The 121,896-nt window shown below is 36.6% G+C and overlaps 2 protein-coding genes and 1 pseudogene across 3 annotated transcripts; 2 read left to right on the top strand and 1 right to left on the bottom strand.

Moving 5' to 3' along the window:
- The first annotated feature begins 3,845 nt into the window (after positions 1-3,845).
- On the top strand, positions 3,846-63,034 carry LOC149842118 (oxidoreductase, zinc-binding dehydrogenase family protein). 2 transcript variants are annotated; one of them, XM_089998918.1, is made up of 11 exons: positions 3,846-4,060; positions 4,153-4,365; positions 7,589-7,684; positions 9,261-9,349; positions 52,047-52,175; positions 52,373-52,493; positions 55,068-55,152; positions 55,230-55,339; positions 58,469-58,620; positions 60,461-60,557; positions 62,550-63,034. In XM_089998918.1, the coding sequence occupies exons 1-11, from the start codon at positions 3,980-3,982 to the stop codon at positions 62,856-62,858; spliced, it is 1,482 nt and encodes a 493-aa protein (XP_089855044.1). In that variant the 5' UTR covers positions 3,846-3,979; the 3' UTR covers positions 62,859-63,034. The 2 variants fall into 2 exon arrangements, with proteins under 2 accessions (XP_089855044.1, XP_089855045.1); XM_089998919.1 differs by lacking the exon at positions 3,846-4,060 and having other exon boundaries at positions 4,251-4,365; positions 7,566-7,684.
- Positions 63,035-63,556: 522 nt separating this feature from the next.
- LOC149842117 (putative beta-D-xylosidase 6) lies at positions 63,557-69,659 on the bottom strand (annotated as a pseudogene).
- Positions 69,660-120,221: 50,562 nt separating this feature from the next.
- On the top strand, positions 120,222-121,796 carry LOC149842116 (transcription factor bHLH93-like). Its single transcript, XM_090000589.1, has 4 exons — positions 120,222-120,818; positions 120,920-121,096; positions 121,228-121,392; positions 121,540-121,796. Exons 1-4 carry the CDS (start codon positions 120,222-120,224, stop codon positions 121,624-121,626), a joined length of 1,026 nt encoding a protein of 341 aa, XP_089856715.1. The 3' UTR covers positions 121,627-121,796.
- Positions 121,797-121,896: the final 100 nt, after the last annotated feature.

Below are 121,896 nucleotides of genomic sequence, written 5' to 3'. Positions count from 1 at the left end.
GAAATTCCTGTTTAGGGTTTATGGTTTTAGGTTTACGTTTTAGGGTTTAGGGTTAGGGTTTACGATTTATGGTTGATGTTTAGGGTTTAGGGTTTACGATTGAGGTTTAGGGTTTAGGGTTTTAGGGTTTAGGGCTTAGGGTTAGGGTTTTAGGGTTTGGGGTTTAAGGTTTGAGGTTTAAGGTTTAGGGTTAGGGTTAGGGTTTAGGGTTTAGGGTTTAGGGTTTAGGGTTTAGGGTTTAGGGTTTAGGGTTTAGGGTTTAGTAATATATTATGGGTTTAAGGTTTAGCATTAGGGTTTAGTAAGATATTAAGGGTTTAGGGTATAGGGATAGGTATAGTAATATATTATGCAATGTGTACCAATTTGTAAAATATTAAGTTCTTTCTAGTGTCGATTTGTTAGATATTTGTAGTATGTAATTGAAACCTTTGCACGAGGAATTTACATTGTAGCGATATGAGGTGGCCATTTGTGTGTTCAAATCATTGCTCATTTAGCGATTTATGTAATGACGTCTTTGTATAGAAAATATTAGAACAATATAACGCAAATCATGGTTGTAGTAATATACTATCGATTTGCGAGATATTGTTTTGTTTGTTAATATCGATTTGTAAGCTATTATGCTGAATTTTCGTATCAATTTGTAATATATTATGCGATATGTATACCGATTTGTAACATATTATGTGTTTGCTAGTGTCGATTTGTAAGATATTTGTATTATGATATTGAAACATATGTGTGCGGCATTTACATTGTTATGATATTGAAACATATGTGTGCGGCATTTACATTGTTACGCGATTACGATGGCGATTTGCTTATTCAAATTATTGTTCATTAAGCGATTAAAATTGAAATCGCTTCACAGCGTCGCAGCTGTCATTAAATCACTGTCATGTGAATCACTATCTTCAACACACATATATATAATAAGTCATTTATTTTATTGGTACGATAAATAACAACTCGATGCATAGTATAGTGTGATGCAACTGACGATCATGATAGATAACATGAAGAATGATGTGCATGTAGATTTAATTTTGCATGGTCAGCAGAAAGAAATCCTTTTGCCTCATAAGTGCGGGTAGTTTTCATTCTCCTCATTCTTCCTTTGATTTTCCTTCTCTTTGTCATCCTTCATCTTCTTCTTAGTTCTTCCTCATCCTTATTTGTTTGCTTTTTATCATCAATATCTGATGGATCAGGCTCCGCATAATAAATATCCAACAATTTGTTCCTGTTTTTTTCATTCTCAATGTTCATTATATTTTGGTACTTTACATAGCGCTCATATATATCGGATTGGCGGATGATTTCTCCAAGAGTCATCCCCTCCAACGGCAAAGGCTTTCTTGTCTTACAAATTATAGTCATTGCTAACCTGCACAACACATAAATTTAACTGCATCATTATATGTTACAACCGCCTCCCCATGTATATATTATTATAAATTATCACATTCATTACACAATCACCAACATTATAAGTCGTCGCAATACTTGGCTTCACAAGTAAACATCGTAGTACGATTTAGCAAAATTAAGTACAAATCGAGGTAACTTCATAATTACACATCGTTACTACATCAAGCGTATAAATCGTTGTTGCTTCAAACATATAAATCATTGTACAAATTGCACCCTTCATAAGTATATATCATTGTAACGTTTTGACTTCATAAGTAAACATCGTAGTACAATTTAGCAAACTTAAGTACAAATCATGGTAACTTCATAAATCATAAATACACATGACTATTGCTTCAAACATATAAATCGTTGCTGCATCGAACGTACAAATCACTGCTTCAAACGTACAAATCGTTGTAGAAATCGAACCCTTCATAAGTACATATCGTTGTAAATCATAATTTGTTACTGCATTAAGTGTATAAATTGTTGCTACTTTAAATGTATAAATCATGAATCATAAATCATAAATTGCTATTGCTTCAAACTTATAAATCGTTGCTGCATCGAACAAATCGCTACTGCATTAAATGTATAAATTATTGTTAAATTCAAACTTACAAATTGTTGTAGAAATTTAGCCTTCATAAGTATATATCGTTGCCTTTCATGACTCTTGTTTAAGTATGAAAATATGTGTTAATTAGCATGAATAGTATAATCAGTTGTAAGATTTAGCATTCAGATTTAATAATTGATTTGTTTGCATAACGAAACCTTACACAAAACTCACCGAAAGGACACAACTTTTGCTAATCCGACAGTGGAGAAGAATCACCTAGAAGGTAGATGCAGCCGATGGTGGCAACGGTGCTTTGACTATGCTCCAACAATAGCAGACGACAAAAAAGGGTGCTCCGACGGCAGTAGACGACGGCAAAGGGTGCTCCCGCGACAACAAATGACGTCAAAGGCTGCATCGTCAAAGGGAGCTCCTGTTACAGCAGATGATGCATCGTCAAAGGGTGATCCAGAACGTTTAGGGCAACATATTGCGAGTTAAAGCAAAAAAGTTTACTCCTTAGTGCAAAAATGATGATGATTTTAACCCTTTATGGTGGAAAGACATTTTTGTCTTTTACTCGAAACATCATTTTATGACGCTAATGGCGAAAAATGGTACTTAAGTCTTTGCAAACACACCGGACTCCGATGCTAAGTGATGCCGGCACACACGGGAAAACGAGCCCCACGTGCTTACATACGTGGCGCTCATTCAGACTCGAGAACACGCACCTGCGTGTTTCGGGGGAAACATATAACCTGCTCAGTTAGTGCACATCACCTTGTGTTGGGACGTTGCAGGTTCAAAACACAATGATATTGTTGTATAACTGCTAGGGTCTGCCTAACCTCATCTAGCCTTAAAAAAAAACTCTCTCTGATGCATGCACATTGACAGGCGCCCACGCATACACATGTTCTGTATCAATATTCTACCTTATATGTTTCATAAAGTTTAGGAATGGGAAATAACATTAATGCAGTAAGAAGTATTTAACTGGCTATAAGAGTCCTAATAGATTAAGAGGTAAGGATGTTTTTATGAAAACCTTTATCCCAAACCAGTTTGGGAGGTGTGGATTCGTCAGCACAGCTCAAGTGTGCTCCGACGCACTGCTCCCAAACAAAGCCTAAATGAGGACTAATTTAACTCAATTGTCTAACAAATCTCAGCAGAAGCTAGGGGTGGGCATCGGCCCTGCCCCGTGCCCGTTTAGAACTCAGCTCGCTGGGCTTTAAGTGCAGCCTAGCCCGGAGATGGCCCGTTCTTAACAGGCTCGAGTTTGAAGAGCAGCCAATGACCTGGTTTAATGGGCTATTGTGAAAGGGGGGTTCGGCCCGACCTAAATTCAACTAATTAGGTAAATAATAAATAATTAACAAGTTTCTATGTACCCAACTAATTATCTTTATAGTTTTCATAAAATTAATGCAACTAATTAAATATATAATAATAGTTATCAAGTTACTATGTAATTAATTAAATTTTTTTATATTATTAATAATTAATAAATAGCTCAGGGCCAGATAGGTCGCAGGCTGACCCGACCCAGCCCACATCTATAACAGGCTGGGTTTCGTTCCTGTAGCTAAAGGGCTCAAGCATAAAACCTTGACCCAAACTAGGCCCGTTGCCCACCCCTAGAAGAAGCCTGAACTATAGGATTTTTTGATTTTTTTTATGACAAAGTTCCCTGCCAAAGCAGGTAATCTCTGGATGGGGTCATCAACACTCGAGCCCTTACACCCAAACATGAGTGGGTATCTAGAATTTAAGGCAAAAGAAAGTACCAAATTTGAAAAGTCCCGATCCCGCTGCCCGCTGAAAAACCAAACGCGCCGTCCGGATGACGATCTCGCGCACGGCAACGATCTGAGACAACTCCTTCGCGAGATCTGAGAGCGGGGACGATGGCGGTCGCCGCTTGATTCTCCGACAAGATCGTCCCTTTGAGAGATTATCGCGCGGACGCCGCTGCCCTCAATCCGAACAATGGTGAGGACGGTGACGGGCGAGGAGTCGCATCTGAGTGCGATCGAGGCCCAACTTTCTCAGTCACGCGTTACTGCACAAGTAATCCCATTGATCCTCCCATCCCCAATCTTGAATCCTTCTTCAAGTTCGTTGGCTCACTTGTGATCGGTTTTCTGGCCCCTTTTCCGCAGGTGGGTCTTGTTGTGGGCAAACTCAACGCCGATTTGGATCGAGGGTACGTGTTCGCCTTGATCCCGACGCCGCCCAACGACAGAGGGAGCCCCGCCTGCGAGCTCGTGGAGAGAGGGGTCGATAGGAAGAAGCTTTCGAAGGGGAAACCGGTGAAAGATGCGTCTTCTTCATTGGTTATCGATGTCGATTGGGTCTCCGAGCACGCCAGTCAGGTTGGCGAGACGGATGCATGAGAACCCAACTCAATTTTTTCTCCCTGAAATAATTTTGCTTTGTTTTCCGTGATTGGGTTGATCTAAATGGTGTTCCCTTTTGTTGGAGTCGACCGATGTGAAATATCATGTAATTTCGATTAGCCTCGGCAACATAGTAGGACGACTCTCTGTGATTTCATGTTTTCTGCTTCTGTGGTTATATTCGTGCCGATTTGAAGGTTTTTAGTCTCGCTGTGGATGTGAATTTTGAGCCCCGCTGGTTGCGCATTTGCTATTTGAGTAGTTCTTGATAGGGATTGTGTTTATGGTGTCTCGAACCTGCTTCAGTTTTTTTTTTTCTTATTGATTTAGAGAGCGTTTCTTAAGTGATGCCTGTGTTTTATAGCAGCAGCGATCGTTGATAGAAGGGGATTGATTTTGTCCAGATTTGAACTTAGACGCATCTTCCTTTCATAGCGATCGCAACTTGCAATGTCTTATAAACAACGCCATCATTTTAGGGTATGTCATCTTTATCTGAGATGCCAGAAGAGAAAAAGGATTGGAGAAGGTTGGGTTCGATTCAACGAGATTGTTGTGCATGAAGGAGCTGTTTGCCGAGTATGCAATTCATCAATATCACATAGTTGAACTTAAAGAAGTTTTCTATCCGTGGTCAGATACGTTCCTCTCAAAATCTCTATCTTTAATCCTTACGTGGAGTGCACCTCAAGATGCGAGTTTAAGATGCAATGCAGCTTTAGATGGAGTTTTGGTTCAGTTTATGACAATTAAAAGTTATATGCTCTGAACACACACCTCTTCCTTCCCCTAGCTAAACCAGTTTAGTGGCAAAAAGTTTTACTGCTAAGAAATGTGTCCACCACATTTTGAGGTTAAACAGTTTGGTTAGTAGCTTCATGATAGATATTTCCCAACAGTGAGCTAACATTTTTTTAATGCGAAAATGTCCAATTGACAAAGATGAACCATTGAGTTTCATGGAGACAGAACTTCCATTTCTGCATAACCCAACAATTTATTTTGCCATGCTGGTCGCAGAATCCACTGATGTTGATAGAGTTAGGGGTTTGTTCTTCTTAGAAGAAATATGCAACCGACATATTAGACACGCTTTGTATCATCAACTGTAAACTGATTTGGTCAGTGGTTGAAGAAAAAATTTCCAAGAGAATAAGGCGATCCGATTCAATATATTTGAACATTTGTCAAAAATATGTGCCCAAGAATGATGCACCAGCCATCTCATGAGCCTGCTGAAGTTGCTTTTAAATGTTGGCTACTGAATATGTAAAGATGGGTGTGGTTCAGACTTCATATGTAATATTGTATGTTTAATGTGTCGTATTCTCATGGTGAAGTCTTAATAATATTAACTAAAAGATGTATTACTGTAACTTGCATTGATTCTAGAATTTTGTGACTTCATCTATTATTACTTTACATGGTATCAAAAAGTAGAACTGACCTTTCCCTTTTTCTTTTCTTTTCTTATTTGTTTTTCTTCTTGCTTCTTGATGTGCTGCCTCACGTTCTACTACTGCTCTTTTCTCACTCTGCCACTTTGCTTATTATTCTTCTTGTTTGTTTTCTAGTATGCTATTGTTCTTTCTATTGTGTTCCTTACTTTTTCTACCAACCTCTTCATAGGGTCAAGAATACTATGCCTTCTATGTTCTCTCTTATTTCTTTAGTAAATGCTGTCCATCTCATGACAGATAAGTACATATTTTCTTCTTGCAACAAGTGATAAGCATATTTTTCTTCTTGCAACAAGTGATAAGCTTAGTTGCTGCTTTCCATCAGAAAAAGGAGAATAAGTTAAAAGTTGAGTGCTTAACTTATTATAAAAAAGAAAACAAGAAAAAAATAAATTTGACGAATGCCCTCAACATTTTCTACTACTTGATGCTTCTATCATTAAATCTTCTTCCTCATATCCCCATCAATCTTTGTCTCTTCAGTTCTTGGAAGAGATAAATTATCCCTTCAGATGGGGGTGACATCTGATGGGGATCATTTTTGCGCCTACAACACTTCTTCACAATGTGATGCGGTACTTGAATCTTTTGTGTCCTAAGTGAACCTAAGAGGTTACAATGTTGATATAATGAAAATGAGTTGTACTGCCCTTCACATTAGTTTGAATTTTGAGGTCCATGATTGTTAATAATTGCTATTCTCGATGTTGCTGCAACTCTTAACATGTTCAGATGTCATGTTACTTTGTGATTCATTTATTTGTCGTATGAAGTACTTTAAGGATATTCATGTCGTTCAAGTTTTATTGAGCAAAAGAGGGATGCTTCATGTTTACTGTTGTTGTTGATCTTTGCTTCATGTGGACCTATGTCACGTAGTCATTGTTGTGGGTGAGGGTGTATGTATGAAGGGTATGCCACGAGAATTTCTTAAAGTATGGACACAGGAGTATGACTATATATATGTACATATCATAGTCACCTATATCATTTAAGGTAATTTCTTAGTGAGGGTTTTTCTCGAAGAGATATTCAAAAACTGATTTTTTATTGAGAAAATCTTGGGCGTTTTAAAAATAAAAAAATAAAAAAATATAAAAAGTTAAGAAACATAAGAAAATAATAGGTTTTGTATCAATATTTCTTTCAAAAATATAAGGAAGTAAGTTTGAAAAGTTCTTAAATACAAAAGAAACAAAATAATACAAAAATTGGCTTAAAATATATAAAATAATATTTTTTTCGAAAAATGTCATGATAAAATCATGAAATTTCCATATTTGGTGATATTTTTCCAATATTATTTGCTTACATGATTTTGCCGATATTATCTCAATATTTTCAAAATATTGTCGATATCGATGATACTGGTACATGTATATAAAACACCATACATGCATGGATGAAAATGATCCTTTGTGTACTTTAAAAATGGACGAAAGTAACTCCTCATGTTTGACCAAACATCGGCTTCTTATAAAATGGGAAAATGAATCGGGTCTGGGTCTGGTCCAGATCCAACATTGGTTTGAGCCATACCTAAATGTACCAGTTCCAGTACCCATATCATATTGTGCTGACATAGGTTCGGGAGCCTCCTGAAAGTACCCATGTTACATAGATGTGTACTTTTTAGGTTACACTTTTCTTTTAGCATTTAAGTCCATAGTTATAGGAACATTGCTTTGTTATTAATGATACACCAAATTTTTTCAGATCTGAAAGCATGCAAAATGCAGGTCTCCAAGATGCTTTTGGGCGGTGTGCATGTCATTGGTGTTTACATATGGGTTGGGGAAAGCTCATTCAAGGCTTCGAGCATGGAGCTTTGGCAGGTAATCCTAGTGATATAATCTTAAAATTTCAACATTTCATGGGTTTTAAATAGATTTCATGGTTCACATTTGTACTTATGAAATCGACTTTGATCAATATGTGATAATATTTTTCACATCCAACAATCCTCACATCCTTTGGATGACAGGTTTGACATTAGTTTGCTGGTTTTCTTTCAGACCTTTTTCTAACTTGGAAATTGGTCTAGTTTCTCATAGCACGACTTCATAAGTGGATTTTAGCAACACCTGCATTCACACAATAAATTTTTGTTGCATTCTTGGAAAATTCATCAATGGTATCTAATTGCTAATCCCATCTAGACTCTAGAGGTGTTGAATAATATAATATGTTAAAGGATAAAGATTTCAAAAAAAAAAAAAATCACCTAGAAAAAAAAAGCTGTTTTGACAGAACTGATTGAAGAGGGGAAATGCCTCTAGTGACAAGTATTAAAAAGGGAATTTACATATTATTTTATGGAATCTAGAATTCGTCACACACAAGATGTAAGCTTTCTATCACCCTTCACATGGAAGAAAATGCGGTGGCATGTCCATTTCCATTCAGTCTTTCTGGTGGCGAGGAACACAAAAATCATGACTGTTGTGCCAATCTTTTCTACTAGACGAACTCACCATCCGATCTCTCTCTCTCTCTCTCTCTGTTTGCATGAATCATGATGAAAGTTCTCATTGTTTAGACATCACAGAGCTATGGCTGAAAACCCTGTTTGTGTCTATGTTTGCCCTTGTTCTTGAAAAAGTTCAACTACTCATTGTCATCATCACCACCAGCAGAACCACCATCATCATGCTTTCTCAGTTTATCTCTATTCAAGTCTAACACTTTAGTCGCACTGTGGTTTTATGTATTTACTGCCTCTTTCCGGGTGTTTATTGAATAAACCATTCCAATTCCTTCAACCTCTGTTGTGCCAACCTTTTCTACTCTTGCTATTTCAAATCTTAGTATTACATGCCTTAAACATCACAAATAACATATACTTGATCTTTTTCATAATTGGTATTTTTTCAAAACCTCACTATTGTACTCATTTACTCCAGGAATCTATATTGACATATGTGTCATGCCATATGCAATGTTTTTTCTTGTCATTTCTATTGCCTAACAATTGGCACCATGCAATATGATATATGACTTGTTCCAGTCCTATCAAAACATCCATCCAATCAAAGAGACTTGTTTATTGTATAACACACTACTAGCTTGTCTAAACTATTTTAGTGCTTCATTACACTTACCAACTTGTTTGTGGAGCTGTTCTGTCATTTGTATTTTATGCCATCAAACATGTGTTCAACCATGCTTTCAAAATGGGCTGAACCAGATCTAATATATATTTAGTACCATAAACATAGCATATTTTATTGATTAAAGCCTACTCCATTGAAGACTTGAAGTAAAACAGGAAGATTTTCAGTTTATGTCAGCAAAATTATTCAGCATTAATTAATTTTCTATTGCATTTACTACATTCCAATAAGACAATTGTCAGAAATATTTGAACAATCTTCCTTCTTTGAGTGACTAAATTGGTAAATTCTTTCACAGACAGTTAAAGCGGTTGCTGCAGCCTCACCATTTCAGGAGTGTGATTCAACAGAAAGGATTCTTATTCACATATCTTATAGCCCAAGAAGGTTTGTGTGAGCATTTTATTGCTTTCATTTTTGCTTCATTGAAGAAAACCTTTCTGTAACCTTTTGCCCAATGTGAACTTCTAGACAACGTGCTTCGCATAATAAAAGTGAACGCTTTGAACTGATGACAGCATGGAGCATTTGCAGGGGGGCTATCATGAGCATGGAAATGTTGGATGCATGTCTAGGAGATGTATTGGGGCCATGAATCTTATTCTGTTTAATAGGAGGATATGTTGTCTTAGCTATTTTTTTGGTACTTCCCATGGGCGCCCAGGTCTAGGCCTTAAAAATCATAAAATATATTGTTTCATGAAAAAAGGGATATCTTGAAAATGTTGCAGTTTTCAGACAAAGCAGTGAGTTTACACTTTGTTCATTGAAAAAATCCTATTCTCTGATAATACTAAAACTTCTTGTATGTGCTTTTATAAATATGCCCTTAAAACTACAATTTGCGATTATTTGCCTGCTTATAGCTTTTCTTTATGAATTTAGGTTCCTTATTTAGTAAATTAATGTGAAGGATTGAGCATAGTCTGAAAACTTAGTGACTGAGGACTCAACTTATTTCTTCTTGACTTGGGACTTGGATGGGTTGACCCAGTACATCAGCTAGGTGTCATTTAACTTGTAAATAGAAATTTTGAATATAATGACAAAAGTGTTTATGACACAATAGAAAAAATGTAACAATTGGTAATGCTTAATACTATAAGGAATATCTACTTATCTGAATATATGAGTTAATTGTTAAATTGTGAGACACACACAACACACACACACACACACACACACACACACATATATATATATATATAGTGTAATACCCACTAAGGATAAAATAGTCTTTTCCATGTAACACACATATTCCTCTTGGAATATGCTTTTTTCTTTTCTTTCTTTATTTTTTCCTTTTCCTTTTTCTTTTTTCCTTTTCATCTTGGAGGGGTCCCACCATAAAGTCGTTGGACCCCTCCAACGACTCTATGGGAGCCCCTCCTTGGGTCCCATTTTGTCTATAAATAAAGGGGCATGCCCCATGTATTCTCTAAGCTTCTTTGAAGCTATTCTCAATAAAAGATCTATATTTTTACCTCTCTCTCTCTCACTTTGTGCTTTTTTGCCACTTTGTGGCTTATTGTATTTTTTCTCATTAGTGTCTCTTTGCTTGATTGCTTGCGCATTTGCTAGTTACTTTGTGACTCTTTTATATTTTGTGACATGGTATCAGAGCTTTGGTTGTTAAAGCTCTATTTGAAGACTTCTCAAGCATAATTCATTTTGTTATTTTTGCTCTTCATCACTCTTCTCCAACATGGCCGACAAAGATTTAAAGATTAATCTTTCATTCAAGTTGAATGGAACAAATTATAGGATGTGGGCGGCCGCTATGAAAAATAATCTCAAAGGTAAAAAACTTTGGGGTTATGTGTGTGGAACCGTTCCAGAACCACAACTAAAACTTACAAAGGAGGGAAAAAAAGAGAAGGCTTTGAATAAAGAAGAGAAGGCCAAAGCTATTCAAGAATACCAATCTAAAATGAAAGATTGGGAAAGTGAGCATGCCAAGTTATTGGCATGGTTCATGAACAACGTGGAGCTCAAAATATGCGCCAATCTTGCAAAATTCAAGAGAGCAAACAACTTGGTTTTTTATGAAAGATATGTATACTCAACGAGATCTTGCTAGACACTTTTTCTTGCAAGAAAAATAAGAGAAACTAAGCAAGGAGATATGAGTATTAGAGACTACTATAGTGCTCTATCCTCTTTATGGGATGAAATCACCCTTTTCGAACCTCAATGGGAAGGAAGTGCTATTGCCATGAGAACAAAGCAAATGGAAGGAGAGAGATTCTTTCAATTTATTCATGGGCTTCGTCCCGAATTTGAACAATTAAGAGGGTCCCTTCTTTATAGGGCTTCTAACCCTCTTAGTGAAATATTAGCCGACCTATGCCAAGAGGAAACTCGCTTGGCCTTAAAAAAGGATATTGATGAAGTACATGCGGTCTCAAGATCGGGAAACAATGTGAGGACTTATAAACCACCTCAATTTTAGAAAAATAATAATGGTGTAGGAAGAAAAATTATTTGCCATCATTGCAATGAACCCGATCATGTTCGACCGGATGGTCCTAAGTTAAAAAGAAAGGTGGCTTCTGCTTGGCGAGACTCCAAGCAATCCAAGTGAAGAGCCAAATAAGGATGGAGACATAAAAGATTCCATTACACAACTCACCAAAGCTCTCCAACAATTTATGAGAATCAACTCCTCCACACCTTTCACTTTCGGTTCCGCAATCTCATCAATCCCAGGTATGTCCTCTTGGATTCTTGATTTGGGTGCCTTTTTTCATATGACTCCAAATGCATCTCTTTTATCAAAACCAAGTCTCAATACTTTCAAATCTTTTGTCTCTATCGTCGATGAAACATCACTAGATGTTGAAGGAATTGAAAATCTTGAGAAAGTTTATGGCTAAAACAAAGAGTTTTATGTTCTAAAAATAAGAATTATTCCAAAACTTAATTTAAATCTTTTTTCGGTTTCTCAAATCACTGATTTTGGATGTAGTGTCTATTTTTCACCAATCTATTGCTATGTGCAGGATCTTCGATCTGAGAAGCGGATTGGGCAATGCCATAGAAGAGGAGACCTATATTACATGGATTTTTTGTCTTTGCCATCAAAATCATTTTGTAATCATGTTCAAACTAAAGATGTTGAGACTTGGCATAAGAGGCTTGGTCATCCTCGCATTTCCAAGTTGTATCTCTTTCCATTCTTGAAAAAATTTTGTAATGAAAAATCATTTACTTGCAATGATATTATCCTTGGAAAAATGCATTTGCTTTCGTACTCGCATAGTAATTTTGTTTCTAAAAGACCATTTGAACTAGTGCATTTTGATGTATAGCGACCGACACCCGTCATATCCAAAGGAGGTTATTCATATTATGTTATCTTTATTGATGACTTTACTAGATACACATGTGTATATTTTATTAAAATTAAATCCGATGTCTTTTTTAATTTTAAAGAATTTCATGCTCTTATTCAAAAGCAATTTCAAAGCAACATAGCTATTTTTAGATCCAATTCCGGAGGGGAATATACGCCAAAAGAATTTCAAAACTATTTCAAACTAAATGGAATTATACATCAAAGGTATTGTTCAAAAACTCATCAACAAAATGGTCTTGTCGAGAGGAAGCATCAACATCTCATTGAAACAACAAGGACTCTTCTTGTTTCAAAAGGTGTTCCAATTATTTTTTGGGCCGAAGCCATTCTTACCGCCACTTATCTCATAAATCGTATGCCTTCCTCCTCTCTTAAAAATATTTCTTCTTTTGAAAAATTATTCAAAATATCTTCGGATTTTAAGAGACTAAGAATTTTTGGTTGCAAGTATTACGTTCTCTTTTAAGGACAAGATAAACTATCACCAAAAGCTCTTGAATGTGCTTTTATTGGCTACGATGAGAATAAAAAAAGTTATAGATGTTATGATATACAAAAAAATAAACTTTGTCTCTAAAAATGTAACCTTTCTAGAAGATCAAAATGGTTTTGAATTTCAAAAGTCTAAAGAAAAAGTTGATTATTCTTTTTTATTTGACTTAATACCTAGAACTAAGCCTAACAATGATTTAATTTGTGATGACAATCAAATTGATGATTTGTCTCCCATAATTGATGATTCTCCTAATAAGAATCCTAATGACATTCATGTTTATACTCGGCGTGAAGGAAATGAACACCAAAATGCCTTTTATAGACACTCTCAAGATCTCCCCTTAGAAGATCAAGTTGAAGAAACCCAACTTAGGTGATCCTTTAGAAATAGTAGACCTCCTAAAAAATTCGTGTCATATGACTCTTTTTCTCCAACATATAGAACTTGCTTAATGATGATACACTCCTATGATGAACCTTCCAATTTTAAAGAAGCTATGCAATACTCACATTGGATTGACGCTATGACATTAGTGTTAAATTATGTTGTTTTGATATGCATATATATATGTATATGTATATAATTATACATATACATATGCTGTAAACCGAAATACCCATTAAGGGTATTTCAGTACTTTCACTGTAATAGGCGTCAACCCAATAGGGACTGACAACCCTTTTTTATCCCCTTTTTATTTTCTTTCATTCTTTTTTGTATTTTTTAAAGTTACTTTTTGGGTCATTGGGAGCAACTCCTATATGACTGTTGGTGATGCTCCCAACAGTCAGAATTCTGACCATTGGAATGGAATTCTGACTGTTGGGAGCAGCCCAACAGTCACATTGGGCTGCCCCAACAGCCCCCGCTTGTTCTATAAATTGGCCTTGAAGGCTTTGTATTTTTGTATCACTCTCTTGAGAGATTATATGCAATATTAATTTTGCTAGACCCTTGTGTGGGTGGTTGGGTGATTCAATCAAGCATTCCATTTGATTGAAAGTGTGTTCTTACATGTTCTTGTATGTGTATCAGATTCAATCCACTTCATTACATCAAAGCTTTGGTGTTCCAAAAGACGCTTATTAGAAAGAAGGTCATGATCAAAAGGAGGATCTTGGACTTGGGAAAATTTTGAGAGTCGCATCGGGAAGCAGAGCATCTCCAAAAAGGCCTTGTATCACTTTCTTCTTCTCTCTTCCACTCTTTCTCATCTTCTCTTGTTTTTTTTATTCCTGCTTGTTGCATATGGAGAATAAAAGGAAAGTGATTGTCTCCATTCCCATACGCCTAAATGACACCAACTATGTGATGTGGGCATCCATAGTTAAACATAAGATATTTGAAAAAGGGCTTTGGGGTTAGTTGACAGCACCGACAAGGAGCCTAAACTCATCCTTACAAAGTTGGAGAATGGAAAAGAAATTGCGCTTCAAGGAGAGGAAAGGGCTAAAGTCATTTCCGAATATGAGAAAAAATGGAAAGAATGGAGGATGGGTCACTCCAAAATTATTGGATGACTCATCAATAGTGTGGACATTCACAAATGTTCTAGTTTGACGAAGTTTGACTTCGCTAGTGATGCTTGGAAATACCTTAAAAACATGTATAGTCTTAAGGATATTGCGCATATATGTAATGTCCAAAATAAAGTAAGAACCATGATTCAAGGAGAGATGACTATAAGAGAGAACTACAATGCTCTCTCTTTAAAGTGGCATTGCCCACAAGATGTTGAGCTCTGTGAAAATCAAATCAAAGCAGAGCGTTTTTATCAATTCTTAAATGAACTTAGACCCGAATTTGAAGGAACTAAGTCCGCTCTTCTTCATAGAGGAGGGGTCCCTTCCATAGTTGAGACACTTAGAATTAACTATGGAAGAGAATAGGTTGAAAAGGCCATCCACTTTTAAGGATGAAGAATCCGTGCTTGCTATGTCAAAGCCCAGAAGCCATACGAAACCACCTTATTTTGTAAGAAATGAGAATTGAAGGAACCACAACAACTATGAAAAGATGGGTGATCATGAGTCAAAGAAAGGTGGAAAAATTATTTGCTATCATTGCTATGAACCGAGACACATCAAACCTTTTTGTCCCAAAAGAAATGAGGATTATAAAGAAGACAAAAGAGTGGCTTCAGTGGAAATAAGTGAAGTAGACGACTCCAAATGCATCAGTTCGCTATCCTTGGCTCAATTAATGAAAGCATTGTAACCTATGTTTAAAGCTCAATCTTCCTCTTATTCGAGAGCGGTCGTATCGACAAGTGACAACCATGGTAAGACCTCTTGGATCTTAGATTCCGGTGCTTCATTTCATATGATCCCTAATGAGTCTATATTGTCTGAATGCAAGTTTAACTCAAATGATTCTTGTGTTTCTACTGCCGATGCCGATGACACCTCTTTAAAAATCAAAAGTTTTGGCATTTATCAAAAAACACCTATATTTCACATACCAAATATTAGAGTAGTACCAAAATTAACTTTAAACCTCTTATCAGTTTCTCAAATTGCGGACTATGGTTGCAAAATTGTTTTCTCATCTAATGATTGCCTAATACAGGATCTCCAGTCTGGGAAGCCGATTGGGCAAGGCCATAGAAGAGGAGATCTCTATGTTATGGACAATCTTGAATTGCCAAAACAATCTTTTTGTAATTTTGTGGAAAAGAAAGATGTAGGAATTTGACACAAAAGACGAGGACATCCTAGTGTGACCAAATTACAATTATTTTCATTTCTTTCAAATTGTAAAATGGAAAATTTTGTATGTGAAGATTGCATTCTTGACAAAATGAAGTCTTTACCTTTTGGAACAAGACATCTTATAACTAAGAATCCATTTGAACTTGTGCATTCGGATATATGGGGACCTGCACCTGTCATATCCAAAGGAGGCGTTTCTTACTATGTTGTGTTTGTGGACGATTTTAGCAGACACTCTTCGATATTTTTTTTAAAACAGAAATCAGAAGTATTTGATTGTTTTAAAAAAATTCATAGTTATATACAAAATCAATTTAAAACCAATATCCAAATTTTTAGAACTGATTCTGGGGGAGAATTTGTGTCAAGAGAATTTAAAAATTATCTTGACACAAATGGGATTGTTTATAAAAAATCATGTCCCTATACCCCTCAACAAAATGGTCTTGCCGAAAGAAAGCCTAAACACATTATTGAAACCACTAGAACTCTTCTAGTATCTAGAAATGTTCCAATTTTTTTTTGGGCTGAAGCTGCCCTTACGACAGTCGACTTGATAAATAGAATGCCTTCAAAAAATATTGAAAACATTTCTCCTATTGAAAAACTTTGTAAAATGTCTCCCGATTATAAAAGATTGAGGGTTTTTGGGAGCAAATGCTTTGTTCTTACCAACAAAAATGATAAACTTTCCCCAAAAGCCATTCCTTGTGTATTTTTGGGCTATGCCGAAAACCAAAAAGGATATAGGTGTTATGACATTGAAAGAAACAAGTTATATGTTTCTAGAAATGTTACGTTTCTTGAAAATGAAAGCAGGTTTACCAAAGATAATATCTAAGAGAGTTGTGATTATTCGTTCCTATTTGACCTAGTCATTGACAAGAGTGAATGTATTCATGAGAGTCAAAACATTTATGAGGCAAATGAGAATATGAGTAGGAGTCTTGACAATGTGGACCCACCTCACGATAATTTACAAACCTATGCTCGTCGTACTGAAGATCACCCACAAAGTGCTTTAGAAAGATACTCCCAATGCCAAGAAGAAGATTCTTCCAACCTTAGAAAATTCATAAGAATTTCGAAAGCTCCTAGTAGAATTGTATCATATGATTCCTTTGAACCTAAGTTTAGATCCTGCCTAATGGCCATTCACTCGTATTCTGAACCTCAATCATATCATGAGGCTAAACACCGGCACGAATGAATTAAGGCCATGAATAACGAGTTGAAAGCATTAAAAAAGGAAAAAACTTGGGAGATCTAAACATTATCCAAAGGAAGAAAAACTATAGGATGCCGATGGGTTTACAAGGTAAAAACCAAGTACGACGGAACATTAGAAAGATATAAGGCTATGTTAGTAGCCAAGGGATACAGTAAAAAATATGAGATTGACTATGATGAGACATTTGCCCCAGTTGCTCGTATGACTACTGTTAGAACTCTCATTGCTATAACATCAATTAGGAAATGACCCATATTTCAAATGGACGTTAAGAATGCTTTTTTAAATGGCAACCTAGATGAAGAAGTATATATGAATCCTCCTCCTAGTTTGTTTTTAGCACATGAAAAAACTCTCCGATTACGTAAGGCCTTGTATGGTCTAAAGCAAGCTCTAAAGGCTTGGTATGATAGGTTCAGTGATGTGATGACACAACTTCATTTTAAATCTTGTTTTACTGATACTGCATTGTTTGTTAAGTCTTCTAATGTAGGAAAGGTGATTCTACTACTGTACGTAGACGATATGATAATCACTGAAGATGATAAGCAGAGAGTTAACCATATCAAAGATGTGCTTAAAACCAACTTTGATAACACATATCTTGGGTTTTTACGATATTTTCTTGGAATAGAAGTTGCTTAATCAAATCGTGGTTACTTTTTGTCAGAGACCAAATATGCAACATAGATCATTAAAAGATCAGGACTCTCAGATGAAAAATTGGTTGATACTCCGGAAGTCATAAATGTCAAAATGAAGATAGATGATGGAGAACCCTTGCAAGATCCAACGCCTTACAGACAAATGATTGAGGTTTTGTCTTATCTTTCCATTACTCGTCTTTATATATCTCATGCTATTCATTTTGCTAGTCAATTTCAGCATGCTCCCACTATAGTACATATGAGTGCTGTAATGAGAATTGTTAGATATATTAAAAAATCTATTAACCTTGGCTTATTTTTATCATCCGCTTCCTCACTAGAAGTCATTGCATATTTTGACTCTGATTGGGGAGGGGATGCCAATGATAGACGCTCAACCACTGGTCTATGTGTTTTTGTAGGTGATAAGTTGTCGCTCTCCTCGATTGAAGTTGAGTATAGGGCCATGATAACCACTACGTCAGAGTTAGTTTGGCTGAGACAACTTCTCAAAGATTTTGGGGTTTATACTGCAGAACCTTCAAAATTATGTTGTGACAACAAGGGCGCTGTTTACATTGCAAGCAATCATACATTCCATGAAAGAACGAAACACATTGAGATGGATTGTCACTACGTTCGGGAAGAGTTCCTGCGAAAGACTATCACACTACCTTATGTTCCATCAGAATTCCAACTCGCAGACTTCTTCACCAAAGCGCTACCATCTCCCAGATTCTACTTCCTACTTGGCAAACTCTCGGTGGTTGTACCATGAGTTTGAGGGGGGGGGGGGTGTTAAATTATGTTGTTTTGATATGCATATATATATATGTATATGTATATAATTATACATATACATATGCTGTAAACCGAAATACCCATCAAGGGTATTTCGATACTTTCACTATAATAGGCATCAACCCAATAGGTACTTTCACTATAATAGGCGTCAACCCAATAGGGTCTGACAACCCTTTTTTATCCCGTTTTTATTTTCTTTCATTCTTTTTTGTATTTTTTAAAGTTACTTTTTGGGTCATTGGGAGCAGCTCCAATATGACTGTTGGTGCTGCTCTCAACCGTCAGAATTTTGACTGTTTGGAGCAGCCCAACAATCACATTGGGCTGCCCCAACAACCCCCTCTTGTTCTATAAATTGGCCTTGAAGTCCTTATATTTTTGTATCACTCACTTGAGAGATTATATGCAATATTAATTTGTGATTCAATCAAGCATTCCACTTGATTGAAAGTGCGTTCTTACATGTGTATCAGATTCAATCCACTTCATTACAATTAGAACTAGAAGCTCTTAAGAAGGCAAATACTTGACCATAGTAAGTCAACCATTAGAAAAAAGGCTATTGGGTGTAGATGGGTATATAAGGTCAAAACTAAAAGTGATGGAACATTAAAGAGATACAAAGCTAGGTTGGTTGCTAAGGGATACACCCAAGAATATGGAGTCGACTATGAGGAAGCCTTTGCTCCGGTAGCTAGGATGACAAGTGTACGAACTTTAATTGCTTTAGCATCCATCAAAAATGACCTATCTATCAACTTGATGTTGAAAATGCTTTTTTAAATGAGAATCTTAGTGAGAAGTGTTTATGGATCCTCTGTCGGGTCTTGATATTGGTAAAGGAAATGTTTTAAAACTTAACAAAGCTTTTTATGGTCTCAAACAAGCTCCAAAAGCTTGGTATGATTTATTTAGCAAAGTTATTGCTAATGGTTTTTTTTTCGTGTTATACTGATACTGCTTTATTTGTTAAGACTGCAGGAGATCACATCACTATTTTATTGTTATATGTGGATGATATGATCATCACTGAAAATGATAAAAAAGACATTGCTCTTATTAAAAATATTTTAAAAAAAATTTGATATGTCTGATTTTGGTTTCCTAAGGTATTTTTTAGGGATTGAAGTGACATATTCTCCAAGGGGGCATGTGCTATCTCAGATGAAGCTTGCATTTGACATTATTGCTCGGTCTGGCCTAACCGATGACAAAAAAGTAGAAACTCCAGAAATAATCAACGCCAAGATGAGATTCAATGATGAAACTCCTTTAGAAGATCCCACTCCTTACCGACAACTGATTGGTTCACTTACATATTTGTCCATCACAAGGCCAAACATTACTCATGTTGTTCATAGTGCATTAAAATATGTGTACTCGTACACATATATGTATGTTGAAATATAATCCTTAAATGTATATATATATATTTATTTATATATATATATATATATATATAAAGATACGTATACATATATATGTATACGTATCTCTATTTATATATATATGTATAAATATATATATTTTCTCTTCCTAAAATACCCTCAAGGGTATTCTTGTAATTTGTCATTTTACGCATATTCCAATTGGAATATGCATTGTAATATTTCTTTTATTTTTTATTTTTTATTTTTTTGTTTTTCGTACCATATTGGGGGCCTCCCAATAGAGACGTTGGGAGCCCCCAACGGTCACAAATGTGACCGTTGGGGGCTCTCCAACATCTCCTTTGGGAGCCCCCAAGGTGGTCCCTTTTTGTGCTTATAAATAGGGGATTTCCCCTTTGTATTTTTCATTGGTTGGAGGAGCTTTTGCTCCATGTAATGGGTGTTACACCCTTATTTTCTTCAATGATATCAACTTATGCCTTATAGGCATTTTTGCCCCTTTGTGGGTTTATGTGTTAACACATTATGTGCTTGTGTTTTCCCTTTAGTGGGTATATTCGCACTTCATGTGCATATGTATTGGTTCATTATTGAACCTAATATATTCAAAGTCGCTTCTTTACATGGTATCAGAGCCAGGTTGGGATTGAGTTGCTCTTTATTGCATTGGGAAGCGTGCTATTCAAGAAACGTTAAAGAAGAATGGTGATGTTCTCGTTTCTCTCTTTTGCTTATTAAAATTATTTGATATGCATTATATTTTTAAGTATTGTGCATTATGAAGAATTAAATATGTTTTTGCATATGTGCTTCTCTCTTTTGCTTAAAAATATTTGGTATGCATTATATTTCTTTAAGTATTGTGCATTATAAAGAATTAGATATATTTTTGCATATGTGTTTTCCTTGTCATTATGAGTTTGGATTCTTTAACATTCCATTGAACCTTTTGTATTATTCTCTTTCGTATGTCTTTTCTTGAAAAATAAGTTTTTAAGAAAGTTATGTTAGAAGTAAAATGTTTGTGAGTTATGTAGCATTGCTCACATACTCTCATCATGATTATTTCATATTAAAAGTATGTGTTTACCTTCTAAAATATCCTATATGAGGTCTTTTTTATAATAACGTGTTTTTTGAAAAAATGATGTTTTATTTTTCTACCTAATGAGTTCTTTTTCATACGAACAATGTTTGATTAAAAAGGCATTTTTATAATATCGGTTGAATTAATTTAAAAAAAAATGATCCCATGAAATATGGTTATTCTCTTTTCATTCTTTAATTCAATTTCAAGAATATGTTTTATTATAAGATTTATGGTCTTCATTAATGTTGCATACATTAGGAGTTGGTTATAATCTATTAAGTCATATAATATTATGAATTTTTGTTTATAGATTTATGCCATAACGCAATCCTAGTATTCTCTTTGAGATTTTCTCCACTTTAATAAAGTTTTCCCTCTTCCTTTCGTATGTACCCTCTTTTGAGAATTTTGTTGGATCTCTCTTTGAGAGGTTTTTTTTCCTTGTAAATCTTCTTATGAGTGTATACTCTTTAAGAAGACTTCATGATTGTTATAAGCTTCTTTTTAATATTGATTTTTATGAGAGTTTTTAAATATTATCATTTTTTTGAAAGCTTGAGAGTCTCAAGCATTTGCTTCTTTTATGAAATACATGCATTATTGCATGTTTGCTATTATTACTCTTTTTGCGTATTTTGATCAAGTGTTGTGAGAGTGTCTTCGTACACTTCTTTTATAAAATATTTATGCTTGTATGCGTTTTGTCTATTCATAGACATTTTCACATGGTTCTCTTTTTTTCAATAAAGAGATTTTTTTATTGCCTTCTTTAGGGCTTGTGTTTGTTTTTATCCCTTAGTGGACTTGTAAGGTTGCTTCTTTTATCATTATAAATGCTTCCGCAATATCTTGATACACGTTGTTCTAAATTTGCACATTTAAGATTATTGTCATTCTACATCTTGGTATGCATATAATTGCAAATTATAAAGGTTTGATTTGTTTCTTGGATTATTCCAAATCCTTTCTCACACATGACATAGCTTAAATATTTCATGTTGTGTTTATTAAGTTTTTTTATAATGATCATGATTGAACATAATTTCGTATATATGCAACATTATTGTTATATGGCATATTTTTGTGATTAATTATGTTGGACCTTTGAATCGACCCTTTTTGTAAAATCACATATTTGGAAAATGTTTTCCCAAAGAGTTCATTGCCTTTTTGTGGCATTTTATCTTCTATCCATCACATGTTGTATGATGCATCAATCCTTTTTTTTATGACCTTATTGTTATATTAGAGATGATTGTTGAGGTGAGTTATGGGCACCTTGTGTTATGTCATTTTAAATTGTCCACTTGCCATATTATAGATGGTGGTTGAGGTGAGTTATGGGCACCTTGGGACTCTAGAATGATTTGGTATATGATCTCTAATTATGAGTGTGTCACTCGTTTGATTTTGGCCATTGATCTTATGGATGCTCTTATTTATATATAAATGCGATGGATATATGATGTTTGAAACCTTAAATGTTTTAAGGTATATTAAAATCAAGGTTTTTGGGATTATTGCCCAACCTTTTATTGTTTATGAATCTTATGAGTGCATTTGCACATTTGTGTTTTGTGCTTTTGTGCACAAGTGTTCTTGGTGTATGTATATTCACACATTTATTCCAAAATATTGTTGTTATGGGTATTTTTTTTGAAGAATATTGTTCTATTGATTCAAGGTTTTATTTATATGTTTGTCATTACAAGTTTTATTGCCTCAAAAGTCTTCTCATTTTATAACTCTTATCTAAGTGTCATCATATGTAGACAAGAATTTTATTACACTTTTGTGTGTTGGTTGCCCTTTGTTGGCATTATTCTCTTGGTCTAGTAGCTGAACACACTTGTCTTGAGTGTTATTATATGTAGACAAGGCACATTGATTCACACCATGATGTGTGATTTTAGTCCATGTTGGCATTTGTGTCCTTGTTTTAGTTGCTGAGTTGTATGCCCATGGTTGACTTCTTTCACTCATTTCAAGTGTCATTTTATATAGACAAGAGGTCTTTTGTGTTTTAACCCATGGTTGGCTTCTTTCACTCATTTCAAGTGTCATTTTATGTAAACAAGAGATGTATTGTGTTTTAACCCATGGTTGGCTTGATACTCTTGTTCTAGTAGCTGAACATGTTTTTTAGTGTCTTTTTACGTAGACAAGAGATACTTTTGGTCCATGTTGGCGTGTATTCTCTTGTTCTTGTCGTTGATACACTCATTTCAAGTATTATTATATGTAGACAAGAGATATTTTTACACACCTTTGTGTGTGTCTTTTGGCCTTTAATGGCATTATGGTTATGTTCTTGTTCTAGTAGCTTATACACTTGATTTGTAGTTTTTGGAGGACTAATGAGGTAGTCGCTTGTAGTAGATGAACTATTATTTAAAATTGCAAAATTTCCTTCATAACTTGTGTTTTTTTGATACAAGTGAATCATATCTATGATATGTTTTTAAATCAAATTGATATTTTAACATTTAATCTATATATTAAGTGCTTACAGTTTTTCGGCCACTTTTGTATTTGATATGCAAAATGAGTTTTTTTTCTCAAATGATATTCTTTTTTGAATCTTGGGTGGATGTTTTAATATACTTAGTCAAATCATGCTTCTTATATATGACATTTGTTTGACATATATCTTCTCCCTAAAGATATGAAAAACTCTATTGTTGATCTATGCGTGTTAAATATACCTTTATAAAGCCTCTCTTATTGAAGTTCATATTTGTCATGCCTTTGGACATTTGTATCCGTGTTCTTTTAAAACCTTTTGAACTCTTGTGTTCATTTTGACTAAAGTATGTTTGGAGCATGTTCATTAATGATTTCTTTAAGTGTTAATTCATTTTATGATAATATATGCATATGCTCATTATGGCCTTTTAGTCCCTCATTCAATAAAGCATATGTAGCTTATGCCTCTTCGTAGGCTTATTGTAGTGTCCCTTAGTGGACCATTTTGTTATTCCCCATTATGGGGTTGTGTTTGTCCAATGTTGGACCTTATGAATGCATTATGCATTCTTGCAATTCGTTTCCGCTTACTCTTTAACATGATATATGATTTTGAAACTTTTGTTTTCTAAATTTTCTTTTCATACTAAAGTAATTATCCTATCATGTGATTCAAATTTCTATGCATAAGTTATAATTTTGCACCTTGTTAGGAATGTTCCATTTGAGTAAAGTGCAAAGATATTTTTTACTTGTTCATTGTTGTTATTCCACAGGATCTTGGAGATAGGATAAAGAGAAGTACCCTGGATGGTTTGGGAAATGTGTTCACCATTAGAAGGCAATTAGAGGAAGGCATTTTCAAGTTTCAATTGCATCCTTACTGAAGCCTCCTGGAGTCTTGCGACTTGTTTCAATCTTTTCGTTTCCCCGCAAAGATTGAGGGGGGGTGTTAAAATATGTGTACTCGTACACATATATGTATGTTGAAATATAATCCTTAAATGTATATATATATATATATATATAAAGATACGTATACATATATATGTATACGTATCTCTATTTATATATATATATAAATATATATATTTTCTCTTCCTAAAATACCCTCAAGGGTATTTTTGTAATTTGTCATTTTACGCATATTTCAATTGGAATATGCATTGTAATATTTCTTTTATTTTTTATTTTTTATTTTTGTTTTTTATTTTTTTATTTTTCGTACCATATTGGGGGCCTCCCAATAGAGACGTTGGGAGCCCCCAATGGTCACAAATGTGACCGTTGGGGGCTCTCCAACGTCTCCTTTGGAAGCCCCCAAGGTGGTCCCTTTTTGTGCTTATAAATAGGGGATTTCCCCCTTGTATTTTTCATTGGTTGGAGGAGCTTTTGCTCCATGTAATGGGTGTTACACCCTTATTTTCTTCAATGATATCAACTTATGCCTTATAGGCATTTTTGTCCGTTTGTGGGTTTATGTGTTAGCACATTATGTGCTTGTGTTTTCCCTTTAGTGGGTATATTCGCACTTCATGTGCATATGTATTGGTTCATTATTGAACCTAATATATTCAAAGCCGCTTCTTTACACAAGCCAATTTCAGACTGCCCCTACTTCGATTCACATGGTGTCACTTATGAGGATTATTAGATATTTAAAAGGCACCATCACAAAATGACTATTTTTATCCTCTTCTTCATCTCTTAATTTACTTGCTTATATTGACTCTGATTTGGGGGGTAATCCCGATGATCGTATCTCTACATCAGGTTATTGTGTTTTTCTTGGAGAGTCATTGATTTCTTGGAGATGTAAGAAACAACATAAAGTTTCTCTTTCATCTACGGAGGCGGAATACCGGGCAATGACCACCACTACTACCAAACTTATCTGGTTGAGAAGTCTACTTAAAGATATGAGCGTCCTTTTCTCCACTCCTTCGAAGCGGTGTTGTGATAACAAGAATGCTATCTACATTGCTAGCAATCACACCTTCCATGAACGAACCAAGCACATAGAGATGGATTGTCACTATGTTTCCGACAAATTCTTAAGGGGTACCATTCAACTACCCTACGTTGCTTCTGAGTATCAGCTCGCAGACTTCTTCACCAAAGCCTTGCCATCGCCTTGCTTCTACTTTCTCCTTAGCAAACTCTCGGTGATCTCACCGTGTGTTTGAGGGGGGGGGGTGTTAAATTGTGAGACACACACACATATATATATATATATATATATGTGTGTATGTGTCTACCTATATATATATATATGTGTGTATATATATATATATATATATATATATATATATATATATAGAGAGAGAGAGAGAGAGAGAGAGAGAGAGAGAGAGAGAGAGAGAGAGAGAGAGAGAGATTTTGTAATACCCACTAAGGGTAAAATAGTCTTTTCCATGTAACACATATTCTTCTTAGAATATGCTTTTTTCTTTTCTTTCTTTATTTTTTCCTTTTCCTTTTTTCATTTTCTTTTTCTTTTTTCCTTTTCATCTTGGAGGGATCCCACCATAAAGTCGTTGGACCCTTCCAACGGTCATAAATATGACCGTTGGAGGGGCTCCAACGACTCTATGGGAGCCCCTCCTTGGGTCCCATTTTGTCTATAAATAAAGGGGCATGCCCCATGTATTCTCTAAGCTTCTTTGAAGCTATTCTCAATAAAAGATCTATATTTTTACCTCTCTCTCTCTCACTTTGTGCTTTTTTGCCACTTTGTGGATTATTGTATTTTTGCCCATTAGTGGCTCTTTGCTTGATTGCTTGCACATTTGCTAGTCACTTTGTGACACTTTTATATTTCGTGACATTAATTACATGGATTCATAATATTTCATGAGTGATCTAGTCTTCTTCAGTAATCAACTAACATCTACTATTCATGCTATAAGTTACAAAATCAACTATAATAAGACTTGTGAAATCAATCAAGTTTAACAATGACAATTCTAAAGTAGTAAAAAATAGTAATTAACAAACATTTAGTATATTTTAATGAAAGCTAATAAAGTATAATTCATGCATAAAGCAATTAATAAATCCTATCTTTATCTTCGTAATCTATATACTGTTAAAATATATTATACATACATGCTTATATATATATATATAATGTGTGTGTGTGCTTGTTTGTAAACCAAAATACCCATCAAGGGTATTTTGATCATTTCACCTCTTTGTATAGCTTGTGCCCACTAGGGGCTTATTTTCTTTGTTATTCTTTATTTTTGCTTTATTATTATTATTATAATAATATAATGTAAAAGGGGGACAGTATGGTAAGTAGGCCATAGAGCCATTGGGGAGGCCCAACAGCTATATTGGCCTCCCCACTTCTCTATAAAAAGGGCTTTCAGACGATCTTGTAATGCATCCTCTTTGGAAGCGTTCTTAATAAAAGTGTATATTTTTCATGTGTTGTTGCCCTCTGTAGCTCTTGTATTAGCACTTTAAGTGCATTTGGTGTATTATTTTTTGTCCCTTTGTCGACTTGAAGTTTGTGTTTACTTTATTGCTCTTGTAACCAGAGTTACCGTAAGCGCCTAGGTAAAAGGGGAAGCGCGAAACGTCGCGCTTCCGAAGCGTGCAGGGAAGTGCCACTTTTAAATGGGAAGCGCACTTCCCTTTAATGGAAACACACTTCCCTTTAATGGGAAGCACGCTTCCCATCACGCTTCCCCTACACTTCCCCAATTTTTTCCATGTTTTTGTATTTTTTATTTTTTTCGCTTCCCCCTCGCTTCCTAGGTCACTTCCGGTTCGCTTCTTAGTTCGCTTCCGAGACGATTCCCAACTCACTCCTAAGTGGTCCCACGCTTCCCGCTTCCTAAAATTTTGAAAGTGCCACGCTTCCCGCTTCCTCAACTGGCAACCATGCTTGTAACACATTGTTTGTAATATCTATCACCTTTCCCACCGGCTCGTGACATGGTATCAGAGCTTTGGTAAGATTAAAGGACTATGGTGGATTGTAAGAGCTTCAGTTTGTGCATTAGGAAGCGTGCCATCACTCTTTATCTTCAAACTTCCTTCTCTTGTCTTCTTGACAACTTGGTCACACATTTGGGTTCGTTGGAAATGATTTGGAGGATTCGTGGCTTGTGTCCTCTCTTGAGGTTGGTGGTTCTTCTTGATTTCTCTCTTTTCAATATGGGTGAAAAAGAGTCTATGACGGTCATTGTGTTCAAATTAAATTATTCAAACTATCTTATGTGGGCGGCCGCCATGGAAAACCATCTAAAAAGAAAGAAACTATGGGGTTATGTGAGTGGTACACTTTGTGAACCCCAACTTATGCTCACCAAAAGAGATGAGGATCAAATAAAAGCATTAAGTGATAAAGAAAAAGGAAAGGCCTTAATTGAATATCAACAAACAGTTGGGGATTGGGAGGTCGAGGATGCTCAAATCCTATCTTGGTTCCTTAATAGCATGGAACTCAAGATTGCGGCTAGCATTGTGAAGTTCAAAAAAACATGTGAGGCTTTGATTTTCTTGAAAAATATGTTCGTGCAAAAAGACTTGGCACAACAATATTTTCTTTAAGAAAAAGTTTGGATCACCAAACAAGGAGACAAGAGTGTGAGAAACTACTATGGCACACTCTCACCTTTGTGGGATGAACTTAAACTCTTGGAGCCAAAGTGGGAAGGTGCAACTATATAATTAAGAAGAAAACAATTGGAAAAAGAGCATTTTTTACTTTTTTGTATTTGCTAAGTCCTGAGTTTGAACAAGTGAGGTCCAACATACTTCATAGGACTACTGCAACTTCACTTGATGATGCCCTTGGTGAGGTCTATCAAGCCAAAACTGGGCTCAACATGACTAAGGAAAGTGAAGAGATTCTTGCCGTGTAGAGACCAAAAAAAAATATACGACCATACAAACCTCCTCAATTCTGGAAAGACAATGGATAGAAAAGAAGAGTTGTGTATCACTTTTGTCAAGAAGTAGGACATATTAGGCCCGAATGTCCTAAACTTAGAAGAAAAGCCACCACAATGGAAGAAGCTACTATAAAAGGCAATGAAAGCACCAACAAGGGAGGATATCTAAAGGATTCAATTTATCTTATAGAAGCTCTTCAACAATTTCTCAAGAACTCTTCCTCATCTGCATCTGGTGCTACATTTTTTACTTCCTCCACTTCTAGTACGGTTTCTTGGATTCTTGACTCTGGAGCTTTATTTCATATGACACATTTTGAGTCCCTATTATCTGAATGCATTAAAACTTTATACAAAAATTGTGTTTCTACTGTTGATGGAACAAAACTTGAAATTAAAAGTGTAGGAACCCTTTCAAACTTACAAAATAATTTTCAAGTACCCAATGTTAGTGTTATACCTAAACTTAATTTAAACTTGTTTTTTGGCATCTCAAATCTCTGATTATGGATGTAAAATCTCTTTTCATTTAAAAAATGTTGTGTGCAGGATCGTTAGTAGGGGAAGCTGATTGGGAAAGGCCATAGGAAAGAAGATCTTTACTACATAGATTTTCTTCAAATTCCAAAAGACCTTTTTTGTAATTTTGTTAAGGAAAAAGATAGGCATAAAGAAAACATAGGCATATTATAGAAAATACTAGAACCCTACTCATTTCAAAAAATATACCTAAAGAATTTTGGGCCGAAGTTGCACTTACTACTGTTTACCTTATAAATAGAGTTCTTTTTGTTAAACTTCAAAACATTACACCTATTGAAAAACTTTACAATTTTTTTCCTGATTACTCTAGATTGAAAACCTATGAATGTAAATGTTTTGTTCTCACTAACAAAAATGATAAATTATCTCCTTGGGCTATTCCTTGCATTTTTCTTGGGTATGGTGAAACACAAAAGGATTTGGATGTTATGACCTCAAAAATAATAAGCTTTATATTTCTGGAAATGTTACTTTTTTTTGGAAAAAGAAAGTCCTTTTGATCAAAATGTACCTAAGAAAGCTAATAATTATTCTTTTCTGTTTGAGTTACTTTCTAAGGAAGACTCTTTGAATATTGATACTCTGAATGAAAAACCTATATTTCATTCTTTTGGTGATGAGAATCATGATATAGATAGAAGTGAACCTTCCGTTCTTCAATATAAAAGAAGAGGTAACGAGAGTCAGTCTAGTGCCTTAGATAAATATTTTGGCCTTGAGACACAAGAATCTAGTAATCTTACGAGATCCATTAGGAAAGCTAGACTCCTAGATAGGTTTATATCTTATGATTTTTCCACTTAATATAGAGCATGTTTGGCTATTTTTTTTTTTCTATTTGGAACCCAATACCTACAAACAGACCCAAAGCTATGTCACATGGGTGCGGGTGCGGGTGCGGGGGTGCGACACTTTCAAAAAACTTGGGTGCGGGGGTGCGACAACAAAATTTTTATATATATATATATAAAATTTATGTAGGGGAGGGGTCAAGCCCCCTCCCTGCGCCCTCTTTGTGCAGGGGAGGGGTCAAGCTAATGAGTTGTGGAGCCTGATTCAGAGTTTTTGCCCTTGCAGAAAGGGGGGTCCGGGGGCTCCCCCCGGTGCGGGTCCCTAGGTGCGGTCTGAAAGTGCACTAGGATCGAGGCAACGAGCACTAGAGGGGGGGTGAATAGTGCTTTTAAAACTTTCTGCGGAATATTGAAGGATTTTGCAAATCTCAAAGCAAACACACAAAGAACACAAGATTTTATCCTGGTTCGGTCAAACCCGACATACATCCAGTCCCCAAGCAAAACCCGCTTGAGATTTTCCACTATCAACCTTGTAAACTACAAGATCACACAGACCATAACCGGTCCCACTTTCAGTAACAATCCTACTGAAAGCAAACAACTCCTTTACACCAAGGAGTCCTTCTTTTTACACAAAAGAAATAACAACTTACAATACAACCTATGAACCTTCCTTTTGAATGCAAATGAGATGCAATTGACTTTTGAGGTTGTTGAAACACTCTACTCACGAATTCACTATCTCTCAAAGTGATTTGAGTGAAAAACTGAAGTGAAAATATCACGTGAGTGAGAAAACAAATACTTGAAAGAATAAGAGTGAAAAGCAAGAAGTAAATGATTCAAATCGATTGAATTCTTGTTGTTTTGAGTGTAAAATGCACTCATATTTATAGTTCAAAGATTCCATACGTTGAGAGTATGAAAGGGTGTCAAAACTGTTCATTTTGAACGATCAAAACGTTTGAAAAATGAAAAGACACGCCCTTTTTGAAGTTTCAGGAAAACGGCAAAATTAGTCGACTGAAACATCAGTTAATCGACTAATAGTTAGTTATTAGTAGACTGACAGTTATCGTCGGTCGACTGATCTGTTAATCGAGCCGTTTGAAAAATCTGAACTTTTGAAACTTAGTCGACTTGAGAAAAGTTATTCGACTGATAATATCATCAGTAGACTGAAAAACCTTTTAGTCGACTGCTGCTAAAAACTTCTGAAAAACAAACGTTCTGTTCGGTCGACTGATAAAAAGCATTAGTCGACTGCTGCTAAATTTTTCAGAAAACACATGTTCTGTTCAGTCAACTGAAAAACCATTAGTCGACTGCTGCTAATTTTCCAGAAAACAGACATTCTGTCCAGTCGACTGATAAAACCTTCGGTCGACTAATTTGACAAGAATGATTTTTTTTAGAAAATATGGTGCGAAAGGATTAGTCGACTGATAAGTCTATTGGTCGACTAATAAACATGAAAATTCAAGAAAAGAGTTTTCTAAAAAGATTTTCAAAAGAGTTTCTTTTAGAAAAGTTTTTCTAAAGACTTTTAAGGTGAAATGCAACCTAAATATGCACTCTAAGTAAGGCTCTTACAAGAATCTAAGACTTTTAATGAATTAAACATTTGGACACTAGTCTTCAAAGATTCTTTACTGAATTCTTCAATTTCTTCATAGCCTTAGCTGAAATGCAGTTGATTCCACTTGCTCATCATCAAAACCGTGTACTTGAAGTATCATGTATGGCTTCATTGTCGTAATAATCTCCCCCTTTTTGATGATGACAAACTTAATCAAAGATGAAACTTTTTAGATGCATAGATGGAGATTTTACTCCCCCTATCAATATGTTGCAAAACATTAAAAGTTAGCACATTTAAAGCACATATATCACATATTAATTGGTTTGCATTTCCATTCATCATTTCTTCATGCATTTAGAAATACATTCATTCAAAGCTTTCTTTTTCTCTTAATTTTGCATTTCTCATGCAAGATCTCTTGTAATGCTATCTTTATCAATGCAAGATCTCCTGTAATGCTATCTTTATCTTTTTCTCCCCCTTTGTCAGAATAAAAAAAAGTAAGGGCAAAAATAGCATAAACAGAAGTAGAGATACAAGTTTAAAAATATTACAACCCATAAAGTAAGTTTTTCAAAGATCAAAGATCAGAAAAGAGAGTTTAGCAAATCCTTAATGGCAGTTACATCCTTCTGAATTGAAGCAAGTTGTTGAGTCACATCTTCACGAAAGGTGTGTTGATGCAGCTCCAAAGCTTCCAGTCTCTGCATAACTTCATCATGGTCTTGATTTGTCGAAAATTTCTTTCTTTTTGCATGAGATGAAGGTGTCGCAGTAGGTGAAGGTTCAGAAATAGATGGTTCATTAGGATTAGATGGTTCAGTTTGATCAACATTTAAGGGAGGCTGATATTTAATTTTTATTCTTTTAAAAATAGTTTGATCAAAGAACTCTTTTTGCTCAATGTATTTTTCATTTGTTAAAGGAACTTTGAAATGTCTAAAAATACGGGTTAAAAGACAACCATAAGGAAGAAATGATTTTTGTTTCCACAAGTTTGTAAAATACACATTGGCCCAGTTGACAGAAATATTTTCAAATAAAACATAAAGAGCCGTAGATAGATCTGTGGAATAATAATCAAAAGAACCAGTTTTGGGTAGAACATTGTGGGCAAGGATTCGTCCAGCAATGCGTGCACGAGTTTGAAGATTAGTATTTTTGAAAGGAGGGCAGTGAGGTGCTTCTGGAAGAAGAATTTGTTCAAAAACTCTTTCATCATTCAATTCAATAGTGTTGAAAAGAGTGTCTGAAGGTGGAATTTCAAGAATTTCTCCAAGTAATTTCGAATCAAACTCGATTTCAACATCACGAACAAGAGAGGACAAAACTCCAGTTTCATGATTCATTTGTAAATTCGTGTAAAACAAGTGAATAAGAAAAGGATAGTGAAGAGTATCTGCACAAGCATCAAAAAGATGTGAAATACCAGGAAATAATTCTCTTATTTTGTAACGAGAAAACAAGTGAAATAGAAGATTTCGGCCTGGTAAAATAGGTAGTGCAGAAATTGATCCAAAAGTGTCATAGAGAAGAGGATTGCGAAGTAATCTTAGTGAAAAACCATGTCTTGAAGTAGGTGTTGGAGGAGGAGAACCTAAACCTTTTGCAGATGCAGACTTCGTACGAAGCATGGTTACCAAAATGTCGGTTTCCAAATGACGTCCGGCAAGGGGAAAAAGCTTTCCGGCGATAAAAAACTAAGGACGATGCGGTGGCTGACAGCGAGGAGAGGTCGGCCACAAGAGGATTCCGGCAATACACTGTCACGGCAAGAGAGTTCCGACGTGTTTTTGAAGATGCGCCAGTCACTATAAGAGGATTCCGGCGTATTTTAAGATCACGGCCAGAAGATTCCGGCGTCTCCCTGTTACGGCAAGAAAATCTCGACGAAGATGGAATCGAACGACACTCCGAGGTTTTTTCGGAAGAGAGAGAGACAAAAGAGAAAGAGGGGTTTTCGGTTTAAGGGTTTCGTTTTTTTTTTTAAAAAAATGAAAAGGTGCGAAAAACAAAGTGAAACGATGCCTCTTTAAAAAAAATCCAAGGGGTGTCGGGTCCCTTCATTTAAAAATTTTAAAAAAAAATTTTAGTCGACTAAAACTTTATCGGTCGACTAAAAGTGCGACTTATTCTAAAAATATCATCAGTCGACTAGAAATATATCGGTCGACTAACATGGTGCGATACATTCCAAAATATAAAACACCAGTCGACTAGAATTTTATCGGTCGACTAATATAGTGCGATTTTGAGATTTTGTTCAAAAATCAACATTTTTATAATTCCAAAAACGAGCAAATACCTAGTTCTCTCCTAATTCTCATAAAATCTTCATTTTTAAGAGGTTTAGTGAAGATATCGGCATGTTGTTCTTTAGTGGAAATAAAATTTAACGAAATATCTCCTTTTAACACATGATCTCTTAAAAAATGATGTCTAACTTCAATATGCTTAGTTCTTGAGTGCTGAATAGGATTTTTCAAAAGATTTATAGCACTAGTGTTATCACAATAAATAGTTGTTGTGGAGTAATTCAAACCAAAATCTTTTAAGGTCTGTTTCATCCAAAGTACTTGTGAACATGCTAAACTAGCCGCTATATATTCAGCTTCAGTTGTTGAGAGTGATACTGAATTTTGCTTTTTACTAAACCAAGAGACTAAGGAATTTCCCAAGAAATGACAAGTTCCACTAGTACTCTTGCGATCAGATTTACTTCCTGCAAAATCTGCATCACTATATGAAACTAAATTAAAGGAAGATGATTTTGGGTAAAACAAACCGAAATCTGAAGTATCTTTCAAATAACGAAGAATTTGTTTTACTGCAGTTAAATGAGATTCCTTTGGATCAGCTTGAAATCTTGCACACATACAGACACTAAACATAATATCAGGTCGACTAGCAGTTAAGTATAATAGAGATCCGATTATACCTCTGTAGAGCTTAGTATCTACACTTTTACCATTTTCATCTTTATCAAGAGAAGTAGTTGTACTCATAGGATTCCTTCTTGATTTCGATGAGTCCATCCCAAATCTCTTGAGAAGTTCTTTTGTATACTTAGCCTGATTGATGAAGATTCATTCTTCAGTTTGCTTTATTTGAAGTCCAAGGAAGTAGTTTAATTCGCCCATCAAGCTCATTTCAAACTCTTCCTGCATAGCCTTAGCAAATTCTTTACAAAGAGAATCATTAGTAGAACCAAATATTATGTCATCAACATAAATTTGCACAATAAGAATATCTGAATTAAATTTTTTAATAAATAAAGTGGAGTCTACCCGACCAATGGAAAAACCAGATTGTTCTAGAAAATTTCATAGTCTTTCATACCACGCTCTTGGTGCTTGTTTGAGTCCATACAGAGCTCTTTTCAATTTGTAGACTTTTTCTAGATATTTCTCATTTTCAAAGCTTGGAGGTTGCTCTACATAAACTTCTTCATTGATGTGTCCATTTAAAAATGCACTCTTAACATCAATTTGATATAACTTGAAGTTCATGTAACTAGCAAAAGCAAGCATCATACGAATTGACTCTAATCGAGCCACTGGTGCATAGGTTTCATCAAAATCTATGCCTTCTTCTTGATTATAGCCTTGTGCCACTAGCTTTGCTTTGTTACGAATGACTTCACCATTTTCATCCAGCTTATTTCGGAAGACCCATCTTGTTCCAATTACTGGATGATCCTTTGGTCTATCAACTAGATCCCAAATATCATTCCTAGTAAATTGGTTAAGTTCTTCAGACATGGCCAAAAGCCAAAATTCATCATCACATGCCTCATTGATATTCTTTGGTTCTAATTTAGATATGAAAGCAACATTTGCAATATATTTTTCTAACTGCCTTATAGTTTGGACACCACTCTTTATTTCACCAATAACTTGTTCATGTGGATGATTAGGAACTTCTTTCCAAACCGGTTGAAGAGGAATATTTTCTTGAGAAGTACTCTCTATCAAGGGTTCTTCTTGAAGTATTGCTTCTTCTTCTTCGCTTAGAGGAATAACCTGCTCACAATTCTCATCAAATGCAACATGTAAAGATTCTTCAATACAAGATGTTCTTTTATTGAAAATACGATATGCTTTACTTCTAGAAGAATATCCAAGAAATATTGATTCATCTGATTTTGAATCAAACTTATCAAGATTATCTTTGGTTTTTAACAAGAAACATTTACTACCAAAAATTTTGAAGTATGAGATCTTTGGTATACGATCATAATACAATTCAAAACATGTTTTATGTAAAATTGGTCGAATAAGAACACGATTTAAGACATAACATGCTGTATTAATTGCTTCAGCCCAAAAATATTTTGGTAAATTTTTATCTTGAAGCATGGTTCTAGCACATTCTTGCAAAGTTCTATTCTTTCTTTCAACAACTCCATTTTGTGGAGCCGCTCTAGGAAAAGCAAAGTTGTGAGATATACCATGTAAATCACAAAACTTTAGAAAAGATTCATTTTCAAATTCACCACCATGATCACTACGAATTTTAATAATAGATGTAGATTTTTCATTTGTAATTCTTCTACAAAGTTTAGAAAATTCTGAAAAAGCATCATTTTTGCTTTTTAGAAAAATCACCCATGTAAACCGAGAATAATCATCTACTATAACAAAAACATACTTGCTACCATTCAAACTTTGAATTCTAGATGGTCCAAATAGATCTAAATGTAAAAGTTCAAGAGGACGTTTTGTTGAAACTATATCTTTTGCTTTAAAAGAACTCTTGATTTGTTTACCCTTTTGACAAACATCACATAAGTGATCCTTTTTATATGGTATTCTAGGTAGGCCTCTTACAAGATTATTCTTGGATAATTTTGAAATAATTTTAAAGTTAACATGTCCAAGTCTCTTGTGCCATAACCATTGAATTTCATTTAAAACAATAAGACATTTTTCATTAAAAGAGGGTAATTCATCTAGATATAGTTCATACACATTGTTTCTTCTTTTACCTTTAAACATGATCTTTTTAGATTGAAAATAAAAAATTAAGCATAAATCATTTTTAAAAGAGACATGAAAACCTTTATCACATAATTGACTGATAGATATTAAATTATGCATTAAACCATCTACTAAAAGAACATTTTCTATCAAGGGAAATTTTGGATTACCAATATTACCAATACCTATCACTTTTCCTTTGTTATTATCACCAAAGGTGACGGTTCCTCCATCCTTATTTTGGAGGGTGGAAAATAACTCTGGCCTTCCAGTCATATGTTTGGAACAGCCGCTGTCCAATATCCATTTGCTCCTTATGTTGTGTACCTACAACAAAATCAGAAAACAGAGCATTTGACCCCTTTCTATTTTCGGGTCCATGAGAGTTAGTCTTAGGAACCCATATCCATTTGGATTTTGGCTTCCTTTGATAATAAATATTCTTTCTATAAAAGGATTTAGAATAAACATGTCTAGAATAACCACATATTTTGGTCTATTTTGAGTATCAAAGAAGCTATATCCCAATCCGGTTTTATTAACCGAGCATCTTTGAGAACCAAGAATTTTTTTAGATTCTCTTGACCATTTGTGAATTTGGTCACTATAGAAAGAAGATCATTTGACTTTTCTTTAAGACTAGATATTTCCTTTTGTAAGAGATTGGTTCTAACTCCAATTTCTTTTATCTCAAGTGCTTGGCAAGAATTTTCCTTCTTGAGATCTTCTATTTCTTGAAGTAACACTTTATTTTGAGAGTCAAGAGTTAAATTTTCAGATTTTAACTCTTTATTTTTAGAACTAAGACTCTTAAATTTAGCATATAAATAATTAAATGCTTCAAATAACTCATCATAGTCAAATTGACTTACCGAATCTTCTTGTGCTACAAAACACATGTTGGCGACTTCTTCATTTGATTCTTCATCAGAAGAGGAGTCACTATCATCCCAACAAGCTTGAAATGCCTTTTTCTTCTTGAATTGGTCCTTGGGCTTGAATTTGAGAGGAGGACAATCTTTCTTGATATGTCCTGCCTTTTTGCAGTTAAAGCACTTTACTTCATTGGGAATGGAAGAATCTGCTTTCTTTGCCTTTCTTTGAAATCTTCCCTTTTTGATGAATCTTCTGAATTGCCTTGTGATGAGGGCAATATCTTCATCTTCATCTCCTTCAGAATTTTCTGAGTCAGAAGTAGCCTTAAAAGCAAGAGATTTCTTTTTAGGCTCTTCTTCTTGTCTGTCTTGAAGTTGGACCTCATATGCCATTAGGTTACCAACTAAGTCTTCAAGAGTGAGAGTATTGAGATCATTTGCTTCTTCAATAGCACTGGTTTTTTTCTCCCATTCAGGAGTTAAACACCTTAGAATTTTTCTGACTAAATCCACTTGTGAATATTCTTTTCCAAGGGATTTCAAAGTGTTAGTTATATCGGTCATTCTAGTTACCATGTCCGATATAGATTCATTTTGTTTCATTTTGAACAATTCAAATTTATGAACTAAAGAAGCAATCTTAGATTCCTTTACCTTTGACGTACCTTCGTGTGTTACGAGAAGAGTATGCCAGATTTCATTAGCTGTAGAGCATTGAGAGATGCGATTGAACTCTACCTTGTTAACGCCACAATATAAGGCATTCATTGCCTTGGCATTAAGTGAAGCAGTCTTCTTTTCATCATCGGTCCATCGGCTGAAATCAGTTGATGGAGTTTGGTACTTTTGAAACAACTCTCCAGATATCAAGATCCATGGATTGCAGGAATATTGTCATTCTTACTTTCCAGTATCCATAGTTTGTTCCGTCGAAGAGAGGAGGACGAACAGAGGAACTTCCTTCTTTGTGCTGAGATGTTGTAGTTGCCATGCTAGATGATGGTCAAATTAAAATAATAGCAAACCTCGCTCTGATACCAAATGAAAGTGCACTAGGTTCGAGGCAACGAGCACTAGAGGGGGGGTGAATAGTGCTTTTAAAACTTTCTGCGGAATATTAAAGGATTTTGCAAATCTCAAAGCAAACACACAAAGAACACAAGATTTTATCCTGGTTCGGTCAAACCCGACATACATCCAGTCCCCAAGCAAAACCGGCTTGAGATTTTCCACTATCAACCTTGTAAACTACAAGATCACACAGACCATAACCGGTCCCACTTTCAGTAACAATCCTACTGAAAGCAAACAACTCCTTTACACCAAGGAGTCCTTCTTTTTACACAAAAGAAATAACAACTTACGATACAACCTATGAGTCTTCCTTTTGAATGCAAATGAGATGCAATTGGCTTTTGAGGTTGTTGAAACACTCTACTCACGAATTCACTATCTCTCAAAGTGATTTGAGTGAAAAACTGAAGTGAAAATATCACGTGAGTGAGAAAACAAATACTTGAAAGAATAAGAGTGAAAAGCAAGAAGTAAATGATTCAAATCGATTGAATTCTTGTTGTTTTGAGTGTAAAATGCACTCATATTTATAGTTCAAAGATTCCATACGTTGAGAGTATGAAAGGGTGTCAAAACTGTTAATTTTGAACGATCAAAACGTTTGAAAAATGAAAAGACACGCCCTTTTTGAAATTTCAGGAAAATGGCAAAATTAGTCGACTGAAACATCAGTTAGTCGACTAATAGTTAGTTATTAGTAGACTGACAGTTATCGTCGGTCGACTGATCTGTTAATCGAGCCGTTTGAAAAATCCGAACTTTTGAAACTTAGTCGACTTGAGAAAAGTTATTCGACTGATAATATCATCAGTAGACTGAAAAACCTTTTAGTCGACTGCTGCTAAAAACTTCTGAAAAACAAACGTTCTGTTCGGTCGACTGATAAAAAACATTAGTCGACTGCTGCTAAATTTTTCAGAAAACACATGTTCTGTTCAGTCGACTGAAAAACCATTAGTCGACTGCTGCTAATTTTCCAGAAAACAGACATTCTGTCCAGTCGACTGATAAAACCTTCGGTCGACTAATTTGACAAGAATGATTTTTTTTAGAAAATATGGCGCGAAAGGATTAGTCGACTGATAAGTCTATTGGTCGACTAATAAACATGAAAATTTAAGAAAAGAGTTTTCTAAAAAGATTTCCAAAAGTGTTTCTTTTAGAAAAGTTTTTCTAAAGACTTTTAAGGTGAAATGCAACCTAAATATGCACTCTAAGTAAGGCTCTTACAAGAATCTAAGACTTTTAATGAATTAAACATTTGCACACTAGTCTTCAAAGATTCTTCACTGAATTCTTCAATTTCTTCATAGCCTTAGCTGAAATGCAGTTGATTCCACTTGCTCATCATCAAAACCTTGTACTTGAAGTATCATATATGGCTTCATTGTCGTAACACGGTCAACGTACCCAAGGTCGGGTCGACGCGGGTGCGGCACCCTGCTAGCCGAATCCCTGTGACATAGACCCAAAGTCATCTAGAATGAATAGAAGCCATGAACCTTGAGCTTGAAGCTTTAGAAAAATCTAACACATAGAAAATATATGTGAATTTACAAGGTTAAAACCAAGAGTGACAGTTCCCTAGAACGATACACGGGTCAGTCAGTAGCTAAGGGGTATTCTCAAGAATATAGTATAGACTATGATGAAACCTTTGTGCCAGTAGCTAGGATAACCTATGTTAGAACCTTAATAGTTATAGATGTCATTAGGAATTGACATATTTATCAAATGGATGTCAAAAATGCATTCCTAAATGGTGAATTGAAAGAAAAGGTTCACATGGATCCACCAGCAGGATATGAAATTTTTGAAAAAAAGGTTCTTCATTTAAAAAAGGCTTTGTATAGGTTGAAATGGTACCTAAGGCTTGATATGATAGGTTTAGTTTTGTTACGACTAAACTTGGCTTTAAATCTTGTTATATTGTCATGTCATTTTACTTCTTTATGTTGATGATATGTTCATTAGTGGAGGAGACAAACATGGAGTAATTTATATAAAAAATGTTGAAACAAAATTTTGAAATGACTGATCTAGGGCTTTTAAAATTCTTTTTGGGGATAAAAGTAGCCTACTTCTCTTATGATTATTTATTAACTCGGTCTAAGTTTGCTACAAAGATCATTGATAGGTCTGAAATAACTGATAATAAGAGAGTGGACACACCTGAAGTAATCAATGCAAAAATAAAGATTAATGATAAAACACTCCTAGAAGATCCTACTCCTTATCGACATATGATTGGAGCATTGACTTACTTAACATATCTCATGTTGTACATACAAAAAGTCAATTTCAGCACTCTCCTACTACTGTGTATTTGAGTGTTGTCATGAGTATTATTCGATATTTGCAAAAATCTATCTCTAAAGGACTTTTTTTATCTTCTTCCTCTCCACTCGAGCTAATTGCATATTCTGATTTTTATTAGGGAGGAGATCCCAATGATATATGCTCAACTATAGGCTTTTGTGTTTTTGTAGGTGATTCGTTGGTATCATAAAAATGTAAGAAGCAACAAAAAGTGTTCTTGTCTTCAACAAAAGCTGAGTATCGTGCCATGGATGTTAAATTATGTATATATAAATATATATATACATATACTTATATATATATACATTAGTATATATATATAAGTATATATACGTATATATGTATATATACATAATTATTTTTTCTTTTTCTGTTTTGTATAAACCAAAAACCCGATAGGGGTATTTTGGTAAATCCCAAATGTACTTTTTTATTTTTCACTTTTTTCTCTTTTTCCCTTTTTTCCTTTTTCTTTTTTATTTCTTCTTTTTTCTTTTTGGGATCATAAAGGGGCCCCACCCATCTAGTCGTTGGGGCCCCAACAGTCATATTTATGACCGTTGGGGCTCCCAACGACTAGAAGGGAGCCCCCTTTATGGGTCCTCTTTAGTGCTTCCCTCCTCTATTTAAAGAGGAGGTTCCCCCTTGTAAATGCATGGGTTTTTACACCCTTCTCTTCCTTTCTTCAATAAATCCAACTTATGACTTTAAGTCATTTCCTATATTTGTGAGTTTTGTGTATGCACATTTGGTGTTTGTGTTCTTGGCTCTTGTAGTCACTCTTAAGGAGTGACTTTTGCTCTATTGGTGCTTCCGCCTCTTTTCATTACATGGTATCAGAGCTCGGTTGGTGATTGGGCTTCTCTTTTTGACATCTTGGAAAGCGTGCCTCTCAAAGTTTTGAAGAAAGGAAGTATATTTGGTGCCGATGGAACGTGACTCTAAAGTGGAGCTCTCTTTCAAGCTAAATGGGTCCAACTATCTCATGTGGGCCTCCGCTATGGAAAATCATCTAAGAGGTAAGAAACTTTGGGGTTTTGTTATGGGGACTACTCCCGAACCCTCTCTTATTCTTACCAAAATTGAAAATGAAGTTGAAAAGGCTTTAGATGGCGATGAGCGCATCAAAGCCATTAATGAACATCAATCCAAAATCGAGGATTGGGAAAGCAACCATGCCAAAATCTTGGCATGGTTTATGAACAACGTAGATCTTAAAAATTGTGCCAATATTGTCAAGTTTAGAAGAGCCAATGAGGCTTGGTTTTTCCTTAAGGGTATGTATACCCAAAAGGATCTTGCTCGGCAATTCTTTTGCCAAGAAAAAATTCGTTCCACCAAACAAATGGATATGAGTGTCCGGGACTATTTTAGCTCTCTAACTCCTCTTTGGGATGAGCTTGTCCTTCTTGAGCCCAAATGGGTTGCTCCACAAGACATTGAACTTAGAAGGGAACAAATTGAAAAGGAGCACTTTTTTCAATTCCTTCATGGACTTCGCCCGGAATTCGAACAAGTTAGGGCATCTCTTCTCCATAGAAGCAAAGCCCTACCTATTGAAGATGCTCTTGCCGAGGTATGTCAAGAAGAAACTCGACTTGGCTTGAGCATTAGGAATGATGAAGTTTTGGCCGTTAATAGGCCCGGTTCTAATGTTAAAGCATATAGGCCTCCCCACTTTAACAAAAATATCAATGGGCCTAGAAAGGGGATCATATGCCACTATTGTAATGAACCGGGACACATTAGACCGGTTTGTCCTAAGCTTAAAGGAAAGGTTGCCGCGGTTGGAGAAAATTCTCCAAAGAAGGAAGAAAGTACCAAAGAAGGAGATATCAAAGAAACTCTTAATCATATCTCCGAAGTTCTCCAACACCTTCTCAAGTCTTCTCCTTCAACATTCGGAGCCGCCATCGCCTACTCTTCATCACCTCCAGGTATGTGGATACTAGACTCTGGTGCTTCTTTCCATATGACATCTCATAAAAACTCCCTTTCCAATGTTTTTTCCGAACCTATGTCCTCCTATGTCTCAACGGCCGATGGAACGTCCTTAAAAATTGAAAGTATTGGAACACTTGACTTCAAAAATTCTCAAAATTTCTTTGTTCCTAAAGTAAGAGTTGTTCCAAAAATTAATTTAAATCTTTTTTCCGTTTCCCAAATCACCGACCATGGATGTCAAGTCTCTTTCTCACCTAAAGATTGCATCGTGCAGGATCTCCAGTCAGGGAAGCTGATTGGGCAAGGCCATAGAAGGGGTGATCTCTATTTTATGGATTTTTTGACGCTTCCATCTAAGTCATCTTGCAATCTTGTTAAAGATAAAAGTATTGGAATTTGGCATGAGAGACTTGGTCATCCAAATTTTGTAAAAATGTCTCTTTTTCCTTTTTTGAACAATACTTGTAAAGACAATCACATGACTTGTAAAGATTGCATTTTTGGGAAATCTAAAGCTATTCCGTTTCCTCAAAGAAGTTATTTTGCCACTCGGCCATTTGAACTTGTTCATTCCGATGTGTGGGGACCTTCCCCTATTTTATCTAAAGGAGGCTTTTCGTATTATGTGGTATTTATTGATGACTTCACTAGATTTACATGGATATACTTCTTAAGTCGCAAATCTGATGTCTTCTCGTTCTTTAAAGAATTTCATGCTATGGTTAAAAATCAATTTTTGGGAAATCTATCTATTCTTAGGTCCGATTCGGGAGGTGAATATATGTCTAATGATTTTCAAACTTACTTAAAAGAAAATGGAATTTTTCATCAACGTTCTTGTCCCAACACTCCGCAACAAAATGGTCTTGCGGAAAGAAAGCATAGGCACATAATAGAAACTACAAGAACATTATTGATTGCAAAAAATATCCCAAAATCCTTTTGGGCCGAAGCGGTTCTAACTTCAACATATCTCATCAATAGAATCCCTTCATCCTCTTTGAAAAATCTTTCTCCATTTGAAAAACTTTACAATATGTCTCCCGATTATAAAAGATTAAGAATTTTTGGATGTAAATGCTTTGTTTTAACTCGCAAAAATGATAAACTTTCTCCTAGAGCTATTGAATGTATTTTTTTGGGATATGGCGAAAAACAAAAAGGATATCGATGTTTTGACATCCTTAATAATAAACTTTATATCTCAAAAGATGTCACATTCCTCGAAGAAGAAAATGGTTTTTCGCATCAACCAAATGAAAATATTGACTATTCCTTTTTATTTGACTTGTTACCTCAAGAAAACATCATAGATGATCATATTGATCTTAATGAACCTCTTGAAGATCTTATTGAACATCCAAATAATGATCAAAACTTAGAAGAGAATGCTTCAAGACAAATACAAGTCTACTCTAGAAGGAATGAAAGAAATCCTCCATGTGCCCTTGAAAGATTTTCTCAAAATGAGTCGATAGAAGAAACCTCTCAAAGAAGATCAAATCGCATTCCTAAGATTCCAAATAGATTTGTTTCTTATGACTCTTTTTCTCCTAATTATCGAGCATATCTTCTTGCTCTTCACTCATTTCATGAACCATCACATTACAATGATGCTAAACAATATGATCATTGGAATGAAGCTATGGAGCTTGAACTTAATGCCCTTAAAAAGGCACAAACTTGGGAAGTCATTGATCCTCCCAATGGCAAGAAACCCATTGGATGTAGATGGGTGTTTAAAGTAAAAACTAAGAGTGATGGTTCATTAGAAAGATATAAGGCTAGGTTGGTAGCCAAAGGTTATGCCCAAGAGTATGAGGTAGACTATGATGAAACTTTTGCCCCGGTTGCTCGAATGACTAGTGTTCGAGCCCTTATTGCTATAGCTTCTGTCAAAAAATGGCCCATCTTTCAACTTGATGTTAAAAATGCTTTCTTGAATGGTAATTTAAATGAAGAAGTTTATATGGAACCACCTCCAGGTATGAATTTAAATGGAAAAGTTTTAAAATTAAAAAAGGCTTTATATGGACTTAAGCAAGCTCCTAAAGCTTGGTATGACAGGTTTAATACTGTATTAATCAATTTAGGTTTTTCTTCTTGTTATACTGACACTGCTCTTTTTGTCAAAAGAACATGTGACTCCATTATTATGCTTCTACTGTATGTTGATGATATGATCATCACTGGGAATGACAAAAAGGGAGTAAATGATGTTAAGTCTATATTAAAAGATACTTTTGATATGTCTGACCTTGGTTATTTGAGATATTTTTTAGGAATTGAAGTGGCCTATTCAGCACGAGGGTACATCTTATCTCAAATAAAGTTAGCTGCGGAAATTTGTACCAAGTCAGGAATATCTGATGAAAAGAAAGTGGAGACCCCTGAAGTTATCAATGCAAAACTAAGACTTGAAGATGGTGTTCCTCTTGAAGATCCAACTCCTTACCGCCAATTGATTGGATCCCTCACCTATCTATCCATCACACGTCCAGATATAGCTCATGCGATTCATGCAGCGAGCCAATTTCAGCACGCCCCTACTACGGTCCATATGGCGGCCGTAATGAGAATTGTGCGATATATCAAAAATACCATCTCCAAGGGACTCTTCTTATCCTCTTCCTCATCTCTTGAATTAACTGCTTTTACTGATGCTGACTGGGGAGGAAATCCCAATGATCGGATCTCAATTACGGGTCTTTGCATTTTTTTAGGTGAATCTCTCATCTCGTGGAGATGCAAGAAGCAGCAGAAGGTCTCCTTATCATCTACTGAAGCTGAATATCGAGCTATGGCAATGACAACTATGGAGATTGTGTGGCTCAGAAGTCTTCTTCGTGACATGGGCGTCAACATTTCCACTCCCACCAAGCTCTGTTGTGATAACAAGAGTGCGATATACATTGCCAGCAATCACACTTTTCATGAGCGGACCAAGCATATCGAAATGAATTGTCATTATGTTCGAGACGAATATCTCAAAGGAACCATCACATTGCCATATGTCACTTCAGAGTATCAACTAGCTGACTTCTTCACCAAGGCGCTCCCAACTCCACGATTCATGTTTCTTCTTGGCAAACTTTCGGTCTTCTCCCCGTAAAGTTTGAGGGGGCGTGTTAAATTATGTATATATAAATATATATATACATATACTTATATATATATACATTAGTATATATATATATAAGTATATATACGTATATATGTATATATACATAATTATTTTTTCTTTTTCTGTTTTGTATAAACCAAAAACCCGATAGGGGTATTTTGGTAAATCCCAAATGTACTTTTTTATTTTCACTTTTTTCTCTTTTTCCCTTTTTTCCTTTTTCTTTTTTATTTCTTCTTTTTTCTTTTTGGGATCATAAAGGGGCCCCACCCATCTAGTCGTTGGGGCCCCAACAGTCATATTTATGACCGTTGGGACTCCCAACGACTAGAAGGGAGCCCCCTTTATGGGTCCTCTTTAGTGCTTCCCTCCTCTATTTAAAGAGGAGGTTCCCCCTTGTAAATGCATGGGTTTTTACACCCTTCTCTTCCTTTCTTCAATAAATCCAACTTATGACTTTAAGTCATTTCCTATATTTGTGAGTTTTGTGTATGCACATTTGGTGTTTGTGTTCTTGGCTCTTGTAGTCACTCTTAAGGAGTGACTTTTGCTCTATTGGTGCTTCCGCCTCTTTTCATTACAATGGATACCACGATATCTGAAATTGTGTGGTTGAGAAGATTGTTAGAAGATATGGGGATGCACATGTCGTCACCTTCCAAGTTGTGATGTGATAACAAAAACACCATCTACGTAGCTGGCAATCACACCTTTTATGAACACACCAAGCATATCGAGATTGACTGCACTATGTTCGTTAAGAATATCTTAAGAAGACTATCGTCATGCCCTATGTAGCTTCGAATCCCCAGTGAATTTGATTGAAACAAATGACAAGACTGTGAGGGATTGCTTGAAAGATGGAGTTATCTGACCCTGACCGTTTCCATTGTGCTTTTACCACGAGGACTAGAAGATGGCATATGGGCTAGCATCGAATTGCTGCCGATTGCCGAAGAATAAACCTAAGGAGGCATGTCTTGATGAGTTGAATAGTAGATGAGAAAAAAGAGAGTGGAGATTCCAATGACTCGACTCGAGGATGAAATAAAACCATTTTTTGATTTGGCACCTTTGTATCAAATTTTAGTTGCAGTGTTCTATTTGTCATAAAAGCATTTGCTTCATTACTTTATAAATTAGTATCACATGCATTGCATATTATGCAAAGTCAGGCATATGTGCCTTTCAAAAAAAAAGTCAGGCATCTGTGGTTTGAGGAATATAATTCTCAGCCATTCTGTCAGCTGTTGCAACAAATTCTGGCAGATGTTCAATCATTTATCATCTAGTTCTTTTCATTGCATTTAAAAGGAGGAACTTGATTTAATCTCACCTTTCTGCTTATCATAGCTCTAGGTCGGTGACCAAAAGAAATTCTTTTCATGTAATAAGTCATTTTCATCACCCTGAAAAATAAGTGGATGGCCTATAACAATGCTCTCTCTTAAGTGATGTAGAGTGTTAGAAAGTGGCCTTGAATACTTTAGGTTCGATAATGAACCCATACACATGCACATTAAGTGCGAATATACCCACTCAAGGGAACAACACAAGCACATCATGTGCTAATACATAAACCCATAAAAGGGGTAAATATGACTTAAAGTCATAAGTTGAATATTATTGAAGAAATAAGAAGAAGAGAGTAAAAACCCTATACAATGGAGCATAAGCTCCTCCAAGGAGTGAAGAATACAAAGGGGGCAATGCCCTATTTATAAGCACAAAAGGGACCACCTTGGGGGCTCCCAAAGAAGACATTGGAGAGCCCCCAACGGTCACATTTGTGACCGTTGGGGGCTCCCAACGTCTCTATTGGGAGGCCCCCAATGTGGAATGAAAACGAAAAATAAAAAATAAAAAATAAAAAAAAACATTAAATTAAAGGAAATATTACAATGCATATTCCAATTGGAATATGCGTAAAATGACAAATTACAAGAATACCCTTGAGGGTATTTTAGGAAGAGAAAAAATATATATTTATATATATATATATATAAATATAGATACGTATACATATATATGTATACGTATCTTTATATATATATAAATATATACATGTACATTTAAGGATTATATTTCAACATATATGTGTACGAGTACACATATTTTAACACCCCCCTCAATCTTTGCGGGGAAACGAAAAGATTGAAAAAAGGGCATGACTCCAAGAGGCTTCGGCAATGATGCAATTGAATCTTGAAAATGCCTTCCTCCAATTGTCTTCAAATGATGAACACATTTTCCGAACCATCCAGGGTACTTCTCTTTGTCCTATCTCCAAGATCCTGTGGAATAACAACAAAGAACAAGTAAAAAATATTTTTGCACTTTTCTCAAAAGGAACATTCCTAACAAAGTGCAAAATTTATGCATAATAGGATAATTACTTTAGTATGAAAAGAAAATTTAGAAAACCAAAGTTTCAAAAATCAAATATCATGTTAAAGAGTGAGCGGAAACAAATTGCAAGAATGCATAATGCATTCATAAGGTCCAACATTGGACAAACACAACCCCATAATGAGGAATAACAAAAAGGTCCACTAAGGGACACCACAATAAACCTACGAAGAGGCATAAGCTACACATGCTTTATTGAATGAGGGCCTTAAAAGGCCATAATGAGCATATGCATATACTATCATGAAATGGATTAACACTTAAAGAAAATTATTAATGAACATGCTCCAAACATACTTTAGTCAAAATGAACACAGATGCAAATGTTTCAAAAGCATGATGAATATGAACTTCAAGGGGCTTTATAATTTTAACACGCATAGATCAACAATAGAGTTTTTCACATCTTTTAGGGCGAAGATCTATGTCAAACAAATGTCATATATAAGAAGCATGATTTGACTAAATATATTAAAGCATCCACCCAAGATTCAAGAATGAATATCATTTGAGACAAAAGACTCATTTTGCATATCAAATACAAAAGATGCCGAAAAACTGTAAGCACTTCATATATAGATTAAATGCTAAAATATCAATTTGATTTAAAAACACATCATGTATATGATTCACTTGTATCTAAAAACACAAGTTATGAATGAAATTTTGCAATTTTCAATAGTAGTTCATCAACTACAAGCAACTACCTCATTAGTCCTCCAAAACTCGTAAATCAAGTGTATAAGCTACTAGATCAAGAATATAAATAAAATTCCATTAAAAGCCAAATGACACACACAAAGGTGTGTAAAAATACCTCTTGTCTACATATAATAATACTTGAAATGAGTGCATCAACGACAAGAACAAGAGAATACACGCCAACATGGACAAAAACATATCTTGTCTACGTAAAAATACACTCAAGATCAAGTATGTTCAGCTAATAGAACAAGAGTATTTAAGCCAACCATGGGCTAAAAAACACAATACATCTCTTGTCTACATAAAATGACACTTGAATTGAGTGAAAGAAGCCAACCATGGGCATACAACTCAGCGACTGGAACAAGGACACAAATGCCAACATAGGCTAAAATCACACACCATGGTATGAATCAACATGCCTTGTCTACATATAATAACACTCAAGACAAGTGTGTTCAGCTACTAGACCAATAGAGCAAAAGCCAACAAAGGGCTACCAACACACGAAGGTGTAATAAAATTCTTGTCTACATATGATGACACTTAGATAAGAGTTATAAAAGGAGAAGACTTTTGAGGCAACAAAACTTGTATTGACAAACATATAAATAAAACCTTGAATCAATAGAACAATATTTTTAAAAAAAGAATACTCATAACAAGCATGTTTTGGAATTAATGTGTGAATATACACACACCAAAAATACTTGTGCACAAAAGCACAAAACACAAATGTGCAAATGCACTCATAAGATTCATAAACAATAAAAGGTTGGGTAATAATCCCCAAAAACCTTGATTTTAATATACCTTAAAAGATTTAAGGTTTCAAACACCATATATCCATCACATTTATATATAAATAAGAGCATCCATAAAATTAATGGCAAAAAACAAACGAGTGACACACTCATAATAAGAGATCATATACCAAATCATTCTAGAGTCCCAAGGTGCCCATAACTCACCTCAATCACCATCTATAATATGGCAAGTGGACAATCTAAAATGACATAACACGAGGTGCCCATAACTCACCTCAACAACCATCTCTAATAATAATAAGGCCATAAAAAAGGATTGATGCATCATATAACATGTGATGGATAGAAGATAAAATACCATAAAAAGGCAATGAACTCTTAGGGAAAACATTTTCCAAATATGTGATTTTACAAAGAGGGCCGATTAAAAGGTCCAATATAATTTAATCACAACAATATGCCATATAACAATAATGTTGCATATATACGAAATTATGTTCAATCATGATCATTATAAAAAAAACTTTAATAAACACAACATGAAATATTTAAGCTATGTCATGTGTGAGAAAGGAATTGGAATAATCCAAGAAACAAATCAAACCTTTATAATTTGCAATTATACGTATACCAAGATGTAAAATGACAATAATCTTAAATGTGCAAACATGTACCAAGATATTGCGGAATGATAAAAGAAACAATCTTACAAGTCCATTAAAAAGACAAACACAAGCCCTAAAGAAGGCAATAAAAACATCTCTTTATTGAAACGATAGTACCATGTGAAAATGTCTATGAATAGACAATACGCATACAAGCATGAATACTTTATAAAAGAAGTGTACAAAGACACTCTCACAACACTTGAACAAAATACGAAAAAAGCGTAATAATATCAAACATGCAATAATGCATGTATTTCATAAAAGATGCAAATGCTTGAGGCTCTCAAGCTTTAATGCAATTTAAGACAAAGAAGACCATATTATGGCCAATGTAGGCATCCTTAGAGATACAATTAAGAGGTTTTTGAAACCTTATGTGAAAAATACAAACAAATACGTTTATAAAGTTGCATCATTAGAAGAAAAATAAAAAAATAAATGAAATCTTTTATACCAAAGGATGCAATAGATACACTATGCATTCTATATAGTGTGGGAAATTCTTTTAAAAGATCTTTTACAATGGTTCGAACAACCTATTTATCACAAACAATTTCTCAAAAATCCTTTAAATAAACCAAAAACATTGAAATATCTTTAGGAGTTCTCATAAATACTTATCATTAACAAGAACTACTTAGGATTCATAACAAAGATTTAGATGTGAGAGATTCTTATACAAGAATTATATCAAGATTTTCAAAAAACATGCACTAAAATCCATAAACAAGAGAGGAACTCAAAATAAATTAGACTTTATATGAGAGAAAAGAGTTTTAAACAAAGATCATTAATCAAGACATCATATATAATTTTTAAAAGTTAATTTATAGGTCAATCATAAAATACTTATGTAAACATCATAAATCCCACATAATTGAAGACAATTTTAACAACATAAATTACTATTATATGTGATGAGGAATCGATAAATATATAGCCAAGAATTATATATTCGAACAATAAACAAGTTTACCAAATTTAAAAGTAGATATTTTAAAATATACGAACACGCGAAATGTGAAAGGAAATGATTCAACTATCAAAAACACTAAATGTGCATGAAAAAATAGTTTCATAATGCATAATATGTTAAGAAAAGAGATACATACCGAAAACTTTTTTTAAAAAAGAGAGGAACAATGAATACTTCACCATTTCTTGAGCACCACGCTTTCCGTTGCGCCAAGAGACAATCCCATCGTAACCGGGCTCTGATACCATGTTAGAAAGTGGCTTTAAATACTTTAGGTTTTATAATGAACCCATACACATGCACATTAAGTGCGAATATACCCACTCAAGGGAACAACACAAGCACATCATCTGCTAATACATAAACCCATAAAAGGGGTAAATATGACTTAAAGTCATAAGTTGAATATTATTGAAAAAATAAGAAGAAGAGGGTAAAAACCCTATACAATGGAGCATAAGCTCCTCCAAGGAGTGAAGAATACAAAGGGGGCAAGCCCCTATTTATAAGCACAAAAGGGACCACCTTGGGGGCTCCCAACGTCTCTATTGGGAGGCCCCCAATGTGGAATGAAAACGAAAAATAAAAAATAAAAAAAACATTAAATTAAAGGAAATATTACAATGCATATTCCAATTGGAATATGCGTAAAATGATAAATTACAAGAATACCCTTGAGGGTATTTTAGGAAGATAAAATATATATTTATATATATGTATATATATAAATAGAGATACGTATACATATATATATATATATGTATATGTATCTTTATATATATATATAAATATATACATGTACATTTAAGGATTATATTTCAACATATATGTGTACGAGTACACATATTTTAACAGTAGAGCACCATCTTCAAAAACCAGGTCATAATTTAAGATGCTTCTAATTTCTAATTATAATACCTGTTGCTTTATACTGTTTGCCTATTTTTATTGTTGCATGATTTGGCTAAAGTGAGTGAAAGACATTGATTACCATCAACCAAGTTGGCAGTAAGTTGATGCAGCATGTGCAAAGCCACTTCTTTTTTAGATTTACTAACATTGCTAGGGAACTGCTATTTCTATCTGGAGTCTGGACTTTTTGGTGTCTGTAAGTGCTAGTGTCAGTTCTCATCAAGGGCTCAATGTTCCTCAAGATCTGTCAAAATTGTCCTTTCCTATTTATGTTTTTCTTTCTGTTTCCTTCCTAATTAGAGGTTTGGACAGGTGGTCATGTCGCAATTGCATATTGAGTTCGAATTTTGCATCAACTAGTTTACATCCCTGTGACTTTAAGACGGGAAAGATATGGTCTGCCCTTCAAACTTTTAGATGTATTTACAATTTTGAAATAAGGTAAGTCATATACCTCTACGTCTTTTGGCTATCTAGATATTCTTTTTTTTCTTTTAAGGCAATTAATCAATAAATTCAATATGACACATCACAACAAACTAAAAAGGCATTATGCAGTTAGACACTCAAGATTTTCTAGTTTTTTTTTGTTATTATGTGGTCCTTTTTAACTCTCCCTCTCTCTGTTTCTCCTTCAGGCTACCATTATTCTACAAAGATGCATTGAAACCAAATATTTTGAAAGACACTATCTGTAAAGGAATTACTCACCATGCGAAAGTATTGAAAGATGCCCAGGCAGTAGTTGATGGAAATCTGGTGAGCTTTCTTTACATTTTTTTAATTTGATGTTTGCAGTAAAGTAAAAAGGGAAAAAATTACTGAAAGGAGATATAAAAGCTATATGAAGTGAGTTGTGAGAAATAGACTCCAACAGTTAATTTGATTTTAGCCATTTGTTGATTGTTTGTGATATTACAGGTACTTGTGTAATGTACAGTATTCTAAATGTAATCTTCACATAAATGTCAAACATGAGAGACATCCAAGCCTAAGATAGAGCTTGAGGAGCATGAAAATGTTTGCTTACTTTTGTACTGCACGCATATATCTGCATGTATGTATGTGTATGTATATAGTCACCAATATTATTCTTTTTGTAACGTTGACAAGGGTTTCTCTTGGAAGAATTTAAAAAAATGTTTTTTCACAAGAAATTCTGCACACTATTTGAAGAAAAAATTGAAATAGTTGAAAAATAAGTTTTTGAAAAGATATATTTGAGAAAACATTGTGCTAGTATTACAAAAGTACATTTTAGAAATATATTTAATTTATTTTTGATATTTTGTCATTTCTTATTTTTAAAAATAAAACCTGTAAAGCACAGAATATATGTGTGTGCATGTATGAGTATTCTTGTCCTTTTTCTCTTCTTTTATGCAAGCAAGTTTGTTGTGATTCTCTTACTTTATGTTGTATATGAGGGTAGTTTGGATTCTTTTTATCTTTCCATTTCAGGAGTCAGGGCCTATAAGTATTATGACACTTTTCCCAACTTTCTTGGTTTGTTGTACATGCAAATGTTGTTTGATCCTCTTTAGAGAATTTGAGAATCCTAACTCCATATGAACTTGGGTTTAGTTTTTAATGACTTAAACTAGAGTCCCTGCTTATGAGATAAAACTCTGTATTTCTCCACTGATTGTTGCCAGAATGTCCATATAGGAACAAGTTGCTTGCTCTTTTAGCCGATATTGAAGTCCCTCATTAGTAGCATCTTCTATTTTGATCTTTTTATTTGTTTATTTATGATAAGTATCCCCTTTCATCTAATGTTTGTATTTGTTTATCTATTTTTTGCAAAGGGGAGTGCTAACATTTAGATGAGGGGTTTTCCTCCTCAGTAGGATATAAGCATTTAGGGAGAAAAATCGGCTAATGCTTCATCCCCTTTAAACCAAGAAAATCTTAAATACCAAGATGTGGCGTGTGGATTCTTACATGTTTTTTTTGAGAGAAAAGAGTAGTATTCTTTATACACATTTATTTTATATCAATTACCATCACTTTTTTTCTTCAAAGTCAATGTACATTGTGATTGATATTGGTTTGATCACTATAATTATTTATTATCATGTAATTGCATTTATCAAGCATGTTTATTGTCTTCATTTTCTGGTTATATTACTTTCTATGTAGCTTCTATTCTTAATAGGGAGTAAACAGGTCTGATTCAATTTACATGTGGGTTTTACCAAATCTGACTATTTGGATGTGCCGTAATTGGAGTCAGATTTGGACTCAGTTGAGTATAGAATCACTCCAACTGAATCAGAATCTGATTATAAAAATAATAACCGGAACTTCCAAAATCCATTTGAATATGCAGATTCTGTTGGATCCAAATCTAGTACATGTTTGTTTTGCCATCTTTTTCACCAAGCCCAACTAAATGGGTTCAGGTCAATTGGTCATCTGACCCAAACCCATGCCATCGACATCCCTAATTTTTAAGGACATGAGTGTCAAATCAATTGTGATGTTTTTCTCTGTTGATTTTTTACTTGATTTCATAGCAATTCATGTTCTTCACTTCTTTATCTTCAATTATTTTTCTGCTCGATTCATTTGCAGTTTTACCTCACAGCACCTTGTGGGATACCATCAGACCAGCTTGCTTTGGAAGGCCAAGCCGCCAAACTGCTCTTCCTCTGCATCTTGCCTTTTGAAACCTTGGCTGGGATATGAAAACAAAAAACCAGTCTCCAGAAACTGGATGCCAACCATCAGTTGTTGAAAACCCCTCTCACTAACTGTTTTACTCAGAACCCACAAGCACAAGGAATAATCTAATGCGCCCGTTATGGAACCATACATAATTATTATTTTTTGGCTAGGTCAAGGGAGCCCTCCCTTTCACCGGCCGCACATTGGCAGGCCTCTGGTTGATAAAACCCTTGAGGTCCCCCCTGCCCACAAGGGAGTACAACCAGCTTCGACATTGCAGCGAGGGGTGCTCCCTGTGGGTTTCGAACTTGTGAGGGTTCACAAGTTGTCCCTACCAGATGACTGGAGCCCTTGTGGGCAAAGGGAAAGAACTTTTTGATGTATGGAACCATGTAAAAATAATTTTCATTAATGTGGCATGAAACTTAGGTTTATACTGTTGTGGAATAGCTAATGAAAATGAAAAAATGCAGTGTCCTTGTTTGTCATTAATTTTATAGTTTATGGGCATTAAATAAAACACCCTGACAAAGAGGAGAAAATGTTGAGAGTTCCTTTCATATCAATAGTATCTATCTCAGTATTTCACTCTCTCCCTTTTCATTTGTACAGGTCATCCTTTTTTCATGAAACATTATTTTTTTTTGTTTTACAAAACTGTAGGTACGTAATGATCAGCCATGTAAATCAGATAGTGTGCATGAAGTTGAGTTGCTTTTACCATTTATGAGTGGTGCCCATATTGAAGGTATGTTAAGAATTCCAAATGGTTTAGTTACTCCATTTGCTTCATAAGATGTTAATGCATTGTGGTTTTTGCTAAAGCATGCAGTGGAAGCGAGGTTGCTGGCCTTCTAGTCTTTTCTGGGACAGTTAGTGTGTCTACTTATTTATGCCCTAAAGAGCCCATTTCACAAGCTATATCTGATATAAAGGTAGATGATTGGCCAATTTGTTTCTTTTCCTACTATTTGAACTAGGCTTATCAACATTTTTGGATTGATAATTGGCTCTTTTTTAATAGTTTACTTGAAGTTTTTTTCCCTTTTTCCTTTTTGATGATCTTGATAGTACAGATCTGTTTGATTTTCCTTTTTTTTTTATGAAGCTAATTATGAAGATTTGAAAAATTTAGCCTTATTTTCAGACTTTAGATACCTAATTTGAACAGAAATATTAGGTGCATTGGTTAAGGGGTGCTCTAGAGAAGCTCATTGGGCATTAGTAGAAGATAAGATCCACAAAAAGCTGCAAGGATGTACCAGCAAATATCTCTCTTTGGTTGGTTGTGTCACTATGGTGAAGCGTGTGCTTGCAACCATCTATGTTTCTCAATGTCCATTTTCAGAATTCCTTGGAAAACTGAGAATAGAATCTCCAAGATTTTACATTCCTTCATGTGGGTTGGTCCAGGCCATAATAAGGGAGTTAACCTAGTTCATCGGAATTTGTTCACCGCCCCAAGACGGGGTGACGTCGGTATTAGGAGGTTTAGCCTAGTGAACGTGGCCTTTCTGCCAAAGTGGTAATGGGGTCTTTGTACGAAGGATAAAACTTGGGTGTAGTTGATTAATTCTAAGACCCGGACTATGCAGGAAACTTTGGGTGAGGAGACAGATCGTGTTTCTTGGAGTTTTGAGAATTGTGGTTAGTTTTCAGTAGCCTCCTTTTATCTTTCTTTAACCGAACCAGGTATGGACTAGTTCCCTAAAGAATTTCTGTTGGGGCCTGGGTCCACCACGTGCCCGTTTATTTTCGTGGTATCACTTGATAGGGTTAACTCTGTGTGCAACTTGAAGAAAAGGGGATTTATCTTGCCAGCTGTTTTCCCTTCATTTCAAAGATGAGGTGTCCATGACCCACCTATTATGGTTTTTCCCTTTAAGCCAAGGTTGTAAAATTCATATCGTAACTTGTCTTGGAAACTTCAAAAGTAGTATCATATTAGAACGCACCTTAAAAATTATAAAAGTTTTCTTAAGAAATTCAAACAAAAGAAAATTCCAAAAAAATTGACAATGTAGGCAACAATGCCACATAACAAATAAGAAGTCCAAAATGTCACATAACAAATAACAATCAACCACAAAATATCGAACACCTAGGCCTCAAGATAATAAGCTATTAGTGAAATTTATGACTAGCCCCAAAAATGCAAATTATCCAATACTCTAAGTGTCAAATAAAGAAAAACAAACTAATTAGTCACAAGACCATAAAATAATGTAAGTTAAATAAGAAAATACAAAAATCAAAGTGTTCAAGACTTAATGTTTTACAATCAAGTTTTTCAAAATTAAAAAAAGGATGATGTCAATTATTATTATCATCTTTTTCATCTTTATCTCTTTCCTTTTCATTGATATCATTCCCATATATGCATTCTCCTTGTTGAATATTGTCATTCCTTCCAAATTGATCCACTGCACATCTTTTTCAGTCAGCATGCTAGGCTCTTCTTGAACCCCTTCATCTAGTACCATCAAAGTTATTCAAATTAATGGGGTTAAATTGTTTATTATGCTTTTGTGCTGATAACTATTTCTGGTTGCTTGCAAAAATGATATACTAATTAGTCATTTTTTGGTATCATATTCTTAAAAGCATATATATACATGTGTATAAAAAAATGTTAAATAAATTGAATAATACTTCCCTCTTAGCTATAGGTTGTATCAAACAAATATGAGGTCAATGAGCTTTTTGTGTTCCAAGTGGTTCCTTCTCTTTGTGTATTTGTTCAAATACATTCTAATTTTGTTCACTGGGGCAGAATATGAACAACAAAGGTCTTCAAGTTGGAAGGAATGCTCCCAAATGTATTGGAGGCATAAAGAAAAAAGTTAGTAAGCAGTAAGCAGTTAATATGAAACAACATAACACTATAAGCAAAGAAAGAAATTTAAATTGAAATTTACATAATGATTTAAATTACTTGGATGCATTGTGCTACAGTTCCTTATCGCACCATGTCTTTCCATATCATAGAGAGCATTGTCATATATCTCCAGTTCTCTATGAATAGCATCATGCACCTCATAGTCAGGGGCTAACCTCTCAATGCAATCCAATATTCTCTTATTGACCTCTCTATTAAGCCTGAACTATGGAACATATCTCGATGCATTATTCAAGTAATAAGCTGTGTTATGAAGAGGATGGTGAAGTTGCCCAATTCACCTCTCATCTTTCATGCACCATATAGGCATGCATATCTTCTTTTTTTCTTTCTAATTATTTTAATGGTCACATTTGCTTTGTCCATGGTCTCATAGAGACAACCCATGGCTGGTTTTATCTTCACTATCTACCATTCTGAGCACCCTAATCAGCAGTATAGTAATCGTCAACTACTTGACAAATGTTTCCCAAAGCTGCTCTTGAGCACAATATCTACAATTTCTTTTGGCTTCCTTTTTTACGATGATCTAGTAATTATAGCATAACATGGAAGGCATGAGAATTCCAATAGGCATTACACAACATAGGAGTTAATCTATTGTGTTGTAAAAAAAAATGTGCATCTGCTTTTGTTATTGTTAGATGTTTCTAGATCTAAGGGTTCAAGATTCATTCAGAATAGTCTGGTAGTAATAATTCAGCAAGAATAAAAGTCAAAATGTCAAGAAGATACTGTATAGAGTTGTGACTTGTGAGATTTAAATCTCCTTTGTATAGCTGTGAGATGGACCGTAAGTTTGATGGATTGAGATTTTTTGTTCAAAAAAAAAAGGATAGTATGCATCTAATTTTCTATATATCCTAAAACTCTATCTGTAACCCTTGGTTGCTATTGCGTCTTATATGATTGAGAGCCTTATCTAACTCTATATGGTTGAGAATTTTCTCCAACTTTCAGTCGTGGTGTCAGACCTACATTTTTGCTAGCAAAAATGATGGAATGACTTCAAGCGAGTCTGAATTAAAAGCATTGCATTACTAAAATCAGTTGACAAGATATTTGTTTTCATATGTTATGGAATTTGGTTCTCGTATTCTAATAAGAATGAACTAAATATGTGTGTTTCCATCATTCTTTGCTAATATATCATGCTTCTATTTAGGCTGATATTATCACCAGTTTGAGAAGTAGACTTGACATTATTAGTGATGAGGCAGAGCAGATGATGCATGTGGATCCTAGTGACAATGACATAAATGCTGATTATACTTCAATTGCAAAGCCAGTACACCCGCTTCTTTCCAATGAATTAAGGTTTGGTTTCTGTTAGTATTATCCTGGTGTTATAGTAGAATGCTTTTTTCACTAGAGCACATTTCTCCTCCTTGATGCTTTCATAGTTTCCTATGTGATATATTGCTGGAAAACAACTGTTCCAAAGATAATACAAAATCTGACAAGTTGGAAAATAGCAACACTATGGATCATGACTAAATGACCAGCTTGAAACTAACTAAATTATCCACCAAAGTTTTTTGACTTTTCCAATACCCAAAACGATTAAGTTAGAGGGTTCATGTCAGAGGGGGGAAATATCAAATGTGCAAGTCCCGAGTTTTCGACTCCCAAACCCTACCCTCTCTCTCGCTCGCTCCCTCCTCTCCGGCGACCTCTGGTGACCTCCATGGGTGTCTTAAGATTCTCTCTCTCTCTCACACCCTCTCTTCGTCTATCACACTCTCCCCCTCTCTCTTCCTCTCTCTCTCTCTCCCTCTCTATGTCCGTCTCTCGCTCTTTGTGTGTCTCACTCTCTCTCGCTTCGAGTCTCGCTCACTCTCTCTTTGTCTGTCACTTTGTCTCTTGCTCGCTCTTTCTCTTTGTCGGTCTCTCTCGCTCACTCTCTCTCTATCAGCATTGTTCTGTTTTTTTGTTTTTCTGTTTGTCTAATTTGGCTAAAATGGTTGGTCTAGTTCATGCCAGGTACTGATCCACTCCTTCTTTCTTAGCTCTGCTTGTGCTCTGATTATGTTGTCATATTAGATCGTAAATAACACTTAGTTGTATGGATCCTTTTCTTTTCCTTTTGTTATTTTTCTGCATTTTGAGATAAAATCCAGCAAATTTGACAGTGTGTACTGTGTTTATAGTGTATAATAATTGTTCTCTAAGCTGATTTAATGTTCTATTATTTGAGAATTTGGATGCTGATAGCAATTAACCTTTTTTAATCTTTTCTTGATGTATTATTTATTAAATGCTTGCAATAGGATGTATTTGTTAAATGGTTGCACTTGCATATATGATTCAGTTTTGAGATTAATAGATCAGCTTTAATGTTATCTACTCATTATATTTTGGTAAATTAAGAACAATATAATTACATTGTCACTTCCCTTTCGATTCCTATTCTTTTTCCTTTCGCTTCCTACTCAAATCCTAGGTCGCTTCCCTCTTCGTTTTTCCTTCTAATCCTGGTTCGCTTTCAAGACGATTCCCGATTCACTTTCAAGTCGTTCTGCTCTTGCCGCCTTCTAAAATCTTAGAAGTGTCTTGCTTCCCGCTTTTGCTTCTTGGATTGCTTCCTACTCCCGCTTCCTCAACTGGCAACTCTGAATTAAAAAGTTAACCACTAAAAATGTTGCTCTATAGAGAGAACACCACCCTGCTATTATTTAAAAAATAAAATAACAAGTTCAGAATTAAGAATGAAGGAGGAAAGATGTATAGAAATTGTTATGAGGGCAATATGATAATATTACTTTCAAAATCAATATTAACTCAATTTTGAGTTACTAGTGGTAAAAAAACTGGCTTATCTGCTTAACGTAACAAAAATTTTGGGGTTCATTTGAAAGGTATAAAAACTAAGGTGGATATATTAATTATGACTGAAAATTTGATGGTCAAATATCATGCAAAAATCCAGTCATTTTATGAAATAGATGTTATTTTGTTTTCAATGAAGTGTTAATGGTGGTGGATTCAAAAGTTTGGCAGGGTTAACTAGTCTCTCTTATACTATATGTTAGGTTTTGCAAGCCACTTTAGCATTTCAGTGCTGATTGTTCTAGTTCTCCCCACAGAGAATTTCAAGTTGATTGATTCATGGCACACTTGCTAACTTGCTTTCCTATTTCCTTGCTTTTGAAAACAGGAAGCCCTTTAGTCTTGCTTTTCCTCGAAGGGTTCTCATTCCCTGGTTGGATGGTATTTTTGTTTGTGACTATCTGCAGCCACTAGAGACATTTGAGGTATGGCTGTCCTTAGACTATAAAACCCCTAGTTTTTGTCTTTAAAACCTTTCTCATTATTTATCAGGTAAATTCAGAACTCTGCTGGATATCAATGTTATGTTCACAAGATTCATAATTCACTTTTTCTGTCTACGATTGATACCCATATTTGTTTCTCTAGTTTTCATGGACACATTTATTCTCCCAAATATTGTTTCTAAATATTTCTGGTTCTTGGTGCCGCTTTAATTTTTACAAGGGTGTCCGCTGGAATTATATGGGTTGAGCTACTGCATCCTTAGAATTCCTTGCAAGATCTTATTTGGCGTGTATATTTTTTCAAGGCTTTGTGCCATCCTCTTATTATGATTCATACTGCATTCTTAGCTGTCGCTTTTTCTTGTTTGAAAGGTGTAGAGTAACCACACTTATTGGAAGTCAAATTTTCATTGAAATGTTGACATTTACTTATCATTTATACCAAGGTTGCCAAATTAGGAAGCGGAAGCAGGAAACGATACGGGAAGCGGAAGCGAGAAGCGAAGCATTTTAAAATGTATACGTAGCGGGAAGCGAAGTATCAATTTAAAAGAAAAATATTTAAAAAAATGAAGCAATATGGTAATTGAATAGGAATCGAACAAGAAACAAATAAAAACTAAAATAAAATTGATCATTCTTATATTTCATGATTTTTCAGTAAAAGAGTTAAATTTTTGTTAAAATCTAACAAAAATGATTACTAATTTAAAGAAAGTACATGAAAAGCGAGTGAAAGCGTGAGAGAAAATACATGAAAAACATGAAAAGAAACGTGAGAAAAGCATATTGGAAGCATAGACCATGTGTGTGAGAAGCATAGAAGAAGCGTGGGGGAATAGAGATTCCCATGAAGTTTCAGAAGCGAGGAGTATCGTGCTTCCGAAACGAGTTTCCGGGAAGCGAGCTTCCCACCTACCTAAGAAGCTTCCGGTAACTCTGATTTATACCATCAAATTTGAGTGCTTTTACTTTCCTCAGTCACTGGTGGAAACTTTATATCACTTTTGTCCCTTCTCAAATTACTTACTAGTCAACTGGTAACGTTATCAAAACATCTTATGTTGCTTAGTTTTCGGGACTTGTATTCATTATATAGCATTGTCCCCTATTTCAGTGTACTCTTGGTCAGGATATACATACTATGTATTTTTCCAGTCTGCGGTTGGCCTTCGATTTACTTGGGCTCTTGGGTTACTGTTTCTGCAATTTACTGTTGCTCTTGGACAGGCTTGTACCTTTTGGGCAGTTGGAACCTATGTAACAGGGACATGCCATTTTGGTGTTGTTTTCCACATGACACGATATGCCATGTGGACACAGGCACTGACATGTACTGTTAATAACTTAATATTATTTAATGATTTTAAGTATTATTTTCAATAAAAACCTATTTTTAAATTAAAGTATCAAAATATTAGTTTTTTATTGATTAAAAAAATAAAAAAATCCATGTCCTCGTGTCCTGTTTTTTCAAAAAAATTTGAACTTGTGCATCGAATCCGCACATCCTCATGTCCACGTGTCTTTGAGGCATGTTAGAACTGGCGACATGATGAACTTGAATTTTGGGTTCTATTCTGGCTCAAAATGTAATTTTTCTCACTAGGAGGAGGAAACATGAGTTCAAGTAGGATCTGATGCTTCATTGATGGAGCACAACATCAATCTAACTACAAAAATCTGTCCATCTAATCTATGAACTTGTAGAATAAATGTGCATGATCTGATTTTCCTTTCATGTCTACTACATATTTGCAGAATATCCAATAAAAAATGTGAAAGGCTGTCCTAGTTAGCTACACAATGACGTGGGAGTGCAAGTATCCAATATAAGTATTCAAAGAAACAGTATCCAATGTGTTATTTTAAATGAAAAACTTTCAAATAAATTTCTATATATTACATAGCTTTTTGGGTGAATGGTTTTGTTGACTGTGCATTTTTCTGAAGCCTTTATTATGCTTTCAGGATATTAAAGAACGGTGCAAAGAGCTGATGTCTATTGATGTTCTATCAGATACCAAAATTTTGGAACCAGAGACCGCTGCAACTGTCTCAATGGCCAAATCTTTCTGGAATGTAGTTCTTGGCGATTCAAAGTCAATTTCTGACAAGTCCAAAGGAGAGAACAAAGTCCAACCCGAAGGGAGAAGCCACATTTTATCGAAGTTTCTTACTTCGAATGTTTTAACTGCTGGGGTGTTCCTCCTGTTATCAATTGTAGTTGGGGTATGGATGTTGTTTTTTTCCCATGATCATAATTCCAAGAGCATTTAATGTGCTTCAATCGAGGAGGGAAGATGATTTCTGAGGGACTGTTTCCAGGGTGTGCAACTTCCTGATGTACAATCTAAAGATCAAGCCATCTGTCTTGCTGGGATCTATGCATTAGTTGGATTCGATTATTAACAGAAGGCAGTGGGATCAATTGAAATTGTGCCCTGATTTTTATTTTTATTTTGTGTGTGTGTGTGTGTGTGTGGGGGGGGGGGGGGGGGGGGATGGGAATAGACAAGCTGGGTTTGAGCAGACCCCTACTAGTTCATTGAAGCAAACAAATGACAATTATAATTACTCTATATGAGGACCTGGTTTTTTGAAGATGACCTAAACTAATGGCTTTAATGAAAGAGTGGTACGAATTATGTTCAAGCATTTTTGAATATCAAGCCGTAAACTAGTCTAAGGTTTCAAGATTCCCTTTCTCTTTTATATGATGGCCTGCTAAGACCTTGAACATTTTATTGACATGATAAATTTAGAAAGTTGGATTTATCACAGTAGGTTTCTGATAGTAAGCCTCACCAGGGTTTACTTCCAAGATTGTCCATCTGGGTAAAAAGAGACAAGGCAAAGAGTATTACACTCACTGTCATGCTAGAAGTTTGACCATGGCCTATTTCTTGATTTGTTACAGTATGCAGGATTATCAAGATAAACATCTTTGAATTGTCAAAAGAAAACGTATTCCTTTGATACAAGGGCAACGATATTAATCAATAATTAGAAGGCTACCGATATATGATACAATTCTCGCAGGTGATCGCATAGGGGTTGAGCATGCCTGCGCATGCACTAGATCCTTGTTTGGCACTCGCTGCTAAACAGCAGCAATACTTTAGCTGTCTAAATAAACAGGATGCGTTTCTCCTCCCACCATCATAACATGTGCTCCAACAGCTAAAATCCTGTGCCCGTTCTCATCCACAACGCTGAGGTGCTCACATGGCCTCACCACGAAGCTAGCATTAGTGGTTTCCTGACATTTTACATGCACACGCTCAAAACCGATCAGCTGCTTTTTGTGGTGCACCCTTAAACCTTCCAGGACAACGGGAAAACATCATAACCACATGGCTTCCATCTCTATTGCCATCGTTGGAGGCAGACGTGTAAGGAAAACGCTAATGCTTCACATGATGATAACTCATTGACATGAACATTATCGTATCCTTCTTTCTCATACAATTCTGTCACCAGAGTAACTTTATCTGGCGCTGATATAACTTGTGAGAACAATTGGTATAACTTGAGCCATGCCCAAACTTCTGTGCCGCTGCTTCTCCAGTGTAAAATCGATATGTTCGACCAGGGTAACCCCGAGAAGGGTCAAGGCGCATGTTCATGTTGTTCATAGGCACAGCGGTGAATGATTCAGGGTACCATGTTACTGGAAGACGGCCGCCTGCTTAATTTGTAACAAACAAGAAACAAATCATTTTCCTAGCTTCACAGAGATGCAGAAATAATTTTAGAGTTTTACCAAGCTGGGTTGAACTCCCCAAAGATCACTTCCATAACTACTTGCCGCCAGCTTCACCGGGATATCCACTCCATAAAATGCTTGCGATCTGTTCATTGTCTCTGGCAAACGAGACATCAACAGGCCCACCACCGACAAGGACTAGAATTAGGTCTTTTACCAACTTTGGCTACTGCAAGTATGAGATCCTTCTGCTTTCCAGGCAATAAGAGTCTTGTGCGATCAAGGTCTTCCCTTCTGTGATAAATCCAGTCGGGCAACGATGATGACATTGTCAACATTTTTGGCAACACCAATCGCTTCCCCAAATCCATCAGATGAGTTGCAAGCGACATCTCTGCATCCACCAGCGTAAGACATACTTGATGTAACTCTGAAGAGCATGAAACGTGCTTTGTGCATCACAAGGAAAACCTGCAGAATTTCATCATCATTGTGTTAATGTTATGAGAACCAAATTTGTTCAAGGTTATGATGACTTCTACAAGATCAAACCTATATAATCTCCCCCCAGTATATCTGTGCCATTTGCTGCTGGACCTATGATAGCCACTGATTCAACTTCCGATGTAGATAGTGGCAAGAAATTCCTTTCATTCTTCAACAGCACAATACCCTGTCTAGCAGCTTCCAGAGTCAGCTGTCTGTGTGCTTTGCTGCACACTTCGTTTGGTTGAATATCACCATACCTCGGCTTTCTTGGGTCACCGTCAAAAACTCCTAGGCGGAGCTGAACAGAAAACAGATTGAAGAGTGCACGGTCGATGTCGGATTCCTTAAGCTTTCCTTTCTCAACAGCAGATTGTGTGTGGCGGAGCAAGTATGTTCCCCAATTAATAGCCATTCCTGTTTACAAGCATAAGAAATGTCTGCAGCAATAGAGTAAAAGATGATGTTTTTGGCACTTCATAGGTGATGATTCACACCTGCTTTGAAAAATTTGGGGTGTTAAAAGGGAAATCCATCGACCCCTTTTGGATAACTTGTAGAATACGCTGAGCTGTCCATTTTTTTTCTGCAGGTACCCAGTCTTGATAATGAGCATCCATTCATGATTTCCGGACCATCTTCGGTATGCTCATTTATTGATATACAGGGAATCTTCATACCAAATTTTACTGAGAAATATTTTATAATTTGAGAATTATGGCTTTGCGAAATCATGTACAGAAACTGTGTATACCCTGTATTTTCTGATCTATGCACTTACCCATTACCTATTAAAATTCAATCACTATATATATATTTTCCATCATAAATCTATATATATATATATATATATATATATATATATATATATATATATATATATATATATATATATATGGATCTCTTCATATACATTAGTTTTTAGGCATAAGCATATAGGTAGACACTTTTTTCTGTAAATACACCTCCATTATCATGTCACTTAGCACAAATTTGAGCATTTAGATATATACATATATATCTTCGTTGTACATGTTATATATATACCCATTTCCTTGGGTATCTTGTATATCCATTCCTTGTACTAATTCTCATTTTGCAGGAAAATTTGGAAGATATGGTTTCTTTTGGAGCTATCAAATATTTAGTTATATTTTTATTTTTGTCAGCAATGTAACAATCAAATGTAAACTTTGGAATAATATTTATTTTTCTGCTTAGATTAAGATGCATTTCATATAGTTTGAATTCCTGCAATATCCTGATTATTTGGTTCATGTACTTTATTTTAAAATCACTGTGGATGAACACGAATGACACATGCACCAACTCTTAGAGAGTTGATGAACTCGGTGGAGTCCATATTTACGACCCTAGTCGGAATATGGACGAGACCCAGATTCAGCATCTTTCTACTAGTCACACTGAGCTTACACTCTTAGGCTATCTTAAAAAATTTCACTGCATATTTTCAATTTTACAAAATATTTTATAGTTAATTAAGTAAGTTATAAACATATTTACGGCCATAGTCGGAATGTGTGATAATTCTACTTACTTTAATTCTAAAATTGCATATTTTTCTGAAAAAAGGCTTTTACAAAATGACATTCATTCATATCATTTGCATCATGAAATCACTTGCATTTTTCATGATTTTCTCAAGAAAATTTCATTACAAGGAAATCGATTTCTCAAGGAACTCTGAAAATTTTCAAAATTAGATTTTCCAAATCAAGTTCCCCATGATTTTCCCTAGAAAATATTTTTTTTAGATTCATTTTCAAAAGGAGTTTCTCACCTCTCTCAAGAATCAAAATCGATTTTTAGATATTTCAAGGACAATATTCTCAGGATTTCAATTTCCTAAGTTTTGATTTTCCTTCTCCAAAGAGTTTTCCTATAAAATTTTAATCATTTTCCAAAGAAGATTTTCAAAATCAGAGTTTTCCTGACAAACATTTTCCTTTTCAAATGTTCATCTTTTCTCAAGAATTCTCTCCATTTTCTCAGGATTTCCTCATATCATCATAAACTTTCTGGTGATTTCCAAATCATTTCATTTGAGTTTCCTGAGAGATTGATTTCCATCTTTTGACTAAAAAAGACTTTTCCAACTCCCAAATGTTTTCCAAGCATGCATCATGTTTTCCGACTTGCATTTTATAAAATCTCATTGCACATGCCTGAATTCTCTGTGCATTTAGGATAGAACACAATGGATTTTAGAGTTATATATATAACATGTACAACGAAGATATATATGTATATATCTAAATGCTCAAATTTGTGCTAAGTGACGTGATAATGGAGGTGCATTTACAGAAAAAAGTGTCTACCTAGATGCTTATGCCTAAAAACTAATGTATATGAAGAGATCCACACACATATATATATATATATGTATGTATATATATATATATATTTATATGCATATATATAGATTTATGATGGAAAATATATATATATATATATATATATATATATATATATATATATATATATATATATATATATATATAATGATTGAATTTCCATAGGTAATGGGTAAGTGCATAGATCAGAAAATACAGGGTATACACAGTTTCTGTACATGATTTCGCAAAGCCATAATTCCTAAATTATAAAATATTTCTCAGTAAAATTTGGTATGAAGATTCCCTATATATCAATAAATGAGCATACCGAAGATGGTCCAAAAATCATGAATGGATATTGACATATCCATCCATGAATATGACTCATTATCAAGACTGGGTACCTGCAGAAAAAAAAATGAACAGTTCATCGTATTCTACAAGTTATCCAAAAGGGGTCGATGGATTTCCCTTTTAACACCCCAAATTTGGGAAATCCTCAGGAGTTGGTGCATACTTTTGGTATTAATAGATTGTTGCTACAGCATCACAGTCAGATGTCATGCATCTGCATTTTCTTTCACCAGTTATGTCCAAGTGAAAAACCACTTTAGATAATTATGAGAGCACATTCGTTCAATGGTCATTGGTCAATATGGAAAGTAAAAAGGACTATCGTTTGTTCTTTCAGCAAGTGCATGTAAGTGAAATCCAAATGTCCAAGATAAGCCTCTGATGGTACCATCGGCAAATCGGGGAGTTGAATTATGGGAGAGTACAGGTGAACATATGGCACGACACAGCCAAGGTTCAGTAAAATCGGGATAACCAAAAACAGAGAACCAGCAGTACAGCAGCTGACGCCCTTCTCTCTCTGGCATCAGAGGTACCACTTTTCTCTATTCTGGGGTTTGTTCATTAGAAAGGAGCAGGCTTCATCATGGCTTTAATTTTCAAGGACGATAATGTGTGGTCAACAGAATGTGAACCAGCCAGATAGCCAGAAGTAAGCATAGATCTACAGATGCTTAACTAGTTTCAGGTGACACAATTGGATGCAACATATATTGAAATGACAAGGATGAAAATAAGGATTGCCTTCTCTGTTTATGTGAATTCAACATGGTGTTATTCCAATGCCGCAACCATTGAAATAGCCTTCCCATTCTGCAAGCAGCCTTGCCAAGAAACTGATGAAGTTTCAAGGTGATACTAGAAACCCGGAAGAGAAAATCTGGATTGTGAGCAACTGGGTGACTGAATAGGAGAAACCACAACCAAGACCTCCTTACCCATTGAATCCCCATTGAGTTCGAGCGGCCTGAAACAGATCTCGCAGTTCACAAGAGGGCACCCCATTGATCTCATTGTAAGAGCACATCAGGCAGCTGGCATGGCCTTCCTGGATGCAGCTCTTGAATGGAGGCTCATACGTATCCTCCAAATCTTACTCCGACACCTATCAAGCAAAACTATAGCATGGTGAAGAGAGCACTAATCACAAAAAAGAACACAGAGAAGGAGCATTCTCAAAATTACCAATTCAAAACTGCATCCTACTTCTATGAGTCAAATTTGGCAAAATCCACAATAATCTGATCCTATCTCGCTAAGCAAGCAAAGAAGTAAAGCCAAAGGGCAAAGAATAACCTGCGCATTGAAGGTGTAACGCGTGAAATTCCCCACTTCTCAAGATCATAAGCTATGAAATGCTTGCAACAGGCAGAAAGTATCAATTCACCACCACCAGAACCATCCGACCCCTCCAGAAACCTCTTCTCTGGGAACCCACCACCTCCATCTTCACGACCACCACCACCATACTCTCCCTGGAAGCCCCTGACATACTCGACGGCATAAGCATCGACGACAAATGGGTCTTAACCGGGCGTCTCCTGGCCTCTCCCCCACCTGGGGTCCCTGAAAATATTGACATTGGGCGCCCAGTAGGTGAGTCCCGCCTGACCCACGTTGTACATCGCTCTCGCTCCCCCCCCCCCCCTATTGACTTAGCGATCAGATTCCAGAGGGTTCTGTTGAAGGAGGCCGTGGTGAGGATCACCTGCGGGAAGACGGTGGCGGAAGCGATGGCGCCACCGAAATCGACGCCGGGGCAGTCGGTGGCGATCCCGTGGAGGGATTCCGACCACCATTGTAAGGCGGGGATGCCGAGCCTTGGGACGGAAGAGGCGTTGTTGGAGAGCTGCTGGATCTTCTCAGGGAGGGTGAGGATGGAGACGAGAGACCGGGCTCGAGTTGCAGATTGGGTAGGAGTGGTGGTGCGGAGGCTGGCAGGGGAAGTCGGGAAGTGGGTGTTGATGGGTGAAGACGAAGGGGAGGAAGACGATAATGGTGGTGGTGATGAAGACGAAGACGGTGGTGCGAGGCAGAGAGAAGCCTTGTCGTCGGACCATTTCACCGAGTGGTTGCAGGAACGATGAGATTTGGTCTCACGTTCGAATCCCAGCACTGGATCATGCGGTGTGGTGGTGATGCCATCGTCGTCATCTTCATCAATCATGATTCATGAGTCATGACCATGCTGCTTGTGCTTGGTTCCATCCGAATTGAAGGTCCCACAAACAGATTCTTACGAAAAAGAAATCCTACCCTCAAACATATGATAGGGCTCTCATGAGGCCGTAAGTAACCATGCACAAGCCGAAAGCATGCAATGTTCTTGACTATTTATTTTTGGTTGAAATTAGGGTAAGAAGATGGATCTAGAGATGTCAATGGGTCGGAAGTAACCCAACATCCTACCCAAATCCGAAACTGATTAGTCGGTTTCTGTAAGCCAAATCTGGATCCGATTAATAATTGGATCTGGGTTTGGTATTGATTTTTACATTCAAACTCAAACCCAAATCCGGCCAAAAACCCGAACAGATTAAGTGTAAATACCAGGTTTTAAGCTAGTTGGATCCTGATTTGGTTTTATCCTTTTTCATCCAAATCCAATTCCGATTCTCAATCCTATTAGGTCAAACCGGATTAAGTCGGACTCAGTAATGCCTATATCTGAGCCGAGTCCGACCTGTTTACATCTATCCCTAGATGGATCTAAAAATAACACTACCCCTTCTACTTGTATTATTTTAATTGGGTTGAAATTGGTTTTCCTGCACGTCCATTAGCTCAAAGTAAAATTATAAAGATAAGATGGTTGGACTAGCGTAGTTATGGTTAGGTCCATTGTCTTATCCTTTAGTTAGAACCAAGTCCATTGTTTTATCACTTTGATGGTGCCTGAACTGGTGCCATAAGGATCAGATCCAAACTTAATTACGGAGGGTTTTCTTATTATTGATCCTATTAAGAAGCAATGAGAAATTAATCAGTCGACTAAGAGTAGAAATTAAGTGATTATTAACAAATTACCTATTGGGATATTTAAATCTTAACCGAAAGGGGAACAATCCAAATACTTTTTTCATTTTTTCCCTTAAAAAGTCAGATGGTGCTCGCTCTTTATCTCATGTTAGAGGATAAAGATGTGTACTACGTTCCCAATAGCAATTGTGAAATAACAGAAAATCGGAAATGTTTCTTTTGATTGTTTATATTTATCGCTTCAAAAATTTAGAAATTAATTTACTTTCTCCGTTTTTTTCATAATTTATTAATTTAAAGTACTATCTCAAATTAAACTTCATTTATCTAATTGAAATTTCTAGCTCACTGTGTGTAAACTTCATCCCTTGTTTGTTTTACCCCCTTCAAAAAATCTGTTAAAAAATAACATGTGAAGCAAATAGGCTTTTACATTTTTTTGGATATTAAAATGTTATATATTTTATTAAAAAAATAAAGTTCTTATTCTTTTATCTGTTACGAAAATGCAAGGTTCATCAGCTTATTGTGATAAAATAACATGGCATAACCCAAAAGCCCCACTGGGTTGTTTGACAACCCATGTGCCCAGGCATTTAACTTCATTAACCCAATGTATTATCAGGTTAGCTTCAACCCATCCCAACCCAAGCTTGACTCAAATCAACTTAAACAACTCCAACTCATACCTGTTAACAAGTATTTTTTTTTTAAACAATTGTGAAAATATTTTCAGAAATTCAGGGCCTACAGTTATAACGCATCCACAAATGATCTTACATTACCATCAATCCTAAGTAAAATTGCCAAGCAATCATGTATTCCTCGTAACTCTCTAAAGCAACTGTCCCATCACTATATAGGTCTCAGAGATTGGCTATCAACACCACAAAAAGTAGGATGTCAGAATCATAGATCCAGCGTACAAGTCCCTCTAATTAATCAAATAAGTAAAAAAAATATAAATAAAATTTATGCAACTTTTTAAAAAAATACAATTACAATAAAATCATCATTCAAATAATCATTCATACAATAGGGAACAATTATTAAACAATAAGAAACAACTATTAAGCAATAGAGAACATTTATCATGCATTCAAAAGTAATTATCATGCATTCAAAAGTAATTATTATGCAATCATTAATATAACACAAATAAGAGAACATGTAAATATGCATGATCTAATGCATAACAAGAATATGCATGATATTAAGGCACATGTATGAGTAAATTATTATCTTTTATTAGATTTTTCTTTTATATGCATGTCCCTATTAAATGCACACAATTTTAGTACCACTTTTTTATTATTACTCGCAAATATTCGATACAAAATTTTTTGAGGTCAAGTTATGTTTTCAGTCGTAGCTTAACACACAATTTATACTTTATTATTGGGTTCCACACTTAGCCCTTGACTGATATCACGAATAAACGTCATCTATCAAAATATTAGAAATCAACATATAATGTTAGGACACTAAGAAAATCAATATCTATTGATACCACTTTCTTGGTATACCAATAACAACAATTGTGTCTACACACCACCCACATATAAAGTGGTAGAATCTCTCTAAAATCGTGACCGAAAGGTAAACTAACTAATTGGGTTTAGGGGCATAAATGCACACGAAGTTTTAGTATCTTCATGGTTCTCTAAAATAGCAGTCTAGGATTCCCACACCGTAGAAGAGACATCTAAAAAAAACATTAATTACACTGCTTTCTCTTTTTATCATAAGAATAATTTATTTTACAATACCAATTTTGCAAATCAACATGCAAAACACAATATCGTTTCGCAAATCAACATGTGAAACTCATCACGGGACCTCAAACCGTTATAATATGAAACAATGTAATTTAATTCAAAGAATATCAAATTGATTTTTGCGATGCAGGAAAACTAAACATGGAGCAACACCTGCTCGAGGCCCATACGACCTACCATGATTCACTTTTGACCACTGATGCATCTAATGTAAAAACTATAATAAGCATGCCACTTATACAATCATTTAACATGCTCTCAAATGTACATTCATACACAATAAACGAGAATGTACATGAATAACAAATTTCACATGATTGCAAAAATGCCACTTCCTTTTCATGATACATCTCATAATCGATATGCAAACATTCATGCAATTATACAAATGCAACAACAAAAACCCAAAGTCTTAAGATTCATATTTTCATTTCATGCATATGTATGTTAACAACACTTTGTATGTCAAAATCATACATAACCAAAATTCTTTTGCCATTTTGGCAAACTCGGGGTACGTCACACATACCCACCAAATTCAAAGCATGCTGCCCGCACACGGGACACCATTGGTAGGCATAAGAACACTTTCACATATTCATATGAAACATGCATAACATACCAGTAATAATCATATACAAATCTGCACATGTACAATCATGCAAAACTGCATATAATGTATGTATAAACCGATACATTTGCATGCATGGAAGCTAAACTTATAGCATATGTAAATCTGAAAATAACACGAGCATTATACATGTAAAGATCTGGACATAACTATGTGCATTTGGCATGTTAAATTTTGAGCATAATCATAAACACTTACACTCATACACATAATTAAAACATATAAGTAAATCTGAACATTTTTTTAAACTTGAATATATGTAATTCTACCCACACATTACGTGTAAATTTGAATGCCATTATGTGTGAATCTGAACATGCCTAACGTGTTCATTATGCAAACATTGTTTTGGTGAAATCTGTCAACATTATGTTTTTTTGTTTACCATATACTATTTGTACTTATTATATATATATATATATATATATATATATATTTGTTCATACTCTGCCCAACTGAGTGGCTTGGCCCACTTGTTTTACTTTCTATGTACTTTTGCCCAGCCAACAGTGACTGGGCTGTTTAGCAGCTAAGTGACTGCCCATAACAAGTATATAGTCTCTTTTTTTTTATCGAGCTTCAACCCAGCTGAATCGTGCACTGTTCTAACCAGTCAACTGTGTTAGTTGAGGTTGAACAGTCCCCTGCTTTGTTTTTTAAAAAAATCAGATATAAAGAAAACATACTTTTTTTCAAAGGTTCAGCCTGAGCCAAACCAATCGGATGGGCAACCTGGGTGTACTTTAATGCCAAAGATCGTTAGTGTCACAGACCTATTTCCTTCAATAGGCCAGCACGGTGCGACGATCCTTCTTACCACCGCAAGCCTACTTATCGCTTGCTTGCCAGTCGCGAAAGCTTGTAATCAGAGTGCAAGAGAGCAAAAGAGAATAGAGGGAGAAAAATTACAATCACAAGAAGCAATCACAATGAGGATGAATAAAAGAAAGATCAACTTATTTGATTCATTCACAATTTTAGCCTATAGGCCTCTTACAGTTCAAGTATATGGGCTGCCCCTTCGAGGTATTGATTCACTTGAACCAGACAACTTACATCAGACTCAACAAAAGCAGAACAGACTCTAGATACAACTTTACAATGTAAATCATAAGGGAACATGCTTCCTCCTTCAAATCAATCACTATGCTCGATGCCATTTGTTTTATGGTAAGCCCTGACTTCAGTTGGATAGCAGCTGTTCATCTGAAAAGCTGACTCCCACATAGGTTTCGTTGTTTCCTCCCACTACACTAGGTATTTCTTTGCTTCGCCCAAGTAGTTGACCTTGTGGCGAAGGATCTGACTGAGGTTCTTCTCGACCCATTGTGTTGCTGGTGGCCTCTGCATGATGGAAGCGCGTTGAGGCACACTACGTTTTGGATCTCCGTCATCTGTATGAAACTGTTTGAGGTTGCACACGTGGAACACCAGATGCACCTTGAAATCTGGGGGCAACTCCAGCTTGTACGTCAGTTTGCCCACTTTCTTTATGATGGTAAATGATCCTTCATACTTTCTGATTAGTCTGTGGTGCTGCCCGCGGAAGATGCCTGTGCGACTAGGATAAAACTTCACCAACACTTGGTCCCTAACTTGGAACCCAGCAGGTCGACGATGCTTGTCCACCCACTTCTTTATTCTCTTTTTTGCCTTATGTAGGTTCGCCAACTCATTATACTCATGTCAGTCTCGAACAAACTGATAGGCGAAGGATGACTTTCCCTTTTCTTGCACGACAAGGGTGTGCAGGGTCAGCGACTATTGCCCCATGGCTATTTCAAATGGGTTGTGGCCTGAAGACTCGCTCTTCTGTAGACTGTAACAGAATTGTGCCACATCAAGGAGCTTTACCCAATTTTTCGAATTGGCACTAACAAAGTGCCTTAAGTACTACTCAAGTATCCTGTTGATACGCTCTGTTTGCTCATCGGTCTATGGATGCAAGCTTGTTGAAAACAGCAAATCAGAGCCAAGTAGCCAAAATACTTCACGCCAGAACTTGCCCGTGAAGCAAGCATCACGATCACTTACAATGCGCTTTGGTATGCCCCAGTGCTTTACCACATGCTTTATAACCAACTTTGCAGTCTTCTCTGCATGACACTCCTTAGAAGCTGGGATGAATGTGACATACTTTGAGAAATGATCCACCACCACCAGGATGAAGCTGAAGCCATCTACCTTCTACAGACTAACAATAAAGTCTATGAAAATGCTTTCCCAAGGACATTTTAGAATAAGCAGAGACTCAAGGAGGATGACAATCTTTTGGTTGCTTTCCTTGTCTTGCTGGCAGACGAGTCATGTTTGCAAATACCTCTGCACATTGTCCCTTATCTGCAGCCAATAGTAGCCGTGCTCAAGAAGTGCAAAGATCCGCTCCTGACCAGGATGACCGGCCTATAGTGTATCATAGCACTCCTTAAGCAGTTCACGACAGAAGCTTCTTCATCGTGGCACGAAGGCACATCCTTTCTTTATAACAAGGAGGCCATCTTATAGCCAAAATTACTGAGTCTTCCCTACCTGCGCCAGAGAAATAAGGTGTTGTGTCGTCGGATCCTACTGCATACCTTCACGGACGCAACGCCCCAAAAATCCAGGACTTGTAACTTTTAGAATAGTTTAGAAAGCTTTGAAACCATACAATTATCAGAGTCTAAATAGTACTTCAGCGGAAAATGATATTTTTAAAACAACAAGTCGATGGACCTTGAGCGCATTACAGCGTAAACTTTCCTTTACCGAATTCCGCACAACTATTGAAATCAAAGGGTCTTAAAATGCAATTTCAATGATTTACAATTTGTTTGTTGAAACCAAGAAGAAGTTTACTAAAACAGTTTTAGTAACTCAAGGTTTAATAAAAAGAGAAATTTTGAAATACACTTTATACCAAATTTACCAACATGTCCTTAGGAGCGAAACGTCAGGGAAAGAGATCTATCTTGAACTCATCGCGCTATCGTGTCATCGCAGAGTGTATCACCTATACATCACCTGCCCATAAAATGAGCCAGTTTCACTAAAAACTGGTAGGTGCACATACAGGACAATATTGAACATAATTAAGCAGAGTAATTTAATATGTCAAGTAGACAGACAATTTTATAGCAATTTAATTTCAATAGATTCATGGAGTAACTATCGTGAGCAAAATGCTAAAACTATTACAAGCATTTCACTGGCACAAGTAGGCTAATTATTATAAGCAAAGCACTGTATAAGCAATTTAACTAGCAAAATACGATGCTACATCAACCACCCACATAATTTCATAAGTATTGAAACCTGTTGCATGCTATAACTTTCATACGTGCATAACTCAACAAATTATGGGATCAGATTTAAATTATGTTTCGATATTAACTGGCCAAGTAGGTACGCACAAGGCACGACTCTAGAAACAGCCTAGACTGATCCGAGGGTTTATTATGCTATGTATTTTAAGATAACCCGGATAGCTGACTGAGTCCGCACCTGAGGGGACGGTCATTAACCAAGAGAGAAATCCCCAAAGCAGCATAAACAATGGATGCATCCTGAACAGGGAGAGCTACCACCTAGGATAATCATGGTAGTCTCTTTCCCCTAACTTCGATGACTGGGGAAGCCTAGTCTTTTGCTCGTAACTGCCATTAATGGCTTGTCCATCGAAGTTTTTGTACCTTCCCGTCCTCTCTCCTGACATGAGTCAGCGGTTCGAATGAGTACATCAGGGGTAGTTAACTGAAAACTCATTCTACATACTCTGGTCTTTCGACCCAACTCGAGTATCTTGCCGTTGAAGGCAGAAATCATCACTTATTTAGGTGATCTCAGCATTTTGTTATATGCACTCATCAAGGTTACCACAACCTACTCATCCAATCATCGCAACGTAAGAAGACGTACTTGTCAAAAAGTACGGACATACTTGTCAAAAGTACGACTATGATAAAAGGGATATGGTTTCACTAAAGAAACCCCAACAGATATTATCTGCATAAGAAGTAACACAACACAATTTGACAAGATAAGTCTTGAATTCATTTCAATAATATTTTTCATATTTCATGATACAAGGTCGTCTCGGATCTCTCGTCCGATCAACAAAGTACTTAACATGTCGTGCATGTCTAAAAGTACGCAACACTGAAAAAGGGAGGTGCATAGGCTTCTCAAAAGGAACACCCAACACACAACTTCATAATGATCCAAAGGATATATGAGTGCTCATTTGGCACGATTCATCCTTAAAAGCCACAATGCCACATTAAGTCATTCACGCAAGGCACAATACTATCAATCTTGCATCCAAAATTTATCTTAAAATCGACATGATTCGCACGACACGCGACACTAAGTTTAATAAATGAAGAATGAGTCCTTCAATAGAACCTCACTCGATCACAGGCTCCTGCCCCCAATCGGGGTTATTTAAATTGAGCCGCAACTTGAATCAAGGTTATAAAACATTTCTCCCAAGTGTGTGGACTTGGGAGGGCCCAAATGTGACTTTACAATCTTGCGAGACTTAAAACTTAACTTTGCAAAAGCTGTGCAATTTGAAGAGCACTGGGTTTGCAGAAGGAAACCCTCTTTAAAAGAACTGTAGCGCACAAGCGCCACTTCTAGTGTTTTGAAAATAACTGAAATCAAGTTAGGCACAAGATTACATTTATGTAAGTACCTATTTACCATAAGTGTGAGCATATGCAGATTATAACATGACAACAAGCAACTCTCGACTTACAATGCCGCACATCGAGCGAAAAGCACATAAGTAACACACGAGGTACCAAAACCATACCTTGACCACTTAGATAGGCAAACACATAAGGTCATAAGTAATACACGAGACATGAAGTCGTACCTCACTCAAAGGAAACGTGCAACCAAAAATGGATGCAAGCAAACAAGGGCATAGGTATTGCACGAAGTATGAAACCACACCTCAAACTCATAAGCAACTATGCAAAATAATAATCGAAGAATGAAATTGTACACCGCCCCATAGGAACGTACAAACAAGTATATATGCAAGCAATTAAGGGTATAAGTATTGCAAAAAGTACGAAACCACATAAGCAAATACGCAAATTAATACTCAAAGAGTAAAATCATACCTCGACTCATAAATATGCAGACAAGAAAATATGCAATGCAGAAGCAGTATAAATCTAAGCATATCTAGCATAGGCATCTTAATTATTTCAACTTAAATATGTTCATTTATTGCCCTTTGTGCGACTTTACCCTACCTCGGGATGTCGTGCAGCTGCGTGTGTCTACGAGTGTAGATGATACGAGGCTCAGGCCGCGGAGCCAGAGCGGAGTTCGATACGAAGTCTGCAAAAGTATGAGTATTCAAGGCTACATTATTTATCATGCGAAGAAAAAAAAATCAAGTCTCTCGATCAAAAAAGAGAGAGGCAACAGGGGTGTACTCCTGTTGGCCGAAAACGGAAAAGTGACAGGGGGTGTTCCCCTGTCGACTGACAACAACGGGGCGACAGGGGATGAGCCCCTGTCGAAAACAGCGAGGCGGCAGAGGGCCAGCCTCTGCCGATAGCAACAAGGCGGAGGGGGCCTGCCCCTGCTGACCGCAGCGAAGCGGCAGGGGTCGAGCCCCTGCCGACAGTAACGAGACGACAAGGGGGGCAAGCCTCTGCCGACGGCATCGAAGCGAAAGGGGGGCCAACCCCTGCCGACAGCACGAGACGGCAGGGAGCCAGCCCTTGCCGACTGCATCGAAACGGCAGGGGTGCCAACCTCTGCCGACGAGATGGCAGGGGACCAGCCCCTGTCGGCAGCATCGATACGGCAGAGGGGGCAGCCTCTGCCGACAACAATGAAGCGGCAGGGGCTGAGCCCCTGCCGACAGCCAAGAGACGGCAGGGCTAGCCCCTGCCGACAACAACAAGGAGGCAGGGGCCAGCCCCTGCCGACAGCCGAGAGGAGGCAGGGGGCCAACCCTGCCGACATAGAGAGAGAGAGAGAGCTCGGGACGGGGGTGACAGAGGGACAAGCCCCTACGTGCCGAGAATCAAGGGGCAACAAGCGGATATCCCCTGCCCTCCCAGAAGCCAAGGGGCGGCAAGGGGCGAGCCCCTGCCAGCCCAGCAAAACAAAGGGCGATAGGGGCATTGCCCCTGCCAACTGAGACAGGAAGGCGGCAGGGGCACTACCCCTGTGCGTCAAAACCCTAGAGACAACAGGGCGAGCCCTTGCCTGCCAGGAAACATGAAGCGGCAGGGGCATTGCCCCTGCCTACAGGTGATCGAGAGGCGGCAGGGGGACTAACCCCTGCCAGAGAGAGAGACCGGGTTGGCAGGAGCCACCAACCTCCTGCTGACCCCTTCACAGGCCACAGAGGAGAGGGGCGGCGCGGCAGGGGCCATGCGCCGCCTGTCGGCCTCCCGACGAGGTGACAGAGAAAGGGGGGGGGGGGGGGAAGAGAGAGAAGAAGAGGGAGGAGGAGAGGCGTACCTGAGAGGCGGTGACCGGCGTCGGTGTGGGTCGCAACGACGATGCTGGTGGCGAGCGCAGCAAGGGAGGAGGGGGGTCGTCGCGAGGGGATCGAAGGGCTGCGAAAGGGAGGCGTGCCTCCCCTCGCCCTCCTACACAACTCTTAAAGGCACAGGGGGGGGCGATGAATGGGGAAACCCCAGTGGGTTTCCCCCTATCTCCCCGAAATCGCAGGTGGAGGGGGGGGGGGTGTTGCGGCGCTCGGGAAGAGGATTTAAAATCCTCTTCTTGAGTCGGGTTACTAAAACCCTAATGAAAAGGGGCCCGGGTCCGGACCCGACCCGACCCAGCCCGACCCAGCCCGACCCGGGTCCAATATAAATTTTTTTTAAAAGAAACGTTGGTTTTATAACGGATGCGGCTCAGCAAAGCGCCCACCAAATGCACTTCGGAAGGCTCCGGATTCACAACAGTCAGTTCATCCCTGCGGCTCAAGGCGTCTGCAACTATATTGGTCTTCACAACCTTGTACTCTAAGGCAAAGTCGAACTCAGTAAAAAACATCTGCCACTGAGCTTGCTTAGGCGTCAACTTCTTTTGTGTTTGAAAATAGCTCATGGCGACATTATTCATCTTGACGATAAACTGGGCACCTAGAAGGTAGTGTCGCCAAGTCCTGAGGTAATACATGATGGTCGTCATCTCATGTTTATGCACTGTGTAACGCCTCTCTGCACCCTTTAGCTTACGACTCTCATATGCGATCAAATGACCATCCTATATAATAACTTCATCAATGGCAAAGTTTGGGGTGTCTGTGTGGACCTCAAAGGGTCTCGAGTGATCTGGCAATCGCAACACTGGTTCCCTCACTAAGGCTTTCTTCAATCTATCGAAGGCATCTTGGCATATTCTTGTCCAGAGCCATACCAGATTCTTCTTTAACAAGTCAGTGAGGGGCACAACAATGAGGGAGTAACCTTCAATGAATCACCGATAGTAATTCACCAAATCAAGGAATGACCGCAACTCTGATATTTTGCTTGATGGAACCCATTCTTGGATGGCTCTTATCTTTTGCCCATCCATTCGTAGCACATCATGCCCCATAACGTGGTCGAGGAAACTGATCTCCTCCTGTCTGAAGAGACACTTTTCTCGTTTAACACAGAGGCATTAACCTTTAGCACCTGAAATATTGTTTGCAAGTTCCTGACATATTCCTTCATATTGTTGCTATAGATCATGATGTCATCCAAGTACACTACCACAAACTTGTCTAAGAAATGATAGAAAATCTAATTCATTAGGGTCATGAATGTGGCTGGAGCATTCATCAACCCGAATGACATTACTAAGAATTCATAAGCACCATAGTGGGTGACATAAGTTGTCTTCGGTTTATCGTCATTTGTAATCCTCACCTACCAGTAACCCGATCTCAAGTCTAGCTTTGAAAAGACTCGAGCACTGCCCAATTGATCGAACAAGTCCGTTATTAGTGACAACGGGTACTTGTTAATTACCGTGACCTTATTTATCGCACGATAGTCCACATATAACCGCTTGGAGCTGTCATATTTTATCTGAAATGGGATTGGTGTGCCGAATGGTGCTTTTGATGGATGAACGATGCCTGCATCCAGCATCTCGTCTAGCTGCCTGCACAGTTCTTTCAACTCAACTAGCCCCATACAGTATGAAACCATTGTAGGAGGCTTCGCTCTCGGGGTCAACTCAATCTTATGGTCGACCTCACGTCTAGGTGGTAGACATTTCGACAATTCCGGAGGCATCACCCTTTGAAACTCCGCCAACAGTGGGGCTAGAGTCAACGACACTGCTGCTTGCACATTTCCTTCTTCTGCGCGTACGACAACTAAGAATGTTTGCTCTCTACGCTTGACACCCTTTTTCAATTGCATTGTCGATAACACTGGAGTCTTGCCTTTCTAAGTAAGGCACTGAACTGTGTGTGACATGTTTGGCCCCATAATCGTCAATGAGTTAAACTTTGACATCATCATCACATTCTGGCTGCACAGAAACTTTATACCCAAAATCATCTTAAAATCATTTAGGGGTACCATAGAGAAGTTGGCCTTGCCGGCCCAACTCTCAATTTGGATAGCCACATCTCTTGCTTCACCAAGGATGAGCTTGGCCTCAGAGTTAACTGTTTTGATGGTCTTCTGCTTTGGCTCGGGCTTCAAGCCCAACCGCTTCGCCTCTTCATGCGAGATGAAATTGTGTGTGGCCCCATAGTCTACCATTGCTGAAGTAGACTTTTCATTCATAATGATTTACAGGTACATGAGTTCATTACTGACCTGCATGTTTTCAGCTGCGTAACTTCTAGCAACGTTAATCGATCGCATGGCCCCATCCTTGGTTACATGGTCTCAGTATCACTGCATTCTGTCTGCACTGCATTGGCTTGCCTATCATCCTTTATAAGGCATTTTTGACACTGCCTGACGATATGCCTATCGCCACAGAACCAATAAGTAACAACTGCTTCCTTGTTACTGTTGTTATACTTCTTGAAGTTTTGTTTCTTATTAAATTGGTGGGATGTCGATGCCTCACTTTTATTATCACATCGCTCATCCTTCTTGCCTCTGTGGTCAAGCTTCTTTTCGACCTTGGTTGATGGGGTGAAGGGCTTGCACTGAGTGTCTACTAAGCTCTCGGTCATCATGTATACATCTTTCAAAATACTGGGGTTACTCCTTTCTACTTTAGACTGTGCCCATGGCTGAAGTCCCACAATGAACCAGTTGAGCTTGTCTCCGTTTGGCATGTTAGGTACCTCAAGCATAAGCTTCTGGAACGTTCTGACATGGTCTTGCAATGAACCAGTATGTTTAAGATCTGACACCATCCTGTAAGTATGTCTTTACATATTCCTCGACATGAAGTAGTTGCACAGTTTCATTTTGAAGTCGTCAAAGGTGTCTGTCATGCATTGACCTCTCTCTATGTCACTGCGTTTCTGCCTCCACCAAGCGATAGCATCTCCATCCAGTAGAGCTGCTGCAGCCTTAATCCTGAGATATTCAACTATCACATTCTGAATATCCAAGTAGTCTTCTACTTGGAACAAGAAGTTCTCAATGGCCTTGCTGTCGCGAGAACCATTAAATTTGGCTGGTCTTTACACATCAATCATTGATGGCCTCTCACCATTTTTTTTATTTAGGATCACTGTTTGCTGCAATATGCAGTTCATCAACTGAAGCTCCTCTATACTTCAGTCTGCAAGTCAGTCACTGTTGTCATCAATGAAGTGACCTGTTTCGTCAGTAAGTTCTCATGCTCTTGCAGGCTCGCCACCACATCATTCAGTCTACCAAATAATTCAAATGCCCATGAAATTGCTTTTTCGTGCGAAGTCACATCTTCCACCAACTTGTTGACGGTTACAACCATCTACTCTTAGACTCGAGGTGAACCCATCTCGTCAGCTCTGACAACTGTTTTGCCTTTGGTGTTACGTAAGTTTTGATAAGTCACCACGATGTTTTGCTCACAAATCATAGTCTGTCAGTGCATCTATCGACACCGACTCCAGAGTCCCTTCCCCAGCACGAGAATGAGCACTGGTATCACTTATCACGGGCCTATTTCCTTCAATAGGCTAGTGCAGTGCAGCGATCCTTCCTTATTGCTGCAAGCCTACTTATCGCTCGCTTGCTAGCGGAAGCTTGTAATTAGAGTGCAAGAGAGAATAGAGAAAGAAAAATTGCAATCACAACGAGGGTCAACAAAATAAAGCTCAACACATTTGATTCATTCACAATTTTAGCCCATAGGCCTCTTACAGTTCAAGTATATGGGTTGCCCCTTCGGGGTATTGATTCACCTAAATCGGGTAGCTTACATCAAACTCAACAAAAGCAAAACAGACTCTAGACACAACTTTACAATGTAAGTCACAAGGAAACAATTAGAAGATTCACAAAAAGTAACATGACAAAGTAGCTAAGCCAGACTCCATCTACACATGATAAAATAAAAAAATGTCTTTTACATTGAAAAAATGTTAACTTTGGTTGGACCCGAGTCTGGTATAAAATGTTATAAACCATGCCGTGATCCATATGATAATTGGGCCGCCTCTTGGGATCGGTCCGCATCTCATATGAAATTTCATAAACTATAACCATCTCTCTCTCTCTCTCTCTCTCTCTCTCTCTATATATATATATATATATATATATATATATATATATATATATATATATATATATATATATATATGCATCAGACCTGATGGGTCTGACTTGGATCAGACCACTTCTTTTGTTACCAAACCCTGACTCCATCAGACTTGACACGGGTCCATATCAATCATACCCACCCTATTGACACCCTTACAAGCGCAGGATCCATGCTAGCTTTCTTGCTTTTTGCAGTGAAAAAGAACGGGTCTCCTTCATGAGAATCATATGGACATATAATTTGGATATTCTATCTACAGTGCATATATTCTTTCACTCGTTCTTTTAATCTTTATTGATCCATAAAAGTGCTCCATGTCAATGGATTGCTTAAGAAATGATTTCCTGGAAATTTTCATGGTGCTTTGATTCGTCACTTTAAGTGCTGTCCAGTACTTCTGCACAACAAGTTATTTGGCTGAATGCATGTGCATACAAAAAGAGTAGACACTTATAAATTTCTTGCAGACATGCTTTGGGGAAACTTTATCTTGATAGGCAAGCTGAGAGCTGTGTTTCAAACCTGAGAACCCTTGAGTATGATAGTGAAACTCAATCATATGACGAGGGAACCCTCGCCCATAACCAGGTCTTTTAATGGGTCTTCCGCCCTGCTAGGTAAAACTCTCTCAACTTGAGACTCCAACTATCTCAATTGACTCCGCATGGTTGGTAGGAGCTGTCAGTGCACGTTTCCTTGTGCCTGTGGGACGTTGCAGGTTCAAAACCCAGTGGTAGGTTGAATGATAACCGGTGGGGTCTGCCTAACCCCAGCTTGCCATTAAAAAAAAATAACTATCTCAATTGGAGCACGGATCCCATCATTTGAAATAGGATGGGTTCCATCATACATTCAATCCTAGCTTTTCAGCAGAACCATCTAGCCATTGATTGGATGGCTAAGATTAAATGTATGATGGAACCCATCCTATTTCAAACGATGGGATCCGTATTCTCCCGATTGACTCCAACTTGAGAAGAAAAAAATTAAAGACTCGCTCATGATCACCAAATTGTCAGATTTGTAGAAAAAGGATTGCCCGGCCATTGACAACCCTAGTCTACTTGAGAAGCTAGCTATATCTGCTTATTGAGCCTCTTTTTTTTTTTTATAAGCTGGCTCCCGGGAGATTCGAATTTGAGACCCGTTGGCTACGACAATGAGAACTAACCATCCAGCTATATCATTTGATCCAACTGCTTACTGAGCTTCTGCTGAGGCCTAGATGGCATTACTGTAGCAAAGAAACAAGCACCTGTAACAGGAAGCAGATCAGGTCATGCTGAACATGAGCCTTTTTGCTCATGCCGACATCGTGGCCGTCTGTTTGCATTTTAGATGAATGCCACGTGGTTTTGTTGACTTTTTATCTTTTTAAAATGTAAATCGGATGGCCACGATGTCGGCATGAGCAAAAACGCTCATGTTCAGCATGACCTGATCTGCTTCCCCTTTAACACGTAGTAGTTTGTTTCAGTTAGTATGTGTTGGCTCTTGCTCTACTCTTGATCTCAAACTTCATGTTGCTCTTGTCTTGGCCTTTTGTTTTCAGTCGCTACTTGTTCTATTTTTTCTTCAGCAATTACTGCTTTCACTCAGCTCTTTAGAGACATTTTCATGTAACCCACCAAAATATTGCATTTACATCTGTCAAAATACTCAAAAGATCTTTAGAGAACGTTATATAATTGAAAAACCAACCTTTTAAAGCCTGATATATATGTATAGCATGAAATGTATTTCTAGCTATATCCAATTAGTTATTCAAACTATCATCATCTACTACATCATAAACAGTAATGCCAATTCATACTTTAATTTTAAATGATTGCATAGGAGGATGTTAGTCGCCAATTTGATCAGTGACTTCCACTTTTCCATCTTCTCCATCAAAATTCTATTCTCTGATTATGATGCATTTATCTCTGCAATAGGTGTTGGGCCTAGGTCTTAATGATTGGCAAGTAGGGGCATTTACTAGGAGAATAGCTATGTGAATTGGCTATTTTCACATCAATCTAAGAGAAATGCCCTTTATTATTTGATCAACCACCAGCCATGGTTTTCTTTGTATTCCTCATGCATCTGCAAAATCAATCACTTCACATCAGTTTATTTGATATTGATTAAGGCCAACCATAAGATAATTTTTTTGCACTAAAACCCTCGTAGTTAAATTTTTAGAAATAACTAAGAACTATGGTTGGCATTCTTGGAACTTGGTATTGGATTGGTCGTACCTGACTCGATGACTGTTTATTAAAATAAATAATTAACATATTTTTTCATAAATACAAAACTTTTTCAGAGTGTATTCATTTGAAATATGAATTTATCACTCACACATGAAAAATAAAAGTAGATAAGACTCCGCTCACTCGGCAAAGTCAAGTCGATTTCTTGAATCGATTAGCTATTGACACGAGGCAACAAAATGACTCACTGAGTTTGCCAACTATTATGCTAGGAATGATGGAAAAATTTGCTCAATAGAATTGAGAAAGTAATTAAAAAGAACTTAAACCTGCTTTGCTTTCATTAACATCTGAAACTATTGTTTAACTGTGAATTAAGTCTACCGGGGATAATGTTTACTACCTTCATGGATTCTAAACACCCTAGTGAACAACTCTAATTTTTTATTTTTATAAATTCTGTACACATCTGACCCTCTATATGTGGTTGACATGTTTGGCTTAGTAGAAACAGCCCTTGGATCATGTTCTTCTGATGTGTATATTTTGAGGGTTGAAAAATCAACGGCTCACAATGTACCAAATTTTCAATCCTCAAACACTCATATTTTTCTATTTAAAAAATATGATCCAAGCTTCATTCCTACTGCTTTGACCATGGGAACACACCATGGAGTCAGATTTGGTCAAAATGACCTCCTATGAGTTTCAACTAGCCAATATTTTCCCTATCTACTTAATGTTATCCTTCCTAATTAGGATGGGATTTTGTTTTTTAGAATTAAAACAAGATACTTCTACTAATTAAAAGAGACTAAGAAAGTATTTATGAAATTGGACGAGTTATTTTTTAATGAAACCAAGTTTATATTTTGATAGAGCTATTCGAATATATCAATGTTGCAAGCCCTGTTTAGGAAGATATGATATGGTAGTCAAAGCTTACTATCTACAGTAAATGGAAGTTTAACTAAATAAAAGGGTTGCTCAATACATCAAATTGATCTGAAAAATGGTCTGTAGTTGACTCTAAAGCCCATGGAAATTATTAGCTTACAAACTAGTTTGAAAGTTTCAGTTGACTGTTGATTGAACCAAGCCCTTGAAATAAGCAAGCTTTTCAATGACAAAAAAATCATTTGATTTTTGATAATATTTTCATTGTCACATGAAAATGCCCACAAGCCGACAAGGACACTGAGCACGAGTTGAGATCAAAGGAGCGGTTAAGTGACATGGCTAAGTGCCACAGCCAATCACATGACAGCATTTCACTCTCTGTACGTAAATGCTGTCATGTGATTGGCTATGGCACTTAACCATGACACATAGCCGCTCCCTGGATCCTGCTCCACTGGGCACACCAACTTTGTGCAATTTTTCATTATTGGTATATAAATGGACACCACACCACAGGTGTAAGTTCAAGTATCCTTGTGACATAGCAGAGTCATATATGCTCTCTTTTAGCCTTCGTTTGCTTCACTCCCACCAGTTAATAGGAAACGACCCCCATGGGAAAGGCCATCCTATATGTGAAAAATTCCATACTTAAATCCATGCATGGGTAAAAAGATAAGGTGCAATATGATTGCACAAATATTTGTGCATTAAGCACCTAATCACCCTCCAATCTTGGGGCAGGGCCTGTCAGTTGTAGAGAACCCAAGGCCTGATGGAGGGCAATAAAGTCCTTCATGCACAAATATTTGTGCAATCATATTGCACCCCATCCTGACTGGGGTTGTGAGAATGGATTTACATATTAAATGTGTGGTAAATGTTAAAAAGAAACCTTGGTTGACTGTAGGCCCCACAGAAAAATGGAGTTTGGCATGTTTGTTTCACCTGCGGGTCGGATTGATATATTAAATCCGTGGTAAATGTGAAAAGAAACCCTTGTTGACTGTAGGCTTCATAGAAAAATGGAGTTGTCACGTTTGTTTCACATGCACACCAGAATGGAGGGTTTGATAGGTAAACCCCCCAATCAGAACCTAATAAAGAGTATCAAGCTGTCCTTTATTTTATTTTTTTTGTTGATATCTAATGAGGGAAAATCCTGGCTCAGGTGGTGGGATCGGAGAGAGAATTGAATGACACCCTACCATTTCCTACCCTTTAAGTAATTTACAAGTAATCTTTAAAAAAAAAATCAGTTAGCACCAGGGGTGGGCATTGGGAGGTCCCGCTAATGGACCGGTCAGGTTTTGGCCTGGTTCGTAACGGGCTCAGGTTTGAAGAGAATTCCATTGCCCAACGGTCCAATGTAAAGCGGGACCTGCCTGGCCCAATCTTAAAATCCATAAATGCTTGACTAAAATTATGAGTTAATGAGAGAATAGCAAGTTCAACTCCGCCTGTGTAGTTATACACTGCCGGTCCCAAGCCCGGATAAAGGAGGAGGGTTGCGGTAGGCCTGTGACAGCCAGCATAAAAACTTTGTCATATCCTATGAAAATGAACCAATATGAGAATTTCGTTGGGGCGTTCCCTACTGAGCGACGCGCTGTACTCTCTAGGCCCGGAGGCAGTGATAAATGTGCAAGGGTTGCTAGGTCGTCGCCCAGAAGCGACGCGTCACACCGGCGCCCGGGTGTGGTGTCAAATAGGCAAGGGTTCCCTCACTTTGTTGGACGGGTGGGGGTAAAGAAGTTAGTCCAAGACCATAAAATTAGGTTAGCCACTTGGAACATAGGGTCTTTAACTGGTAAGTTGGTAGAGTTAGTAGATGTTATGTGTAGGAGAAAGATTGATATTTTATGTCTTCAAGAGACCAAATGGGTAGGTGAGAAAGCTAAAGTGATAGAACCTTGGGGATATAAGATTTGGTATACAGGAATAAATAGGAATAGGAATGGAGTAGGGATTGTTATGAGTCGTCAGTTTATAGATAATGTAGTTGAGGTCCGTAGGAAGGGTGATAGAATTTTACTTATTAAATTAGTATTAGGTACGGATATTATTAATATTATTAGTGTTTATGCACCTCAAGTAGGTTTAGATGATTCCATTAAGCATCAATTTTGGGAAGATTTAGATGGAGTAGTACAAGAGACATCTTATGGAGAAAAGCTTTTCATCGGCGGTGACCTTAATGGACATGTAGGCATTAGTAGGGATAGATTTGAGAATATCCATGGAGGCTATGGTATAGGAGAAAGAAATGAAAGTGGAGAAAGGATTTTAGATTTTTGTTTGTCCTATGATATGATCTTAGCAAACACCTGGTTTAGGAAGAGGGAGTCTCACCTAGTAACATTTAAAAGTGGGGTTAATACGAGTCAGATAGATTTTTTCCTACTTAGAAAGAGAGATAGGGGTTGTTGCATCGATTGTAAGGTTATACCAGGAGAAAGTGTAGCTACACAACATAGAGTCTTAATTTTAGATCTTAGAATTAGACAATGCCGCAAAAGGGATAGACATAGAATAGATCCTAGAATTAAGTGGTGGGCACTGAAAGGAGCTAAACAAGGAATGTTTGTAGAGCAGGTAGTTAAGGAAGTTGATTGGTGTCTCGAGGAGGATTCAGAATCAATGTGGAATAAGATAGCGGGTGGTATGAGAAAGGTAGCTAAGGAGGTATTGGGTGAGTCTAAAGGCGGTGCACCACTAGGTAAGGATACATCATGGTGGAATGAGGATGTCAAATTAGCTATTAAGGTTAAAAGAGAGTGTTATAGAAATCTAAGTAAGGGTCGTGATAATGAGAATTTGGAGAAGTATATGATAGCAAAGAAGGAAGCTAAAAAAGTTGTTCGAAACGCGAGGGCTAAGGTATATAAGGAGGTTTATGACAAGTTGGATACCAAAGAAGGCGAGAAGGATATTTATAGGCTTGCAAAGATGAGAGATAGGAAATCGAAGGATTTGGGTATGGTTAGATGTATCAAAGATGAAACGCAAAGGGTTTTAGTCAAAGATGAGGAGATTAAGGAGAGATGGAAAGATTATTTTGATAAGCTATTTAATGATAGTCATGCTCAAGATCTTGGAGACTTCTCCATTCCTTTTCATGAGATAAATCGTGACTTCATGCGCAAGATTCAAAAGAAAGAAATTGCAGAGGCTTTGAAGAAAATGAAATCAAGAAGGGCAGTTGGCCCAGATGGTATACCTATCGAGGCTTGGAAATGCTTGGGAGAAAAAGGTTTAGAATGGTTGACAAATCTTTTTAACTTGATTTGGCGAACAAATAAGATGCCTAATGAGTGGAGGAAGAGTACTTTGGTGCCTTTATATAAGAATAAGGGTGATATACAAGATTGCACAAACTATCGTGGTATAAAACTCATGAGTCATACTATGAAACTTTGGGAGAGGGTGATTGAGTCTAGGTTGAGGAAGGTTGTCATGATATCGGAGAATCAATTTGGTTTTATGCCTGGAAGATCAACTATGGAAGCTATACATCTTCTTAGACAACTTATTGAAAGATATAGAGAGAGGAACAAAGATTTGCATATGGTTTTTATTGATTTAGAGAAGGCATACGATAGAGTACCTAGGGACGTTCTCTGGTGGACAATGATGAAGAAAGGTGTTTCTCTCAAGTACATTAGTATAATTAAAGATATGTATGAAGGAGTAGTAACCAATGTCCGCACTTGTGGAGGGGTGTCAACCAATTTTCCGATAACGGTTGGGTTACATCAAGGATCTGCTTTAAGCCCTTTCCTATTTGCGATAGTGATGGATGAGCTTACGAGATCTATTCAAGAAAATGTACCGTGGTGTATGTTGTTTGCTGATGATATTGTTTTGATTGATGAGTCTAGAGCTGGGGTTAATGCTAAGTTAGAATTATGGAGACAGGCATTGGAAGCTAGAGGTTTTAAGTTGAGTAAGAGTAAGACTGAATATATGGAATGTCGGTTTAGTAAGCAACGAAGTAGTGATGGGAGTGTAGTGAAGCTTGGTGAGCAAGATATACCGGTGAATGATTATTTCAAATATTTGGGATCCATCATTCAAAAGTATGGAGAAATTGATGGAGATGTAAATCATAGGATAAAGGTTGGGTGGATGAAATGGAAAAGTGCTACTGGAGTGCTGTGCGATCGTAGAATGCCATTGCGGTTGAAGGGAAAGTTTTATAGGACGACTATTAGACCCGCTTTACTATATGGTACGGAATGTTGGGCTGCCAAGAGACATCATATTCAACAAATGAGTGTAGCTGAGATGCGGATGCTTAGATGGATGTGTGGAAATACAATAAAAGATAAGATTCGGAACGAAGAGATACGTAAGAAGGTAGGTGTTGCACCCATTGAAAATAAGATGCGAGAGAATCGTTTACGGTGGTTTGGACATATTCGGCGAAGGCCTAATGATGCTCCAGTTAGAAGGTTGGAGAAATGGGAAAATATATTAGTTAAAAGAGGTCGGGGTAGGCCTAGGAAGACTTGGATGGAGATGATAGGAAAGGATATGAATGCTTTGAACCTCACCGAGGACATGGCGTTGGATAGAAATGATTGGAGGAAAAGGATTCATGTGGAAGACCCAAAATGAATTTCTTTTTTGGTTCATATCGCTGACCCCAATTGTTTTGGGATGAAGGCGTAGTTGTTGTTGTTGTTGTTGTTGTTGAGAGAATAGCAAGTTCCTATACAAATAATTAGTGTAACTAATTAGGTAAATAGTAATAATTAACAAATAGCAAGTTTTCATGCAACTAATTAGGTAAATAATATAGTTATCTAAGTTACTATATAGTAATTAATTTTTAAAAAAATTATATTATTAATAAAAATAATAAATAATTCTCAGGCCCATCGGGGCAGCTCGAGCCCATCCCACATATATAATGAGCCGGGTTTTGGCCCGGTACCTAACTGACCCAAACCTAAAATCATGGTCCAAACCCAGCCCATCGGGCTGCCGGGCCGGATGCCCACCCCTAGTCAGCACAACCTGATACAAATTTAAAAAAAATTGAAAGTATCTCAACTTAGGAGAGCAAGTGTCATGTAATTCACTTCTGCCATGTTAAAATCAGATTTTTCAAGAGCTTGTGAATGCAAATAACTATCTGTCGGATCTTTCTCAAGTTCAAATTCTACAATAAGAGGAAGTGCAAGTTGTGATTGTGATTCTCACGTGAGAATGCTCATCCTTTGAAGCTTGAGATCAACTTTCTCAAGTGTGACGACTCATCCCACCTGTGGTGATCAAAGTAAACGTGCCCAACTAATGTTTTTTTTTCTTCATGAGAAACAGAGAAATCACTTGAGAGTAAGAGACCTAGTCATGCTGGTCTATGCCTGCCAACTTACGGTCGCTTCTCCTACAACGTAAAACCGTGGGACACCCTTGTCCCTAGTCGCCTTGCTTTGGGTAATAATGCAAGGGGTTGACACCTGGATCAAAACCTCAACTCTATGTCTAGTGGCTTAGTCCTCATCCAACTACTAAGGATGGCAGTGGGCTCGGGGAAAACGGGGATTGGTCCGAACCCGCAGAGATGGAAGACATGAAACGGAGAATAGAGGTGAAAATCAAAACCCATGTGGGGATAGACTTACTATTGCCCTTGCCCTGCCCCCATCCCTGATCCCTATTAATGAAATTACTAATATATCTTTATTATATTGTAAATAATATTTAAATCTTATATATATATATATATATATATTTCTAACCCTAAGTTCATACCTACCAACCCTAAAAACAAGTCTTATTTCTCTCCTATCCTTCCTCTCTTTCCTCTAACGACTCTAAAAAAAGATTATTTAAATCCTGTATCGAAAAAAAACAAAAATTGGTCCAAACCCACTCCATTTAAGGTGGGGAAGAAGGATATGAAATGGGGAATGAACCGGGGATGAAGGTGAAAATCAAAACCCGCAAAAGGGATGGACCATGGAGGATGAAAGAAAAAGTTTTGAGACGGGACGGGTATGGAGATCTTGTCCCCCGCACCCACCCAGGTCACTGCCATCCCTACCAACTGCACACTCCTTGGGGCTTGCCCATTTAATAAGTTGGGGCATATCTTTTACATAAAAGATATATTTAGTAGATCTTCATTTGGAAACATGAAGGTTTACGTCCTGCAATGAGTTGTCTTTTCCAGGCTTTGGAAAGTTTGGAGCAACTCATTCAAACTCAAAATTGAGGTAAGATGAGTGGGCATATATACATTTTACGTAAAAGTTTAAGTTATTTATCAAATATATGACGTGCTTCTAAGCCAAACATGGAAAATTTGGTGTGACTACTCTAAAGCTTAGAATTGATGTAAGCTAAGTGGTCCAATCAGATAGCTTTTTACATTGATGAAAATAAACTAGTGCCTTCCAAAATGAAGGGTCATTGCATATCATGTATTGATAAAAAGTGAATATTCTTGGTCATGTCATGTCCATGAAAAATACATCCCATAATGCCAATAATCTATGGGGCATAGCATAGGAATGTTGACAAAGAGCAATAATTCCAAAATATATTCTTTCAAGTCACAGTCCTAGTCTCAAGAGAGAGACATGCCAAAGCATAGGGTGACTGTCCTGGTAACAATAATGCCTTGTGCCAACGGGTCTGATCTGGTTCGGATCCAGGTGAGTTCGATCCAGATATGTTCTGAGGTATGGATACCAGGTCTGAACCTGGATCTTATTGGTTCTGCTATAAGAAAAACCATACCCGGACACTATAAGGTTTACATGAATTACACCGGTCCATACCCAGTAAAATAATTAATTTTTTTTTTATCTTTTTGTACTGAAAAATCATGGGTCTTAAGCAGAACTCAGGTTGGACCCGGGTTTGGCATGAAATTTCACAAACCATACCCAACTCCATATATTAACCGGACCATTTGGGTCTGACCCAGTTTCTAATCAGGCCTCCTTTTTCATCAACAGACCCTAACCCTATAGATTTTGGTACGTCGGGTCAGGTCCGGGTCAAACCCGACCCATTGACAACACTACTTGCAAGCGTCCCCAAGCCTCTGTATGTAAGTTTATGCAACACTACTAGCAAAATAAAGATTCCCGAGTTTGGAGCTTTAAGAAAGTGATTCCACATCTCCACCGTCCATTGATTTAGTACATTGTGGACGGTGATTATCAGATCACTTGATCTGCTCTCTGTTTTTAAGGGCTATATAAAACTGAGGACCATTGGGTCATTTTGATGCCGCCTAGCTAGTGCTGTCAAACACTCTAAGCCTACCACACTTAGTATGATTGAGATACCTACCCCCCCCCCCCCCCCCCCCACAACAGTATCATACTATTGCTCGTTTGTGGGTTCACGTGTATAAAATAATCCAAAAAGAGACCAAATAAAGGGTACAGGGAAATCAAATCACAAGATAATCTTGGTCAATGAGAAGAGTGTGGCATGGCATGGGGCTCATTCTTGGTCATTTGGTCAATGAAAAGAAAAGGCATGAAACCCTAAAACCAAAGGACAGAATCAACTAATAATTAGGAGGGACTCGGGTCTAGAATCTTGTCTGGGGTCTCCAGACTGAGACTGATTCAGCTCACCATGTAGGTTGCTGCTCATCTAAGACTGAGCAGAGTTGTCCAAACTCTTTTAAAAAGACTTGTACTCTCAGGGACTGAGGTCCATATCTCTACAAGTTAGGGCTGGTAAATGAGCTGAACCAACCTTGAAGTGTTCAAGCTTGACTAGTTATTGTGGCGAGCCAAACTGAGTTTGAGCTCGCATTTTTTATAAAGAAATACATTGTTTTAGAACTGAAAGAAATATGATTAAAAAAATACATGTAAAATATATCTAAAATATATTTATAAAGAGGTTTGACGAGTCAAGCTGATCCGAGTACCTATTTTTCATATTCAGCTTACCCAGCTTATTTTACGAGTGTGGACTAATTCTTTATATGCCAAACATGAGCTGAGCCACGAGTGACTTGACTTGTTTCCGGTTTACCTACCAACTGGGGCAAGTCACCTTGTGTTGGGACGTTGTAAGTTCAAATCCCAATTGTATCATTGTATAACTGGTAGGGGTCTGCCTAAGCCCAGCTTGCCTTTAAAAAAAAAAGGTTTATACCTCTACTGTAAAAGTTAATATAATGATAATAATAATTAATGGAAGGAAGGAAATATTTAGAGAAATCTCTAGGTCGGGACTCACTTTTTACTGAGGTATCAAACTTTTTTTAGATTTTGAATCCAGACCTAATGTTTACCCAACAATGCTAAACAAGGGACCTTAGCTTAGTACTGATCAACCAGCTGAACAAACCAAACAGAAGATGTTCAAGATTGTATCATTGTTATGGCAAGTCGAGTCGAGCTCAAGCTCATGGTGAGCCTGAGATACATGGGCCAAGTTTAAGTTGGTTCATTTAAAGAAGTATTTTCTAAAAGTTAAAATAAAAATTTAGACTATAAACCTACTGAGTAGCTCATTTACAAAATAAGTGAATTGTTTCATAGCTAATATAAACAATAGGATTTGAACTCTAAGCTTATTGGTCTCAAGCCAAACACTTCAACTATTTTCAATTTAAGATATAAAATATATGGAAAATATGGTTATGATAAATTAAGCAGCCTATATGAACTGAGTCGAGCCGAACACTCATTGGTCATGTTTGGAACCTATTCCATGAGTTGAAACGAGCTCTTTGTGAGTTGAGCCACCAGCGGCATGTCCTGTCCCCCGCCCCTGCCTTGGCTTAACCTCCCTCAAACATAACGGTGGGAAATGTTTAAAGTTTTGTAAAGTTTTTATTTTACAGTACTAAAAGGGAAAAATGATTGATCTTTTGAACACATTATAAAAATAAGGATGGCAATGGAACCGGGGGGGGGGGGGGGGGGTTTGTTAGGGGTGGCAATCGGGGCGGGTTGGCGGGTCGGGTTGGCGTGTCAGCATACCTCAACCCGACCCGTTTATTAAACGGGTCGGCTGTGGCAAACACGAACCCGACCCATTTAATAAACGGGTAACCCGACACGACCCGCCAACCCATTTAATAAATGGGTTGGGTCGGGTAAACGGGTTTTCAGGTTGGCGGGTCGGGTTGGCAGGTTGACGGGTCGGGTTGGCAGGTTGACGGATCGGGTTGGCAGGTAGGCAGGTTGGCGGGTCGGGTTGACGGGTCGGGTTGGCGGGTCAGGCAGACGGGTTGGCGGGTTGACCCACCCGCCTAACCCGTTTATTAAACGGGTCAGCCGGGTTGGCGGGTTGGCATACCCCCAACCCGAACCCAACCTATTTAATAAACGGGTTACGCGGGTCGAGCCGTTTATTAAACGGGTTGGCTTAAGCCCAACCCGAACCCGCCTAAGAGGCGGGTTGGTGGGTCGTGTCAAAAATTGCCACCCCTAGGGGGGGTCAAGGTCTCCACCCCTGCCTTGTCTCAAAATCCCTCCCTCCATCCCCGCACCCGTTTTGATTTTAACCTTCATCCCCATTTCATGTCCTCTATCCTAAAGAGAGGTAGGGTGGGGTCCATTTTTCCTCGGTCCATTGCTATCCCTAAAGAAGGATTGGGGACCGGGTGAGGCGGGGCAAGGCAGGGATCAGGATGGGGATGGAGCAAGGCGGGGGGAAAAGCATAAGTCCATCCCCGCACGGGTTTTGATTTTAACCTTCAACGCTTTCATCCCCATTTCATGTCCTCCATCCCTGATCCAAACGGGCTGAGGCGGGGCGGGGTCCGGTCCCCCCCCCCAGCCATCCCTAGATGGAAACAGTGGAGAAAAATGAAGTTGAAGGGTAGTTTTTGTTACTTTAAAACATTTAACTCTGGTAAGTGGTTGAGTGTAATAGTAGCCACATCAGGTCCTTATTGACAATTATCAGAAAAACTTAAGCTTACATGAAAAAATTAAAAAAAAGGGATCAAATTATGGGCTAAAGTTTTTTTTTTTATGAGAGAGAGAGAACTGGCAAAAAGACTTCTCTAAATGAAAATTTTCCCCAAAATTAATAGCCTCCAATAGTGACAAATCTGGCGAGATTCTTGAAAATCAGACTGAAATATTGCAAGAAATTACCCGAAAGTTAAACACACTAATTTTTCATGAGTTTTTCACCAAAAACATAAATATCGCATTTTAAACTCGATATTTATGTTTTTATCAGCTATTTATTATAAAAGAACGTGTAATGTTTAGTTAAATATTTTTTTATGTTTTTAATACAAATTTAACTTTTATCCCCGAGATTTTACCTAAAAGTGAGATTTAAAAAAATCAATTTATCGCGAGTTTTTTGGCTGCCGATATTTTATCGTTTTTTAAACTTTTGTCACTGTTCTCCAGTGAACAGCAGCATCACTGGGTGAAAGGACGGCCTATAGAGCTGTCCTGTTGCAGAACCAAAAGACACGAAGGTACAGTCTGCAGGGTCAGTGGCTTTGGCAGTTTTTATTATTGGTTGAATTTCAATTAAAAGCCCGACCCTTTTTTTTTGGGAAAGAATTAAATAATATTAAAAACAGATTTGTACATGGTGGAGGACGGGGTCCACTTTTTTTTTTAAAAGCCATACCTTCACCTGATATTCCAGAAACAGACTTCACTTTTTTTAAAACAAAAAGTTTTTTTAAAAAAATACTTTCAAATAGGGACCTTTCCTTGGTCGGACTAACTCAGGACCCTAACTGTATAACAAATAACCAAAAATATTATTTTCAAAAGCAAAGTTACAATTACAAAAGCTGTTTCATATGCATTTTAACTAGGGGTGTCAAGGGGTTGGGTTTGGTTCAGACCCAGTAGAATCAGACTTGGACCAGATTTTTGAGTATGTTATCGGGTCCAGACTTGGGTCTAATCAAGTCTACTATAAGAAAATCTATACCCGAACCCGATAAGAACTACATGAACCAAACCCGGTAAAACAATATTTTTTATCATTTTTATATTAAAAATTTGCTGGTCTTAATCAAAACTTAGGTTGGGTCCGAGTTTGGTATAAAATTTCACAAACTATACTCGGGTCCATGTATTAATCAGATCTTTGGGTTCAAGCTCGAGTCTTAATAGGATCTTCTTATTTATCACCGGACCCTATAGGGTTTGGTTCGGGTAAACCAGGCACATTGACGCCTCTAATGTTAACCATAAAACAAACTTGTGATCTTTCTCAGGGCTCTAATATGTCTTTTTAAAGATTATAGGTCTGCCTTTAAATTATTAAAAACAAGAGTCCTCTATAGAAAAATCTTTTCCCATATGGGGCAAGGATTTATACTATTCACCGACCCGCCTGACACTTCCAATCAGAGTCCCTCGTCCTCTCTCTCTCTCTCTCTCTCTCTCTCTCTCTCTATCTATATATATATATATATATATATAATAGAGAGAGAAACTTGTGGGCTGTCGCGGAGAAACCACGCCGTTGTTTTAGGAGGTTCGATCCGCGGTTTTGTCAGGTGATCATTTCACTCTGATGCCGTTCATCCATGCGATGAACGGCATCGCAAATACCATGGTCGAACTATGTTTTCAGTCGTTCGTTTGGACAACTCTAGATGCCGTTCATCCAGAGCATCAACGGCTCTGTAAAGAAAAAGAAAGAAAGAGCCATTTGAAAGATACAGGGTCCAAGCTTGGTAGTTGGGATGCCGTTCATTACATGAAAGAACGGCATCGGGGTGAGGTCGCTCTGACCTGACGAGCACCCACCTCGCCAACTCAACTTTTTAGAACGTTGGTGTTTCAGTGCCGAGGGGGGAAAAAAGCGTTAATGCAAGATCATCCGTACGACCTTACATCTGCCCTCTACGTGATGATGGCAGATACTCGTAGGGTTCTGCATGAGCCTAAGCGAATCTCTGCCGTTCGTTCCCCAACAATCTGACGATCCAGAATAGGAATCGTTCTTGTCAGACTATCAACAGTGAACATACAGGGAAATTTCACTCCCGTCCCGCGATTCAAAAATCATGTGATAAATTGGAGAAGTTTTTATTTTTTTTTGTCATGAAAGAGACAATAATGGTACATTTTCGAAAAAACAAATGCAAAATAAAAAAATTAGTAAAACCATTTATTAGCAGAAAAAATTCGCTTAACATGATAACCAAGGAAATTTATCTTTATTTTATGTGAATTTATCATCGGAAAACCACAATGAGTTAAAAAAAATACAACATAAATAATGGTGTAATACAAGAGCCCATGCTAGCTCCATGAACACCATTCACGCACAATCTATGAATCAGAGTTTAGATCTCAACGCATGAACTAAAAGAACACTCACAAATGAACACAAAAACACAGATTTACGTGGTTGGACTAAACAAGAGCTTATGTCTATGATAGAAACCTCGCTTTTTCTATCTTAATGATGAGAGAGAGGGGCAGCCTCTTTATAGAACTATTTCCCCCGGGTACAATACGAAGGTGAGTACGACGTAACATAGGAGTCCCGATAGGGTGCAATATGATTGCACAAAATTTTGTGCATTAAGCACTTCATGGCCCTCCATCCGGTCTGGCGTCCCGCACCTGACAGGCACTGTCCTCAAGATGGAGGGTGATCGGGTGCTTAATGCACGAATATTTACGCAATCATATTGCACCTGATCTTTTCGGGTAACAAAAATCTTTCTCTATCATTTTACAGGAACTCTCAATACATTTAAAAGTCTGAACACAAATAAGAGTTTTCTTTTTAGAAGTCTAAACACAAATAGGAGTCTTCTCTCCCTTAGAGTCCTTGCAATTGATGGACAGCAATGATGGCTGAACTACTTTCTCTTTTCTCTTGAACTCTAGTTGAGTCCTTCATGTAACCATCTTCTTACGTTTGTTCAATACTCCCTTGACAGTAGGGATGGCAGTGGGGCGGGGCGGGGGACAAGGTCTCCACCCCCGCCCCGCCTCAAGATTTTATCCTCCACCCCCGCCTCCATCCCCGGCGGGGAATGGATTTCATCCTTCATCCCCGCCTTCATCCCCGTTTCATGTCCTCCATCCCCGGTTCAAACGGGGATGAGGCAGGGCGGGGATATTGCAGGGAAAAGTGGTCGGGGCGGGGATGAGGCGGGGACAGGGCGGGACGGGGAAAAGTGCACATCCATCCCCGCTTCCACCCTCGGACGGGGATGGATTTTAACCTTCGTCCCCGCCTCCATACCCTTCATCCCCGGTCCAAACGGGCGAGGCGGGGTGGGGCCCCATTTTCCCCCGGTCCACCCCTACTTGACAGCTCATCTCTCCATTAATGTGATTGAGCTTCGTTCTTATAAGGTTGAATTGAGAACTTGATAGAGACTTTGTTAATAAGTCTAATAGCTGGTCTTTGCACGAAATAAACCGAACTTTGTTTTTGTTGACCTTTCCCCGTACAAAGTGAAAGCATATCACAATGAGCTTCATTCAGGCATAAAAGTTTGGATTTGTTGCCAAGTATATATCTAGCACCAAGGTTATCACACCAGATAATTAGATCTCCAGGATAAGGGATCTTTAGTTCCTTCCATAAATAGGTTAACCATGTTAATTCAAACACCACTCCTACCACTTCCTTATATTCGACCTCGGTACTGGATTTAACAACAATATGTTTTGATGAAAACATTTCATCAAATCAAGTTTGATCCAAGAAAGGTAAGATACCAATCAGCATCGGGATAGCCAGTGAGTTGCAAAGTCTTGGATTTGTGTATATGCAGTCTGAACATATAACCTGCTTCGACTTAACATGACCCCAATGAACCTGAGTGGTTTGGTGCATAAATTGACACACTTTGTTCACTACATATGTTATATCCATACGTGTAAAGTGATGTATTGGAGGGCACTGACTATACTTCTGCAATGTGTTGCATTATCAAACGGTTCACCATCATACCTGGAGGGAATTGTATTTACAGTTGCAGGTAGGAGTGTTAATGGGCCTGGTTTACCCCGAACCAAACCCTATAAGATCCGAATATGGTGATAAATAATAAGACCCGATTAAGACTTGGGTTCGGACACAAAGGTTCAATTAATACATGGACTCAGGTATAGTTTGCAAAATTTTATACTATACCCAGACCCAGACCCGACCCAAGTTTCGATTAAGACTCACAAATTTTCAATATAAAAATGATAAAAAATATGATTTTATCGGGTATGGTCCGGGTCTGATTCATTTATTTCTTATTGGGTCCGGGTATGATTTTTCTTATAGTGAACCTGATTAGAACTGTGTCTGAACACGATACCATACCCCAAAACTGGGTCCAAGTCTGGTTTCACCTGTGTCCAAACCAAACCCGACCCGTTGACACCCCTAGTTGCAGGCGTGAACAGAGGCTTGGCGTCCAGCATACTTGCACATGAATGGATTCAATTTCCATAAAATATGGAAGAACACCCAGATCCTTAATACAAAATTCTTGCTTGAAATCTTTTATTAAGTTCTTCCATCTTCAACAGAATTCCTGATGACAATGATATTATATACATAAATGAGTATATATAAAATGACTGGACTACCCCGTGATGTTCAATAAATAAAGATGCATATGCTTGAGATTCCACAAACCCCAACTGTATTAGGTACACATTTAAAAGTTCAAACTAGGCCCTGGGGTTGTTTAAGCTCTTACAAAGCACAATTAAGTTTGTATACATAGTTTAAAAAATATATATATTTTCACAACATTGATGCTGGACCATATAAACTTCTTTAAAAACTCATGTAAGAAGGCATTATTCACATCCAGATGTTGTAGAGGCCAATTTACACTAATAGCAATGGATAAAATAGTTTTCATGGTGGTGAATTTAATAACTGGGCTAAAAATTTCAAAATAATTGACTCCTTTTTGCCGATTGTATCCCTTTGCAATAAGTTGTTCTTTGTATTTGGCTATAGTGTCATCAACATGTTTTTTCATTTTATAGATTCACTTGCACCCTACTAAGTTATGTGTTGAGTTAGGAGGGACCAATGTTCATGTTTTTTTTATAGCAAAACATCATACTCCTCTTGCATAGGGCTACACCACTTCTTATCTTGATAGTCTTCAATAAAGTTTTTGGGTTCTATCGCTTGAGCCAATTGACATAATAAGACCATACTAATGAGATGTTTGACTCTAAAATACAATCTAGGTTGTAGGGACCTGATCACTATAGCATAAGTTCTAGCAGGATGACATACCTCTACTGGTAGTGTTATATCTACTATCAAATTAATTTCAAAAGAGGAAGACGAGTGAAAAGTTGTTGATGAATTGTCAGACTCTTATGATTATGAGGAGTTAAGGGGCCCTGTACTCAAGGTTAATAGTATTTGTTGAGTGTTGGTACGGCGAAACACCCAAGAGGGAGGGGGAAGGAGGTGAATTAGGTATAAAAGTATTTCGCTTTTCACAAAGATAAACAACTAAAAATCTAAAGGAACACCAAAATCAGGACACATAATTTATAAAGTTTCAGCCAACCTCGGTTTACATCCTCTTAGCATCGAGCTCAATCCACTAAACCACTAGCTTATCGGTGTTAGTTACCTATACAATCGTTTTACATCACTTGTGAAACACCAACATGAGCTTTTTTGACTCATCGTAGCTCAACCCTAGAGTTGCCAATACAAGAAATGATTGAAATAGATCACTCTTTATAGTACAAAACCTAAACACAATGAAAAACAAGAGTGAAACCCAATACGAAAGCTCTAAAAATATTCCAACACAACAGAGAGAAATCAAAGTAGATATTGTTGGAGAGCTTGAGTATAGATGTGATTTTTAATAGTTCTAGTGTTATCATTCATCATCATTTTATAGTTGGGGATGAAATAGATTTGTTGGAGAGCCATTGAGGATGAATAACAACTTTTACAATGGCTGTATAATCATTAAAATATGCCTATTATGCCTTGGAGTCGACTCTTTTTTACCAAGAGTCAACTCTCCACTTTGAAGGTTGACTCTTTAAGTCAAAGTTCAACTCTTTTATGACTTCAGCTTTCACAGGAGTTGACTCTTTTTCCTTGAGGGTCGACTCTTTAATGCATAATCAATATGTATGCATTCAGTTGCCTGAGGATAGACTCTTCCTTTCTGAAGGTCAACTCTTTTTCTCTAAGGGTCGACTCTTCAGTGCACAGTCAATATGTATCCATTCGTTTGCATGAGGGTCAACTATTTCTTTTTGTGGGTTGACTCTTTTGTACACAGTCAATTTGTCTACATTTGGTTCTCTGAGGCTCAACTCTTCATTTATGAGGGTTGAATCTTTGATGCAAAATAAAAGAGTGTGCATTCGATTGTCTGAGGGTTAACACTTTCTTCTTTAAGAATTGATATTCATGCTCCTCCCAAGGGTGACTCTTTCGCTTAAGGGTAGACTCTTCTTTTCCATTTTTAAGATTTTAGAAGTTGATTTTGAAGCTCTTCAGGAGTCAACTCTTCTTTATTATAAGCATGTATATATTTTCAAAAGTTCATTGAAATTAAGTGATCTTTTAGCACATTTGAAGAGATTTTTATAACTGGTGTGAGTTTTATAAAACGTTTTTTAATTAAAACAATATTTTTGATAAAAACAAGTGTGAAAGCCAGACACCAAATAATAAAAACTGGCTCGCACGAGTGGTGGAGTCCGGGTCAAACTCAGGGAACAAAAAATACTTTGTATTCAACACACAATCTAAACTACTCTTTATTGCCAAAATAAAAAAAATTAATTTAATAAAAATAATACTCAAAGAGTACTGCCCTACGCAGAGGGCTTAAACAAAATAAATAAATGGCCTTATACAACCCAATGAATTGAATTAAATAAAATAAATGCCTAGTCTAAAAAGAAAAGCAAGAGTTTTCAGTGCTTGAGGCTTTTGTTGTCCCTTTCTGTCCTTTCTAGGTTGAACATTTTTGTATGGTTTGATTAAGGACCCTCTGAGGGCTCCCTTAGGGCACTTCTGAGGGCTTGAGGGGACCTCAGAGGGTACTTTGAGGGCACATAAGGGTTCTATCGTACATCCAACGCTTCCCTGCAATAGCAAAAACACAAAACAAAGCAATACGACAAAAACTAAACTGAATCTAAACTAAAAAATCATAAAAAAGAATCAAACTACACTACAGAACGAAATAGCATAACAAACTAACTACTACGTAACATATTATGAAACAAACTAACAATTTACTAATTTGAACCACTGAAAAAAAACTGACTAAAACAAACTACTAAATTAAAACAATAAAAATGTAGATTTAAACTAACTATGTTAAAACAAGAAAGAACTAATGAATCAATAAAAACATTAATCTAAACTAAGTACAACCTAATTAAATATGATATGAACTCAAAACAATTTGATAATCTTAATACAAGAAAAACATGACTAACTAAAACTAACTAATTAAATCATGAAATAAGTGGAGCTAATTTAATCTAACTGAATATTAAGGTAACAATGTCAATTAATTAACTCTAAATTATTCTATTAACTAAACAATGGGTAGAATGAAAGAACACACAACTAAACTAACTGGGCTAAGCATCAATTTCTAAAACACTAAAAAAAAAATTTGAATCAATTAATTTAACCAAGTAATACCAAATAAACAAAATCTACTCAATAAACTATTAGACTTGCTGATGAAGGAATCAAGAGAAGAGCTTAAACTAAACTACAACTTGCTGGACGATAACTAACAGATTTATAAAGCAAACTACTTACACCACTCAAAAGGTCAATGACTTAAATACCTACCTAATTCCACTAAGATGTAACATGGTCTAACTAGATCATAAATAGAGGATTTAGATGCTACCGGATGGAATACAGTGATAAATAAAACTAACGTAGAACCAGGCTTTTATTTCTTGAATCACACACTCTGCTTACCAAATTGATTATTTGTTTGCTGAGCAAATAAACAGAGGTGTGATTCAGCAAGACATGCTATGATGGACGCACACAGGCTGTGTGTTCACGCTGGACAAGAATGTATGAGCCAAGTTGTTGATCAATAGAGCACGCAGATCGGGTCTCTTGTAACTCTTAGTTCAGATTGAAATTCCGCCAGATCTCAAGGATGATCAAATCTGTCAACGATGACAGATCTGATCATACTTCCACGCGTGAGATAATGCAGCATTGTACGCACAACAACAACATAAACCGAAAATCAAATAGACCATGCAAAAATGATGATGCCTTATTATAATACTCATGATCGGACCAGACCGCCTAGGTTATGCTACGCTATATGCTATGCAAGGAAAACACATTATATATATATATATATATATATATATATTTATTTATTTATTTATTTTTAATTAAAATCAATCTAAGTAAACTAGATGCAGCAAATATGTAAATCAATCTATACTAAAATTATACTTAAACCTATCGACATGCAGAAATCAATAAAGAAATGGGGGAGAAGAAGCTCATCTGCACGGATCGCTTCTGATGGGCTGGTTGAGAGGAGAAAGTGGTTGATCCCAACTGCATACACGCTGCTCCGACAAAGAAGAAGAAGTTGCCGATGACGAAAGGGTTCGAAGCTTGAAGAAAAAGAGAAAGAGGAAGAAGAAGAAGAAGAGAATGTTAGAGAAAGAAATCGGCAAAAGAGAGAGGAGAAGCAAGGGAGAGAGAGAAGAGGGGGGAAAGAAGAAGGGGAAGCAAGAGGGTTGCTGGAAAAAACAACCTCCTTGACTGGAAAAGATGTATTTATAAAGATCTAATTAGGTTAAAACAGGTTTTTTCAAAAAGAGTCTGAAGATTTTCGCTAATTTTCAAAACAAGGTCTCTTATGAAAAACATGTTTTTCTAAAAATCAAAACTTACTAAACTAATTAAAATTTAGCTAATACAAGCCTAAACTAATTGAACTACAATTAAGAAAATCTAAATATAATAAAAACACTAAAACTGCAAGGAAAGCTTTGAAAAACCTGATTTTATGATAAAATTCAATTCAATGCGGTTTCTCAAAACTAACAATAAAAATAGATTTTTAGAGCGATTTTAACATGAATCATGCATAAATAATGATTAATAAAATATGAATATTATGCATGATCAATAACTGAAATTTGATCCTTAAAAACAATGTGAGTAAGATTAAATCTCTGCACACTTGAGGTTTAAGAATTAGTCCTTGAAAAGTTTTGTAATCAACAAAATCAATCTAGCATCCTTTGTCATGTAGCCTTGATCCAGCTTAATGCAAGTTGGTCAAACCTCTTTGAAGCTAAAAATTCAAGATTAATGATTAATTGCTGACCTTAACAGCACTAACAAACTGATTAGGTGCAAAACACAAGCTATCAACAAACTTGATTAGGTCATAGTTGATCAACACTAACTCAATATGGGACCTCCACAAAAGATAGTTCTTATGGTCCAGCTTGATCAACACGAAACTTGAGAATGGGTTCCATTGGATCATAGGATTTCGTATAAGCGAACTTGATGACAACACCATTGCACTAAACTCACATGAGGGGGCATCACCACCACTGGATCACACACAGCTCACATACGTTGAGCTTGGCTTTGATACCATATAAATGAGACTTTAAATCTAAATGCATGAACTCATAAACACACACATGCACAAAACACACATTTATGTGGTTTGACTAAACAAGAGCCTATGTTCATGATAGAAACCACTATTTTCTCTCTTAATGATGAGAGAGAGAGAGAGGCAACCTCTTTATAGAACTAAGTCACCCATGTACAATAGGAAGGTGAGTCCTAAGTAGCATAGGATACTTTCCTACCATTTTAGAAGAATTCTCAATACATCTAGAAGTTTGAACACAAATAAGAGTGTTCTCTCCCTTAGGGCACATTTGGAAGTGCGAAAAACTTTGATAGGAAAATAAAGCTTTGCCTATGAGAAGTTTTGATATGATAACTTTTCTCAATGAAAAGTTTTCTCTTGTTTGTTTAGCATGAGAAAAATTTTCCCAGATTTTTGAGGAGTGGTGGTGGTGGTAGTGAGATGGTGGGTGGAGTTGGTGAGATGGTGGGTGGTGCTGGTGTTGGTGGTGGTGGTGGTGGTGAGATGAGTGGTGAGGAGTGTATCACCATTTTCTCTTAGTAAGAAACATTCCTCCCCACCTACCCCCTAGGGAAGCATTTTCCTATCAAAAAGTGTTCTTTTTAGAAAAACTCTCTCAGCGAAAAAGTCTCTTGTTTGGAAGGGTCAAAAAATTCGTAGGGAAACCATCTCTTTTTCTACATCTTTCTCACTTTCAAACTTGCCCTTAGAGTCCTTGCATTTGATGGACACTGAACTTCTACTTTCTCTTGACTCTAGCTGAGTCTTTCGGGTAACCATCTCTTTCATTTGCCCAATACAATCAGAGTCGCCAAAATCATTCATTATTTTCACAGGGATATTATATACACCCAAAAATGCCTGATTTTTCCACACTTAAGCTATTTTGATATGTTTTTAACCCATTGTTAATGTACACACATGGTTTCAAAGCATTGAAATAAGACAACATAATGATTGGTTCCTCCGATTGGTATAGTGTGTATACAGTCTTTTTACTCAATTACCAGGTTTTTCAAATTTTCATTCTTTTGTTTGAAATCTGACCTTACAGATGTGATCTGCATGGTATTTAATTAGAATAGGCTTTTGGATCATCTAATCAATGTTTTTAGTATTGGTGAGAATCCACCAGAATTTTGTTTGAAACCTGAGTCATCAATTTTTTATGTTTCAAAAAAGGTGCCTTTATGTCGGAAAGTTTTGTGTAAAACATATTTTATTAAATAAATTATAAAAAACAAATATATGAGGTCTAATCGATGAGATGCTTAAGCATCGGAGAAGGGGAGTAGTTGTTGGTTGTAGATTTTAAACCTTACATGAAAAAGTGGTAGCTGCCTATCACTTTTTGAGCCTACCACCAATAATTAGGTGTTTTCGGGTTGTTTGTACAAATCTGACCCTGCAGTTCAGTATGGTCGATTTGCTAGGAAATGACACTTGGATCATGTTTTTTTTGATAAAAAAATATGACTTTTTAAGCATTGAATATTTTTTAAATTGTAGATAGTTGAATTTTAAATCTTATAAAAAACTACCTGCCCTTTGAAATTGGACAATTCTAGAATCGATTCCTATAAGATCAAACATGCAGGCCCCATATGGCCAGATTTTAGAAAAAAAATATAGAAAAAACCCTTTCAAAATCTAGTAGGCTGACGGTAAAGCTAGAAAAGCGTTAATATATATACAATTTTCATGAAAAAAAGCTAAACTTTTCAAAATATCAGGAGCTTTTTTCTTCTGTCTTTTAAAAAATGAGATTTGTTGACTATGGGTACAAGAGCACCATGCTGACCCTGTGGCTAGGAGTCTTCGTGGCTATCCTTCAAGCGCGGAACATGACCTCTCATCTTTTGTAGAAAGCTCTTCGAGTTTCGTGGGCCTTTGTTCATTTGCAAGGGAAGCTTGTACACCGAAAAACATGCCAATCAATGCACACGTTCAATGCAGCATTGATGAATAGGACAAAGATAATTGGGTTCATTCATCATACAATGCGTACGATCCATAATGCTATTGATATATGGAGGTGAGAATCTATGACAGCATATGGAACTTATTCTAAGCCAGGGACGTACCGCAATGTCTTTTTCTATGAGATACATTTTGGCCTACCCAAAATCATGCAAACCCTAGATTTTCTCCGATCTACCTATATAACCATGTTAACAAGCCATAGGCATTTTTCTTTACACAATAATGATGCAAAGTATATTTGTTCCAATTTACCTATAAGAAACAACAAGGGTTCCAATCTAGGGGTACTAGTGTACACCAACCTATACAAACCTACATGCAACTTTAGAAACATCATCACCACAGTGCCCTAGCATGAGAAATAAGCGTAAAATAAAGAGGGTAGGATCTGCATGGGGAACATAGTAAAAGCTGTGAAAGCAGAATTCAGACCTGTGAATTTGTTTAAAAAGTTCAATCTATTTGCTATTCTATTTTATATGTGCAAACAAGATGTCACTGTCAATTTGAATCATCATCAACTTCCATACTCATAAGATTGGCCTTCTTGAGATGACAATCAAAGGCCATCTGCTTGGATATAAGCAGCATACTTTTGTTATCCTAGTTTTCAACACTCAAAAGCTTTGATTCGTCTATTTTTTGGTCAATAAGAAGAAAGGGTTAGAACCGCAATAAATTAAGCATAGTCCAGCCCGCATGCGCATAAGCATAGCAACATACACACTTGGCTTTCTTAGTCTCTACGTTAAAGTCTCACTTGAATATATATATATATATATATATATATATATATATATATATATATATATATATATATATATATATATATATATAAAAGGTGGTTTTGTACCATGATACCATACGGCGATACACACTAGCAATTAAAAGGTTTATTTAATATGTTAGAAGGTTTTATCATGTCTAATCTATCATAAGATATAGCCCAAGAGAGGCTGCAAGAACACCAATCGAGTAGCTGACACACGTCAACACATGGAAGACCCAGTCGAACCAGGTTTCGAAAGGTCCATCTTCCCCCTCTCCTACCGGCAGGAGGTAGGTGAAGGGCGATAGCTCAAGAGGAACACCAGTCGACAAGCTAGCACACGTCAGTGCATGGAAGACCCAGACGAACCAGCTGGCTCTCCTGGTTATCCATCTTCTTCCTCTCCCTGTAATGGTTTATTTTCTGATCCTCGTCATCTCACTCCCATTCATCGTTCTTTGAGGGATCCTAGCGTTGAGGATCTTATCGTGCCTCCTGGTTTTTCTTCTCTTCTAAACGATCAGCATGCTAACGTAGTTCATGGCGCTGTTGATCATCGCCATGCCCCATAGTCAACCAAAATTGCTCATGGGTCGGTGATCAGGAGAATTCATTATTGTTTGGATGCTAGCATTGATGGGTCCACATCTCTTGCTCAATCGGGTCCTGTTAACTTGCCTCCCAAGCCACCAATCAAATTAGTGGTAGGGAGTTCTAGAAAAGCATGCAAGCCTCAAAGTACTGAGATCGAGAAGCTTAACATGAACTCTAGGTAATCTTTTTCCTATGGTCTTCCAGACGGTTACCCCTTCTGGAACCTATATATGGACGTGCCCTCTCATTGGCTTTTCACTGAGGGTAAGCTAGCATTGTAGGCATGTCTTCTTTTGGTTCTTTTGCTTTTGATTTAAATGTTTTTCTTTAAAAAAAAATATCATAAGATCTTATTTTTAAGACAATGAAAATCAACGGCTCACAATTCATGAAAATAAGGGTGGTCAAGAAATGAATAAAACTTCATATTTTAATCAACTTTAACACATGAAAATAGTAAATAGAAATGGTTATATTTTTCATTTGAAGCTTACATTTATGTATGTAACACTATAAGTTATCGCTGTACCACCATAAAAGCACCCTCTCACTCTCTCTTTATATATATATATATATATATATATGGTGGTTTTGTAGTGTTTGCATAGATCTTGCCACCAAATGGCAAATCTAATCTTACAAATGTATTTAGCATATTAGAAGGTTTTATCATGTTTAATACCCATAGGATTTTATTTTTAAGACAATAAATCAACGACACACAATGCATGAAAATAAGGGTGGCTTAAAAATGGTAAAATGCATCATATTTGAGTCAACTTTAACAAATGAAAATAATAAATACAACATGCTAAGCATGATCCAATGGTTAGATTTTACTTTTGAAGCTTATGGACCCATTCTGTGAGTATTTACATGCATCAGTATAGTCTAATCCTATCTAAAAGCTCCTAATTATTCATTTTATTGCTCATAATTATATGGTTAGCTATACATGTACAAGCTTATAAATATTAAGAGTTCAATAAGAATCATGCAATGCATAAGCTTTTAGATTATTTTAACATATTGTAATCATCATTGGCGGGAGCGTAACAATCGTCTTTTTAATGAGTTGAAGGCTGATTTCACGAGCCTGCTACAAGTCATTCAAGCGGATATGTTTTATGGTGCCCGTGTTCTATGGCCTAATAATGATATCTCTTGGCTTGGTTTACCATTGATTAGTACCTTTCTCAAGGTGGCCTCTACTTCCATCGGTGATTTGTAAACTGCTGTACTTTCGACGAATTCTCTTCGTCCCATTCTTCTTATGTTAATATAATTCTTTTCTTTCCTCGAAAAAAACATATTGTAATCATCATATACTGTATTTACTACTCACTAAAGTAAAACATGTAGAATGATACAGTGTTAATATATATATATATATATATATATATATATATATATATAGAGAGAGAGAGAGAGAGAGAGAGAGAGAGAGATTGGGTGCTTCTATTGTAGCACTGTACCACCATAACTTATGGTGGTGTTAGTACACTTGATTTACATTGATCTAATTTCCAAAAACAAAATCTGATCATTGGGTCATGTTTAGAGCGTTGTATTTAGTATTTTCATGTGTTAAAGTTGATTGTATTATGATATTTTGTACCATTTTTTAAACCACCATTATCTTTATAACTTACGAGCTGCTGCCTACAAAATGAAATCTTGCGATGTATTAGACATAATGAAACCTCCTAACTTAGTAAATAAACATGCTAAAATACATCTGTATGGTTGGATGTAACCTGTGGTAGCTAAATTCTTACAAACAAGAGTGAGTAGCACCAGGAACAAAACCAATATATATATATATATATATATATATATATATATATATATATATATATATATAGCTTTGGTGCCAAATGCATACAGTATCAATGAGTTGAAACTCATAGCTTCAAGTTGTTTTGACTCAATCTGACCCACAGGTTTGTTCAGCATAGTTAATTTGTTAAAAATGAACCTTTGGATAATGTTTTTAATGAAAAATGCCTTTTTAAGTCATAAAAATAGTGTGTTTATGACCGTTGATTTTTGAATCACCAATGCACGCACACACACACACACACACACCATATTCTGGTGATCCAAAATTTGAACCCAACCAAATAGACCATGTAGATCATGTCTATAAGGTTAGATTCTCTTAAAAGAACACGAGCTGTAAGATATTGCACTTTTGATGACTTGGAGGTTTGATGGGTTTGAGATGAAAGTTGATAAAAGTAATTTCCATGGATAACCTCTTCCAAATTAGTGTCTTGGCCCTCTCTTGTTCTTTTTGAGTCATCCTCATCATCCGATCATTTACTGTCAACATGATCGTTGCTATCACTAATTGATTATTTAGATGAACAAAATAAATAAAAATTTATTATATCTATCATTTTATTTGCGCTTTTGCATACAACGTTCTTGCATTTTCAAGATTAACTAATATAAAAATAGCACTTATATCTCAAGCATAAATTACAAAATCTAATACTTAGTTATGTAATCTGCTCTAAAAGGCTGGATGTCATCCAAATTACTAGAGTGAAGATTACTAGCACCGGTTTGCCAACGTAGTTCTACATCCTCTACAATGATCATTTTATCATATACAACATCAATTATTTATGAAAGTTCTTCATTGCCTGCACGCTCAACATTTATATTCCTAATTGCTTGGGGCAATTGCATGTCCTCTGTGTGCATGTTAAGAACATCAATATCACCTACTATTTATGATAGTTGAATGTTTACCAAATGACTGAGCTCAATAAATGATGTACATTTTTTTTGTTTAACTTTGTGAACAACTAAGTAAATATTGCCACTAAATAACATTAATTTCACATCATCATCTAAAATATTTATCCATATTTTTTTGTTATATACGTTTAGAGTATAATTATGCCAGAGTTTTAATAACTCTTTAAAAAATCTGATTTTACAAGACATCAAAACATTAAATTTCTTAAAGTTACCGCTTAAAAGACCACTATAGATCTTCAAGTAGGATAATCACTACTACAATAGCATACTTTAACCATTTCAAAGCTCATCATTAACCATCTATATCAACCATACAACATATCATTCATTAATAAAATAACATATGACAAAAAGGTTATCCATATATTCTGCATTCATTCAATTAATAAAAAATATAAGAACAACTACTCTGAAAATCAACTACCTACAATAACTCTAACCCTTATTCAATGCTTGTGTACAGTCAACTCCAAGTCCATCACATTAATTATATCAACTTTAGCCTCATTATCCTAATATAAAACTACTGAATACTGCATAAAAGATAAGCATACAAACATAAATCATTTATAACAATAACACACACACATATATATATATATATATAAAACCTTAAATATAATAAACCTTAATTGGTAAATCTGATGTCAAATATTAAATAAAATATAGGGTGACATACATAAAATATTTATAACAACCAAACACATACTATAAGGCTATTAAATGCTCATATCTAAAACAAAGTTTGAAATAAAATAAAACAATATGCACACACACATATATATATATATATATATATATATATATATATATATAGAGAGAGAGAGAGAGAGAGAGAGAGAGAGAGAGAGAGTAATGTGCATGTTCTACCCCGTTAGGCTCCTTCAAAAATCATAGTTTTTTTTTTGCATCTAACACCATAGATGTGATTTATAGGTTTTGTTTAGTGGAAACCGACTTTTGAATTACCGAAATGTGACCTGTATATAAGTTTTTTTGGTGATCCAAAATCAATGGCTATGACGGCATTAATTTTTTCTGGCTCATAAAATATTTTTTCCCTTGAAAATTGTGATCCAAGAGTCGCTTCCCACTAAATTGAGTATGTTAGACACATCTAATAGTTCAGATCTATCATAAAACACTTCAAACTATGGGACCTAAAGAAGCAAAATGAAAAAAGAGGGCCTAATATGTTCAGTTCTCATATATATATATATATATATATATATATATATATATATATATATATATATATATATATATATATATATATATTTGAGAACATAATTAGGAAAGTCAAAAAGAAGGATACTCCAACCTTATTGGAATGGAGCAAAAAGATTTCATTAGAATCACAACAAGAAAAGAGAGAAAAGGGTTAGAGGTTCTAGTGGAAAAAGGGTTAGGGTTCTTTTAAAAAGAAAAAATAAATAAAATAATAACAAAAATAATTTTATATATGATTCAACAATCATTATGAAAATTCACATGCAAAAAAATTGTGCATGTCAGCATATATTTATGGATTTCATTGAAGAGAATTTCATTCATGGAGATTCACAGGTGCTCTTCGTGAAGGTCATACATTATTTGCGAAAGTATCAACATATTTGTGATCTTCATATAAGAATGTGCAAGTTTAGGGCATTCACAACACTAATATGTGAATGCCACCACATATTTGTGAACCTCCTTGAAAATCAGTTACTTAAATGAGATTCACATGGTATCTCAAAAATGCCGTACTATATGTGAATCTTGTATGGTATTTGTGAAGTTTGCAGGTTTCAGTTAAAAGAGGTTCACAAATTTGGTTATGCAATCTTTGTGAGGTCTACGAAAACGTCGTGCAAATGTACTTTTTAGTGAGACGTTGCGAGGTTAGGACAACATACTGGTATACCGCGCCAACCTCAAGAGGTTCACTAGTGTGAAAGGTAAAAAGGTCCTACAAAAGTCGGGCATTTGAGATTGTGCACACCAGGCATATTTTGCAAATTGTAAGGCATTTTGAGAAATGCGGCATTTTTTGAGGACAAGTCATTTTCTTCCTTTAAAATATACATTAATAATAATTGGTGAGAGCTGGATGGAAACCACATGGGCTTGTTTTCATATGTGTGAAGATCTAGCCTAATCCACTGGAAGCTTGATCCACAAGTGCAAACTTACATGTTTTTTCATACTTTTGAAACTTTATGAGAAACTCGCTTCCTAAAAGGAAAGAGTACTTTTCATAATATGAAAATACACTTTTCAATGAGCTATTAAAATATAAGAAGTAGGGTGTGAACTAAGATTTTCATGGGGTTTTTTTTTGTTTTTTTCTTTAAAGCTGACTATATGAATATGATCTACATGCTTGGTTTTAAAAGTACTAGCTCTTGAATCATCCTATTGTGATTCAGAAGCAGAATTTTGTAGCTTAAAAATTGACCTCTCAAAATTTTTGTAAATATTCAAGCATCCAAAATTCTTTTTTTTTTGGGGAAAAGCACCATCCAACAATTGATTCCTGTCAAATGGACCATGCTGAACATATCGGAAGGGTCAGATTTACAAAAAAAGTATAAAAAATGCCTATTTCACACTCTAGTTATCATATTTTCAGTTTTAATATTCTAACAGGCCCCTTCTTTCATATTGTAAATGTCTTTCTCATGTTAAAATTATTATATTTTCTGCCTGAAAAGTTATGTTTTAATGATAAAATCTTTATATAATGAATATTTTATCAAAATATTTAAAATTCATTTTAATAAAATTGATGTCTTAACTATATTTTTATGTTATTTTTAATAGTTTCCATTGTTGTTCCATATTGCCTTCCCTTATGCTTCGTGAACATTTCTAAGAGCTCATGCATCCAAGCATTTCTTGAACACTGACTTCTCGCTTCACGCTTCATGCATCGCTTCTCCCATCAGAAACTATGGGTTGTAAACCTACAATTAAGCACTTATTCTTTATGCCATGGGTATTGCATTAAAAAAGATAATAAATTTAATCTTTCCTCAAAACAAAAAGAAAAGGGGTATGTCATGTACTCTTTTCCTCCATTCTTTGTAATCAAATACTCCAACTTTTTCAATGCAATCAAACATGCTCAAACAAAATCTTCTTCTAATTATACTTTTGATACGTGTCTAAGGTACCAAGAGTCTGCACTATCTCAGCTGAGAGTTCTTGGATTCAAATCTTATGATGTTATCCCCTAGCTTGACTATTCAAATAAATAAATAAATAAAATACAAAAAAACAAAAGAGAACAAGAAGGAGAAAATGAAAGGTTACATGAACTTGTGCTTGGATGTCATGTACCTATGATGTCAACCATCGAATAATTTCAATACCTCTTAACAATTTGCTTGGGGTCTCAAACATCTTTTAGAGGGTTTGGGGAGAGGATCTGAGACCCCCCATTTGCAAGAAATTTTGGATCTGTCATGTTCTCAACAGCAGATCTGACCTCAAATGAAAAATCCATGGATCAATCGGGGCATTTAAATAACTCCCACTTTTTTTTAACCTTTTAGGAGAACACCCCCTTATTGTTATGCTTCTATTAAAGCTTCTTAGAAGTAGGCCCCTTACTCAAATAAAGGAAACAAATGGGCTCTAAAACCTCAAAAAAACAAACCCTAGATGCCTAGATGCCATTCTAGGTCCCGGTATGGCCCAACCACAACACTGCATAATTCACTTGTGATGTCGCCCATTGCACCACACAAATTCTTCAACCTTCCCAACTTGTTCACAAGCCTCCAATTTGGACCCAAATAGGTGTTTGTTTCTCACTATTCAATTCGCCTAGACCCATGCCAAGGGAATATAACAACAATATTTTTCTACAATAAATCTATCTTTTAGATTTTAGGGTTTGGGTTAGGGTTAGGATTAGGAACGATCTGATTTTCAGCTCTACCCAAACGGTGGGTGCCCAATTTCTCCTCCATCGTTTTCGTTTAGGACAGAGTTGTGGATCAAACTTTGCAGGTCGTTTGGTTTTTAATATTTTCTTGGAAGATTGCACTTTTTCCTACACTACGATTCATTTTTTTCATTCTTTTTTTAAGCCTTTTTTTATTCGTTTGCAGTCTATCCATGACCCATCTGTCACATATAAATATAAATGTGGGGTTATTTGCAAAAACGTATTTAGTTTTTCTTATAATTCAAATTCACACCTACGAAACTTATAATTTGAATTCAAGTTCACACTCTTGGTAACCATTTTCATTTTAGTTATGGTTAATGGTTAACATATTCAAACCTATAGTAGTTTTATCCGCATTAGATATGCTTATTTTTTGCCAAATTTAACCTCATTAATCTCTCTCTTAAAGTTAACTTTTTTCTTTGCATGTTTGCCTGCCACGGAAAGGTGGGGCTTTTCACAAAAACACTGCATTTTCACGAGGCTCACCGCGGCAACCCAAACACGGGGATCCCTTTCCTTGCAGAAAAGCAGCCCCAAAATCATTGTTGGTCCCCCTTCCCTTCCCCTCCCCTCTGCCCTCTTCCACGGTAATGGTTTTCGGCGGGGGGGAGGGGCTCCTCTTCCGTGACACAAACGCCCCGTTAAGAGTAAAATCATGAATTTGAGAGAAAGCAGGAAAGGCCAACATAAGAATTAACCACGGATATACTTTTGGTTAGCTATAAAATTAATGAGGTATGCATTTGAATTACCAAAATTTTGGGTATAAGTCTGATTTACAAAAAAAAAAAGTGGGTATGTTTTGTAAATAACTTTATGTAAAAATTGCAAGCTTGGCGAACTAAGTGAAGCAATGTCAAATTTTAATAAAATTTGTAATTTCTAGAAAAACACAAAATGTATCATTACCTAGGTAGAAGGGCACATCGGTCCACAATATTTAAGCATTATTTAACTTCTATAGAAACATATACCCGTCTTATGATTGGTTGGTCACAGATCACAAAATATTCAGCTAAATATTTAGCCCGTGTTATATTTAGAGAGGCATCTAATTTGGAAAATGGAGCAAGTAGCCCATATTTTTACATATTTATCAACTTAGTCCACATCATGATAAACAAAATCCAAAAATAACAAAAGACACTTGGGAATAAAAAAAACACATTCCACAAAAAAGGGTAGGCGCCCATGTCATAAAGTTCACTATGAAATTTAGGATAGCATGAGTTTAACCAACCGTATAGTAAAGGGAATATTTATTTGGTCACCATTTCTCGCCCCCCCCCCCCCCCTCACACACAATATATATATATATATATATATATATATATATATATATATATATATATATATATATATATATATATATATATATATATATATATATATATATATATATATATATATATATATAATGTGCTGGTTCTTCCCACTTTCTAGTTCTGCCCCCCGTTAAAATTGTATTTTTTTTACATCTAACACCATAGATGTGATCTATAGGTTTTGTTTTGTGGGAATCAGCTTTAGATCACTGGAATCTGACTTGTATATAGTTTTTTCCCCAGGCTATGAAGGTACCAGTTTTCCCAGCTCATAAAAACATATATTTTTGGTCAAAAAAACATGATTCAAAAGTCAATTCCCACTAAATGGAGCATGCTAAACACATCTAAAAACTATGAGGTAAAATGGGCCAGCACCAGAAATGGGGCCTAATATATTCAGTTCTCTCTCTATATAGTAACTTTAATGTAAATCAGCAAAATATGTAAACCCGTATGCACCAAGATTTTCATAGTTTTTTTTATTTTTTCTAAAATTTCACTGTAAGGATGCAATCTAGATGCTTGGTTTTATAAAAACAGACTCTTAGATCATCCAATTATGATGTATAAAAAGATCTTTTAAGGTTTGAAAATCAATGACTCAGAATTTTTGTAAATATTCAAGCATATAAAATTATATTTCTTGATCTGATTACGATGATCCAATAGTTGATTTCAAGCAAATGGACCATGTTGAATGCATCTGCAGGGTTAGATTTGCAAAAAACCTTATAAAAATCTATTAGTTTACATATTTTGCTGGTTTACGTATTCTAATTTTCCTATATATAGTTTATATATTCTAATTTCCCTATATATATAGGAAAATTGGAATATGTAAATTGGTATGCACTGAAGTTTTTTTATTTTTTTCTAAATTTTCACAGTATGAATGTGATCTAGATGCTTGGTTTTAAAAAAACAGACTCTTGGATCCTCCCATTACCATGTATAAGAAGGATCCTTTAAGGCTTGAAAATCAACACCTCAATTTTCGTAAATATTCAAGCATACAAAATCATATTTCTTGATTCGATTACCATGACCCAATAGTCGATTCCAAGAAAATTGACCAGTTAGGAAAAAACTAGCAAAACCCATAACTGGAAAGTAAGAAAGGCATCGTATTTTGCAAAATGGTTTGGCAACTATACTAAAGAAATGATATAAATTTTACAATTGCAATGCCAATGAGGAAGAGAATAATTCTCCCATATTTTAATCATCTGACTGATTACCACCCTCGTATGGCTGGGAATTGGAAATTTTATCACTGGGAACTCATATGGTGAGGAAGATTATATTATACACCAAGACCCCAAAACATATGGACCATCATATTCAAATGATAGCAGAGAGTAGTAAGTGCCTGAGCTGTTGGCATGGAGATGCGGGTTCGAGTTTTGAAGATGGCCATTTTTAGCAGAAAAGAAAGAGGTTGTGACCAACCTCAGTGTGCTCTCCTCTCCAGCATCGTAGAGTAGGGGTGTCAATGGGTCAGACCTTAACTAGATCTAGGTTGGTCTAAACCTGGATATGACTTTGAGGTGCTGGTACTTGGTCTAGTAGGTCTGGGTCCGAAAGTAAAACTATTGGGTCCTATAGCGATAACACAAGAACAGGGTCTGGTATGAAAATTCATAAACCATTCTTAGCTTCATATGCTAATTGAACCTTGTGAGTCTGACGCAAATAGTTGATCGGATCTCTTTTTTTATTACCAGGTCTTGTGCGGGTCAAAATTGGGTCATATCCAACCTGTTGACATCCCTACCTAGGGGTGGCTATCGGTCTGTCAGGTACCCGGCCCGGGTCGGGCTCAGACAGCAAAATGCAGCCCAGGCCCGATTCATATCAGACCAGGCACAGCCTGATTAGATAATCAAGCCTGAATTGAGCCTCACCATTGTGTAATTTAAGCAGGACTTGATAGGCCTCGCCCATTAACTGGGTCGGGGCCTAAAGGTCCTGGCCCAAGCCCGAGTGTAACTGAGTCGAGCAGGGCTCGGGCCAACTCGATGGCCACCCCAACCCCCGAGTATGGAACAGCAGGGGCATGACCCTTTGTTCTTTTCTATTTGAATAATAGCCTTCTAGATCCAATACTACTTGCTGGTTGCATATGGGATGCAGCCTGTTCCTTATAATTACACAAATAAACTTGTGGACCTTCCGCACTCTATCATTTATCATACCAAAGAACAAAGAAATAGGCATTTATTTATTGTTAAACAAAACAGGGAATAATTAGTCAATAGTTTAATCAACAGACTTACCCACACCCTATTATTAAGACTTTGAAATTCTCTTTTTTCCTTGGAAGAAAAAAAACAAGGAATTACAGTTGTGGGATGTTTAGTACCATGGAAATGGGTGCCAAAATAAAATAAGAAAAAAGTACTCGGAAAGTTTAAATGGGTCTGGCTCTTTCAATCAAGGAGGAAAATACCACACCAGATTATTTTTTTAGTATTTGTTTATTTTTACCACATTGTCATGATCCAGGCCTCTTCTATTAAACCAGCTTCTGGACTGTACCTTGAGAGCCACAAACTCTCTTGCTTCAGTTTTTTTTTTTCTGTTTCTCCTTTATTTTCTCTCAGAAGAAAATGGAAGTTGATGAAGTGTTTGAGGAGTTTCTGGCCTTCAGAAGAGAACTGCTAGAAAACTACCCTGGTGAAATGAATGAGTTTCTCACAGATGGCAGCAACTTGAATGATTTTCATAAGAACCCTTCTTATTTCCCACAATCGCCATTTCTACCCACTGCAAACTGTGAGCAGCTGACGCCTGCTCCTTCCTCATTCAATGAACCCACCATTTCCTCCCAATCAACACTTGGGTGCTCCTTGGATGCAGCTTACCCCTACAAAGATGGATTTTTGTCAGCTCCTGATCTTGCCTTCTCTTCCTCTGAAACACCCACTTTCTTCCCATTGGTTGAGGATGATGAGTTGGGGTTCTTGTGCAAAAGCCTCTGCAGTTCAGACTCAAAGGAGGGCATGTCTAAGCAAGGGATCTCCCAAGCGCTAGGAATCCCAGAGTTGGAACTGAGTGGTGCAGAGACAGGCATGAGAAGTAGGCAATTGGTGAAGAGGAGGATGGAAGGGCAGCCATCCAAGAACCTGATGGCAGAGAGGAGGAGAAGGAAAAGGTTGAATGATAGACTCTCAATGCTCAGGTCTGTTGTTCCAAGAATTAGCAAGGTGAAGACTGAGACCTTCATTAATTCATCTCTCCGATGCATTTGGGTTCTTTCTTATTTTATTCTATATTTTACTGAAACTTTGAAATGGGTTCCTCGTAGATGGACAGAACATCTATCCTTGGAGATACCATTGATTATACTAAAGAACTCCTCGCTAGAATCAAGTCTCTTCAAGAGGAAGTAGATCTATCCGAAGACTGCAACAATCATCTAAGCCTCCTGAACTTTTTCAAGCAGATTGAGCAGAATCAAGTTCTAGTAAGGAACACCCCCAGGGTAGGTAGAACTCCACTTCGAAAAATCAATGTTCAGATTTCTAATGGTTTTATTGCCTACCATCCAGTTGGAGCAATGCAAATAGGTCTCATTTTTTCCTTTCAATCTTATTGGTATTGGTTGAAATGCAGTTTGATGTGGAAAGGGACGCAGATACAAGAATAGACTTGTGCTGTGCGGCAAAACCAGGGTTGTTGCTGTCAACAATCAGCACCATAGAAGCTCTTGGGCTTGAAATTCAGCAATGTGTGATGAGTTGTTTCAATGATTTTGGAATGCAAGCTTCTTGCAGAGAGGTGGTTTCTTCTGATCATTGTTGGGATAGTCTCCTATTTAATTCCATATTTTGTTATTAAATTTTACTACTGAAATGAGTTTCCTTTGAATTTAGACTCTAATGATGAGATTCTCTTCTCTTCCTTTTTCATTTGCTGAATATATAGGATGGGGAGCAGAGAACACTGTTAAGGTCTGAAGATATCAAGCAAGCACTATTGAGAAATGCGGGTTATGGTGGAAGGTGTAACTGAAGCAGAAAGCGCTTCTTGTTTCCCTTTGTTTTTGCCCTTGATGTGATCACCATTACAAGTGGACCATTTGCATTTGTGAAGTAAAGTTTTATATCCTACTGTTGTTGTATGAGGTGATTGTTTAGCTTTTAACTCTCAGGCATTTATGGTATCGTGACATTGCGTGTCCATAACTTCTTTAAGTGGTTTGCCATGGCCTATGTACATACCGTTTCCACAAGGCAAATAAAATGAGGGGTGCCTCCTCCAAATGCGGATTCTCCTATTTAG

This window comes from Nuphar pumila, chromosome 3 (assembly GCF_984573655.1).
Source record: "Nuphar pumila chromosome 3, dmNupPumi1.hap1.1, whole genome shotgun sequence".
Lineage (NCBI taxonomy): Eukaryota > Viridiplantae > Streptophyta > Magnoliopsida > Nymphaeales > Nymphaeaceae > Nuphar > Nuphar pumila.
Note: the sequence above shows the minus strand (reverse complement) of the source record. Positions and strands in the feature narration are given on the sequence as shown.

What these genes read in the sequence shown, in the direction of transcription:
- LOC149842116 (XM_090000589.1), top strand. Translation starts at nt 120,222, where the DNA reads ATGGAAGTTGATGAAGTGTTTGAGGAGTTTCTGGCCTTCAGAAGAGAA. An exon ending in TAGTAAGGAACACCCCCAGG is followed by an intron (nt 121,097 to 121,227) that starts GTAGGTAGAACT and finishes GTTGAAATGCAG; the next exon opens with TTTGATGTGGAAAGGGACGC. An exon ending in TGCAAGCTTCTTGCAGAGAG is followed by an intron (nt 121,393 to 121,539) that starts GTGGTTTCTTCT and finishes CTGAATATATAG; the next exon opens with GATGGGGAGCAGAGAACACT.
- LOC149842118 (XM_089998918.1), top strand. Translation starts at nt 3,980, where the DNA reads ATGGTGAGGACGGTGACGGGCGAGGAGTCGCATCTGAGTGCGATCGAG. An exon ending in AAGCTATATCTGATATAAAG is followed by an intron (nt 55,340 to 58,468) that starts GTAGATGATTGG and finishes GCTTCTATTTAG; the next exon opens with GCTGATATTATCACCAGTTT. An exon ending in AGCCACTAGAGACATTTGAG is followed by an intron (nt 60,558 to 62,549) that starts GTATGGCTGTCC and finishes TTATGCTTTCAG; the next exon opens with GATATTAAAGAACGGTGCAA.